Genomic DNA, 121,896 nt, shown 5'->3' with positions numbered 1-121,896 from the left:
GCTCAAGTCCCATTACATATAATGACAAAGCAAGATGGTGTCCCTTATAAAAATGGAAAATCAAGGTAAATTTATACTTTTTTGGAACATTTTCAAACCGTGTATGCTTAAATCCGTGTATAAAAAATCCTTGTATAAGAAGGGCTGACTGTATTCTTCTAGTGACATCTCTTGTGTGCATACAGTGCTTATCACAAAGTGTGGTGGGAGAGATTGCAGCCAAGAAAGTAAGGGAAAAATCTCAAATGAGAATAAACCCCAGAAAACAGGACCATCAATAATGAAGAAAACCCATTCCATAAATACCAAAAACAGAATCAATAGGTTGCCAGTAAAATATTACACCTGAAGAATATTCTTTAGGTATTATATTTTTATTGTAACCTGTATCTTTATACTGTACTCGAATTTTGTTTTGAACATTGTATTTACAGAGTTTCAGCTCAACACTGAAATTCTCAAGAGTGTTTGAAATGGAATTTGCAAAGAATTGAAATTCTCAAAAGTGATTTTTTGTTCAAATAGTACCATCAAAATACAACTCCTAAGGAATATACTACATTTGATTATACTCAAATTTGCATTTATATTCAAATTTACTGAACAGCAGAGGCTGCAGACCAGAAATCTGAACAGAAATCATAAAAATGTGAGCACCTTTTATTCTATACATTTCTTTAAAGTTCTGATAAATTATATAAAACAAATAAAATTTCTGTCTGTTACAACATCAGAATAAAATGCGGATGGAATTTCACCAGATTTAGAGGGGATGTCTGGGATGATCTGACTCAACATATAGGCAACATGGAATAAACAAAATACACTTTGTGCCTCTGGGGGGCATCTTTATTATCCCCCCCACCACATTGATACAGAGTTGTATTTGGCAGCACAGTATCTACACTTGTTGGCAAATAGTTCAAGTTAATCTCTTTTCCCCCCTACATAGACAGATCTTGTAGCACCTTTGAGACTAACTGAAAGAAAGAAATGGGCAGCATGAGCTTTCGTAAACTTCGGACTATTTCCTCAGATGCATTTGCTCATGCTGCCCATTTCTTTCTTTCAGTTAGTCTCAAAGGTGCTACAAGATCTCTCTATGTACTGATTCTATAGACTAACATGGCTATATCTTTCAATTCTACCTCTCCCCCCCCCCAACTCATTCTACCATATTTTCCTGCTAATTCTTTGGCCATAGCATCAAGGATATAGTGTGCATTTCATGAGCGTTTTTAGAATCTGGTAAGTATAAATACTAAGATAATTTAAGAAAGATTGTTAAGCTTGAACAGTTCACTTGACCATGCTTGGCTGGAACTTAATTTGGCATACTGTGAAATGAAAAGCTTTGGCAGACAAAGTCAATGATGATGAGTTTGCTAAAGTATGGAAAACAGTAATCAACAACTAAGAAAGGAAACAGGGCAGAAACTCATTTTTGAGTATCTGCAACAGTTCTTATATTTAAAAAACAAACAAAGCAACCAGATGAGGAAAACTGATTAACAGAGTAAATATTCATCAATATCCATTATATACATGCTGCAGTAAGATCATCTTCAGTCTTGATTCCACATCTGAAAAGACATTACTGTTTCCAGCTGAGGATAAAGCTGGAGTCAGTTCCAGAGTATTAGCACCTTTGTAGCAAAAAATAGTTCCACTGTGCAACAAAAGGAAGGCAACAACATTTTTGAGAAAATTGTGTTTTCTCAAGAAATACATTTTTTAAAAATCAAGCCAAAAGAGGCACCTCATTCAGTAACAAATCTGTAAAGACTGAATGTACTCAATATTCATAACTCAGTTGGAAAGATAACTGGGGTGGGGGTGCAGGAATAAGATGACTAGAAATGGATGGTGAAGGGACTTGGTCATGACCATGGCCAAAGTCACCAGGAGGCTTCTAGTGCTGGCAGATAGACAGGAGAGGCTAGCTGAGCAGGAAGATAAAGACTGCAGAGAGGAGTAAAGAGAAAAGTGAAAATGGAGAAAAGGAGGATAAAGGAAGATGTACAAAAGAGCAGAAAGAACTCTCTTTTATTAGTTTACTTCAAGAACTTTGACCACCTCATCTACATGAGCCTAGGCCAGCCCATTCTGTAGATTAATTCCTGTGACAACTACCTAATTTTCTGTTCTACCAACAACACACCACAAAAACATGTGACCTGCAGCTAAGTGATGGGACACAAATTCCTGGGACAGAGAAACACAATTTGTTTCAAATCAGGATTTGTCATGTTATAATATCCACATAAAAATGGGGGGAAAGACAAAAAGATGCACAAGGTCAGACTGGTACAAAGGAATAATCAAGTAAATATACAGAAAAGAAAAGTAGAACTCTGTATGTAGTTCCCAGATAAAACCTATCAATGATCTACAACCCATTTGTGGGAATTAAAGTTCCCTCTCAAAGAACATGGGTGGCAGATCTGTATGTGCTTACATGGAGGCACCAAACCGAAAATGTATTAGCAACAGCAAACAAAAGATATAAACACTGGAATCTGACATCAACACACAATAGTATGGCCTGCCTTAACAATGTAATCTACAACCTCAGGTTCATAAAACTGATCTTCTTCCACTGCTATATGTTATCAAAGGCCCACATCACACCAGCCAAAAGTGGCAAGCTGGCACCGAAAATAGGGTTCCAGAGCGCGTGGCAACCACATGTTCCAGAACCCTAATCTGTATGGGCGGCGGCATCATGGCGGTGTCCTTTCCACATGGACACTGCCATGACATTGCTGACACTGTGCAATGACACACTCGTGACATATGCAAGGCGCCACAAAAAGAACCCAGAAAAATTGGGTTCTTTTTACTATGGAGGGACGCTGTGTGGTTTGGTGGCTATGGTGTCCTTCTGCAGTTAAAACGGGAGAATCCAGCCTGCTGTTTCGGGGCAGTCTGTACTGCCCAAAAATTATTTTCAGAAGTCTGGAAAAGGCTAGCCCTGTAGAAGGCAGGCCATGCGCAGAAGTGTAGAAATGTTCTGAATCTTGAGTCACACTTTCTATAAAAGGCAGGATTAAGCCTGAGCTTCCAGTTTGCCAGAGGAGCCCTTGTTTCATCCACTTGTCCATTTTTCTGTGTTGTGTAAAAAAACAAAAACCAACAGTTAATGGTACATGCCACAGTACAAAAGACTCTTTTGTCATTTTGGGTCTCCACTGAGAAGTTATTTTTAATGCCACTAGGGACAGAAATGAGAGATGAACTGACAACAGAAATAAATTGGAAAGCAACCATTATACTATAGCTGTAATTCAGTGGTGAAAGGAAACACCTGAGATAAAACTCAAAAGGGAGAGGAAATAGAAGCAAAAGCACAGCAGAGGCAGAGGGGAAGAGGAAGAAAATAAAGGGTTCTCAACAGTCCTGGAGAAACTAAATCTATCACCTGCTGAAAAAGCATACTGCCCCTTTGTAGGCTGGTTTTCTGCAGTGCCAGCCCCATCATTAGGCAGAGTGGGGCATTCAGGTGGCACATGCTAGGTGGTGGCAACAAATATCTTGCAGGAAAGAACTGTATATTTTGTGGTGTGGACTGCACCGTAAGCTTGCCTCCTGCTTTCAGATGAAATGGAGGGCAATGCCCCCTTGCCAGTGTTGAAGGAAGATTAAACAGCCACCCATGTCAACATTTGTGCATGAATTCAGAGGGGGCTCTACCTTGTTCTTTGCCTCAGGCAGTGAAATGTGTTCGGCTTTCATGTGCAGAGGACCAACACACCCCATGGTCATATCCTAGCATGTCCCACAGCCACAGGCTCACAACGGCATGCACACCAGGGATACACACAGCCACATTTTGTTGTGGAGCATCATTCATGTGTGTCTGTATATGTGTAATACCAGCACAAGGTATCTGATGGACAGAGTTGGAGCCAGAATGGTGGATCTTGGAAGTCAAGCACACGTGTGTAAGTGTCTGGATTCAGTGGCTGGTAACTCTGGTGCCAGATCTGGTTTCTCATAAGATACTATCGGTTCATAAAGTTACCAACAAATATCTTAATAAATGAAAGAGCTGCACAGACCGAATTGAGAATGTGTATCAAAGATAAACACAACACAGTTTGGTGCCATGCCTTTTATTTAGATGGAAGGGAAGAACTACACTGTACTAAGTAAGGAGCTATATGACAATATCTTACAGCACAGCATCTAAAGAAGAAGAAAAAAAAGTAGCAATGCTCCACAAAAGTGGACAAGTAAGCACACAAGACACTGTACATTTCTCAACGGACGGTGCCCATTTAAATTATAAATAAACAAGATTTGGCTTTAAACAGCCAAAGCATTAAAACAACCCAGCAGTCATCCAAAAATACTGGTTCAGTAGTCGCAATGACTGTTGGAGTCTGAACACTGGACACCTGGCCGGTACATTAGGATGTTTGGCAAATTCTGTCATATAAAACAATTAAAAATACCCCCTCCCTCTACTGAAAGCACCAGTGTGTTCTGATAAAGTAACTGATAAACACTGGGTTTCTTCATAAAAGTCTTCTCTTTTCCTGAACAAGATCCTAAATGAAGATACATTGTCATTAGGAAATTTGCAAGCTTACAAAACAACAACAAAACCCTTGTCCTTGCTTTCTTAGCATGTTGTAAGCTTCTAATCCCAACAGTTTCAGTTTAATTGTATTATTCACATTCTACCGTTAGACACTGCACAGACCTCTTTTTCTGAACTGTAGGCAAAATTCATAATACATTCAATAATTTAAAGTGAACCCTTCTTGTCACATTTTACAAACCATTCTGTTTGGACAGATGTACATTATTCAGGAGATGGTACACAACTATAAATTACATTTCTCTTTTAGCAAGAATATGTAGTTTAGTCAAAAACCTTTCATGTGATTTCTGTGTTCATCTATCTCATTTATGTCCTAGTAGCTTTCTCCAACCATAGGTGCACTAGGCTGGCTTTAATTTAGATTTACGTTTACATTGATGTGCAAAATGTTTAGCCTATGCCATTCATTGGAGGATAAGCCTAGATGGTAGAAGGTATAGACTTTCTATCTCCTATACATACATATGTATGTATACACACACGCACACTGTGTTTACACTCAAAATAGGGAGTGAGTTAGATATCCTGGTTCATATACATGCAAACAGTAGGAATCAGCTAACCACAAATAGATGTGAGTCACATATCTATTAAACAGGAGGGTTGGGGATATTTTTTTTTTTACAGTTTTAACAAATATACATAAATATAGGGACATAAATTACAGTAAAATATTGACTGCATTTCTGAGAAAATGTTGATAAACAACCCAGATGCATTAATGCCTAAGGCCTTTTAATAATTTAAAAAAGTGTTGTTCTCTAAATTATTTAAGGACTTCCCATTCCTGTACATCTATATAAAGAACACAAGCAGACTGTAGTGAAATACTACTTCTCCAAATCAAGCAGGTCAGTGGGAGAAGTGCACAGAGTTTTTCAATACTCCTTTGCAGAACACTTATTAAAGTATATCCTTTCGACAGCTAGTTTAATACTGTCTTTATGTTCCAACACTTTTCACAACAACAAAACGGAACAAGGTTATCAATAATTCAAGTCTTTTCCTGAGAATGAGGTTCTACCTAGTTCCCCTCCCACCCCCAAACTAAGTCTTCCGGTGTACAAAGGTTAAGAGAAAAAAACACTCATAAAAATAACAGTAGGTTTCAAGTTAGTATTTCTTTACCTGCTGAAACATAGCTTGCTATCCTTAGTAGGATCCTTAAAAAAAAGTTAAAAATTTCCAAGCAAAAATGGCTTTTCTAACATAAAGAGATGTGCAGCCCTTCGTAAATACTGAAAACATGCCCTACTAATTAATGTAATTAACTGTTAACACTACTATACACTGTAGATCTTTGCCATTCTCAAAATGTTATGTATCCCAATTAATTCTGTTTTTACATTTAATAAAATTAAATCAGTATCTTGTGTATCTATGAAGAATATTTTCTTTGGTCCATATGGTTGGGTAGCATCCTGGTAACATATCAGAATAGCTTTCATAACTAGATACTCCTAGATAAATTCCTATTTAAGTTTCGCAAAAGGACTCACATGAAATGTACAGTTTTAGCATAGTTACTACTGTTTTGTTTAGCATTCTGAAATGAAGCAACACATGGACCCATTCTCAGGAGCCACCTTACATGTATGCATGTGTTTAGTAATGCTGCATGTGTTTAGTAATGGTGTTTTATTTGCATGTGTTTCGTAAAACCATATAGCACTCCTGAGCTACTAACATTTCAGGGTGCTATTTGAAAAGCTGCTTGGGCAGAACTGTAAGGAGGATCCCTGTTTAAAAAAGACACAGAAAGAAAGGAGTTAAAAAAGGAGAAAAAGCACCAGTGCAATACAAAGCTCTCAGTTCATGCTTCCCTAGATAAGAGCCATGGTTGATTTTAAAATTCTTACAACAATGGTATCTTTCTGATCCTCTTTGCAGAATGTCAGACATCACATTTCCTGATCACAATTTAAAATATGCTAACAACATTTAATCCTGGATATTCTCTACTAGGAAGCTTCCTGAACTTTCCCTTGGATCAAACGAGAGCCAAAAAATGTATAGATAATACTATTTCATTGCAAAATAAATTGCCCTTTGTTAACTGTGGGCACTAACAGTTTAATGACGCAGCAAATCAAGACAGAAATTTCTCTGGTCAAGTTATAACAAGCAAATGTAAATTCCAAAACAAGCTTAATACACCAAAGTATAAGGCAATACATGTAAAAATGCTTTAATTTCAGTCACTGCAGATTGCAAACATTCAACAATTCAGTGTTTTAAAACCAAAACAAACCCTCTTTAAATGTTGTGTAAGCACATACCTATCTGCATTGGCAACTCAAGCTTTCATGAGCACATGAATGCATGAATCCCTTAAATGTTCATTTGCTGTAAGTCTCCAATACTGTGTTTACATTCCAGTTGTATATGATAACAGAGCTTGTTCTTCCCATCTCAGCTCACAATTTTGTTGGCAAATAGGAACCTCTTTTCTGATAGGCAGCAAATAATGAAGTGCAAAGTTTTCCACAACTGTCTTCAGCAAGGCATCCTTCTCCAAAGTCACTACGCTTTTGCAGGAAAGAGTTTTTTCGGTGTTACTGGTCTCTTGCTTTGCCACAAATGGCTGTGAAGGGTAATTGCATCGACACTGGCAGAAAGCGTTTTAGCAGGTATGTTACTGAATTGTTTCCTATCAGAGTTGTACTTATACAGCCCCTCAATCATTTTCTTGCTGATGGACTTTGGGCCTATCCCAGTCAATTTACTAATTTCTTCAGTTTCAGGGCAGTACGTATACAAAGATCGGAATTGGCAACCTGAGTCCCGGAAGAGGATTAGGAAATTGTTGGCATCTGATTTCTCCATTTCCTTTGGGGGAGCCAGGAGAGAAGAGAAATAATTAATATCACATTAATTAAAGTTAAGTTTTAAAACTATTTTGGTAATTAAAAAAATGACCCCTTATTTAATTGTATTAAATACACACACATTTGTTTAAATTCTTCTCTTAGTTCCAACTGCATTAGAGCCACTGAATAAGATGAATGTACTTATGTGTTGATTCTCCTTTGAACAACTGATTCAATGGGTCTATTCTAGTTGAGACTAACCAACAAAACTCCAACCATCAATTTCTGTTTTGGGGGGAGATCAGACAACTAATACATTTCTAATATTTCTATTTGAATTAGAAGGAAACAACTGTAGAGATCACCTACTAGTTACTCTACATGGGGGACACCATAAACCAGGAGGCAGTACATACTGTACCAGCATACCAGGATTAACATATCCATGCTGTTGTACTAGTAGGAATGAAACTAGTGTTTTTTCCCTTGTTGTTCCTGTTTTGCATTATAGCCTTACGCCAGTTATCATAATATTTTATGTCCACCTAGCTCCCACACTTTATTCTTCCTCTGTCTAGAGGGAATATTTTTAACAGCATTGGCTTTGGGATAATGGTAAAGGAAGGCTGGAGAGATACAGACTTTTGGTGTTTTTTTGCGACTTTTGCAACAGCATGTCTGCAGAAAATAATTCAATAAAGCTTGAGCCAGGAAAGAATGGGATTGTACTCTATCTTGGTGGTTCCCAACCTTTGGTCCTCCAGATGTTTTGGACTTCTGCTCCCATAATTCCTGACTAATAGACAAGTTGGCTGGGGCTTCTGGGTTCTGAAGTCCAAAACAAATGGAGGACCAAAGGCTGGGAATCACTACCTAGCCAATCCCTTGTAGATGTGTGTGTCTTTCGGCAACAGGCATGGTAAAGAGCAGTGGGCTCCAGAACCCTTTACTGAGGATGCATGAAGAGCAAAACAGAAGGATAAAGAGAGAGCAGATAAGCCTCCTTCACCAGCTCCCCACAACATTGATCTACATGTCTGGCCACCAAAATGGAAATGATGAGGAAAGTGGAGACTGGTGAAAGGAAAAAAAAAATCCTTAGAGGCAATTTGGCATAAGCTTTTGAGTGGTTTCTAAAAGGTTCAACATGTATTTGTTTACTTCTGCAAAGCTCACCTGATCTGGTTGTTTCATTCCACATGCACATATTGTTAGTTTTGCATTAAATGTTTGCTGAAATGTGTTGAACTGCTCTTCTTTTTGGAGCTATAGGAACCTATCCCTATCCTTTCTATAGAAAATATGCCAGGGAGCTGTGTTGGCCATTTAACAAACATAAACAAAAATCAATCAGTGATACCTTTATTGGCCAACTGAAATGCACAATATACTTGTTGCAAGCTTTGGAAGCTCCATGGGCTTCTTCATCAGGTGAGATGTTACAAACCATCTTGCATGATGAAGAAGCCAATGGTAGGTCACAACAAACTACAAATCTGAAGATTCCATATCATTTAGCCATGGCAATTAAGTGGTATCAAACTGCTTTATTTCTGCAGTGCATATGCAGCTGGAATAAAGTGTGATCCTGACAAAGACACCTTTTCTTCCTCAAGGTTGTTAACCTGGCAAATGCAAGGAAAGAGACAAGTGTAGAGCCTGAACAGATTTGCTACATAAGCCCTCTTCTAGAAAAGTCAAAGAAGGACCATCTTAATGTAGTTTATTCTTCATTCCAAAGCTGTGGAATACAATTGATTTTGGCCAGGCAGGGTGATCCCTCATACCTAGAAATTCTGATTGGAAAGCAGAACTGCTATGCCAAAAGCACACACACCAAAAGGGCCCCATATACTACCTCAGATCTACTAGGGGTCCTCCCAGCCAAGACCATTTTTTTCAGACACATTTTGACTCTTAGCAGCTCCTCACTGGCAGCTGACTGAGTTTTGGGCCTGATATATTGCCTTCTCCTCCCTAACAAATATTTTGTCCAAGGAACATGATGGAAATAGAAGAGAACCAATCTGGCTCTTGTCCCATATTATACTTATTATTCTTGTTATGTGCCTTCAAGTCACCCCAATGCATGGCAAAACTATCATAGGATTTTCTTGGCAAGACTTACGCAGAGGAGGTTGGCTACTGCCTTCCTCTTAGGCTGAAAGAGTGTGATTTAGCCAAGGGCATGGCTGAGTAGGGCCATGGCGTTAGTTAAGTCACACTCTCTGAAATCCAGGACTGCATCCACACTGCAAATATAATCCGGTTTGATGCCACTTTAATTTCCATAGCTCAATGGTATAGAATTCTGGGAGCTGTAGTTTTGTGAGATATTTGCCTTTTCTGTCAAAAGCAGTCTGGTGCCACAACAAACTAAAAATCTCAGGATTTCATTGTACTGAACCATAGCAGTTAATGTGGTGTTAATTTGGATTACTTCTGCAGTGTGGATGCAGTCCTGGATTCAAGAGAGCATGACTTAGCCAAGGCCATGGCCCTGGTCAGCCATGGCCTTGGCTAAATCATATTCTCACAGCCTAAGAGGAAGGCAGTATCTAACTTCCTCTGCATACATCTTGCCAAGAAAATCCTACAATAGTGTCTCCATGAGTGGTGGATACAGCCCAGGTCTTCCATAAAAGATACCACACACTTAATTTTAAATTTTAAATTTCTTCCTTTTCTCCACTTACAGATTAGCCTTACCTCTAATATTTTATTCTTCTGACCTTCATTTACTTTTCCAGCCAAGCAACAATGAGCTAGGGCATTCTGAATTATGTGCTTGTTGGATTTTGCACTGGGTTCTTTGTAGAGCTTTGGTCCTAGAGAGAGGAAGTGAGACAGGGGTAGAGAGAGAGAGAAAGAGAGAGAGAAGAAAAAAAGAGAGAAGTTAATAAAAATAAAAATGGGACTGTGGGCATTCTCCCCTCCTACTTGGATATATAGAAGATACACATCTTCGTTCAGAGTAGAATGTAGATATATTTGTGCTACGGCAGTACACCTGATGTTATATGTTTTGTATTTTTGCTATATTTTGGTGCTGGCCATGTGCCGTAATAAATTCATTCATTCATAAAAATGATATAGTTTTAAGGAAGCAAATCCTAAACACCATGACGCATTTCCCACCACAATTAAGATAAATGGGACACTAGAGTTCATGCTGTGAAGACTATGATTGATACAATATGAAACAACTGAGATCATTAATAAGAGAATATGCTCCAATTCCTCTGTCTTTTCAGTACTTTATTTCATTTTAAACATTCTTACCTTAAATGTTTAAGGAAATGAGTGAAGAAGCCTTTGGAAAAGTTTCAAAAATCTATTTAACCAAAGTAAAAAATAGAAGTCCATCACTTTATCTTCCCAAATTCATTATTCTGAGTACAAGTACCTGAAGGATCTCAGATTTGGTGAATGGACTACAAATGGAGTCTCCCTTATCTGGAATTCCAAAATTCGAAATCCCAAAAATGAAAGCTTTTTAAATTAGTGGCTGAGATAGTGACCTCTTTGATTTCTGATAGTTCAATGTTCACAAATTTTGTTGCATGAACAAAATTATTTTAAAATATTGTATAAGTAAAATGTTATTAAGACAAAATGTTATTAAGATTTAACACAAGTTAAGGGATGTATAATGTGTTGGGCAAAGAAGGGATAATATTCACATGAATGAATGGGAAGGATGTGGACAAGGGAATTGAAATTTACTTATGATCTTATAGAAAATTACTATAAAAAGTACTATAGTACTTAGTACTATAGTAGTTATTATCTTATAGAAAATAACTATAAAATGTTTTTCAGGTGGTATTTAATGCCTGATATAATTGCAAAAATGTATGAAGGGAGGAATAATAAACATTGGAAGTGCCATCAGGAGGTGGGAACATTTTTCCACCTCTAGTGGACCTCTAGTAAAGCAAGGAAAGACTGGGTAAATGTTAATTCTACTATTCAAAAGATCTTGAGAGAGGATATAGCCTATAGACCTGAATTATACTTATTGAATGTGATTGACTATGAGAATAAAGTGGAAAGAAGACACACAACATTAACATATTATATGGTTACAACCACAAGATTGGTACTGTATATGCTAAAAATTGGAAAAAGATGAAAACCTGAATATCTCAGAATGGCTGGATAAGATAATGGGCTTGGCAGAACTTGCAAAACTGACCAATTTTGTTAAAAGCAATGATATAAATGAATTATTGAGTATCTGGAAACTTTTTATGGACTATATAAAAAAATTAAGAGGGGACATAGTGATATTAGGATTCAATATGTAGGCATTATTTACTTATCTTTTGGATAGTAATGGCCTGTTACAGACTGCCAAAATAAAGCTGCTTCGGGTCTCTTTGGAGGTATGCTGTTTAAATGATGCATGCATCCTAAGAATCCGGAAGCTGCACCAAAGCTGCACTCCAGTGCTTAGGAATGGAGTGTGGCTTTGGCGCGACCTCCGGACTCTTAGGACCCATGCATCATTTAAATAGCATACCCCCAAAGAGACCCAAAGCAGCTTTATTTTGGCAGTCTGTAACAGGCCATTGTTTCCTTTGTAGAATGGACAGGTCGTGATATTCAGAGGAGTGATAAGATGATAGCTATAATCAACTGCAATCTATATGACTTGGAAGCTCAATAATTTCATGTTTCTACAAACTACATGTTTAGTATAGGTGGTGGTGAGTGAGGCTGTAGTATTGTAGGGGTTTTTGAAGTTTTGTTTCTATTTGTGTTTGTTTTTCTTCTTTCATTTCTTTGTTTCTTTTATGTATGGTCACTATTATTGTAATTGTTAAACAAGTGCTTTGTTAATGCACCAATAAAATTATTATTAAAATATTGTATAAAACTAACTTCAGATTATTATGTGTTTATGAAACATAATTTTGTGTTTAGACTTGGGTCCGATTGCCAAGATATCTCACTATGTATATCCAAATATTCCAAAATCCAAAACACCTCTGGTCCCTTATATTTTATATTTTGGATAAATTTGAATAATTTAGCTTTATGAAACCTAAAAGTATGAGACTGCTATTCCCAACAAGAACGTATAGGGAAACATTAAATGGTGGAAATAGGAAATTTTATTATAGCATATGCATGAACCAAAAGCAAAGTAATTATCATGCTAACAGAAAAGTGCATAGTTAAATTAATGGAGAAACAGCAGTACAAACAAATCCTGACTCCTCCACTCAAGGAGGCATGTAGATGTGGACTATGTCCTGAGGCCCTGGTGAACTCCAAGACTGCTTGATACAAATAGGGCAGCATGAATATTCTGTCTGAGCGGATGCCATGGCCAGGCCCACTGCAATACACACAACACAATTCTCCTTAAGCTGACAGCTGGTAGAGAAGGTGAAGGGATGGGAAGTAGTCTTCTATTATTTCCTAAGTGGATGCCTGAGGAAGGAGCATTTCAAACAGTTTTCTTTGAACAAAACTCAAAATACCAACCTGTATATTCTGTAGCAGAAGCCACTGAAGAGGTTGTTGATGCATTTTCCCAGTCCTTCTCCCCGTTACGGCTACCACAACGACTTGGAGATAAGAATCCTTCCACAGACTCAGACCTAAACATTATATTTAAGCAATGGAAAGGGTGGTGATGGTATCAATGTAATGCTTAACAAGAATGCTTTTTAGTGTTAAGATGAAAATAAGCAGGCTGCTAACATTTGTTGTTTGTTTGTTTTTCAAATGGAAATTTAAACCATCCTCTTAAAAGAAACATATTTTGGCTGAGGGCGCATCCTATAGGATTGTGGGATGAAAGTTGGTGCCCAACCTACTGAAAGTGCCCACTGGCTCCCTTAAGGCAGCAAAGCACACTTTGGTTGCAAAATCATATTAATTCGCACAATGTAGAGAGATTCATATCTGAAGAACTTTAACTTATTTATAGCTGTTGCCAATGAGAAGAGTTAAAATTAAATTAGCCTTCCTAAAAATAATGCTAGTTCCATGTACATGAATTTGTAGCATATACTCACCATTGGGTAAAATGTGGCTTATGGGCTGCATGTGACCATTGAGGGTTGTTTTTGTGGCCTCTACAGCTCAAACCTTTTTTAAAGAAATTATCTGGGGGGGAAATGCTCTGAAATGTGCCAAAAGTATCTTCAGGGATATGTGGAGGGCATTTCCACCACATCTGATGCCCTACTGGACATCCCAGGTCAAAACAAAATTTTGCATAATTAAAAAAAAAAGGCTCAAATTTTAAAACCTTATCTTTTGCTCTTGGTTTTTGTCTCTGCAGCGAAAACAGGCAATTGCCTTCCCATGCTGTCCTGCAAGCTGCCCAGCACTGCCACACTATGAGTTGCTGTGAGGTCAGAACAAAGTGCCCAGTGGGCACCACACTGTGAACTGAGCAGTGGTGCCAAGCAATGAACAGCAATTGTGTGGGAAGGCAGCTGTCTGTCATCACTACAAAGAGAGAACAGATAATGGGGGGAATTCAGGGGAAATTTGGGGCCAGAATACTCTGGGGGAACCCAGGAGTATTCTGGCCAGTAGAGACAAGTCTTGGGTCTGAAGAATTAAGTCATGAATTCTCAAATATGCATTGTTACTGGATCACTGCCTGAAGAGTGTTGGGACAAACATTTAAACATAATAATTTCTTCCCAAAGGAAATAATTTAACTGAAGATTTACCTTGGAGTTCTCTTGCCTGACTGTACACTCTCATTGTCTCCTGTGTTCAGTGATGCCAATGAAAGGCTAGACACTGGGGATGGGAGGGAAACAACATCAACAACACAGTCAAGTTGTGAACCTGGATGAATACAAGGAAGTTTAAAAGAATGATGAAACAGAACATATAGTGTTTTTAAAATTAGGTTTGATGCTAGGAAAGTAGAAAAGATTTATAAGAAACATTTTTGCTTTCTACTGGCCCTATGAATGGTATGTATGTACACTTATATAGTGTATTTTCTTATGCAATATTTATATTGTATTTGTATCCTTATACAATGTATCACTGAAGCAGATCAATTCTAAAGTGAAATTGAGGAGTGGCTTGACACCACCCCTTTGATTGCTGGACTGAGGCTGTGGCAACCACACACCGATCCAGCGTTGTTTTTCTGTCCCAAAAAGAAGTGGCAAAATGCAGCTCGTTTTGGGGTGGAGTAAGGGTGGCTTTTTCGCTGTGGTACCGGCTTGTTAGCGCACCTGCAGCATGCGTATCTAAACAGTCTGGTCAGGCGGGTGGCATGATGCTGGCTTGGGGGTGGTGTCAGGGTGTGTGTCATCTAAACACCATGAACCCACACTGCCCCAAGCTGGCATATTATGCCAGTCTGTTTTTCCCCTAGCATTTCTAAACCTAGGCAATATCAAAGAATAATGGGACACCAAGATGAACCCCCCTAGTTAAAGTAGAGATGACATTCTGCTATTAATCTTCTTGTTGACTCAAATGTAATCTGGACAAGTAAACAGCAACAAAGGACAAGGAAGATTTTCACACCAATGCTTACTGTGGGGTAAGCGCTGGTAAAATGTTGGTGAAACGTTTAGGAAGGATGTGTGTCTGAAAGCCTGACGTGCTTCTTAAATGTCAGGGATTCGTACCCTCGCCTCCAACGTCCCTGAATCGTACGGGGGAGCAGCCATTTCCCATTGATGGCTGCTCCCTGAATGATTCAGGGATGCTGGAGGCGAGGGGACGATTCCCTGATGTTTAGGAAGCACATCAGGCTTTCAGACACATGCCTTTCCTAAACATTTTACCAGCGCTTACCCCACGCTAAGTGCTGGAATGAAAATCTTCAATACCACACTACACTTTTATAGTGCTATAAGTCCACTTTAACTGCTGTGGATGCCTCCTGTGGAATCCTGGGATTTGCAGTTTAGGGAGGGGCATTTAGAATTCTCAGCCAGAGAGCTCTTAGGCATCACTAAACTACAAAACCTAGAATTCCACAGGAGGCAGCCAAAGCAGTTGAAGTGAAATAACTGCACTATAATAGTGTAGTGTGATGCTGTCCCTTAAAATGACAACTGCTGATAGCTTCCAAATTGTAATTCAGGGATGACAAAAATAAGTAGAATGCATTTACCTTTTCCCTTCTACCTAAGGGCAAACAAAAGACTAGAGGGAAGAACCTAACAGGAGGCTAACTGCACTAACATTCCCCCAATTACAGATGCTAGAGTAAAAAAAAAAGCTACATGCCATCATATTTCAGTGACTATGGCCTGGTACACACAGGCGGCGAAACGTTGCCCCTCTTTGCTGTGCAACAGCATCCACATGTGGCAAAGGAGCCGCTCTAGGCAGCTCCGTTGGCAGGCGTCTGTACACGGCACCACAACTGCGTAGCTGTGGTACCTGCTGTGTGGACAGGTGCACGCATCTGTGACGTCACTAGGGCTGGGAGCATCTGGACACCCAGTCCTATCGAGCCCTAATATTACTGCAATGTGCCCGTCTGTACCGGGCCTTAGTTCTGCAACCAAAGCTGGAGTTTTTAGCATCAATCTCCTTCTTATGTTTATTACCTGGAGGACCTTTGATTGGAGTTTTGGGTGACTCAATATGGTCTCTATGAATGGATTTTGGACGTGGCTTTTTTTGTTTGGATAAGTGGGGGCGGTGCTTGATGACAATGTCCATGTCTTCCATGAGCTTCAGCTGCTTCCGCCTCATGTATTCTTGCTTAATGAACTCTCGCCTTGCTTTTTCATCTTCCTTCTTCTGACGTTCTTCCTCAGACTTCCTCCTTGGAAAATCAACATCACTATTAGTAAAACTTTACTTTCCTCCCACATACAAAAATATCTGTGATGCTCACAAGATACAGTTGGCTCTCCACATTTGTGGCTTTGACTTTTGCAGATTTGATTATTTGTGGGTTTGATTAATATGTTCTCTCTTGATCCTCCAGAAAATTTTGGGGGGATTTTGACCATGGAGTTTCACTGGAGGACCTAGAGAGTCCTAGAAAAACACTTCTGTAGGCATCTGTAGGTCCTTCTATTAATATTCCTCTGCTACATACAATATATATTTTAAAATAACCAAGTTTGCAGTTAAATATAATTTTTATTATATTCATTGTAATGTATACAGCCATAGGTTGTTAATAATTATCCCAAGAATTTTAAAGCATCACATCCAGTCATTCAAATGTGGCTTTAGAGCCTGGATTATTCACTAGCCATAGTTTAAACAAAGCACAGTTCCCCATACTGAGATGCTTCCAAACATCTCTTGTGGCATGTGGAAGCAGGAGAGAGGGAGGAGTACCTGAAACCAAAACCTGCCACAGTTTGTGCATGTAGAGGAAAAATTATGCTTTTCTTTTATGTGTGAATCTCATTTGTATTTAGAGAAAGGGAGAGGAAAGTGTAGCCTGCAGATTACATGCAACCCCATCGACCCCTTTGTGCCCCTAAGCCACATGAAGACTCCCAAGTACTCTTAGCAGTTTTTTTTTACATTTTTGTCTGAGTGAGAAAAATTCCCCAAATGTCCCTAAACACCACAAAGAATGTCAATGCCACTCCACAATTCCCTCCCTCTCCCTCAAACACTCTGGAAATTGACTGTATGGTTATTTGCAGGAACAATTTTTAGCCCAAAATCAGGAGGTGCAGCCTGCTGTGGACAGGGAAACTGGGATCAGCACAACTGCCCACTCCTTATCTAAAGACTATGACTACTCTATGGGGACAAACATTCACCTGTAATCTACCATATATACTCATCTATATGTAAACCTCATATATAAGTCAAGGGCAGGTTTTGAGACCAAAATTACAGATTTTGATATGACCTGTGAATACGCTGAGGGTAAAACCTAGGGGCATGTCAGAAAGAATGTAAAGGATGAAGCAAAAGAAAACAGTGCCAGAGAACTTACAAAATCCCACTGGCATAACTGTTTGTGCTCATCCTAAAGATTGGATGGATGAGAAAGTAGAGGGGCATCAGTGCTTCCAGGACATATTATACTCTTGCCTTTCACTAGGGTATGGTTCATTTTAAAATAAGAGTTAAGGTACAGTACTTACATCGACCCATGGATAAGTGGACTCAGTTATTTTGGGCTAATTTTCTGACTAAAATTACTAGACTTATACATGAGTATGTACAGTAATCAGAAATACATGATGTCCACGTTTCTTCCTATGTGCATGAGAAATTTTGCTCAGAATATTGTTCAGAATTTTATTACTAGTCAACTAGGCTAAAAGTGAAAATGAAATGGTTTTCAGAAAAAATTGTTTATGACAAACATTACTTCTGTGGTGTAATAGTTAAGACTGTGATGGATAAAATCTAAGTCAGATATCTCTCAGAGACTATCACCACCAGTTGATCTTACTTTGTTTCTTCTTTCTTAGTTTCTAACTCTGCTTCCAACTGTTGCTTTCGAAGTAAGGTTTCTCTTTCCCTTCTCAATCGCTTCTCCAATAATGCTGCCCGCTTCACTGCCATATCATTTTCAGGCTTTTGATCATCCTGATTGCAACATTTAGGAAGGAGCAAGTCAAGTGATATTTTAAAATAATTAGCAGACATCATACACAGTAGGTTATGTGAATAATACTAATTAACATTCACATTCTAGGTGAAATAGGTGTCCCAATGCAAAAGACTACTATTAAGCAAATGGAGAACAGCTGGGCGGTTATTCACACCTCAGGATTTTGTTCAGGAATTTTTTGTTTGTGCATAAATACAGAGGGGTTTTTTTTAATGTAGAGAAAACTTTTTGTGGGGTATTTTGTGGGGAAAGCAGTATTTTTGCTCAATGTATTTTGTGCTAAATACACTGATCTCTATATAAAAATATTCCTTTTGGCATAGAAAAGACCACCCTCTTCAAAACCATGATGAATATATTTTAGCAAATTATATAAATTTGCAGGAAATTTGGAAATATACCATTTTCTTTGTAGAAAACAAAGTATGGGAAAGAAAATATGTTTTCTGTACAAAGTGCATTAGTTTTCATAGAATCATAGAATCATAGAGTTGGAAGAGACCACAAGGGCCATCCAGTCCAATCCTCTGCCATGTAGGGAATCTCAATCAAATCATCCCTGACAGATGGCCATCCAGCCTCTGTTTAAAGACTTCCAAAGAAGGAGACTCCACTACACTCCGAGGGCGTGTGTACCACTGTCGAACAGCCCTTACTGTCAGGAAGTTCCTCCTAATGTTGAGGTGAAATCTCTTTTCCTGTAGCTTGCATCCATTGTTTCGGGTTCTGTTCTCTGGAGCAGCAGAAAACAAACTTACTCCCTCCTCCTCAATATGACATCCCTTCAAATATTTAAACAAGGCTTTTTGCTTTAAATATTTTAATACGCATGAATATTTAATATAAAATTTCATTTAATATTAATTCAAAGATTTAATTTAAAATATATTAATGTATTATTGTTTTAATATTTTAATATTGATTATGTGCAGAAACACAAACCTTTCTCCCAGAAGTTTTCTACACAGAAAAACCACATGTATTTTGAACAAAATTAAGTTTCCTAAAATTCTCAACATACATGTACTGCTCAAAAAGTCTACATAACTTTTCATTTTCTCATAGAGTGAGAGAGAATAAAGCTTAATATTTGTTCTTGCATATGAGAATGAAATAAATGAAGATTTGTGACCATAACCCTAGTGTAGCCACTAAAAAGGGTGGTTGGGCTCAACATAACATATTCAAAAGAACTGGTCCAAATCTATATAGGGAAAATTAAGATATGCAAGTCTAGTTTTTCAAATTATATTACTGAGGTATAGTAATCTGCCACACTAGATCTTGTGTGGAATCAAGAGATTCCCTAAGTAGGCAGAGTATGCCTGTACCATACCAGACTGCAATCTTTCAAAACTATGTGGTTTATTCATCATATTACAGAGCAAAAAGACTACAGTTGGCCCTTCTTAGATGTGGATTTTTTATACATGGATTCAAGCATCCACGGTTTGAAAATGTTCAAAAAAGTATACATTTCAAATATCAAACTTTGATTTTCCATTTTTATAAGAAACAACATTTTGCTATGTCATTATATTTAATGGGACTTGAGTATACACAGATTTTATTATCCACGGGGGATCTTGGAACCAAACTCCAGCGTATAACAAGGGTCCACAGTATAATCTTATTTTGCAGAGGAAATTAATTTATTAATTGCCTAGCATTAGGAGCAGTTGTTCTATATACACATACACCACAGACATCCCACAAAAAAGCTGTAGTGGCTGAGGATGTATCCACACTGCAGAAATAAAGCAGTTTGATACCACATAGTACTATCTAGACTGTGACCATAATCTGTACATCAGCAACTAAGTACTAAGATCAATACTATTTTGATCCAGAAAAGGTAGCGACTAAAGTACTGGGGAAGGGATGCATATTTGTATTTTGTAAAAAACCAGTCTCTCCCACATTTCTCCCTTTTTTTTCAAAGCTCCCAAATGTGCAACATTTCTTGGTAAAAAAAATTCTACCGAAGAGACTTTGGCAATGTCCAAAGTCTAACTGTACTTTTCAGAGGGGCTAACTGGATTCTACTTGGGTTTTTTAAAAATTTGTTCTAGAAATATCTCATGATGCACTTCTTTACTCACCTTAAAAAAGAATCCACAACACAATTTTTGGTCATCCTCTAACTGTTCTTTGTCACTCTCACCCTCTGATTTCTCTACTGTCTCTTCTGGCTTCAAATCTGTGAGGGAAACCTCAATGAGGTTAACTGATTTAGGGGGAGGCACTGGCAATGCTGGTGGATTCAGAAGCTCTTCACTAGGAGTAAGGCATACAGTCTCAGTAATGGGCTGCGAGAGGACTTCAGACACAGTAGATTCCCAGGGCTTGACCTGCCGCTCCTTTGGTTTTTGCTCAACCAACTCCTTGGTTGCTTTCTTTCCACCTTCTCTTTCAGCTGCTTCTTCTTTGTCAGGAGCTTCTTCTGTCGTACTTTTAACCTCCTTCGAAAGGTTACGTTCACCATCATCTCCAAAATAAACAAATGATCTTGTCTGAATGGATGCCTGACTTGGAGAAAATCGTCTCAGACGAGGAAGACTATCCACTGATCGTGGTGCAGTCAAAGTCCGATTCAAAGGTGTTATTTTCAGATCATTCGGCCTAGGAGTCCTTTGTGTTTTAGTAGGGAGAGATGAATTCTTTCTAGAAGATGTCTGTGGAGATTGGTGGGAAGGTCGAGGCGATTCCACAGAAAATGGGGGAATGGGAGGAGACGATCCAGTAAACTTCAAGGAAGACTTGAGTTCCCGAATTTGTTTCTGAGGAGAAGGCTGAGGTGGTGAAATAACCCAGGCCTGCTGCTCCCTCATCTGCATGAGCATCTCTTGCTGAAGGGACAGCCGTTGCATTTCTTGCTGAAGGAAATGCAGAGACGAATTGAGTTTCTCAATAGATTTTGTATATTCCAAAAGGTCACCTTCGTTTACATTTTCTTCTGGTGGACTTGCCAAATTACATTGCTTTTCTGTATCCCCTGTAGTATTCGGGGACTTCAGCCATTTAACCTGGGGTTTTTCACTGCTTGTTTTTATCATCTCTGCAGTCCTGTTTAGTTGTTCACCAGGTTTTTGAACTTCTTTCTCTTTCAAACTTGTGCTGTCAGTAAACACTTTCTCATCCTCTGCTCCAGCTGCCTCCTCTCGGAGTGGAGAAATTCCATCACTTTTCTTTTTCACAACATTAAGGAATGCTGTTCTTCCCATTTTTTGCCTCTGCTTAGTGAAAGCAGCCTCAACCTTCTTCTTCTGGGCTTCAATTGCTCGCCTCTTTTCTTCCAGCTTCATCTTTAGCTGCACCATTTCAGAGGCCAGCAACTGTGTTGTATCTCTCCCCTGAGGAACAGGAGACTCCTCTGGTATTTGAGCCCAAGAAACCATGTGAGGAATGTTCAATTCAGAGCCTTCTGGGGTTGTTTTCTGAGAACTGCTACCACTACTTCTGCTGTCTGTATGATTCATCTTCTTAAATTTCTGTTCTGCAAAGTTGGTCATTTTAACTCCTGAACTTGAAGATGCACTGCTACCCGCTTGCGATTTGGTGCTAACTGAGCTTGGACAAGGACTCAGTTGCTCCTTCTGGTTGGTACCTCTACTATCGTACTCGTGTAGAAATCGAGACGACTCTTCCATATCTGAATCTAAGCTTACAGTATAATCCCTCAAAGTAGAATCCTCATCCATAGTCTCTGGAATGTCCGAAGGGACGTGGATTCCAGTATCCACTTCTGTATTGTCAGTCACAGGACTAAGGGCACCTTTAGTATCTGCAATAATATCTGGACTATTCTGATTGGGTTTTACATTTGAGTTTAGGATGCTCATCTCCTTATTGTGAAGGAAAAACCCATTTGTAATTTGCTCTGGCTGAGTAACACTGGGAGAGTTCTCATTATCATGGATAATCTGCAAAGCCTGCTCAATGCTTGGTGCTTCAATCTGATTGCCAAATTCATCGGTAACCAACCTGTTTTGCAGTGCTCCATTTGGTAGTCTGTATGGATTAATTTGGTTGGCATTCCTCTGACTGCTATTGTCCTCTAGATCACCACAAAATTCAACATCCTTTTCTTCTTCAATATCTTCACTTTCATCTTCACCATTCACAGGCTTGAAAGACATGTTCTTTCTAATATGTCTTGGCATACGGTTAGCATTTTGTGCAAGACCTTCATTACTGAGAGATCTAGTAATTCCTCTGTTTGGAGTTTTTATATGGATGCTGTCCTCTTTATCAAAGGAAATGTCAAATGAAACTCCATGCACCGAAGACCTAAACAGGAATTTAAAAAAACAGCAACTGAGAAAACCTTTAAACCCAATTCCCAATTTAAAATTAAAATATCCCAATATTTTGGAAATGAGTCATAGTATTGTTAGCAATAGAAACTTTCCTGTTATAGCATAAATGCTGTATTTACATTCTAGAGCTTTAAAATGTAGTAAAAACAATATCTTATATTAAAGAATAATAATATCTTACAGGCTGAGTCTCCCTTATCCAAAATGCTTAGGACCAAAAGTGTTTTGGACTTTTTGGATTTTGGAATACTTGTATTTGTATGGACATACATAATGAGATAGCTTGGAGATGTAACCCAAGTCTAAATACAAAAGTCACTTATGCTTCTTATATAAATTATATACATAGTTTAAAGGTAATTTCATACAACCATTAGAAAGCAAAGGTATCACTTTCTCAGCCACTCATGAAAACATTTTGGATTTTGCAGTATTTTGGAATTCAGATAAGAGACACTTTACCTGTGTTACCCTTTTCTTAACCATGAAGGTATAAATCCTATTCTCCATTTAGCACAAAATTAGCTCTGCACCAATTTTTGTCCATTTGAAGTTATCGTGCATCTTCCTACCTAGTCTCTTTTTGATATTACTGAGGGCACAGAGACAGACCATCATCATTTTTTTTTGTCCTTGTCCTGAATGGGCAAATACATTTATCATCTTTTATTACAGTTCCTGAATGACCACTGGTTTCCCTCAAGTGAAAAACATTTCCAGAAGAGACTTCAGTTAACACACTGGACTCAGAGTTAACCAACATGGTAATATTTCAACAACCGTACATATGATAATCTAATGACTGAGACCTGATAGGATCCTATGCTAAACGTCTTGCAAGCAAAACACTCAACCCCCCCCCCCCCATCAACTCCCAGTTCTTGTGACATTTATAGGGTTTTTGGTAATCCTTCCTGTTTTTTCTTGGAAATTGATAAATAGAACATGTAAACACAGAAGCAGGCAGTTTTTTTCCATATAAAGTGAGCCACAAGGGCATACCTTCAAATGATGAAGAACCTCCATGCATCTGACCATCAAATCTACAGAATAAAATTGTTCAAACAGTGATTGTGGTGCTAAGCTACATGCCAGAAGTGTGTGAATGAGTTTTGGACTTTCATGCTACCATGCATAAAATGGGTACTGTAAACCAGAATATTTACCTGTAAACATATATGCAAGTATGATCTACCAACTTGCCCATCTTTCACAAAAAGGAGTATACTGGCCTTGCAAAGGTCTATGCCTATACTTGGCATATGCCAGGTGCTATGGAGCAGCATTGGCCCAACAGAGGACTTTAGATAGAAGTAAGACCCCAAGATTTGTTTAAATTTACTTTTTTAAGGATGTACATGTGTGTGTATGTGATGTGATTGTATAGTTTTTCTTGAGGGTTTGTTTGCTAAAAATGGTCCTCCACATTCCTACTCAAAGTGGTGGCCTATGGGCCAGTGCTGATCCACAAGCCATTGACTGCCAGTCTACAGCAACTTTTCATCAAAGAAAGAAAAGGTTGTAGCCAGTGGGGCCCCAAATGACACTGGTCCCTGGTACATTAGGGAAAAAAGATCACAGGTCTTCCGCATCAGACAGCGCTATCCTACAGGATGTGGGGTCATTTTTACCCCCTCTTAACCCACTCCAGTCCATGTTAGACTAACCTGGGAGTAAACTGGAAGCCAACTTTTGGTTTACTTCATGGATAGGGGAAAAAAAACATATCCTGCACCTACTGTAAAATAGTCTAGGGTAGCTGAAAATGTGGCAAAACTGTGCTCCACAACCTCTAAGATATAAGGGGCATTTTAAAGTAAAATAATTTTGAAAAATAAAATTGACACAAACATCTAAACACAGAGATCCCTTTCACTTTAGAAATTCTGTGCTTGTTTGAAAGAGTATTACAAGCCCAAAGGCTTTGCACTGGGCTTTTCCACCATGTTGTCTGTTGAAATCCACGAATTCTAGTATAGAAAAACAACTCTGTCAAGCTCTAGCTATTACATGCATGATCAGGCTGCATGTCAACTTCCAGGATACTCAAACTAGGAGACACTCCTCTTGCAGACAAAGAAATATTGAATTATGCGTGCCTATTTTAAGGCCCCAACTGATAACAAGCTTACCTTTTTTCCTTGGGCCATGTCCCTACATATCCATCCATATAAGACATTGATGAAGATCTTCTAATGCTGCCTATTAGAAATCAACACAGAATGCAATGTAATAGACAGTACTTCTTTTTTCCTTTCAAGTATTTTTATTAAAGGAATTAACTATTTTTTAAACAAAGAAATGGATTTCCACTATTGATGGAAATTAAGGCTGACTATTTAAATGTGTAGGATATGCCTTTTTGTCTACATTTCATAGAAAACTAACAAAGTAACAGTTCTATTTAGATAACATTTTAATAAAGCAAAATTAAATTATCATTGACTGACATGAAATAATTTAGGAGCTCCTCTACCAAACATATTTGAGGGTACTTACATTTTGGAGACAATTGTCCAAAATTAAAAAAACAAAAATGTCCTTGTTTAAAAGTAGCATTGAAAAAAATGGCCTAGACCTAGAGATCTTGTGTACTGCAAAAGAAGGACTTTTACATATCACACTCCTATCATTCCTAAGAAGAAAGCCTTTAAATTTCAATTGGGCACATACCTCCCATTTTACTTGAAACCTGTCATTAACTTGTTGCCCTGTCCCCAACCCAACATTTTATGCTAACAATGAAGAAACAGTGTAGTTCAGTGAACAGACTGACCTACCCAGAATGGGAGAACCATGTTTAATGCATACTTGCACATGCTAGGTAATAACTTCAGCATTACCTAACTCACTGGGTTGCTGTATGAGGTCATGGGGGTGGGAGAGAGAAGAGGAGCCTGGTTTCTTAGAGGGGGGAATAATAAAAAATAAATAATATATTCCAAGGTCAAATTTGATCATTCTAAGTGTAGCATTGCATTAAAATAATTGGGGACTCTAGAAAAAAACCAAAGGTTAGTGGTTTGGGGTGTGTGAGAGCAAGTGTCCTTCCATTGAAGGCATAAGAAATACCCTTATCCAGCCATATTTCAATAAGCCAAAAACCCAAGCTTTTACTTTTACACTCGTACCTGGAACAGAGGAATAAGGCTGTTGATGTGCATGGCTGGCGGAAGGAATTTGCTGAGATGGTGCAAAGGTTGAGCCCTCCATGCTGAAAAACAACAACTTGCAGACCTGAGCACTTTAATAAACAAACTCAAGTGAAAGCATTAACAAATGAATAAGTGAACTTAAAATTATTATTTATCAGGATTTCAAATCTAGAATTGTAATTTTAATTGAGTTGTACCTTGTGAAAGGGCATTCAGTAATACTATACAAGAGGTCCTTGATATCCACTGGGGTTTCATTCCAGGACGCCTTGTGGATACCAAAATCCATGGATGCTCAAATCCCATTAAATACAGTGGCATAGTGAAATAGTGTCCCTTATATAACATAACAAATCAAGGTTTGCTTTTTGTAATTCATATATTTTCAAGCTGTGGGTGGTGGGATCGATGGATAAAAAAAATTGTGCACATGGAGGGACGACTTGATTAATATTATATAATACAAGTTATTTTTGCCTTCAATTAAGTCATTGAACTGAATATAATTTCATAATTTAAGTAATTTGTCTGGGAAATATGAAAGGAGTTACTATTTGCATGAGGGTATCACACTTTCTTATATAAACACCACATAGACTATGAAATTTAAAGACTTCCCGAAATCAGTTATAAATCAAGACTGTTAATCATGCAATGGTTTAAAGTTATGAATTCTATTAAACAGGATTTTTTAAAACAAGCACTTACCAAAGATATTTGGGGCTAGCAGTGTTAGGTCAACTAAGTGTATAATTCATTTGAAGAAGAGAAATTATAGGGGAAAACAAAGTTCTCCTTCAGATTCTCACAATGTCAGCTGGGCTTTTAAAGAAGTTAAAGGATGCTGTCAGAAAGGCCCATCAGACATGGTGGTTTGTGTATGGCCCCTTGTATCCCAGACAAATATTACGAGTGTCTTTACTCAGATAATGTATAAAGACTAATTGACTTCCCTACTGAATAGAGTGACAGATACTTAACAAGACATTTGATTCCACAGGCTTTATTAATTCCCTGAGTAAATCTATTTGCTGGCTTAGTGAGGAAATGAGACCGAGCAAAGAACTATTATGAGTAGTGTTTCTAATGCAGTCACAGTCCCTTCACAATTATTTAGAAGAATATTGACTTAAAATCTGGAAGAAGGTACTTCACCATGATTACTGTATATACTCGACTATAAGTCAACCTCATGTATAAGTCAAGTTGGGGGGCAAAAATTATGGATTTTGATATGACCTGTGGATAAGTCGATTGTAAAACTTAGGAGCACATAGCAAAGGATCAAAAGGATGAAGCAAACCAAAACAATGTCAAAGAACCTACAAAATTCCTGCCATAATGTTTGTGCTCGCTCTTATCACTGGATGGATAAGGGAACAGAGAGGGTTGCTGCTTCCAGGACAGATTATACTCTTGCCTTTCATCAGGAGATGATAACTCCTTTTAAGTAAGAGTTAAGATACAGTACTTACATTGACCCATGGATATGTCGACTCAGGTTTTTTGGGTCACTTTTTTAAACTTAAATTTCTATACTTATACATGAGTATATACAATAAGCTACATTGCAATGCTGTTCATATTAGCCTGAGGGCAGAAAGTAGACTGAAATTTACTGCTAGATTTCTGGGTAATTGCAATGGATTAGCATGTGTCTTTAAGCCCCAACAGGGTAACAAATTTTAAATCGAAATTAAGAACTTTGATTCACGGATCCACCCTGCAGATCTGTATTTACACATGCAACTTCTCCTGCTACATGGCTTATTAGGTTCAATATGCAATTGGCTCTTCCACCTGAGCCAACATCTGACTATAGATCTGGGGGATCTTGGCCTTCTAATCAAGAATGAAATAGATTCTGCGAGCCTCAGATCTGCCTTACCTAGCTTTCAGGCTCTGTATTGAGGGTTTACAAGGGCATTAGAGGGTCAGTTAACCCCCCCTCCCCAATGGGTATTATTCTGTACTCTCAAATACAAGAGATATCTAGGTAGCATGACCTAGCTGTCTACCAGAGTAACAGACCTGGGGATATCTACCAGAGTAACAGACTTGCTGGGAGAGCTCTAGCTGGAGATCTTACACTAAGCATGAGGTTGGGAGGATCCCTTCCTAGTCTATGCTTCTGTACATATTGTGGCATATGTTTTCACTAGAGGCTGGCAAACTTACTTCTTTGGAGCACTGCTCTGAGAGTCCTCCAAGTCAGTGGTCATGCTACCTAGTTGACTCAGGGAGTTGTACTCCAAAAAGTAATTTTTGCTAACTCTAGTGATTACATATGATATTTATAAGCAAGAGTCCACTTTGACAGTTATTATTAGGTGTAACAGGATCCTTTGTTAATTTTCATTTATCAAGAGTGGGACATGTATAAAAAAACAGTGCTACTTGCCCAAAATATTAAGAGTAAGGAAATTAACACCAAAAAATGAGAAAAATATGTAACTACTGTATTACTGTTTTTCCTCATTTGTAAATGAAAACATTTGGTATCTTCAGAGCTAAGACTGATCACTCTCTCTTCACTTTTCAAAAAAGGAGTTAAGATATATCTCTTTAATTTGGCTTTTAAAACTGTGAATAGCAATTTAATTTTGATTTAGTATGTTTCAATGTATTTATTGTTTTTATTTGAATTATTCTCTATCACCCTGGTGACCTTTGCAGAAAGGCAATATATAAATATATAAATAAATAAATAAATAATAGGTAGGTCTATTTTGGTACATTGTCTGATACTGTCTTTTTTCTTTTCTCTGCAATACATAACTGGCAAGATGGTCAGTCTTTAGGTAGGTGAGGCCAGCTTCCCAGCCTCTTCAATTCTTAGGATGCATGGGCATAGATAGCATGAAAAAATGGAGGAGTGCACTGCAAGATACACTTTCTTTATGTGATCTTGTCCTTCAACACTTGGAAAATGGGACTGGGTGGATTAAGTGGCCCTTCTTTAAAAATAATTTTTATTACTGTTATATAGTAGCTCTTTTAAAAAAGTAAGTTGAATTAAAAAAAATTAATACGATAAAATGAAAATGACAACGGCAAAAAACCACAGGCAGGAAATACATAAAATAGTGCACAACAACCAGATTAACATAACAACTAGCTTAAAGAATCCAAAATGTGGCACACATGCTTCTAGCCAAGTTATTTTTTTAAGGAGAGAATATTAAACCAAAAACCACTTATTATTTGCTTATTATTATTATTATTATTATTATTATTATTATATTTATATCCTACTTTCTCCCCAAAATTGAGACTCAAAGCGTCTTGCAGATTAGTTACAAACTACATTATACAAAAGTTAATTACCTGGCTATCAGCTCAGAATCACGTGCACCTTCAGGATATTGTCTTCTATTGGCATTTGTAGCAGAAAGAAAAGAGCCTTCTTTTGTAGGTTCAGCTGAAACAAAGGTTTTAGAATGTATAAATTGCAGGAAAATAAAGCTGTCCAAATAAAAGCCAAAACACAAACAAATCTTCAACTGGTCCAGCATGTGGCAGCCAAAATACTCATGGAAACAGGGCTGTGTGAAAATATTACTCACATTTAAGAACATATGCACTGGTTACTTCTAGGTGTGATTTGAAGAACTGCTTTTTTCTCTCTATTACTTATAGAGTCCTTGGTAGATATGTAGTATATCCTCCCTATCTACCTACGCTCTTTTGATTGTCAAGTGAAAGGTGTTTTTTTTTTTAAATTTTCTCAGATATTTTAGAAAATCTGTTGTGTTCTTTTCATATAATTTTATCCCTGTTGCTGGGTTTATTTATTTATTTAATTTCTATGCTGCCTTTCTCCCAGAAAGGGACACAAGGAAGCTCACTAATAAAATAACTGCTATCCAGAAGATTGAGATATACTAGGCTAAGGCTATTTTAATATCATTCTATTGGCATAATATGAAACAACAAAAATAAATACCTTGAGGATGAACTACAACTCGAGGCTGGACAAACGAAGGCTTCACTACTTCAAACCACCAGAAGAGTTCTGCCATGAACACCAAATAATTGCTCTGTAAATGATAGTTTCATTTGGATTAAAATACAGATTATAAAGAAAAAAAGTTTGCCGGGCTTTAAGTGAGAACAAGTCATAAAGCATTAAAGCAGTTTGACACCACTGTTGAGATCCATGGCTCTGTCCTACAGAATCCTGTGATTTCTAGTTTGGAGAGGCACCACAGCTGTCTGACAGACCAGGCTGAATTCCTCAGCAAACTACAAATCTCAGGAGTGTCAAACCGATTTATTTTTGCAGGGTGGAGCTATCCATAATATTATTTCCAGTTTTTCCACTGCTGTATCTATTTTGTAGTAAAAGAAGTGATCACTAGTACAAAGGGTGACATGACAGATAACATTGGCTAGGCTAGAGCCCAAGCAGAAGATACAGTGATAGTAAGCAAGAGTGAGTGATGATATCAGTTTTGAGGCAGAGGTGGAAGACTGAAATCCTGGATGTGCAAAATGGGAGGCCACAAGGTACAACAGACCAAACATTTAAATCCAGATCCTCTTTCTCATTTTAGAACTGCAAAGATGGTACACTTTAAACCAGTATTCAGGGCTTGTGGGTTCCTTTTGAAAAATGAATAAAATACTTCAGGATACTGGTCGAAATACAAGAACAGCTATTGTGTATATCAACTCGCTTATATTCACAAAACAGATAAACTGGATATGAAATCTTTCCCCCATTTTGCCACAAGATGGCAATAAAGGAAAAAATAAAGCATTCATTTTCAGGCGCCACATAAAACCTTCCCAGTAATCTTACACATGCACGTGCACACTATTAAGGAGTATAATTGTGAAATCGTTCCCTAACATTTATCATTTTATTTTTCTAAATTTAAAAGGAAATATAAGATGGAATATTAGTGAGGAATCTTGACTCAATTTATCATAGGTGTTAAGAGGCAGACTGTACCCAGTGAGATGTATATGCACAGAGGTTTATGCACACTCTCCCCCATGAATCTCAATACACAAGTCTTCTTGCGTTTCATCTATCATTGCAATTTAGTAATGAAGAGAAGAGAAAGGAAATCATATCTTGTTGATCACAGATGTCTTTGTCTTCTTTGGGCTTCCTTTGAGCAAAGGCTGCCAGCATTTTCAGAAATACCACTGTGGGCAACAAAAGGGCCTGTAAGGGGCAGCTCTATGCTGCTCCTCAAAGCACTGGGTTGGGAACACAGCAACCACACGCTACACCCCCAACCCGGTACAAAAATGAACAATGAAACACGGCTCCTATCTGCCACTACAGGGGTGCCATAAGCGCCATGGTGCGGTCTTATGATGCCCCTTGTGCACAGTGCTGTTTGGGTGCTGCGCACGAGCAACGTCATCATGGTCGGGCACATGCCAAGATGGCCCCCTGGTGCCAGCACAAGGGCTTTGAGCGTGTAAAAGCTCAGCCCTCACCAAACCCTAGTTCAGATCCAGGCTGGCACAAAGTGCCAATCTGTACACCCTCAAAGTTCGTAGAGCAGGAGCTGAGGCCAAGGCACTGTTCAGAAGACCCAAAGAAAAATTACCAGAGGCCAAAGTGAAACAAGAAGACTGTATCTGACTGTCTATCTTAGCTATTAACAAACTTTTTTTTGAAACTGTGTGAATGTCCAGTTGTGTTCTTCCCAAAATTAAAAGGGAATTTCAGTCATGGTATAAAATAAATATGTTTGTTGCTGCCAACATTTGTTCTAAACATGGAAAAAGCTTTCTAAATATATAAAAAGTAGAAAACTTTACCTAATTATAAACATCCCAAAATTTAGAAGTATTAATATGCCCACATCAAATCCAGGCTAATTATTTCAGATATGTAATAACTGCATTGTGAATTATTTGATAATCTCAGGATCATATATTCTTGGCCCATTTCTTAATGAATGTAATCTTGAGGATAATAAGCCAACATGTAACTGGCCTTTTGTCAATGTATTTGGTTCCTCTGTCCCACCTTTTGTAATATACTTGACTTTGCTATAGAAGTCTCTAATAAACCGTATTTCATCCAAACTAAGAAACTATGGTTACCAGCTTTGGGACAAGTCAGGATCCTAAAACAACTTGGAATTGTGATTTAGGAACCTAGCTTATTCAGAAGCTGGTAACTACAGCTTCCCAACACAAATAAAACAGAAAACTATGACTGAATAAAAACATCCTGGGTCAACAACAGATTGCACAAAGGGAATAGTGAAGGGATCATACATGTAGAGCCCTGGTGGCACAGTGATGCCTGTACTGCAGCCACTCACTCATAAAACAGAAGGTTGTGAGTTCAATACCAGCCAGGGGCTCAGGCTCGACTCAGGCTTGCATCCTTCTGAGGTCGCTAAAATGAGTATCCAGTTGGGGGCAATAAGCTTACACTTTGTAAACCGCTTAGGGAGTGCTTAAGTTCACTGCTAAGTGGTATAGAAATGTACTTGCTATTGCTATGTAGGCAAGCGAATGACAGATGCGCATACTATCACCAAAAGGTTACCTCTCATCTTATTAAGCTGAGAGATCATCTGAACATAGTCATTGTCTGCCCACAGCTGAAAACAAGCTTCATGTTGCCATAGTGATCAAATACAAGTTGCAAACAGTACTGGAAGATGGAAAATACCGGCATTTGTATTCAGCACAACAACAAGTAAAACAAATAGATGCATACTGAAATGTTTTCTATTTGAGAGAGAAAAGTGGTGAGATTACATCAGCATTTTTAAAGGCCAAAGAAACATTGCACAGAATTCTTGCATGTAACAGAAGATGGGATCCCCACTACAGTTGAAGCTCATACAAGAGATCTGTATCCACCCAGTGAAATGTATCACTTGGTGTGTCCATTTTCCTTTTAAATAGCAACCCCCTCACATCATATATCAAGCTGCTTTTGCCATTATATTCAGTTTTAAAATTAAGTTGTAGTGTGGCATTGAGGAGATGGGGCCCATTTGAGAAAAACAAGTTTAAAGCACCCTTAAGTTTACAGAACCAGTTTCACAGTTGTTTCAATCCTGGCCACAGTATGTTTCTCATCCACCCACTGGTTTATTATAAGTTATTATTTATATGTTACATTTTTTACCATATTTCAGAATGCAGCAATTTAACACTAGGTGGCAAGCTTGAGATTTGTTTCACTTTGCAAATGGTGTCTGACCTTGATTTATTTTTCTCCCACTTTCTTTCTTTCAATAGGGTAACCATTCACACAGGCATGGGTAAATTACAGCCCTCCAGAGGTTGCTAGATTACAGCTCTCAGCAGTTATGGAGGATGCAGGGAGCTGAAGTTCAGAACAACCAGAGGGCCATGCTTTGCTCTTCTATGGATTAACATAATATTAACATACACACATACAAACACAGACAGTCACACTAGTAGAATGAAAGTATATATTTCTTCCTTCTCTTCCAATATTGAAAGCTAAAGTAATAATTTTAATCTTTCATGCAAAAGATTAAGCACTATATCATGCTTCAGGCTTGTACATATGTACTTGGCTACAGAGACTGAGTGTACTGTGATCCCATACTGTTCCTATCTGGCTGGTTGTTTTCAGAATGACACACTTGGAAACTGATGAAGTATCCTCTGGCATTTTTGCTATTGTGTGCCACAGGGATCTATGTTATCCTTAACATAGTGCTTAAACCTCCTAAGTCAGTAAAACACTGGGAAATGGCCAAACAACTGAAGTCCTAAAATCCAGGCAAGAAGTGATGTAGTCCTCCTTACCAAATGGCAGGTCAACATAGATGTCAAGTTTATTAAGTAGTTACATACATACTATAATTAATCTTCTGTTTTGCTTTACGACTAGTCTACCTTTACCTTTTATATTAATTAGCTCACATTCATATCCTGTGTACTTCCCTTCCTATCCCTCCCTTCTCCCTGCCACTCCCCTCATAAAAACACTTTTGGAATCCAGTAATTTTTAAAAATGCTTTCGCTGACTTGGAAAGTAATGTTCAGTCCAGCCTTTCCTGGATGGTGTTGCATTTTGCATAAAACAATCATCAACTTTCAGGGACTGGGTGTTCATATTCCACCTCAGTTGCAATGGTAGCAAACATAACACCATCTTTCCCTTTTAAACAAAGAACATGGGCCCTATGCACCTCATTTACAAGAAGAATCCACTTCTGGTAGGCCTTCAGGGGCTCAATTTCGCTTTGTCAAAAAGGTGCACCCAGGTCCCTTATTCCACACACACCATCACAGCAAATTAAATCATGGGCCCCAGATGATCTCCCACATCCCCTGCCAGCATGAACAACTGAGGAACATGGGCATTCAACTGATCTTGGAGACAAAACAGAATGAGTTTACTACTGGTAAAGTTTCTCCCATTAAACCTGATCTTCTTCTCATGTTATTCCAGGAAGCCTTAAGTGTGAAGAGGCATACATATCAGAAGGGCCATTTTAGAAGTATCATGCGCATCTTGAGAGAATATATGTGGATTAAGTGCTTCTTTTTCCATAATATTTTGGATCCATAAATTATAAGCAAGCGTAATACTTGAGTGAGACACACACACAAGCCTAAAATAACCAAGAATTTTGCGGTGTTGTAAAAACTGCACCACGTTTATCATAGCATTTGCGTTTGTAGACCCCACTCCACAGAGTTCATGAAAACTTATTCCATAATAAAATATAGTAAAGCTTTAAAATGCCACAAAATTATTTCTTGTTTTGCCACAATAGACTATTACAGCTATCTTCCTGAAAATCCTTACAATGGTTCTGGGGGCCTCTCCTATGCTTGTTATCTCAGATACAGAGGCATGCCTCCAGATGCCAACAGATTTTCACCACTCATTAAATAAGGTCAGGAAGACCATCTCAAGAGACTTGTTTTTGAAAGAGAAACATGGGAAGTATGCCATAGTATGTGCAATTTCCTTCCGTAAACAAACGTATTTGATTAGCCTGCCAGAAATCAGTACATTTATTTTCAAAGGACAAACACTGTTTTGTTGACCCAAGCCTTAGTGTGAAAGCAGCTGTAGCAGGAGTTATGTATATTTTACTAGTTAAACCAGATTTAAAAAACATATACCAGTGGCCTTGTCTCACAGTAAGTGAAGCATAAGTTAGTGTACCTGACTGCATCTCAATTCTGGCTGACCGACTTTCAAGAAAAGTGCATAAAGACTGGAATTCCTTCAACATTAATATTTTAGAAGAATCTGATGCACAGCAGATAGAGGAGGTCAGACAATTCTGCAGGCCCCAGTCACATGGATGTTCCTCTGACCAGCTGTGAATTTGTCAGAGAACTCCTAGAACAGTCTTAAGTAGGACAATGTGTTACAAAGAAGCAGTTAGAAAATGATCCAGTTTCTTCTTTTCTTTGCTGATTCCCTTTGAAAGCAATTAAATCTCAATGGCTAAACATGACCTACTTCACAGTGTATAATGGAGAACTGCAGATATCAGAAAAAATTACACACACACGTGAATGAATATATAAATCTAATTAAACACTGTGTTCAGACCTGCTTAAGAATGAACTAAACTTGCAACCTACTGAACAAAAAAGAGAATACAGTGTGTTCTTCCAGGGGCCTGATTTACAGGTCCAGACATACCAAGGAAGAGGGGATAATGAAATTTATTTATATATATTTATTGGTTTTACTTATATACTACTTTTTACCCCCCCCCCCCCTGAGGAGCACAAAATAAAACATGTGGTCCTTCTTCCTAGTTTTATTCATTGAGGTAGGCTAAACTGGGAGATGGTAGATAGTACATTGTCACCTACTGAGGTATGAAGAGATATGAACTGGGATTGCCCCAGTCATGCTTCTACATTCCCATCATTGAATCTCTCAGGTTTTGTTGATGGGCCATGTCTGTTTTAGTAGATCACAAATGACACTTTTGATTAAGTAAATACCCCATGAATTCCCAGAAGCATTTGCCTCTCCCTTCAGAAAAACCTACAATAAAATGATCTAGGTGCTCCCCAGCAGTAGCATCTCCAAACAGGTGACACCTGGTGTGGGGAGGAGGGACGGACTTTCAGTGGGGTTTCCAGAGGTCCAAGGCCGAAAGGATGTTCATGAGGGCTGCAGTCATGCCCCTGCGGGTCACAGCCGTGGTGACAAGGGGCCCAGGGAGAGCTCGAGAGGGCCTGGGGAGCACCATCCCAGGGGCAGGAGCACCACCACGACATGAGGAGAGCCCAGGTGAGCCCAAGGAACATCCACACAGGCCCAAGGAGCACCCACAGGGAGCGGAGAAGCCCCCATGGGGCAGAACAGCGCCTGCATGGGGAGTGGGGAGATGACTAGGTGTCACACACACACACAGCCCTTCTGGGTCACTTGTATATTCAAAGGGTGAGGAATGCAGCCTCCAAAGATATCCCCAAAGCCCTTTGGCTGCTCTAAAACCTTCAAGATATTTCCCCAGCTAATCTGTTGTCCCAAAACTGCCTCCGACACCCTAAAATTGTACAAAAATATACTGGTTTCCTTATTTTAGTCCTTCCCACAATCTTACACATACACACACACACACTCACACAACTGAATAAGAACTGGAAGCAATGTGGTGTAAATACAAGTTCGCTAGCAATGTGCTAGTCCACCTTGTCTCCCCCACACAGTTGCCCATGCCTACTCACAATCCACATTTTCCAACTTGGTATGATAAAAAGACAGATCAAACAAATCAAGCCTGAACTCTCCTTAGAAGCCAAGATGAATAAACTCAGGTTGCTATACTTTGGATGTACCTTGAGAAGACATGACTAACTAGAAAAGGCAATATGGTAGAAGGCTGCAGAAAAAGAGGAAGTCCAAACTACAGATGGAGAGACTCAATCAACGAACCCATGCTTTGACTTGAGTCTGAAAGACCTGAGCAAGGTTGTTGATGATAGGGTGACTAGGAGGTCTCCCATTCATAGGGGCACCATAAGCTGAAGTCCATGTGACAGCAGTTAACAACAACCTCTCAAAGGGGAATCCGTCCTTATTAAAGCTGCTGAGTTTAGGGGATGGTTGGGGAAGAAACCCCCTTATTTCACCTGGCAATCATAACTGAACATGGTGAATTAACCCTCTCCTTCCAGCCAACTAATCAGATATGCGGAAAGATGAGGTCGGAGAACAGGAAGAAATCCTTGCTAATGTCATTTTGAATCAGAGCACACACAGCACGCACGCCCCATATGTGGGCTTGCCATCCGTGGCTTTAAGCTTATGTGGACGGCAAGCCCTTGAATGGATCCTACAAAGGGCCCACTGTACTTTAAAAATCCAGTTTTAATGGGAGCCTATTTTTGAGTGGGCTTGCTATAGGCTGAACAGTCACTATTTTTGAACCCTGGCTAAACCCGTACAAAGCTACACGTAGGACACACAGGTATAGAACCACTACTGATGTTCTTGATGGTGTGGTCTTGTTGATATGCAATCTAACTATTGTAAGCATGAATTCTTCCAAATAAATCATCTCCTACCTTGATTTTGCACTGAACAGATAACTAGGGCCAAACCAGCTTGTCCTGTTTCAATTTTTCATGTCCATGCAAAATATTTAGGAAATGGAAAATGAGGTAATTGGTATTGTATTTAAGGTGCAACTAATTTTGATTGCCTTTTAGAAAGATGGTATAAACCACAAATGAGCAAGAACAGCTAGCAATCACTGAACAGAAATTACCCTGGGTGCTGATGATGCTCACTGCACCAAGCCCAAGTGCCAAAGACAGAAATCATATGCCCTGCAGTCTGCTTAAACTGCAGATATGATGCAAACCAGCTCCCTGCTAAGAAGTGGTACATTCCTTAGTGGAAGAGCAGTAAAACAAAACAAAGTGAGGACAGCTACAGTCGATCAATGTAGCAGCATAAGAAGCAGAGCTTAATCAATATCCCTAAGCTATAAAAGAAAGTCACATCCCTATATGTGTACTGAAATACATTCTTTTCACTGATTCAGTGAAACAACCAGAGGTCCTGTCTTTTTGCTTCTCTTTACAGAGCCCATACTCCAGAAATAAAATGTTTTAGCTAACTATATCATTTTGCTGGTCTTAACCACAGACCAGAACAACACAAAAACCAACCTTTTCAATTACTGCTGCTTGGTTTTGCAACAAAAGCGAAGAATTATAAAAATGAAGGAGCAGGCCCATTTGACTGCACCCAGAAGATATTCCAGAAAACTTGCTAAGTCCCCTGACAGAAATTTTATCCTGTTAGAGAACTGTTGACTTTCACACATGCTTAGCAGATCAGCTAAGTACTTTCTTGTCAATTTTTTGACAACCCCTTCTGTGTAGCATTTAAATCTAAGGCCTGTTACAGACTGCCAAATAAAGCTGCTTCGGGTCTCTTTGGAGGTATGCTGTTTAAATGATGCATGTATCCTAAGAATCTGGAAGCTGCACCAAAGCTGCACTCCAGTGCTTAGGAATGGAGTGTGGCTTGGCGCGACCTCCGGACTCTTAGGACCCATGCATCATTTAAATAGCATACTTCCAAAGAGACTTGAAGCAGCTTTATTTTGGCAGTCTGTAACAGGCCTAAGTTAAGTATTTCTGTCAAGAATTCAATCCACAATTGCTTTTTCACAGTGTTCCAAGAACTCTGCTTAACTCTGGTTTGGAAAAAGAAAACTCTTGAAGTCAAGCAATAAGGCACCTTCAGTCAAATTCTATTCCATTTATATCCTAAAATTCATAAAACAACCTGAGCAAAATCCATCAGCATAGCATTGTGTTCTGTCTCAGATCTAGCAGTTTTTAAATTGTATACACTTTCCTTTTAGTAAGGAAAAAGGGTAAAGATGTTAATTTGAGCAAAGTAAAGTCCTCCAAGTTAATTTTTAATATTGTCTGCACTATTGCTTATGGTAATGGTGGGTTTACACACACACACACACACACACACACACACACACACACACACACCCTAGTTCTGTTCAGTACAATTAAATTTTACTAAGTTTCAGGAAAGAGATGCCAATTAAAACATGTCTACTTTAAAAGCAATTCTAATACTTCTTCAGTATTGAAGCCATATGTACTATTGTGAATGGAGTGGATATCTAGAAGTGCTTTTTTAAAAAAAAATGTTACCCAAGGGCGGCAATTGCAAGCATTAGGCAAGATTCACTTTTAAATTAACTTTCTGGTTCTCCTAATCATTTCTAAATTAAGGAGTGGAGATCTGTGACTGCCCAGATATTGTTGGGACTGCAATTCCCATGAGTTATAGCTAGCAGAGCCAGTGGTGAGGGGTGCAGTTCAGCAACATCTCTCTTCAAAGCAGCCACCCTCATTCAGAGAAGGCGACTCATGCACTGGAACGCGTTTACAAAGGTGGACTGGTTTTCTGGCTTGGGTTTATATAATGTACCTAAAACATATGAGGCAGTGGGAAGGGAAAAACAAACAGAATTCTGTGAACTATACAGACAGGCCTGGCTCACAGAAAATGCCAGAATATTATTTTACATACAGCCACCCTCAACCATCCATCCATTCATCATTTTCTCCCCAAGCATGGCCAAATGGGTGATCAGAAGAATTCATTTCTGTTTTCAACTAAATGAGGTTCCTGAACAAATAGTGGTTATGGCTTTGGGTATGGAGAACTCTATGGAGAACCTGCAAGAATGCACACACTGACCTACAAGTTCATCATCCCTGACCAGAGCGTTCTCTGAAGATGCCAGCCACAGAAGCTGGTGAAACATCAGGAATAAACTCTTCCAGAACACAGCCACATAGCCCAAAACCCCCTCAAAAAACTATGAATTCTGCATGTGAAAGCCTTTGACTTCACACTAGAGCAATTGTACTCAAGCTTTTTACCCTTGGGACCCCCTCTCTTTACGTCTACATGTAGACGTTGTTCCTCCATCCCTCAATGTAGTGTATGAATAAGAATATTTTGTTTATTTTGTGCATATTTTAATCCAAACATTCATGTATATTCATATTTTAATATTTTATAAAGAAATAACTTTGTTAAAATCAGAACAGTTTTATTTAAATAAATTCAATATTTAACTCAACACATGTGTAAATTTTACACATAAAAAGTTTAGGAAGAGGAGACCTCAATATAAAGAAATAGTTTCAGTTAAACTATGGGGGAAATACACACTGGTTCCTTATCAGACATTTCAAATTAACAAACCACATTCAGCATGGGGTAAATAAATGAAGAGATTTATAGAAATCTGATATAGTGGGCAAGGGGAATCCCTACTGGAAAAAGTGGCTTGTTTTGTTATGTTGAGACAATACGACATTGCAAAGTCAGAAATTATTTAATGTACCAATTTTATTATATCTTAATTTCTTACATTAGTTTTGTAGGGGATCTGTGGGTCCACTACCACAGTAACCTCAGTCTGGATCTGAGTCAAGGGAGTTGGAATCTTAGTTTTGTGAGCCAGCATAATGTAGAGATTTGAGTGTCGGACTATGACTCTAGAGATTAGGGTTCAATTTCTAGCTTGGCTGTGAAACCGACTGGGTGACTTCCAAATGCTCTTGGCCTCGTGGGAAGGCAATGGCAAACTGCGTCTGAACAAATCTTGCCAAGAAATCCCCATGATAGGTTCACCTTCGAATCATCATAAGTCGGATGCAACTTGAAGTCACACAACAACTACAATCACAACTACAATGAACTGTGGTAGCTTAGCTGTGAAATTAATGTATTTTAAAAACTGACAAGATCAAAGATTTTCAAAGCAGAAGAGATACTATGTAAAACAATATATGAACAGCCTGTTACTTATGAACATACAAAGAGCTCTTTTAGTGAGGATGACAGAAGGGAGTTCAGTAAAGACTGTTGGTCTTGAAAGGCTTTGCACTCTTATAAAACAGTCCCAGGTAAACTCATTCAATCACGTTTCAAACCTTGAATTTCCACCTGATCACAAAAAGTCCTTCAAATATCTATGTAGCACAGGGGTGGGCAAAGTGCAGCGGGTGGGCCACATGCAACCTACCAGATGTAAACACCTCTCACCTAGCCAATGGAGTTCCTCTGCAAAAATTTACAGATTTTCGCTACTTGAAATAGTTAGCATTGCTTGTCACACTTCGGTGTAAACAATCCTCTGCTTACAGCTGCAACCAAGACAATTCCATACCTTCCCACCCCTAGCCTTAGTTTCTGCTTACCTTCCTCACTGGCCATTCTCTTTCAGTTCCCAGCAGCAATCTTGTTGGTCCCTCCAAATGCTGCCACCCCTCCTTCCAACCTCTCTTGCTTGAATCCCTATTTTAAATCCTCCGTGCAAGAAATCTTGTTGGTATTTCCAAACATTCCCACCCCTCCTACCCAAAAAGATAATAGCCAGATTTAAAAAACATTTTTTTAAAGTGTGACCCCTGAGTACTGCCATATGCCTGAATGTGGCCCCTTATTCCCACTGCAATTGCCTACTCCTGATGTAGTAACAACAACAAAAACTCATCCTGATGGGACAAAAGCACCAGGACTGAAACTTCATGTCAAATATAGTTGTCCCTCTATATTCGCTAGGGTTAGGGGAACAAGACCCCCGTGAATATGGAAAAAACGCAAATAACAAAAACACTGTTTTTACCTGAGAGGACACCTCTCTAGGAATCTCTAGGTCCTCCAGTGCAACTCTGTGGTCAATGTCCAACATACACTGACCATAGAATGGCACTGGAGTAGCTACAAATGGTCTTTCAGTGCAACTTTTAGTTAAAGTTGACCACAGAGTTGCACTGGAGGACCTAGACAGTCCTAGAGAGAACATATTAATGAAATCCGTGAATAATCAAATCCACAAATATCAAAGCTGCAAATATGGAGGGATGACTGTATAACCCTTTTTATAAACAACTTCAATTGAGTGTTCAACTACCTTCAACTTCCTAGAAACAACTTCAATTAAAACAGAGGTGGACAACTTTGGTGGGGCTAGGGCCACACCAGATTCAGGTATGGGGGGAAAAAAACCTGCACACAGAAAAGAGAAAGAAAGCTAGTTTTTTTTTTTTTGGGGGGGGGGTGACTTTGAATTTTTTATTGAATATTTTAAAAATATGTATTCGGGGCCCCCTCCCCTCCAGTTAAGTAAAATAATCCAGTAATGGGAAAACATTCCTGGAATGAGGGGAGGGATGAGGTGGCTCCATAGGGTTAGGAGGGTGCGAAAAAAATCTTTAGAGCCTGCCTGATGTACATAGCCACACTTCACCCAGCTCTGAATTAACCCTGTCACAGGAAAACATGAGAGAAAGATGCCACCACTCAGAAATGAACACCCAAACTCAAAATGTCAAGCATGAACATACTGATACCGTATTCATCAAGAAAGCTAAAACACAAGCATTTATAGTCCTCCCAAGCACATACATATACAAATACATGCCTTTCAAAGAAGTCAGAGCAATGTATTTATTTAGATGCAACCATGCCTGCATATTCTTGAATGTCTTTGTACAAAAAGGTAATAGCAATACTATGAAAATCAAGGTAAAGTTAATCATTTTACTGCAGAACTTTCCAGGTCTCAGCAGAAAAATCAAAGCAAGCCCTATCAGAATGTTTCGTGGAAGGGGAACATGCAACCTGCAGCCATAGTGCTGCTGACTGACACTCAGCAGATTTGCACATGGTTAAGATGATGTCTGTGCAGCTGAACTTTCTACTTTCACCCCTAAACAGAGTGCCTTATTGAAGCATTATAAACTTTTGAAATTTGGGAAGGCTTAACCATTAGTTTGTGGCACTGCATCTGAAGAGGCTTTTTAAAAAAAGACCCAATATACCATTGTATATCCTGAATTCAGAAAAAGCACTGGATTAGAGCCACTGTGAGTAGCTGCTGATTTAAAATTTGACTCTATTCTTCTCTACAGGGACAAAACCATGTCTGTAAGGATTTGGCCTTTCTGTCAAAAAGAAAGGTTGGAATACTGCAAGAGGAGAAGCACAGCAGCAACGGATGAGATGACCTAATTATGCAGAAAGCTGGTTATAGACTAAACCCACTGGATATGCTGACATCATGAATAAAAATGCTACACTGAAGGTAAAAAATCGCATGAATTAATAGTGTAAAGATATTTAATTTAAGGATAGATTTTCCTTTACTATATACGCTGGTGAGGGGGGATTTGCTAGGGAGGAGTCAAGTCTTCCTCATTTCTCTAAAATGATAAAATATTACAATCACAAAAGTATAAAAGGAAACTATGGATATAAGGACTGTCCTATACTCTCATCTGACCGATACACTGGGAATGGGAACTGTGTACCTCACAGAATATGTGGCTCACCAAAGCATCCTGTATTGCTCATTAAAAATGGGCAGCCATGGCCCCTGGAAGCTTCTGGTGTGCAGCTGGATATACAGTGGCTATTTTGAGCCCCCTAAGTCTGTTTCTGGTTCAAATGAGACTGTAATCAAAAGGGGGGGGGGGTTGTCTATGCTTGCTAATTTTGGGGGTAGGTGGCAGATGAGGGCTCCAGATTCTTGGCAGCTGTCCACTCTTGATCTAACCCAACATTATTTAATTACTGAATATCATTCTTTTTTTCTGGACATGAGCTCCAACATAGGTTACCACAAGGTCAAAACAAGAAAAACCTGATAATAAAAAGGATAAAACACAATTAAAGAAGATGTCATATTAAAACACCATTAATTTAAAAAGTAAAACAAAATCATTTTAAAACATTACAATAAAGATAAAATACAGCAAGCTGCCTATAAAATGATGTTTCTGCAAAAAACAAATAATCAATTGCCTGTTTCAATAAATGGATCTGTTTCCTGTTAACCTGTGGACAGTGAAGAGGTGAGATGCTGAACTGGAGTGTTCCTGAAGGCATGGCATGTGATTCACTACTGACCTATGGCCCATGTCAAAACTTTTCTACAGACCTGATGTCAACTCTCTATAAACAAAACATGCAACCAGTTCTCAAGTTCAGAAATACCAAACTCCCAAGCACTGACCTCCCTTTACTCTCTCATCCATCCAGCCTTTAGGGTGAGTACAAACAGTTACGGCTGCTGGAATTTTTAAAAGTTCTTTGGCACTGTTTTCGTTTTCTTCATCCCTTAGATGCTTTGTTACATGCCCCTAGGTTTTACTTGACTTATCCACAGGCCATATAAAAATCCATAATTTTGGCCCCCAAACAGGCCGGGTTATAGCTGATTATATATGGTAATTCCCTTGGGTTGTTCTATTTACTCATCTTTCTTAAAGTCAAACATTGTACTAGGCATCTATTTTGTCTCTGCATTTAGTTACATATACCCTTCTTATAAGCCCATATATTAGGGTACCATTATATAGTGGGCCCTTGGTATCTGTTGAGATTTGGTTTCAGGACCTCCCACGGATACCAAAATCCATGGATGCTCAAGTCCTATTAAATACAATTCCACAGCAAAATTGTGTCCCTTATATAAAGATTGCTATATATATATATATATATATATATATATATATATATATTTCAATCCATGGATGATTGAATCCATGGATAAAGAATCCACAGAAGGCCACCTGTAGTTACAGTGAGCAGAAATCTCAATTTTCTGGAAAATGACATTCCTTGCAATGTATGCTCCTCTCTGTCCTTTTTCTTCATGTTAACCTACAAAGGCAAACCAGCCAGACATTATGTCACCTATACAAATATTTATACTGCCACTATATAGAACTGTGTGTTTCATATCACAGAATTTGTACCTAAAGCTGCTCCGCCCCCCCCCCCCCGGCCCCAGTTTATTTCATTTATATTGCCATACAAATTCATTATAACCTATCAAAAATAAGGAAGTTATACAGATTTTTTTTCTTGTCATGAATGCTCCATCATTGATAAAATTTGAGCAGAGGTCTTTTAAACTAAAAGGCTATTATTGACATTAGAAGAAACAGCAGGTGTATGTTATGCAGCTGAAGCCTGCATTTTCTTTGCATATTATAAATTAATCATTATGCAGCAACAGATGTAGCACTCTCTTCCCACGAATCATAAGAAGCAGCTTCTGAAAGTAGGTAAAAATAGCACTACTAAGAAAGAAAATTACTGTCATTCCTCAAAGTCCATGGTTTACATGTGACAACAAACCAAGGCTTCACTTTCATATGCTCTCCTCTCTGTGAAAATTCTCTGCTTTCTGTCATGGTCTGCTGCCACACTGCAGAATTAATGCAGTTTGACACTGCTTTAAACATAATGGCCCAGTTCTATGGAATCCTCTGATTGTTTAACCCCTCTCCAAAATTAGCTGCAACCGGGGTTCTTTGGTGCTTCCTCACTGCAGCAGAGAAACAGCCTCTGTCCACTGCTGGGAAAAGAACCACCATCGACCTGAGGAGCCTCAAAGTTTTACCCTCGATTTATCCACAGGTCATATCAAAATCCATAACTTTGGCCTCAAACCCCTAGACTTATACATGAGATCGACTTATAGATGATATATACAATAATTAAAACCTGTAAAACACATTTAAAAACAGGCTAGTTAGCATATCTTAAATTAATTTCAATGGAAATTCAATGCCTTTGAATTAAATTTGCAATGTATAGGAGAAATAAAATATTTTCAGTTTATAACATGCTAAAAATCAGGTCTGAAATCCTTTTAGTCCTCACTAGAATAATTGAATCAATGGGATTTGGCAAGGCATTGACTCACCATTCAACAACTGAAAGAACGGGTCTACTCTAGTTGGGTCTAACCAACAAGATGTCAACCCAATTTATTATTTTTTCATTAACAATGTCCAGCAAGTGTAATTCACAGAAAGTAAACCTTTCTAAATTGCAAACAACTGTAACTCAGATACCAGAAATAGTGACATAAACCAGGAGGAAAGAATGACATGAACCAGAAAATGAAGCACATTTTGACAAGGTTATTGGTCAAGGAAATCATCTCCTGAGAATATATAAAGCATATCCATATGTTTGTGTATATATATACACACAAATGAAGAGTAAACCTAAACCACTACTGACATGTCAGAATCTTCCACGTGTTCCAATGAAAGTAAATGCAAAATGATAAGGATGATGCATACTTCTAGCAGTATCCATAACCCTGTCTATGGAATAAACAGCACATGGGAACATGAAGCTATTGCAAGAGGTGTACATATCCCTTCCTGTGGAGAATCAAACAAAGACATTGCAACATTTTTTTGTTACCTTTACTGAAGAAGCAGCATAGAGCATATCTTCAAGTGTGAAATGACAACATCGATTCAAGTACTCCTGACAAAATTCCTGTATCAGTTGCAGATTATACAAGCTGTCAGCCAAAGACATGGTTTCCTTTAAACAGATATCTATAAAATGATGAAAAAGAAAATGTAGGTACTGGATTAATCTGACCCAACACCCCTCTCTGCAGTATTTTATATTTATTTTTAAGCAGTCAGCCTTGACAGGAAAGAGAATATGGAACTCAAATTCAGACCCAATGGTTCAGCATGAAAGAAATCTCCTGTTTTTAGGAGTACAGAAATAAGGAAACACTGCAAATCATTTTACAATTGGCCCTCTGTTTTTGCGGGGGATCTGTTTGGGACCCCTCTGCAAAAATTGAGGCTTATGTATATTCAAGCCCACAGACTTGAGTGGGGCATGCCCCCATGCGTGTGCCCCGTGCGCATGCACCATTGAAAATAGCGGAGGTCACCCGTCCACAGATATTCAAGGTCATGAATCTCTTATCCACGAGTTAGAAGGGGCGACTGTAATGCATATCACAGATCATTTTGCTTGTTGCCCAAACCCATTCTGGATTGTATTAGCCCAGTCATTGCAACCTCCCTCTAAAATATATCAAAATTAATCTTTCAATATAACCAACTGTTACATAGTATAAAAACATGCTAAAATGTTACCCAGTACAACTCTGCCCACCAGGGTATCTCAATACTCATTCTTATTAGATGTCTGTGTACTAGAATCATTTCACACAGCAAGAAGCCAAAAATTATGGCATCACAAACCATGATGTGCTTACTTATACATGGCGTCCCTTCACTCTTCCCTTCATTGGCTAATGAAATCAGAAGGCAGTATCTTCATGACGCATCCAAAGCCCAAGGTTATGATTATGAACTCATAAACAAACCACAATTACAAACCAAGATCAAATTCTGGTCTAAAACTGTATGCAATCCTTGGCTTCTTTGGATAAAATTAGCTGTAATCCTAGGTTTGGAGGCCAAATGAAGCTATCACACTGATTTCCTAAACTGTTCATGTGAAAGTAAAAACGAATGGATATAATTGATCAAGTAGCAGATAATTCACATTGTAATTTTACTAATCCATAGATTTTGGCTTATCATTATGCACAAATATAATCACAGTAGATATGTTTGGCTGTCATAATAAACCATCCAGTTGAGAAGAAGCTCCAATGAAACTTCATCTTATGTACTCTTCCATACCTTTTCCTCCTCAAGTAGCAGTGAAAAGTTTAAAAGCATTCACTTCTGTTTATGACTAGCTGACATTTAGCATTATGTCAGAAATGTGGTTAATCTTAATTATGATTTTCTAAAAAGAAACCAGTTTCATTACTTTTAAAAAAAACTACGATGAACAAAAATGTACCAGGTTCAGATAAAATGAAGAGAAACAGATACAAAAATTCACCACAAGGGTAGAGGAAAGTCTACAGAGAGAAAGTTCACTACTGCCCATTTCTCATCATGATAAGACATGATTTATTGTAATGTTTAATCACAGTTAATAACATATCTATACCCATTCTGGAACTGACTTTTCTTAGTATATTAAAATTTTATACCCAAATGTTTTTATTAACTCATTTGTCCAGACTAACTGGCCTGGGCCCTATCCATACAGGTCAAATAACACATACTCCCCTTGTCTTCATATTGATCAGTCTGGACAATGCAGGACCCAATCTCTGGTTCTAGTGTAAACTATCTGGATGACGTATGGCCACTTAAGTACTGAACCTGTGGTAAACCATCCTTAATATGGATTTTAAAAATCACCTTTTGCTCTAGATCTTCCCAGAACGATGCTGAAAACATGTTTCCAATGTATCCCACTGTGCCATCTGCCACTGGCAGCAGTACAAATTGCCCCCTCTGAAGTCAGAATGATGGTCCCAGCCATGCGATCAATGCTGGGCTCATTTTCAGCCTCAGGGGGTGCAACTTGTGCTGCCACCATCAGCTGATGGCACAGAGGGACACATTGTAAACAACTGTCTCACATTGCTCTGGAGAGCCCAGTTAATGGGGGGACTTTGAGGTAGCTTCATGGCCATAATACACTGGAATATTCTGGCCTATGCGAACACAGCCCTGGTGTAGGTCATTATTTATGGCTTTGTAAACAATGTAAAGGAAATGGGGGACTGAATGGCTGGGATTGTGGTGAGGACAAAGGTGGCCATGCTTAGGTGGAGGAAGACAGACAGGCACCTGAGTGTTAACTATCGGAAAGGAATGCCAGCTGTTCTGCTGCCAGTGTAGAGGTAGTGGATACCTCTGTGCATCTGTTAAGAGAAAGAACCAACTAACTGCAGCTCAGTTTAACATCCCACTAGTATTCTGGCCAGAGCATGTATGCTGGGGCTGAGTGCATCTCTGACACTCCTCCCTTGCCTTCCCCACATCACCCAACAGTTTTAGCACAATGATTCTGGATGTCAGGATCCTGAAAGAAGGAATTCTGTCTCAGCATTGTTTAAGAAAACTAAGAAAATAAGAAAGAATCAAATTAAAATGCACCGTTACTCTCAGATCTTCTGAAAAGTTCCTTTTTTGGACTACAACTCCCAAAGGCCTCTAGCCACCAAGGTCTCTGATTATTCTCTTATAAGCAATGGTATTAACATTAAGCAGATAAATTGTTCTCACCTTCCAATCGGACTACATCTGGGCAGTAAAAATGAATCAGGGCAGCTAAAGCACAGCCATCTGTACCGTCCTTCAGCAGATTTTCCACCAGTGGAATACAGGGCAGCTGCTTAAGCAGAGCTTGTTCCTTCCTGTATCGAGCCTGTTGTGTAAAAAGAGGAGGGGTAAGTCCTAACAGACACACATTCAGAAACATATGAAACATATGCAGGAACAGATTTAAACTGCATATTGTAAAAATCCCATAGCACGAGAGATTGAGAGAGAGAGAGAGATTGCTTCCAAATCAGACATTTTTTATTATTATTTCTATACAGATTTAGACACAGAAGCAAAACATAGCTTCCTGTTAAAAGGAAAACCCACCACCAACTCCCTTTGGAACTATGCCAGTTTTTAATCAGCCACACACAGAACTATATGTATTTTAATTTCAACCAGTTGAAAACAAGCTCTATTTTAATCCATCAATATGGAATCAACAATCACACAGTACTCAAGAAAGTAAAGAACAATGCCAAGCTTCCAAGGAAATAAGCAATTAGGAAAATGGAAGGAAAAATGGTTGTGACTCAACAACTACTGCCTAAACTAAAGAAAAATGGCACTAGTTCCTACCACCACCTGAGATGATAAACTACTGATCATCTTCTTTGCATGTTGTGAGTTCAGGAAACTCGCCTGTTCATTCACTATTACTGTATATATAATATCATTTACAATAGTAAATTTTGACAGATATATCAAATGCTGGAGGAATGGCAGATAGCAACAACAGAATTAATGCCTCCCCTTCCCAGTTCAGCCCACTTTGCACCCCCAAAATCAGCTCTAGAGAGCTGGAAAACCCTCTGGAGACTGGTTTTCAGAAAGTGGAAAGGGCTGCTGTGGGGAGGGGGAGAAAGTTCTGTTGCAACCACTAGCAGATTGCTGGGCTTAAAGTAATGTTTCTTTTTATTTTTGAAAATGCAATGTTTAATTCAAAATGAAATTAGATGTTTCCAGTCTCTTCCTTAGGCCCATATTGGAAGAAAGGGGGAGAGAGGAGAGGAGAGAGGTGTTTGTCTTCAGGGTTGCTAGTCCCCCCCCCCCCTTCATGATGTTTAAATTGGGACACTGCAGAATCCCTAACATATATTTATTAAATATACCATTAACAGCATCCCAGTTTTTGAATATAACTCTCTATCAGATAGTACAACCTAGTAAAATACAAAATATTGAACTAAAACATGTGAAAAGGGATACTTGATGGCTGTCATTGTCTAAATAATTCCCCTTTGTCAGAATGACTTTTTTATTTGGGGGAGGAACACAATGTTCCCATCTATTTCACAAGCACAGCAATATATGCCCACAATATTGTATTTGGCCATTCAAGTTCTCCTTGGACTAAGCTGGGCTTTTTTACTTCTTTATTTTAGCTGTTGTTACCAGACGTTGGAAGTCTAAGGAAGTCTAATATTATATCTGAACTTTCTCCTACACATTAAATGGAATTGGAAAGAGCCTTTATCACTTGTCCAAACCCATCATCATTCAACTTCTTTCTCTCAAGATAATAAAACCAAGTGCGACATCGTCCATCACTCTAGGTAGACAATTTGTAGTTCTCCAGATGTTATTAGATTACAACTCCCATCAGCCCTAGCTAGGATAGTCAAAACAGCACAGGTGGATTTGCAATCCAATAACATTCTGAGGGACAGAAGCTTTTCACCCCTCCTACCAGTGTTGAAACAGATCTGCATTTAATTTGGGTTATTTTGACTTACAATGTTGTAGTAAGCAAAAGAAAAAGATGGCATAAGAGACATTCTGAATTATAGAAAAGAATAGGAAAGAGATAAGATTTAAAAGAAGATCACAGTAGGGATGTAATTTTTTACTAATTTTGTTCTTGAAGGAAGAAATGAGTAGTTTTAGCAAATTTCTTCCCACAACAAAAAAGTCATTGAAAATTCCAAAGTCTCTGAAGACTTTTTGCAGTTTGGTACTTATTCTGCACAAAATGTACGCACAGGTTTTTTCCTGTGTGGAAATAGCATTTTTTTCTGCAGAAAATGCTATAGTTGGGGAGTTATTCTGTGCAAAGTAAGTCCTGAACTGTAAAGATTTTCATCACTTTGAGTTTGTCCTTGTCACAGTTTCTGACATTCAGTTCAGTTCATTTTTATTACAGTCACAGACCAGCACCGGTAAAAAGGGGATACAAAATAAAAGAAGAAAAAACAAGGTAAAAACACAGGCTGACACTCAAGAAACATGTTTTTAACCATTTCTTAAAATATTTTAAAATGTTCTTTCCATCCCTGGATCAAAAGACTTACCCTAACAAAGATTACATTGTAAAAGGAAAATGAAGAATATAATCATTTGTACATCATCCTAACTAACAATATTGTCAAGACTAATTTACCAATCCCCCCTTCCTTTTACTTTAAGATAAAGGAATTTACAATGTGGGCATATATTTCTATTACACAGACATTAATTGCTCACTGTGAAAGCTGATGAACTGCAAAACATAGAACCCCAATATATATTTGTGGATACACCTTTTTTAAAACAATACATCAGTAACTCAGAACTACAGTACAGGATCTGAAGAAGGCTAAAGCAACCCCAAAGTATGTTTCTGATTTGCTACCCTGTTCACCAATACCAGGCATGTGTCTGCTTTAACCACTAGGAAAAAAAACTGGTTTATCCACTGGAAAAAACTAATATGACACCAGGCCAGGGGTCTTCTTTTTATCTCCTCAACCTCATCCAAATAAAGTCTACTAAATGCAAAGATCCAGTAAGCTTTTGGTTCTAGTATTTAAAGTGCTGCACTTTAACCTCCCCCACTATTTGGAAGCTCAGCTAACATAGTATGTACCATCTAGAAATTTAAGAGCTGCAGACAAAGGGTTATTGGTGGTTCCACCAACACATATGGCTCTGTCAAGGCTGCAAGCTTTTAAGGATGTGACTTCGCATTTATGGAACAGTCTTCCTTTACACCTCCAGCAAGAGGAAGATCTTACTCGCTTTTGTAAAGGGTTGAAGACCTTCCTCTTCGATTCACCGGATTGAATTGCTGAGCGTCTTAAGGGACCTGAGATGGATAGCAACTGGATTTTGTTTGTTTTTGCTTTTAGCATATTAGTATATTATTTTAGGAATTTATGATTTTATGGTTTTTTGTTTTATCATTCATTTTTGTTTGTATATGTTCTAATGTACCACCGTTTGGTGAAAAAGGTGTTATAAATAAACATCATTATTTTTATTATTAAACTGTATTAAATGCAAGGATCTATTAGATGCAAAACTAATAAAACTAGATAAATGCGAAGTTTTACTAGTTTTAAAAGAAATTCCTCAGGATTTTCTCACTAAAACTAAGGCCCTGTACAAACGGGCAGGAAGGAGTGGTGAGACGCCATCCCTTTCTGTCCCAGATTGGTGCTGCAACACCGATCTGGCCTCCACAGAGAACAAAAAGGAGTCCGTTTTCCAGCTCCTTTTTGTGCCTGCGAAAAGGCACCACACACGCTGCCAGGCAGATTGATCATGCCCCTTTGGTGCAGCGTTGTTTGGGCACTGCACCAAAGGAACGTCCTCATTGTGCATGCTGTCTGAATGGCTGCACGCCAAGATGGTGCCTGGGCAGCGCTTTCTGCCCATCTGTACTGCATGGATGGTAAACTACCCTTTGTGTTCTTACCTCCCCTTCAGATTTTAGGAAAATATATCCAATGCTTCATATTTTTACTTTAAGACAAGCCATTCAGGCAGAAAGCACACTGTTTTTAAGGGGAAATTATACTCCTGGAATCATAATTTCCTTCTTGCTTTGTTCTAAGCAAAAATGTTGAGTTTTGGACAACTGGAGGTAGCAATAAAGGAATCTGAGTGAATAGTCCCCAAAACCGGTTGAAGTTTCCTATCCTTGCTTTATATGGACTCACCACATAGGTACTGTTCTATCAGTGGATAAATCATTAGCTAACAGGATAATTGTAAACCTAAAGACAATATTGATCATTATGTGTAACACAAATTGGTTTTTTTTTAACTTTTACTTTTTATCACTGCCTCAAACACTTAACTAGTATATACGGTACAATTCTATTTATTAAATTATTAACAAAACTATTTATTTGGAATACATAAATGAGTTCTGTACCACATACAGTACAACTTGAGTATGTCTTATCTGAAATGCTTGGGAACATAATCTACAGCACTTGAGCAGAGCAGTGGAGGGATAGGAATGCTTGGAGATGTCTCATCCATGGGGATACCATGAGTTGGGTTTGACTTGAGGTTAGTTAACAACAATAACACATGAGTTATTCCTATTTGTATTAAATAGGGATTTGCCTGTGAGTATTGTTACAGACATATTATGCCCTGGTTAAACCCCCTTCAAATGAATTCCACATTACACATACTAAATGCACACTTAGATTGCACATATTATATGCACACACTTATGGATGCATACACATTAACAATATAATATGTCAGCTAATTTGGACTTCATCAGAATGCAAACTACAGTGCTCCAGATTATCATAAGAGACCTCTGGACAGGAATCTACTGAAAAGTATGGAAGGAGGAAAGAAGAGAGATGTAAATGATTCATTAGACAAGCATGACATGGGCAGACGCATTGAGAAAATATAACTGCATTGAAGTGAAGCGTTTGAGAAAACTTACAGGAACCAGTTTCCAAAACCATTTGGAGGGAGACTTCAGAGGAAGCAGCAGGGAGGAAACAGAGCAAAAATCAAAGTAAAAGTAAGCATTTTGACCAATTTTCTTCCTTCATGGTATTTTCAGTTTTATGCAAAAGTAACTATATTTAACTGCATTGTGTTAATACTTCCACCATGTTCATTCATTACAAAGAAGTTATTAATATGAGGATGTTGTGAAAAGAATGACTTATATTTTGCACTTTTCAGCATATTTTAACAGAATAATTATCACTCAGAGATAAAAATTTACATAATCACTGCCTTTTATTACCAGAATAGTAACACTGTTATTTCTAATCATTTTCTAAGTTAGTAATTAGCTGAATATTAGAATTAATAAGATTAGGTAATCTAAGGTCCAAAACTGCAGAGACAATCCAGTCTGAGACCACTTTAATTGCCCTGGCTCATTCCTAGGGAATTCTGGGAATTGTAGTTTGCTTGTGGCACCAGAGCTCTCTGACAGAGAAGGCTAAATGTCTCACAAAACTACAGTTCCCAGAATTCCCTAGCATTGAGCCAGGGCAGTTAAAGTTGTCTCAAACTGGATTATTTCTGCAGTGTGTTTTGGACATAATTGAAGTAACAGAAAGAAGGAGTAATGTAGAATCACGACATTGCATGCAGCTATGCACACCTTTTATAGCAGTTCCTGATCACAACAAAACTGTAATTGTTCAATCTAATGCCAGAAATACACTTCATTAACCTATTAAATGCACTTTTAATGAACACATTGAAAATAATGAAGATAAAACTAGTAGTTTGCAATAACAAAATACCATCCTAAACTACACTCTGGGCAACACTATGAAATGTGGAGAAGAGCATTTGTACTAAACCTGTGGAGAGGAACCAGTTACACTCCAGATGTTGCTGAGCTATACCTCCCATCACCTGAGCACTAGTTGGGCCCGATGTGAGCCGGCTGGGCCTGATGTGAGCTGGAATCCATCATAAGCATGAAGGCCATACACCACCATCACCACCCCACTCCTGTGCTAAACTTTCAGAATAAGCACTGGTAGTAGAAGCTGTACAATATCAGCCATCGTCACCAGCCCTGTAAGGAATCTATTATGTCTGGATGAAAGACTTTGACGTGTTTCAGAACTTTTGCTCTCATTGTACATCCAGGCTATGACAAACGTGACATATCAGGTAGGGATCACCTCAAAGTATTCCTTGCCTAAGAAAACACAATGAAATTCATGAGGTTGCCATAAGTCAACAGGTAACTTGTAGGCATAAACATATGCACACAGAAGGATCATGTACCCAGAATTAAGGTTCATCAGCACATCTTGTGGGCACCAGGTTGAGACACTCTTATGAATGCAACAAAGACAATGGCTTCATAGCACACTACATATATTAATACAAGAGTCCTCACTACTGTGACAAAATGAATCTTCTTACCCAAGGAACTGACTTTGGGTAAGAAGATGTATGACTTTCACATGTCAGCACTAACTAACTAATGTAAACATCTGAAAAACCTGTACTTCTGGACCAGCCCTTTGAAAATTTAGGACAAGGGATATGATTTGGATCCTTCTGGGTTCTAGTACATTCCATCCCATTCCCGCAACTGTGTATATATGCTTTATACCCAAGCATTTATTATCATTCTGTGAGCATTTAAAGAAGTGGGTTTATATAGACAAAAGCTCATGTAAAAATAATATCAGGTATCTTAAAGCTGCTGCTACATTACTTTTTCCTCTTCCCCAACCTTCCTCTTTCATATGGCACCATGGGACTCCTTTTTCTGTAAACTCCAAAGGCTGGTGGAAAATGCCATTTAAATTATAGGGTTTGAGAAGGAATTGTGTTGCTGTGTGCCTTCATATAATTTCTGACTTATGGCAGCCTGAAGTGAACCTATCACAGAACTTGCATAGATATAAAAATGGTCATTGCTATTTCCTTTGTCAAATTTTTTAGCAACTATGGGGGAACATCAACAATACTGACACTGGTGCTAAGCTATTCATAATTGAAATAATCAAAGTAATAACCAACACTGTTTTATGGTGGACTATCTGCTTTCAGATTACCACAGAAAGCATGTTTGAAGGTTTTTCCACACTGAGCAGAGATAAGAAGTTGTAACTCCAGATGAAGGTTAAATGCATAATAAATAACAGTATGTGTATTTATGTGCAAGGAAGGGGAAGGAATAAACTGATGTGATTTAGTCCACTAGTATTCCTTACTCTGACCCAATTCTAAGTCAGTTAATTACAATCTCCAATGAAGCAAATAATTTAGTTCCCCTGGACAAAATAGCAAACCAATGGGGGGAAGGGACAAAAAGGGAGAGCAAAGTCATCAGAAGTGACAGCTGTAATTATGTGCCTATGTTAGCAACTTCAGGAGAAACTAGTGCAGAAAAATATTTCTAATGGATTCCCAGCTGCAAATGGCACAACATAGGAGATAGCAAGGAAGCAGGGAACATAGCATACTTTGTTATGGACTACAATGAACTGGATATTTTTTTTTTCAGGTGGGGTAACAAAAGAATAGAGTTCTCTTAAGGCTGAAGATTTTTTCAAACTAGCAGCATAGTGCAATCTGAAGGCAATAGATATTGCCAATCAATGCTAAGTAGATATTAGACACTTGGACTAACAGTAGCACAGAGAACACAGTCTATTGTCAAAATTAGGGATAAGGGCTTGTGAAGAGATAGTACACTAATGTTTGGTATTTACAATAGCTGCTGTCATTTTCATATTTGCACTGTGACTAGGCAATCATAACTCATTGTAATAAATTAAATTTTGCTTCACTTGCTATTTCAGAGATAACTTTTTGCACCACTCCCCACAAACAGATTCTTCTCCATTTCCAGGGAATATGGAGAAAATTTACTGATTTAATTAAAAGAACAATTTTTCTACCCAAAACTAGAGAAGCCATGGTACAACTACAATTATGTAAAAATATAGCTGGACAACTACATTAGTAAGTAGCTGGAACCAGGAAACAATAAATCTATACCACACTGCAATCCCAACAGAATATTCTGAGAGGAAGATAAAGTTCCTGATGGCAAAATATGACCTCTATGCTCATTAATTTTTAGTATACTATGATAACAATATGATAGTATATTGTACTGATGGAATACAAGCTGATGCAAGATTCTCCAGTTCAGTCCATCTTGTTTGGAATAGCGTGAGAAGAGTTTTCCTTTAGTGGCAGGTTCACATTGACATAATCAGTAGGCTCAGATGTATTACTGCATATTGCTCTTAATACTCAATATTCTACCAGGATTAAGGCAACACATTCAACAGAGCCCTTACCGAACTTGGAAAAAATGTTACATTTTTGGACTTCAACACCAGAATCTCATAACCAACTTAGCCTCTGGTCATATAGCTAGATGGATTCTGAAGTTCAAAAGAATAACTTTCGCCAAGCTCTGATTTTTATCACACCACAAAAACAAAGGAAGATTTCCTTCTTCTATAATGTTTTCAATAAAATGAAACTGGATGCCAACCCCCCCCCAGCAAAAAAACAAAACTCCAAAAATTTCCTTATATATCTTATTATCATAATGGGGCAAGGCACATTAAAGAGGTTTGGCTTTAAGGTTCCATTAGAGAACAAATTTACATCCTTCAGGAAAGAAAGTTCTTACTTGCAGTTGTTCTGGATGTTTCTTAAATCTATTTCCTCTATACATACCTTTTGACCACCTGGAGTTTCTACACTATGATGCTCTTTGAGTTTTTGCTCCTGTTCCATGATGTCTTTTAAGTGTTCATTCACCTAAAATAACAAATGAAATAGCCTTAAAAGAGTTTTGGAAGTAGCAGCCAAATGAGTAAGCTATAATTTTCTGTAGAGATTTTACAATATAATTTTATTATGCCATATATCAAGGATAATTTCAATACCATTATATTATGCAATATATTATCATGCAACATGTCAAGAATATCAAGAAAATGCAACCGTTTATGAAGAATATGCAATATATCAATAAGAATTTCAAGCACTAGGAGATGGATTTCATTAAAATGTATATATTGTACAACATAACAAATTTCAAGGTCTCTCTCTCTCTCTATCTTTCTTTTTGAAGTTTTAGCAAAATCTTACAAGAGAAACAGGGTTAACCTTTGAGAACTGATTAGTCCCTGCATCCCTCAGAGAAGGTTCTTCTAGCCTACTATAGTCAATTAGATCATCTAAAATGATGTTATGTTTATCATATTGCCTTTGTATGATGCCAGACAATGAAAAGCATTCTTGGTGGCTGTGTTGCATGTGAAACTCCTGCTGTAGGTACCGCTGTTTGGAGAGATTAATATGGATCTATTTATTGGTTCTGATTTGCTATTTTGATATCAGTTACCACCCACAGCCTTGGGAATTAGATAGAACAAAAATGAATATGTGCATGTGTGTAATAGGTCCATCTGAATTGTAAAACCAGCTGTCAACAGCACACTTTAAATTCAGAGAAACACTGGTGTGGCATGAGTAAATGCTAATAACTACCAATTGATGCAAAAGGAAATTATAAGGTGTCTAACTAGCTTCCTTCCAGTATTTTACACCATGTGCAGCATTCCACATTATTAGTCACCACATAGTAATGCCTAGTGACCATGAGGAGACCCAACCTTCCTCCTAGTCTCAGAAACAGACAGGTATTCAGTGATACACAGATCATTACCTCACTCTTGACTTCACTGGAGAAACAGCAGAATGTCATGAACAAGAGGACAGCAATGGCAGCTGATGGTTTCCTTGTCAGTGAGGAGTAAATCTGCTCCAGGTTTTGTTTGAACTTCAAAAGATCTATCCAAGGTGCTGAACATTATCCCCCAAATACGTTCAGCACCTTTAAAGTGAATCCACCACTCAACTGATATAGAAGCCAAACATTATCATGAGAGGAGAGGAAGGATCCTGTTGTTTTGGTGTGTCTTACAAGGGCTAAATATTATGTGGCAATTACACAGTAGCTGTATTCAAATGCCAAAAAAATCCAAATCCCCTAGAATTCTGGGATATGGAGAATGCTTAAGGACATGGCCCAATCACTCCTATTATGAGAAGTAACAGCAAACCCAACCATTGACTTTCTGACCAAGATTTATTGTGATGGCCAAACCCAGCACTTTGGCTTTCTTTTCCCTAAGCAAGCCATAGTCATTAGCCAAGAACTAAACCATGATTTTATAACTCTGGCTTGTTTAGAAAAAGATTGATTATAGTGCCTGGTCTGGCTGTCACAAATGAACTTTGAAGGTCACCTGATCCATGGTATGCTTACTATTTTCGACTTGCACCAAGAGCAATTAGGCAGCATGCCTCAGTCATAATTCTAGTTTACTGTGGCATTTAAATATGACTATTGTGTATCTGGTAGCAGGGCAATCACTGTTCCACAAGAATCTTAAAATAACTAGATTCTCTGGAATAACAGCAACATTAGCTTTCTCTTAAGAAATTATAGGTTCAACATGTGAGAACATAACTTGCTCTCCATCTAAAAACTGATTTTAGTGACCTTCTGTAGTACCTGAGTTACATTAACTGCCAGGGGGGGGGGGGGAGAATCACAATAAATGTAAAGGGTATTTGTAGCAGATCCTACCTTATTTATCCAGAACATGACAGCATCTTCTATGTCATAGGGTAGGTCTGTGGCTTGGAAGAAAGAGGAATACTGGTGTACACATGCAATCACCTTTTCCACACTGATCATTTCCACAGTATATGCCATCATCAGGGTGTCAATCATAGCCAAATGAGCACTCTGGAAAGAGAGGTTGTTATGGGTATGTTGAGACTGCTTGCCTGAAAAAATTAAGCCATCATTTTCATTTCCCTAAACAGCTGTATGTCTGAAGCAGGTTACATGTTTCGTATACATAAGAGACCACAAAAAACAACATTTTTTCCCATGGGTAAAACTGCAAAATTATTTTAATTAGAGATTCTCAGAATTGCAACAGGAAGCAATACCTCTGCCTTAAATGGTTTACTAAAGAGCACTTGTATGAATCTCCCACCTGTGGTTACCTATGGAAGGAAATGGTTGGTAGTAGTAAAACTTTGCCTTTAGCATTAAAATGCAAATTTGAATATTAAGAAGTATTCAGTAATCCTGCAAAAATGCTAGTAATATTCAGCTCTATATTATTATTCAAATATTGCAGAATATTGGAGATAATATGTTACGGCATATTACTAAATTTATAATAAAAGAAAGATCTGAATGAGATGCCTTTGTATAGTTTTCTTAATGACCCAGAGGAAACTAGAAGAAGCAACTGGACTTTAAGCTGGACAATGCAAGTTCAAATACAATGGGAATAGGTAAAAATCCAAAATAATTGCAGAGTCCAATTGTACACCTACAATTCTGTATTTTAAGATACAAGCTAACAGTTCACTATCATAAACAGACACAAAGGTGTTTCTTCTCAGTGATTAAATCTCTAGTTTTTATGAACCATCCCCTCTCCTACATCTACTCAAAGTGAAATAAAATTAAAAGATCAGTTCAAGATTGTCATGAAGATTTTAACATAATTGGCCATAACAAAAAGCATCTCAAGAACTCTGTAATATTAAAACCATAAAACCCACAGGCTCAGCAAATACTACATACAGCAGTAAAAACAACAACAAAAGCACACATATGAAAAAGAGTAACAACAAAAGCAGACAACACAGCAGACAAGTGCAGGGAGCCTTATGCTCTGCAGATGTTGTGGACTAGATAATCTCCTCCACTGGCCAAGCTTGATGAAGGCTCTGGGAGCAGAAACCCAAAATATCAGGAGAGCAAAACGTTCCACAACCCTGCAGTTGAACAGCAGGCCTTACTTTCTTTTTTTCAGTTGTAGGAAGCTTTTGACTGTATACAAAGCTTTGAAAATGTGGCCCTTCCCCTTCCAGTCCCAACAGTAAAGTCCTTTTTATCACTTCATGAGCCAACATACCCACCTTGAATCTCATTGTGGGAGAAAAGCAGGATATTAATCCCCAAAATAAATAAATAAAATAAATAACTATTATATGCATGCAGTCTTTTAGAAAACCTGTGAGAAAAATTATAGTGCAAGGGGTAGGGCATTAGCCTTTCTCCCCACCTTAAATTTTTATAGATTTTGGCTTCTAAATAGTGAATTTGGAAGTGTAATTAAAATGTAGTAATAATACCAAACTGCAATTGGATCTTTTCTAGTTAAAGTTGATCTGTCAAATAATCTCTAAAATAATCTGTAATTACTGCTCACTTTGTGTGAATTCTAAAAGCTTCAGCCATGCTGGAGATTTAGGTCTGCTTGGTAAGAAGTTTATTGAGTCCTGAAGTACAATTATTCTCAAGCACCCTGGCTAATGCTTCCTCTGTTTGCCTCGTGTTATTGGGGAATTAGGTGGCTTTGTGCAGAAGAATCTTGTTTAAATAATTCAAAAATTATTTTAAAAATAATCATCTTCCCAGGTCTTCTTACTCAGAATATAGGTATTTAATTTACATTTAAAGATATTAATATACAGTATTTGCTTTGAAGTCACAACTTCAAAACAAGGCAAAATTCATCTAGTTAAGACAATCCAAGTTCATCTAGTTGAGGCAATCCAAGTTCTTCTGTATACAAGAGGGATCACAGAACATGAACTATGGCTGGCAGGTTACCATTAAGCAAAATATTTACTGGAGAGTTAGCTGTCAATAATTTTTAAAACACTGTTTCTACTAAATCTGAATTACGCACATTTTTATTTGCTCAACATTAAAAATGTGATTTTATTAAAAACTGTGCCACTGTAAGTCAGGTATGTGAATTACATTTTTCACCATATCATTTTATCTGGAATCATAGAATCATTAAGCTGGAAGGGATCTCATGGTTCATCTAGTTTAACCCCTTGCTCAATGTAGGATTTCCAGCTAAAGCATCCTCAGCAGGTAGCTTTCAGTCTCTTTTTGGAGATGTCCAGAGAAGGAGATGAGACCTTACTACCTCTGAGGGAATTGGTTCCACTGTTGAAATAATCTAACTGTTGAGAAGTTCATTCTAATGTTCAATGGAAATCTACTCTCCTGTAACTTCAAACCATTAGACATGGTCCTATCCTCAGGGACAGCAGAGGACAGCCCTTGAAAAATTTAAAGAGTGCAATCCTGTCACTCACCCCTCAGTCTTCTTTTCACCAAACTGATCATGGCTAGCTCCTTCAACCTTTTTTCATATGTTTTATCCTCCATACTTTTTTTGTCATCCTTGTTGCCTTTCCCTGAACCTGCTCCAACTTGCCTATATCCTTAAAATGAGGTACCCAGACCTGAATGCAGTAATCCAGATGAAGGCTGACTGGCACTTTTAGAAGGACTACTACTTCCCTTGTCTTGAAAACTATGCTTGTACTAATGCAGGCTAAAATAGCATTCACCTTCTCTGCTGGCTCATCATTAAATGACCTTTATTAAAGTTTTGCATTTCTATGTACATTCTCACACAGTCTGACTAAAATCTACAAAAGCTCATGCTTTCTTTCAGTTAGTCTCAAAAGTGCTGCAAGATCTCTTGGCATACTAATTTTCCAGACTAAAACATCTATCCTTTGAATTCTGCTACTGGCTCATGTTCAACTTTTGATCAACAATAATTCCATTATCTTTTTCACATGTAGTACTGCTGAGCCATGTACCCATCCTATGCCCATACATTTGGCTTTTGTGTCCTAAATATAAAATGCTGAATTTGTCTCTATTCTATTAAATTTCATTTCATTAAATTCTGCCCAATTTTCTACTTTATCTAGGTCCTTTTGAATTCTGTTCATATCTTCCAATGTGTTAGCCATTCCCCCCCCCCCCCAGTTCTGTGTCACCTGTAAACTTAATATTTCCCTAAATAACATACCTGAAGATATTATAAGATATTACAAAGTCTGACCCCCAAAATATTCCTCAACGAGTCCAGAAGAATACAAATGCAAATTACGTCCACATTAGAAATACAGTGCACCCTTTTTTTACGGGGGGGATCCGTTCCGGACCCCCACCGCGTAAAACAAAAAATGCATATGCTTGAGCAAGTAATGGGGCTCATGCTCGTGGCGGCTCGTGGTGCCAGTGAACAGCGCCGGAAGAAGCAACGCTGCTTTCAGCGTATACTGAAAGCAGCATATAATGCGACCGTGTATGAGGCGGACGCACTGTAATGGGTTTCATGGCTACAGGACAGCTAAACTTCACAGGATCTGGCACTTAACTGTTGTTGGTACTTGATTCTGCCACAGATTCTGCTGAGTACCTGAAGTTTAAGAAGTGTGAGGCAGAAATTTAACCTGTGCAACACAAAGCTTTGTCTAAACAGTGGTACCATGGAATAAGAAACTAGAATGACCCACTGAACAGGAACAAGGCACTGAGGCTACAACAGCTTGGTCCCAAAATCATGGTGACATTCCCCCCCTCCACCTCCCAGTGGGCATGGGGGGATTTTAGCCAAGAAGATTTTAATTTGGGCACAGTGTATTACATTGTAGTGTGTGTGACCCTCCTAGGTCCAGCTGAGAGCCAAGAAGAGCCCCAACCTCTGGCAGTTCGCATCCCAGCTCTAGTTGGAGATGACGACTGATCACATCATGACTAAATATGGTACGCATATAACCCTTTGGGATGCTTAGTGGTTAAAATGCCAATTCTGATGATCGTACAATCAGAAGGTTGGCAGTTCGAAGCCCAAGTTCTGCATGGTGGGGTGAGCTCCTCTCACTAGTCCCAGCTTCTGCCAATCTAGCAGTTCGAAAGCATACAATTGCAAGTAGATAAATAGGTACCACTTTCGTGAGAAGGTAACAGCATTTGGTGCAGTCATGCTGGCCACATGACCATCAGAACAGTCGGCTTAGTAACGGAGATGAGCACCTTCCTCTACAGTCAGTTACAATTAGACATTCATGACCTTTATAACCCTTTGAACAAATAAGCTTCATTCTCCACATGGTAGCAACCTGTAACTGCATTTTTCCTAAAATCCAGGCAAGAAGTGATGTAGTCCTCCTTACCCAATGGCAGGTCAACACAGATGACAAGTTTATTAAATGGATACATACACACCACAATTCATCTTCTGTTTCGCTTCACTGAATGCTTTGTCTCCAGAATAGAGCAAGTGGGAAAGGGAAGGAGGGCACAATATTCCATAAAGTGAAGAGTATAAAAACACCAGGTTCTTATTTTCTTGAGAATTCAAGACATAAAAGGATATATTTCCTTGACGTTATGGTTCCAGATACAACTATGGCTAGATGAGAAGATGAACACAGAGAAAACATCACAAAGCTTGTCTTCCCTACATTTCTACCAAACCTCCTTTGAAAGTGAAATAAGGGACCTTCCCCCCTCAAAAAAAAAAAAAAAAGGTGACTGCAAAGGACACTGCATTCAAATACTCAGTAGTTCACTTTTACAAGTGTACAAAAGCACACATAAATATGGGAAACCTCAATAACAGTTCACTTCTAAACATGGCATGGAATTTTAGCTGTACAAAGCCATGATTATGTGCACATTAAATGATCTGCACTTATAAGCAAGACAGCTGTATGGATAAATGCCTATGCATGCATTTTGTTATAAAAGACTTCCTTTAGGCAATGTTTGTTCTTGAAGGTCAAGCTCAAGGCAAGGCAGAGAAAACTGGGAAGTGTAGATAATGCTGCACCTAGCATAACATGAAAGCCAGTCACTTTACTGCAAAAGATGCATAAAATGTTACACAGAGAGGGAGGACATCCACAATTTCTACATTCTGAATGGGGGAAGAAATGTTTGCACTACAAAAAGGCATTACAGAAAAGGGTCTGATAATTATTCTAATAAATAGGGCCACTATTTCTATTATCTGTTTGATATTCTGCCTGCAGTCTTCCACTGCAACAAAAAACACAGCACAGTGCAAATTACAAAGGTATATGTACAATGGAAGATGTTGCATACCTCATTCATCAATTAAAAACATTTCTTGCATGAGGTTAATTGCAGAATTCTTCATGATCCTGGTGAAATGTTGAGATGATTTCTATGTAGCAAGAATGATATCTGCTATTATTTAGCACATTGGGCTGTTGTGTATAAATAATGTAATAAAATAGGTGTGTATACTGTAACACACACACACCCCTATGTCATTGATACAGTCAACACCACTCTTTCCTTTAAAGCATACAATTTCTGGATCTTGAATACAATGTCTAATTTAGAATTGGATTCCCTAGACTTTTAAGTGCCGGCAGTTTATTCCATAGATAGTTACCTGCAGAGTTCTAAGGATATCAGAAAAGTATCTGCTATATGTACATCTCTTATCATATACCAGAGTGATCTCTAAAGAAATTACTTCACAAATTGGCAGGCTTGCTTTCCACCTTGGAAGCCTATAACCATGGAAACTAAATGGTTCTTATGTAACATTACTAATGGTAAGTGCTGGTGGTATTTTTCCTTTCCTTTTTTTGGAATACTGGGTGAAACTACAGTATGTTGAAATTTTATTTTTGTTACTATATGGATTTTCATCAGATGATATAAGTATGACTCATCCACACTTTAAAATAATCAAGGCACAGTAATGGATGGTGATACTTCTCCCCCTCCCAAAAAAACCCAAAAAAACCTGAAACTGAAATGCGTGTCAATATTGAAAAGTACCATTAGAGAGTGTGTCTGTTATGCTACAACTGAATTCCACTTAGAAATGAATGCCTCACTGATGCTGTAGTACATCTCTTACAGAAATACATTTCCCCCCTGTCTCTGAGAGTTGATGGTGCACATTCTGTACCAGAAAGGTTAAAACAAAAAGTGTTGGAGGGAGGAAGTTATATTTCATTAGATAACAAAAATAATCCAGGATGTTGCTCACGTATTTCCCTCCACTTAAGCAGTCATTGCAACAGCAACAGAATGGGGACAAGGAAACCTAAGTTTAAATATGTGCCCAGACATTTGGATCAACAGGTTGCCTTGGACGGGACACTGTTTCATAACCTAACTTAGTACCTCAATCTGGTAACCTCTGGATATTTTGCATTATAATTCTAGTATACCCTGCAATTATGGCTAATGGCCCAGTAAGCCCTAGCCAGCACAATCTGGGCTGCATCTGCCCTGCAGAATTAATGCAATTTGACACCACTTTAACCGCCACGGCTCCATCCTATGTAATCATAGAATTTGTAGTTTGTTCTCACACCAGAGCCCTCTGACAGAGAAGGTTAAATATCTCACAAAACTACACATCTCTGAATTCCATCATATTGAGCCATGGCAAGTAAAGCAGTGTCAAACTGCATTGTTTCTGCAGTGTGGATGCAGTCTTGGTGTGAGGGGATGCAACCTGGAAAGCACCAGATTGAGAAGATCAGCTTACCTTATCTCAGAAGGCATGTCATGAGGACTTTTCTGCTTTGAATGGCTAATTACATGCTTGCTGTGCTAACCTTTACAAAGAGAAACTGAGATATAAATTACCAGAATATTAGCAAGTCTCTCCCCCCCCCCCCCCTTTGCACAGGCCCTTATCAAATGCACATATAGGTAACATTTCATTTCTAGTTTTGCATTTTTGATGTGCAATCTAAAATTTTCCCAAGCACAGTTTTTGAAATGACAAAACCCAAAGACACTCAGGACTGCTTAATTAATGGCGCTGTTGTTTTTTCCTTAAGATTTATATATGTCAGTCTTCAGTGAAGGATGGTAGTGACATCCCAATCCTCATTTTAGACACCAATGGAACAACTAATTAATATTTGGTAGGAATGGGTCAAGGAGTCACATTACCTTCAAGAAAAATACTTAAAACCTGAAGAGTATCTATAATTGGGGGGAGGGGTGTGTGTCGACAAATAGCATGCTTAGTGTAGAGGATCTATGAACTTTGGTAATAGCTGCTAAAAACATCTTCAAAGTAGGATTTATTTGATTTAAATAACATTGAAGTACAGCACTTAATTATTCAAATCACAGTTCAAACCACCAGTGAGAAAGATTCTACTTAATAATCATTTCATTAGAAGTACATTTTTTGTTGTTAACTGTTGCTAAGTCAACTTTGGCCCAGTACAGATGGGCCTATGGGGCGCCCTCGTCACGTGCTAGGGGTTGGCCGAGGGCGCTCCGCCCACACGTGCCTCAACCCTAGCATGTGACGAGAGTGTCAAAATGGTGGCGCCTTGTACAGATGGGCGCCGCCATCATTATGTAAGTGTCACACAGCATCCACTGGTGCACTCATTATGCCGCTACCACTTTTTGTGGGTTCTTTTTCCACTGGTGGGAAACCGTGCAATTTGTCAGCTGCATTCCTCCCCCCACCCCCGTGGAAAACTAGGTGCGGGCCTTTGAATTGTGGAGACTCTATGAATGAGAAACCTCCAAACTACCCTATTATCTGCAGAACTGTTCAGGTCTTGCAGACTAAGAACCTTGGTTTCCTTCATTGAGTCTATCCATCTGGAATGTGGTTTTCCCCCATCCCATCCCCCTTTTTTTTACTGCCATCTACTTTGTTAAGCATTATTGCCCTTTCTAGTGAGTAATGACTTCTCATTATATGTCTAAATTGTGACAATTTCAGTTTGGTCATCTTGGCTTCTAGGGAGAGTGTAGTCTTGATTTGCTCCAGGACGCCACAGCCCCAATCTGATGTTTTTCTGGGCCAAAAAGAATTGGCAAATGCCACTTCTTTTTAGCCCAGAAAAAGAGCGTCCTTGCCATGGCACTTTTCACACTCCTTTTGGCATGTGGCATGCGAACGCCATGTCGAAGGAGTGCCATAATGCCGCCCCCCATGCAGTTAAGTGGGTGGTGTGATGCCAGTTTGGGGGTGGTGTCAGGGCATGCTTCGTCCGAATGCCACCCCCCCACACACCACCCCCAAGCAATTTAGAATATTATAAAGGTGGAAAAGATAGTTTACAATCTTGGGCATAACATACATGAGTATTTCAGAACTGGCCTTAGATGAAAGAAACCAGTCAAATTCCAGGTAATGCTAAAATTTAAAAGCACAGAGTACCGTATGTCCTTCAACTTCTGTCAAGTGTCACATTTTACAGTGAACAGTACTTCTCAGGACCTCTTTTTGAACTTAAGTTGTTGTTTAAAAACAAGATGTATCTATGTCCAATGTTGTGAGAGATATAAGTGTTAGACTTGGACTCCAAGAGACCAACAATTGAATCTCTGCTCAGCCATGGAAACCTATTGGGTGACCTTGGGTAGCCTAAGAGGAAGATAATGACAGAACTCCTCTGAATAAATCTGGTCAATAAAACCTTATAGTAGTGTTGCCATAAGTTGAAGTTTGATAGCACTTAACAAGAAAGTGAGCTATGTCCAATGTTGTACCCTAAACATTTTTCAGAGATTTGAAATTTCAACCAAAAAGTTTGTTTGCACAGTCTCTCTTCTTCTTTTTTTCTGATTCACAAAATTATGGAACAAGCTAAGGCACCAGCTTTATAATTTCTTATGAGTTTTTAAAGAATAAATGCAAAAGGCTGAAGTCTCTTACATAAGGTCTGATCTCCCGCAACCCGCAAAAAGTCACCTTGATGTTAGAAGAATAGAAATATGATATGGCTTGTATGCATAGATATATTTAACGAAACAAATGTTTAGAAGCCTTTGTCTAGAATGCTTGCTAGAATGGCACATTTAGAATGAGCACACACTTTACATATTCCAAGAAAGCATAAGAGCAACCACCAAGGGCATTTAATTGTTTCTAATAGGTTCTAAAGGGGTAAGGCAACAGTACCACACAGCAGGAAGTGATGAGATAGATTCTGTCAGATTCTGTTTTTTATAGGGAACCAGGTTAGGAGGTCTCAGTGGGACATTTCCCAGGCTGCTACTTAAAACAAACGTATTAGCGACATGAGTGAAATAGAGATGGACAGGTGAAAAATATACTTATTACACTGAAACTTGTATCCCCTTTGGTCATTACTGTAACACTGGCTTGTCAGACTGATAAGCTGCAGACTAACAGATTTACTAGAAAGCTGACCTGCACATTTCCATCTAGTGAATAAGAGGCTGTGACAGGCCAGCACAACTGGTGAGACAAAAGGGAAAGCCTAGTAACTGGGGAAGAGTTCTAGCACTGAGATGCGATGGAAGGATTATATCAGTACACTGAGGCATCTTACAATTTTAATAGTAATAAAGTATAAGTCACAATGAAGAACTTTTTTGCAGACCAAACATTTAATCTTACTAATGTACGCTTCTGCCTTGTTCAGGTCTTAAGCAATACATCATGGGAACATATGGAAGATAAAGGCAGACAATTCAGGTTCCCCCAACTTCATTTCTTTTGGTGTAAAAAACAACAACACACACACACACAACACAAACCATCCTACATCTTCTCTTCTTGACTACAAGCAAAAAGGCCTTGTCCTGCTTATCTATTGTATTTCAGCATCTCAGGGATATAATGCAGGACTTCTAAGAATTGCCTGATTGTGGCAAAGTGAGTTAACTGTTCTGCACTACTAAGAAATAAAGAGAAACAAATCTTTAGCCAATCCCAGCACTGAGGACAGTGAAAAAAATCACAACATTGTTGGCTATGGGGAGCACAAGTAATACAATCTTGGATTCCTAAATTAACTGACATTTAAAAACTGTCCTAACCTAACTTAGTTATTAGATCAGTACAAACGTTAATGAACTACATCCTTCTGCCTTCTTCTCCTTTCACATGCAAATTCTCCTTCCTATCCATTTCAAAGCCAACTATGATGCCACATTTTATTTGCACCCGCAATCCCTAATTATGGCTAGCTCAAGTTAGAATTTGCAAATTCTAAAGCTAAACTTGGTTAGCTCCAACTCAGTACAGACATAACGTGGAAAGTTGCATAGAGGACAATTAATGTGTCAGAAGAAAGATGTGTGCAAACTTACAAGGCACTTCCATTTCCATCCAAAGGCAGGAGTCTGGGAACTGACTAGAAATACTGGTGTAGATGGTGTAGAGTCAACATGATGCACATTGGACAATGACCCTAGAGACCAGAGTTTGAATCCCAGCTCAGCCATGGAAACCCATTGGGCGACCTTAGGGTTCTCTCAGCCTCAGAGGAAGGCAAAGCAAACCTCCTCTGAACAAATCTTGCCAAGAAAACCCTGCCATAGCCTTGCCTTAGGGTTGCCATAAGTCAGAAATGACTTGAAGGCACATAACAATTTTTTAAACAAAAAAAAATTTGTATCCCTCATCCACCTCCTGGCAAGCTTTCTGTTTCCGCTGACAGTCAAACCATTAGTGAGATTTAGTCATTACTAAAATGGCTTAATGAAAACTAAGACTATTTCTTCCAAATGTAGTGAAGCAAAGACAAACGTTAACTATGAACTAGCTAAATCTTCTAAATGAACAAGTGTGGCCCAGCAATGCCTTTCCCCAAAGCACTGCAGTGAACAGGGAAGAGTAATGCTCATTTAGACCCTTGTCCCTTTGAGCCATAACACTACCTCCTTTCAGGGAAGAGCAAATTGGGGAACAACCAATGGAAATTATTTCCTTGCTTTGTCCTTTGAGTGGACCCTGCACTCAATTAATTTTAAATTAATTTCTGTTTATTAAAATGCCTCAAATAAAATAAAATATCCACCTAAATATATCTTCTGCATGACAGGCAAGAAAACTGGAAAGTTTAAACATAAACATTTGGAGCATATACTTCTAATATTATCCCAGAAGCCAGTAGGTTTATGAGCTGATTCTGTCATTGGTAGTAACACACCAGCTCAGAGTTGTACACCAACATCACCATAATTTAATGGGGACTCTAAAGTCAGAGCCAGGAGATATCCTCTGCTGCTGACCATCTGGTTTGTCTTCATCCTTGCTTTAGGAAATACATTAAAGGATATACTATGATCCTAAGTAATGGATATACAATTGGCCCTCCTTATCAACGGATTTTTTATCCATGGATTCAAGCATCCACGGCTTGAAAATATTTTTTAAAAAGCATAAATTCCAAATGGCAAACTTTGATTTTCCATTTTATATAAGGGACATAATTTTGCTCTGCCATTGTAATAATAATAATAATAATAATAATAATAATAATAAAAAATGATTTATTTATAGCCCACCCAATTACTAGGAATCCAGGCGGGTTACAACAGTAAAATAGCATTTGAAATACAATAAAATACTAATCCCTTCCCAACCCCCTCCCCAATATTAAAACTACAAATTAAACAATCAAAATTTTAAAACTATAAAATGTTATACAGCATTACGTTAAAATTAAAAACAATTTGGTGGGCAGAGAGACATACATCACAAAACTGTGATCATATTGAGATCCTATATTTAATGGGACTTGAGCATCCACGGATTTTGTTATTCACGGGGATCCTGGAACCAAACCCCAGCAGATAACACGGTCCCACTGTATGTGAAATCTAATTATTAAATGCAGAGGCATGCTTCCAAATGTCCTGGGTGTGGGTGTGTGTCTGCTATTGTACAGTTGTCATTCCAGCTTTTCTTGGACCCTAAACATTTCATTTTCTGCAAGATTACCTGCTTCCTAAATTTATCCTAAAAACAACAACAACAACACACACACACATACACACACATATAATCTTCAACAAATAAAGCACAAATTTATGATTTTATTTTATTCCCAAAGAATAAAGAACTTGTGCTGTATATAACCAGGGGCCATATAGAAGCTCTCTGAGTCAGAATGAACATCTCCAGATGTTTGTTGTTGTTGTTGTTGTTTTTAATAGAGGATAAGAAAGCAGGTGATAGAACAGTTCTTCTCCTCCAAACCCCCAAGAAAGCCGTTGCTAGCAAGTGTAGACAATACTGGGCAAAAAGAATGAATTATCTGTCTCTGTATAATGCACCTTGATAAACATATATGTTCCATAGGAGTTCTGGGTTTGGTATTTCATTTGGCAACTGTGTTTATGGCTTTAATGTTACTGTGTGAAAGAAAAAATGTGACAGTTTTGCACACTTGCTGAAACTGGTTGTGATTACAATTTAACAGCAATGCTTATGACTAGTCAAGCATTTATTGAGTACACAAGACACTTGCTCCAACTTTTACAGTTTTAATAGTGTTTTAATTCAATTTTGTCTAATTCGTAAGGTTTCATCTAATGTTTCATTCTAGCTTCTATAATTTAGCTGTCTTGTCATTTATAGAGAAATTCTTTTTATCAATTTAATTCCAGCTTTAAGTGGTAATTTAGCAGAGATGTCCTAGTTAGGAAAAATAAAGTCCAACTCAATTTTATTGGTAGATGCCCTCAGCAAAACACTTGGGATCTATTGCTGTATATAATAATTACAACATCTATTGAACTGTAGCTAATAGAATTCCACTTATATATAAGGTTCAGTGCTTACTGAAAATTTATTAGGCCTCACTAAATACAAAGGTCAACTATTCAGAAGATGATTTAACCTAAATCCATAATCTGCTGTGCATAAGCATGTCTAGATTTAAAAACCTGGAGAAACATGTTCGAACAGACACATTTATATTTAATACAGGTATATCATTCACCATGCAACTTGAGATTAAGAATCCAATCCCAACAAGTGTTACCCAGCAATGGCTTTTTCCAGAGCACTGCAGTGCACTGTTTATAAAACACTAAGCACTATATATAAAAAAATTGAAGAACATGATCTTTGAACTTGTAGCTTTCACCCACTCAAAATCTCCATAATAAATTCTATCATACTATATCCTGTATCTATAATGGCCTATCATATAGAGTAATTGTAAGTATTAGCAATATAGCATTTGCTATCTGTTGTGATGCCGAAATAAAGCTTTTCAAGCATTTTACTTGAAAAATATTTACTAATATGTCTGATTTCATATGGTAGGCGGAAGACATCAGAAACTTCTCCTTGCTTTGTGAAGTTGAAGGCTTTCATGGCTGGCATCCATAGTTTTTCATGGGTTTTTTTTGGGCTATGTGGTCATGTTCTATAAGAGTCTTATAGAACATGGCCACATAGCCTGAAAAGCCCACAAAAAATTATTCTCCTTGCTTATTTTAAACTAGTTACAGTTGCTTACAAATGAGAAACTATGGATAGTTTAAACTGTACTGTAGTACATGTTAAGAGTTAGAACCCATAGTTCTGATTGAATTGTATCAATAAACACTGCTGTCCTATTCATATTTACTTGGGAGTAAGTACAATTAAAAATGAAGTTCACTTTAAACTGTGCTACAAACAAGTCTCTTCTTTACTAGATGTAAGGATAAACTGGGATTAATTTAAACATGTAAGTGGGTGCTTTCAATCTCTTCCACTAGTACACACTGGATGTGAGAAGATAACACCACTATTTAGTATTATGTCAATAAGACTACTTAAACCTTGGCCTTAGGCCTAAATACCTTAAAGGTATATCAGATCCCACCTGATTGTGGAAGCTAAGCAGGGTCAGCCCTGGTTTGTACTTGGACTGGAGACCACCAATGAATACCAGGTGCTATGGACTATATACTTCAGAGGAAGGAACTAGCAAAATCATATCTGAGTATTTCTTGCCTAAGAAAACCTGATGAAATCCATGGGGTCACCATAAGTCGACAGGGGCAGGCAAAGCTGTCTGTTCTGGTGGTTTATAATTCCCATCAGACCTAGACAGCATAGCCTCTGATGAGAAGTTATGGGTGTAATAAAGTCCAAAAACATCTAGTGGTTCACCGTTGTCCCCCTAAAACAAGAGTGTGTGATTGGGATTGAGGAGAGCACATTTCAAATCTTTACTCAAGTATAAAATTCAGTTGCTGAATTTGGGCCATATATTCTCTCTTTTATTTCTGCAGGGTTTTTGCACACAAAACAACAGGGAAAGGCCAAGAAATATTCCACCTTGAGTTTCTTGGAAGACAACAAGAGACAAACCAGTCTGGCTGAGTTGAGATAGCTGACAGGTCAATGATCAATGGAAGTGTCTTTTTTGGTGTTGTATGCACCTTAAAAATGACCATAGGTAAAGTGATAAATTCTTCTACTGAGCTCACAGCAAATCCTGCCCACAGCCACCAGGCTTCACTGCTGGACCACCTATTCTAGGTTTTGAATTGACCTTAGTGGCTCAGTTCTGCAGTACCTACCCAAATAACAGGGTTTGTTTTTTTTAAATCAATAAATCATTTTCTTTCAATAAAAACTGTGGAATGGAGAATTAAGACTGAAAGTTTTTGCCAGGAGCTAAAATAGGCCTTTTGAAATGGCTTGCTATATAATCAAACAATTCATATGAACATTTGCAAGGATATTTTTAAAATCCACAGGTCTAGGTATTTATTTCAGCTTGTGATGTGGAAGTGTTGTTGTAGGATATCAAAATTCATAAAGACATGTGTCCTTGTAGTTATTTATTCACTCTATTCTCCTATATTATTCCTCTATTCTCAATTCTAATACAGAATGATGCTTAAAAAATGCAGTTCAGTTGGGAAGCTAAACATCAGGCATACAAACAGGAAAAACCCACTGTAATATTGTTAAATAAGATAACATTAATAAAAAGATAGCATTGCTCATTCTAATGTAATTGATGGGTAAGTGTGCAGTTCTCCTTTATCAGTTGCAGCCAAAGAAACATTACAAATAACTATGAGAGAAGCCTAGGAGGAATTTTAGTTTGTATTCCACACTTACATCACCTTCTTCCAAGGAAGAAGCAAAAGCAGAAGGGAACATCCAGTTCTATAAAGGTTTAAAATAGGACCTATTTTTAAAAACATTTCTTTTTTAAAAAAAAAAAAGTCCCAAGAGTTAGCACCATATTTGTGCCCATTGCCTACAACTTCCTCTTTCTTGGAAACTGATTGTGGACTGGCAGCCAATATAGCTTATGGAGTAGTACTGGGCTAAACTACATTTATTAGCAATTCAGGGAATGTAGATACATCTATATCTGTATCTATATCAAATGCAATTTAGCCCAGTACTACTCCACAAACTACTGGCTGCCAGTCTATAATCAATTTCCAAGAGAGAAAGAAGTTGTAGACAATGGACACAAATTTGGTGCTAGTTCTTGGCACATGGCAGAAAGGACTCCTACCAGTTCTGGACATTAGATAACTTAAGAAATATTGGTTTAGTCTGCATATGTTAAAACGATGATATCCTCAAGAATAACACCTCAACCAGTTTTCATACCAGTCTGCCTTGGAACCCAGGGATTCCACTTCAGAGATATTCTCAGAAGGCAGACACAATGAAAGCAATTTTATACTTCATTTATGGCATTTACATCCCTTTTTTCCTTCAGTTAGCTCTAAGTGGTGTGTATACACTGTTCTCCTCCACCTTTTATATAGTCACAAGACTGTGAGGTAGTTGAGGCCAAAAGCTAACAATTGGCTGAAACAGGACTTGAACCTGGATTTTCCTGATTCTAATCCCAACCTGACCACAACAATGTAATGAAAGTTATTTATACACTACAGTGTTTTTGGTGTTAGACGATGACTCTGGAGAACAGGGTTTGAATCCCCTATCACCCTTGAAAACCCACTAAGTGACCTTGAGCAAGTCTCAGCTTCACAAGATACTGGCAAACCACTTCTGAACAAATCTTGCTAAGAAAACTTTATGATAGGTTCACCTTAGAGATGCCATAATTTGGAAATGACTTGATGGTGCACACACGCACATACCCCTTTTCCCAAACTGGAAACTCAAAATGGCTTGCAAAGTAGAGAGAATTATAAATAAAACTCCCAATAAATGTTTCTGCAGATTTACACAATTCAAAGAAAAATGAGATCTGCAGCCTGTTAAAATTGTGCATATTTAAATCACGCATATATTCCCTCTTGTTTTACGAGTCATAAAGATGTCCAAGTGGTCATTGCTAAAGCTCAGTCTCAAATACTGGAAAAATTATTCAACCTCCTCTCTGGCTTCTGATGTTTCAGCAGAAAAAAATCACTTATTTTATGGCAGATTTTCATAGCTGTAAAAGCTAGTTGTACTTTTTGGGAAGGGGAAAAATTGCATTTATCACATAATGTGTACCTTTTGCAGGTCTGTGATGCTCATCAGCCTTCCTAAAGCTACCAATGTCCTAATGACAGTGTCAGAATTTGAAATTAGCTATCCAAGGTGCTGAACCATATTCTCAAAATATGTTCAGCACCTTGGATGGTTTGTTTAATGTTTAAACTAAAAAACAAAATGGAGACACCACTTCACTGAATTTTGAACCGCAGCCTAATTGACAATCTACTTTTTCCTTGCTTAAGATGAGTCAGAGCTATCTTGACACTTGTCTTTCCCCAGCAATGCCTTCCAGAGTTCTGCATGCATATCTCAAAATGGACTTTTAGAAAGGTAACCACTGTCAGCATTTTCCTCTTCCAAGGCAAGCTGAAAATGACAAAATAAAGGTCTGTGCTGGGGGGGGGGGGGGGGGAGGTGTTAGGTAAAATGACGTGACAAAGAAAGCCAAAGAAAGGATAAGAGACTGTTAGAGGACTGGAAGGGTCAAATGCAGAGCATGGGAAAATATTTTTTGGACAACTCCCAGAATTCATCAACAAACTTGGCCAAGCTCTGATCAAATGGAAAACCAGTCAAATGACTACACTGTTGCAAGACACTTCATACCCAAGTATTCCTCAGAAAGCAGGCCCTACAACATAAAAGGTTGCAAGCTATAAGTATCCTGCAGGTGAAAGGATTTCAAACATAGAGCACAATCAGAACAGTAAAATAAACTGAGATGGTGCAAAGCTAATATGCTGTAAGGGGAAGACAGAACGTGATTCATTGAGAAATTCCTCTATCATCTCCAGATCATCCTCTATATAAATTCCAGAGTAGATTTACTGTTTGACTGACACTGCAGGTAATTACCTATCCTGAAACCCTGACATGACAAAAGGGGCAAAAGTCCTGTAAAGGACCTTGTAATTATGCTGCACGTGTGTTTAGATTGTACGTACACATCCATACATGTTTGTGAGAATCTCTGTACCTCTGTTCATTGCTGATTTGTACCCTGGTTTAGGAATCCTCTTAAATCCAGAGTACCGATTCAGGGCGCATCTGTACATAAGCAGAAAGAAGAGATGTACATTTGTGTGAAAAACACATGTTCATGACTCCTATACCTTTAATGGTTATGTAGAAGTGAGGATTTCAACAGATATGGCTTGTCATGCAACCAGGTAACAAGCAACACCTGCTGAAATTCCCTCTTCTGCATGACCATTAAAGGTATGAAGATATCTGAAGTTTTCAGTTTGGCACCCCTACTTAATAACCTCAACACAGCCTTCATCCAGCAGCAAGTCTGAGACCAGAGAGTGGTAGGATAATGCTTTGTGCTGCTTTCCAGCCCACGGATTTGTAACAGGAGACAGCCCTGAATCCCTACATTTAAATTTACAGAAGACCCTCAAATTATTTCATTCTACTGTTGGTTAATTAAAAAATATTGAAGGCTGAAACAGCAATGTAAATACAGAAAATCCTGTATGAACCCAAGTACATGTGAATAATTGTACCTGGGTTCAGATGAGCAATCTAGGTACTGTGTACATGTGTTGCATGTTACATTATGAAAATACCCATGCAGAGTTCAGCAATCTGTTGACTGCACCTGTACTGAACATAATCTATGAATCTCTACCTATCAACCTGAGTAGTGGCAGAAGGTCATATTGAAGGTGATAGAGGCAAATTTAAACTATGGAGCAACAAGATCAGCACATAATGTACTTTTTTTAACAAATAAGAAGGGCTCTGATTGTCTAATCAACCATTGAAAGTGTTGTAGTGTCACCATGAAGAGCTGTAGCTACAATCATTTTAATTTACACATTATTAAAACAGGAATTTGGGGAGTTTCCACTAGGCTGCTTCAAGCTGAAAGCCAGTTAGCAATATGACTACTCCCAACCAAGAATTGTCTGTACAGTGAAAACAGCAAAAACTTCTCACACACACACCACATACATCATTAGTCACGGCCCATTGTTTGATTTTTTTTTTAAAATTTAAATGTTATTAATAAACCAATATATATAATAACAAAACAATGAAAAAGGATAAAAGAACAAAATCACCACAGAGACTGAATATAAAAACAAAATCACAACAAAAACAAAAATATATAGCCATTCACTACAATCCAAATTGTTTGATGTTTGAGCAGGAGAATTTCTCATCTGGCAGTGGTGGATTCCATCAATCCAATATGAAGGCCAATATACATTTCAACAAAAGTCTGGTGACACCCTTCTTAATGAAAAGCAATTAAACACTAACTAATCTTCCTTTCTTGCACTTCTGCTTTCATGTACCCCTCTAAAAGCAGTTTCTAATGCAAATGTTACAACACAAAGAGTATTTGTATATACTTATATCCACACACATCTGATATATGGCCTTTCCTTTACAAGAAAGCTAGGCACATGAGGACATATATACATCTACCCATGTATTACCCACTTTTTCTATTACTCTGTACACCAAACAGATGAGCACATGTGTTATTCTCTCCACCATCTATCCAAAATTCCAAGTCTGTAACATGGTCCTAAGCAGAATAATATTAAACATAAAAAGCAAATAAAAGAACCCAGCAATGTAATAAACTCTGGCCTGGGGGGGGGGGGGAAGGAATATCAGAAGACAGAATAATAATGTTCTCACAGAAGTCTTCCATCTAACGTGTACATTCTGTTAAAAATGCCACATCAACTTTGTAAATGCCAGACAAAATGACAGTCCTAAGAGATAATTGCATTATGACAGAGCTCCCCCTTCTTTCCTTCTCACTGTAACAACAAAGCTAATTGTTCATCTGAGAAAAGAGGTGCAACCTGCAGGAAACACCCACTATGGCATAATAATTCTTCCTAATGCAGACTCAAACCTGGATTACCCAAGAGCTTTAGCAGATTTTATGCCTTGCCTTAAGGCTTCTCTAACAGGATAAGTGAAAAAGCATATAACTTATTTAGGCCTTTTATCCATGACAGGCAGAAAGTCTAAAAAGTGTCAACACCCCACAACACTGTAAATAGAAGGTGGGTTTCATTTATGTGAATATTCAGATTCATGCCACCCCTCTGGATCAGCAAGACTGGGAAAGACCTCTCTGTGTATAAGTATTTGGGGGTGCTGGAGCTGCTGCTGCTGTTTAGGCCGCTAACCAGTCCCAGCCTTTGGCATTTGGGACTAGGCTCCTGCCTATGCCAGTGAATCCCCACAGCTATTTTCTTGATCAGATGCCATTTTAATTTCTCTGTGTCTGCCATTTTAACTTCCGTATTATGCTTCCCATGAAATGTTCTGGGACACTGGAAAATAAATACCTTACAGCAAAACTAGATCAGTGGCTTAGTGGCAGAGGAAGAAATGAAGCAGCACCCTGAATGAGCACTGGCAATGAGCCTAACACCAGTCTGAGGATACTGAATGGTGACATTGGGATTGGGTGTGACTCAGTTCAAAGCAGCACCATATTAATAATGCTATTTCCTATATTTCAACATTTTAAAATGACCTCCTCTCATGCTTAAGAACTAGCATGCGGAGCAGTACACATTTAAAGAGCCAAGTATGTAATTCTCTCAGGATTTGCGAACTATATAGCAAGAGGTGTAACTGCTTTCTTTTAGGGAAAAAACCCTTCCGAATTAGCTCTTCCCAAGGGGTCCATGTCAGTTTATAATATCCTTATTTTTTCTTGCAAAAGCCTTATTAAGTAGGTTAGTAGGTGATACAAATGGATCAGGATCACTGCATAAATTTCAAAGCAGTGTTAGGTTCTGAACCTTAAGCTGAAATGCTATACTAATTTACAGTGCCATCCTAACTTAAGGATGTGCCAGCTGTATGAAGTTAGGAAAAGGAAGAAGCCTCTTGTGTCAGCTGAACTGGCTTTCTGCCATTTGAAGTACTCACAGGCCAGCATAACATCTACTCTGCCAGCCAATCTCAACCAGCAGAAGAGTCTAAACTGGGGTGAAGGGGTAGAGCGAGGGAATATTCAACGTTATTCCACATATCTTCCACCAAACCTTCCCAGATTAGGGAGACAGCCACAATGCTGTCACAAGGTTAGGCCAAAGCAAGGGTAGTATCAATACATTTAGAAGAAGAGGTATTTGGATTTAGGTAAGTTTTAGCTGGACATTTGTCAGCTCAGCCAGCTCTTTGCAACCCTGACCATTTAAGATTGCATTCTTACAAGAAACTGAGCCCACTGAACTGAATGAGTATTGCCTGTGAACAGACAACATGGTTAACACTGTCTCTCAATATCCAAACAGAATGCACAGAAGAGAGATAGACAATTACCCGTTTTATCCATTGCTTTCTGATTTTATAGATCACATTTATTTACTAAGTTATAGTCCTGGTCTAAGTTATAGTCCTCAGCAAGCCCTGCTTCCACCTTTTACAAAATCTTGTATTTCAAGGAACATTACAGATAGAACTCTGCCTTCATTTTTACTGAAAATAAGAAAGCTTATTTAAAAGCAAATTAACACCTGAATGTTACAAGGCACATTTTGGCATGGCATTTTACCACCTTTGTTGCACATTTCTCAATAGATGAAATCCATGTATACAATACAAATACAAGATCACATAAACCTAATAATGAACTCAATTGTGGACAATTCATTTTTTTAAAAAAGAATGGCCACTTCTTAATCCATTAAAGAAATTAATCACTGTTTTTCTTCCCAAAGAATGCTCCGCAAATTTAAACTTTTGTATAACGGATGGGACTTGAAGTGATCTAGAAACAGAGCCAGTTAAAATATAGTCATCCCTTGGTATCCACTGGGTTTTGGTTCCAGGACCCTCATGGATACCAAAATTTGTGGATGTTCAAGTTTCATGAAATACAACGACACAGTAAAATGGCATCCTATGGTTTGTTTTTTGGAATGTATATATTTTAAAAATATTTTCAAGCCATGAATACTTGAATCAGTAGATACAAAGGGCCGCGTATACACTGAAAGAGAGCCTGGGGAAAGGATCTGTGCTACCTTTTGGTTTAAGAGGATACCCTTTTTTGATAAAAGAATATGGAATTGGAATATTGGTGAATCATAAGCACCACTTTAACTATATACCTGGTAAGAAAAAGATATTTCTTCTGACAGTACAAGAGAGGAGCACATTAACAGAAAATGGCTAAGCTAGTTATTTAGGAGCCAAGTCCAGACTCCAGAGGCATTCCCAGAGAATCAATAATCAGGTCTGGTGATGTTATACACACAGACTGACTATGTGGAAAGCTTATAAATCTTGTATATGTGTATGTGTTTTTAAAATAGTTCCTCCCTTTGCAAAGCAAGGTACACACACAGGGTACAGCAAAACTTCACAGGCCTGTGCAGAGAACAGAGTTGACTGGCTTGGTCAAAGTTGGAGCAGCATGGAGGCTAAGGGCTGCCATAGCACTGGGACAGTGGTCCCACTCAGGGAGTCCTGAGGACTGCTGTACTGGTGTGGAACTACTTACACAAGGACATAGCAGAGACCTTGTTACACATGCCCAGCCAACTGTGTGACAGACAGTGTTGCTAGCACAGTGCCTCAACAGGTTTATGTCCAGGATCTCTTAATAGTTGAGCCACAATTCATCTATGTAAAACAAGTAAACGTACTTGCACTAAAGAATGTATTTGCTTTGATGGATCAGAGCTGCTTAGTCCAGCAGCGACTCCAGGAAACAGTGTGCATTCGGTGAATGTGAAAAATGGCTAACAGTCCACAACCTAATTTCAACACATTCCTACTACAGGAAAATAAGAAGAGGAGGGAAAGAAGTCTGAATACTATAATGGGTATCAGATTATGGATATGGGTTGTTTATTAATGGTCAGATGGATTACCCATCTGCTCCCTCACAAAACTCACTGGACTGGGCAAATCAATATGTTCACCTAGCCTATAACACAAAAACATCCAGTAAAAGGACAACTAACTGAACAACAGCAGTCATGCAGTCTTCCTTTAAGATTCTGCAAATGGATGAGAGGATACAAGTGGTATGGATACAATGGTTCACTAGCAGCTGAAACAGATGACTTGCTAAGTAGGAACTGCTTGTATGGATGCCATATCGAGCAGATCACCTGAGCCAGTCATATGATTGAATGATAGAATCTGAAGTGGCATATGAAGTTTGTGCAGACATTTCAAAGAGACATAGACAGCAGTATCCAAAGTACCCTTATAATTTCTATGGTCCACTCAGAGGAAGTGAGGAAACCTACACTGTTGGTTCTCTTTCAAAGGTAAAGCATTTTAAGATTCAAAGAGGACACTTAACCCAGTCTTCCTCACTCTGGAGCCCTCCAGTTGTGTTGTACCACACATCCTTCTAGCCTCCCAAACAGCATAGCTGGCATGGTGATTATGAGAGATATAGTCCAATACTTGTAGAGAGCAACAGACTAGGAAAGGTGACCGCATAATCCAAGCCACATACACGAGTGTGGTGTATGACACATACACCAGTGCCACTAACTCTCTCAATGTTAGTAGAATGCAATTTCTCCCTTCCCCATCTATGCTAGCTAGGGTTGAGGGAGTTGCAGCAGAACAACATCTGGGGCAGACCACACATTCCCCACACAACCCAAAGAGAATGAGAGAGCACCAGTCAAATTTGTGTGCACCAGTAATCCAGATCCAGATTAGCACTATTTTTTAAAGAGTAGCAATTAAAAAATAAGCCATGGCTGGGAAAGATAGTAGCCCTGGAGCATTTAATATAGTTCCCATACACACTGCTTTACAGGTGCGTGTGCCAACAGTCAAAATATTTACACTATAGTGTCATACCTCTTAAATTAACTTCAGCAACAGTTCCCATATTAGGAGGAAGTGCTTCTCTGTTGCTATTCCAAAGTGTATTAAGTATTCCCACTCCTACCTAAACCCCGCTGGAAAGGCGTCTGTTCCTTAACCCTTTTGCTAGACTTCTGCCAATTCTTACTTTTAAAAAAAAGGTACTGACAAGTTTCATTTGAACAGCATTAATGTGCATAATTTATACTGGGAACAGAACCTGAAATGTCAATTTTGTGAAAGAGAGAACATACATACACATAAGCCTGACAGCAACTTGTATCCTGCTATCTCAACAAGGTTCTTAAGTGAAACTCACAGGCTATAATTCCCAAATGCAAAGTTTTTGAAACAATTCTGCAAACATTGGTAATATGACAGTACTGTAAAAGTAAAAGGTCAGCAATCCACATTGCACTATCAAAACACGATGCACACCTTATTTATGCATTCTTTTCTCCACCCCAGAACGTCTTTTTTTTTTGGTCTGCAAGGATCTCTTTGGCTTGTTATTTAAAAAGTCTGCTCTCACTTGTGGGAAATTAGTTATGAGACAGGCCTCAGGCAATTCCCACAATACAGGTATTCAGCACTCCCTGTTTTGCCTCAAACACACCAAAGGATGAAACTTGCAACCCATGTTGATTTTCCTCCAATCTGTTAGGAAATCCCATGCGACCGAGCAGCATGTCAGTAAAGTACTGTACATAGTAAACAAAGCATGCTCACCATGGAATCTGAAATGTGTACAACAAACGGGTAGACATTACAGGTTATATGTTCCTTGTATGTCCCATACTGAATTTGTTATTTGCTGCCTCTTTCAAGATACAATCCCAGAAAGCCTCAAAGCTACAGGTCCTTGTAGGAGAAACAGAAGGGAATGTTTTATGTTTGGCTGCAGAAGCTAGTTGGAGTCTGCATCATCTCCCTCAGAGACCAGGACAATCTGGGACCTATTAGGTTAAGTTATTCTGTGTGAGTTCTTAATGTCAGATGTCCCTCTGTATTCCAGGAGGTTTTCATAAATAATGTTAGTTCGAGACATCTGTGTACAGTGCTGTTTATCATACTGAAGAGAGCCACTGTTGTTCATAAAGCTAAAAACCCAGGTCACAGGATTAGTAAACATATGTTTCAACTAAGAAGATAACTCGATCAGCAGCTACTTGGATGAAACCATAAGAGTACAATTTAGGACTACAGATGAGAAGGCCCAGGGAAAAAAAATCAGAAAAAAAGCCTTGCAGTAGAGTCTTGATTATCCGTCCTTTGGTCATCCGACATTCTGGATTATCCGACGTCGTGGCTGCTTGGGGGCATGGCTGTAGGCATTTCTGTGCCCCCAGACATGCCCCCACACATGGCGCCGTGACGGGCAAGGAGAGAAGGGCGAATGAAGCCTCGCCCCAAAACACAGCCCCAAGTGCGTTAGTGGCGAGCAGGACGAGTACCTCCAGGTTTGCAATTCATAGTGATTTCAAGGTTTTTCTTGGACCGTCCAGATTATCCAACATTTTCAGCTATCTGACTATCAGCCCGCCCGTTTATGCCGGATAATCGAGACTCTGCTGTATTGCTTTTCCAGTGGGAAATTGGGATATGTTAGGAAAGATTGCCGGGGGGGAGGGGGGTTCCAGTGAAATATATATTCTTTTGGAATAAGTGAAATTCTTCTTGAGAGAAGGCTCTAATTACTCCAAATGGCAAGAATGGCAAAGTATGGAATCTATATATAAGACAGTCTGCATCAGGGGTGGACAAACCTCAGAGCCTGGAGGGCTGCACCACCCCGTTTTTGGCTTATCTGGAGCTTTTCAGGCCTGCAGTGCATTCTGGCTAACCAGAAGTGACAGTGTGACAGCATGACACTTCCAGTCATATTTCAGGCCATTCTGGGATGGGGCTGCAGCCTGCTTCAGGGTAGGGAGGCCTCCAAAACATCATTTTACACTCTCACAAATGCTTTTTAACATTTTTTTTCAGACAAGAAATGACTTTTTGAGTTCAGTTTTTGATGCTCTATAGCAGACACCTTGCAGGTGATTGATGAGGTCCCAAAGCAGCCTATGGGTGTCACGATTTTCACCTTGCTCTACACAATTAGAGAATGATTATTTCTTTAAATACATTGAACATATATGGTGCTTGCATGTAGAGGGGGATATTTTTTTGATCATGATGATACACTATTGTGGAGTTCAACATTGTTACATTTTATATCCAATTATGCAGCTAGCCAAACTTTTTAACTATGATGTCAAGATAATAAATTTCATATTGTTTTATTACAAAATTTGTGGTTTCTATTTCCTTTTCCGCTCCTTCTCAGATGGCAAAAACTAAGCTATACATGCTTGGTTACCACAGAGTGAAGCAGTCTGTAGCTCTCTGTCTAGTATAGGGTTAATTCACAACTTTGCTTGTATAAAATTAAGGGTTTTATATTTTCAGATTTCATAAATATGTCCAGTTGTATCACTTCACACATTAACCAAGTAAGACCAATGCTATTTTCAGTATAGCCTGCCCATATAAGGCAGCAGGGAATGGGCGAATACGCGTTGAGTTTCCTTTATCCGGAATTCCAAAATCCAGAACACTCCAAAAGCTAAAGTTGTCCACATGGGCTGCTGATATAGCGACACCTTTGCTTTCTGATGATTCTATATACAAAAATCTTTAGATTTATCGCATAGGCCCTGGAACAGACCTGGCGCGTTATAAAAGGGGATGGGATGGAAAAGGAAGTATAGGATGCAGTTTACCACACAGGAGAATGCCGCTGTCACCGCCGGAAGTTCCCATTCCGTTCTGGATGCGTCCCCCAGGAGGTGATTTTCAGGAACACTTCTAAACAGTTCCTGAAAATTGCATCCGGAACGGAATGGGAACTTCTGGTGCCGGTGGCATTCTCCTGTACGGTAAATTTTGTCCTACGCCACCTTCCGTTCCCATCCTGCCCTCTTTTGAACACGCCAGGCCCATTCCATGGGCCTGTGTGATAAATTATTTTGTTTCAAGCACAAAATCCAAAAAATATTATGTATAAAATTACTTAAAGGCTATGTGTATAATGTGTATACAAAACATAAAAGAATTTTATGTTTAGACTTGGATCCCATCTTCAAGGTATCTCATTATGTACAGTGGGACCTTGGTATCCGCACATGGAAAGCTGCTCGTTGTCCCCAACAGTGGTGCGTGCATGTGGACAAGCCACCATTAGGGACAGCCCCCATTGCCCCCAGTGGCAGTGCATACATGCAGCTGTGTCACCATTAGGGAAAATGAGACTTCACATGAATAGCAGGCTGAGGGCAGCGGGGGAAGAAGGCCACCACCGAATCAGCCAGCTGCACTCACCTGTTGAACCAGAAGGCTCAGAGGGAGTGAAGAGGGACCCTGGCGCTGGCCTCAGGCTCCAAGCCACCACAGAGCCCTTGGGGGCTGAGCTCAGCCTGGATGCCCACCTCCTCCTAATCTTCCTCTGAGGCCAGGTGTGGGGTCCTCTTGGGTGGGTCCAGCTGCTTCTCTGGGGGGCTGAATCCCATGGCCCTCTGCATTCTTCTTCTCTCCCTCCCTTCCTTTGGCCTCTCTGGCTGAGTCAGTGCCGTCCTGGCCACCCAAAGCCCATCTCACTGCTCTCACCGCTGGTGGGCAGCAGGGACCTCCTCCACCTCCGCCTCCTTCACTTGATGTCCCGTTTGTCCCTAATAGCGGTGTGGCCACATGCATGCACCATCACTGTGGCCAACGGGACTTGAGTCCCCACAGGTTTTGTTATCCATGGGGAGAGTGTCCAGAATAGATCCCCCATGGATACCAAGGTCCCACTGTATATGGAAATATTCCAAAATCTGGAGGAAAAAAATCTGAAATCCAAAGCACTTCTGGTCCCAAAAACTTCAGGTAAGGGAGACTCAATCTGTATTAGCTACATCATTGTGGCAGCAGTGGTTGGTGATCATGAGTTATAGAAACAGGTAGGTATTTCATTCATACTGCCAGGAAACTTAAAACAAATGCCCCCAGACAAACAGTACATGGAAAAAGCAGAGAAAGAAATTGAAGTACAGAGAAATATAAGTATTTAAATAAAGAGAATGGTAGAGAAATAAAAGCAGAGAAAATATGCATTCTTTCTATTCTAATATTTGTACCATTCCTCCTTCTCCCAGACCACCTGTGTCCCAACTAGTCTTCCTGAAGAATACTCTTAGAAGTTAAATATATGAACTGTCACTTTACTGTCTGCAAAGCTGTCTTTATTTTATATTCCTGCATAATTAACAACTCTTTGTAGTGGCTTCTGACTGCATACATGCACACCTATTCTTTTTTGGTAGTTCTTTGCAATCATTAGAAAAAATCTCAAAGAAATAAAAAAATAAAAAGAAATACACATTTGTATTATTCATATTTTTTTATCCTTCTCTTTAAAAGTACAAAATCCATGTCATTGCTACAGGGTAATAATAATAATAATAATAATAATAAGAAGAAGAAGAAGAAGAAGAAGAAGAAGAAGAAACACAACATAAGCCAGTTGTTTTTTCAGAACTTCCCACCCTCAGGGAACCTTTTCCTCAGTTATTCATCTGCCAACATTGGGCATCTGCCATGATGAGCAACAGAATTGCTGTGCACTGCAAAGAATCCTGGCAATGCACACCAAGTTCATTCTGGGTTTTAAACCAGGCATGCCTGTTATAGTTATGACTGTAGAAACAGAACTGCTCCCTAGATTCTTCTGTGGCTGCACATCTCAGGGAAAAATGGTAATAGCAGGCAAATTGTTTTGGAGAGTAGGAGCTCTGGAATAAAATGTTTCCAACTCCTGCAATTTCCTACCTCAGTAAAAACCAAATGTTACAGGAATCGTGTAATTTGTTTTAACTACAGACAAGTCAAGGGACTTTGATGCTTCTCAACAGGGCTAATTTTTAAGGTGGACATAAGCATAAACTTTAAACTCAAGCTTAGAAATGGTGCTAACATTGCTCAGAATAATGTATCTCATTTCAGAAAACAAGATCTAATGGCAACACTCACCATCTGAATTGGTTTCTTGTGCAAGTCTCTCTCCGTTACCAGTTTCTCTTGGTCAGTGACATAGAGGCCTTTTTGTGCCAGGGCCTGGATAACAGCATCGTGGCCAAGAAGTGGTTTAGCAGCATCACTCTTCAGAATAAGACTCCCAGCACGACAGTAGAGTTCAGCAGATAGCAGCAAATTAACAACAGGAGGTTTAATATGTTCCTGGTCATACTGATCTGTATAAAATGGTTCTCGAAGCTCCTCGGGTACATTTTCTACAAAGTGAAAAAGACAAACACCTTGAATTTTGTTTTTAAAAAAAGAGTCTAATTCCTAGGAAAAGTACCTAGACAATGTTTAAAAGACATCATAACACACAAGAACAGTACTGTACTACAACTATCACGATGGAGAAGTGCAGTTTTCTAGACTCCATAATTTTAATGAAGGGGAACATTCAGCTGAGAAGAGTAGCTTTCACTTCTCATCTTGCAAAACTTGACAAGGACTAACTTTGTACTGAGAGGGACGACAATGCCTCCTTTGATTTTTATTTGTGTAGTAGCCTATAATTTGCAGCAAATGGAATATTTTAAATTGGGCTAGTGACAAATCAAATATTTTGCACACAGACTCAGACCTGCTTTTTAGTAGTTTGGCATCAGCATGCAAATGTAGTCACCAGTAAATGTGGTCCTCATGTAAATTAGCTTCACTTTATAATGAGTTTACCATGTAATACCCCTTGTAATCTGCCACATCTGGAGGGCCCCAGGTTGAAGAATGCTTCCATAATGTGGTTTGGGATTTATTTATTTTTTAAAGCAAGTTATAGTGAAGCAGAAGTATTCCCGAAAATGATAAATTTTCTTTATACAGGTATAGGGTATAGCTCTAGACACAGATTTGCCATAAGTAAGGAAAGCCAGAGGGCAGCACAAATGTTTAGCATCATACTGATTTGTTAAGTCTTATGATTTGGTAATTTCAGTTGATTACTGTTGGGAGACAGAGCAGCCTAACCCAAATTATCTTGGAGTCCAAACAACAAATGATGAACACTGCGTAAATTTACAGCGCTTTATAAATAAAGGTTAATAATAATTATTAATAATAATAATAACACAGATCCATATCCAGGACTTCCCCCAGGGGCTGGCTTTTAAGATCAAGGAAGTAGTGCTGGGAATGTTTAAACTTTTCTCAGCATACCTTTTCCCCAGCAAAATAGCCCTCAAACCTGCTATTACATGAAGGAAATTGCATAGGACAAAAATGAGTTAATGACAGACAATATCCTGTTCCATTGCCTCTTCCCTGATCTTCAAAGTAGCTGCAAAAGACTGCCAATTGGTTTTGGGGTTCTTTTTTGGTGGTGGTGGTGGTGGTTAAAAATATGAAACATGTTTTTTTTGTTTCACATCAGGCAGATGCTCAGAACTAACAAAGGAACTGTAAAGTATTGCGTGACTTATGAGAAATATCCTTTGACTTTTCAGACACTAGTTCTAACAGAATCCTATCATTTTTATTATAGTGGCAACTTTTGGTTTTTAATGCATTTGCCTTACAAAGCACAATTATAAAAGGTAAAAATATTCCTAACTGCGTCTGTATATTATTCATAACACCATTATTGTACCTTCTGGAAATGCCAAGATGGGATTAGGCTTCCCACTTATGAGTGACTCCACTATAGTTAACAATGGGTTTTGGAATAAACTGATAGAAGACTTCCATTGTAAACAGGTATCGTACAAGTTAAAATCTTGTTGTCCTCGGCAGGGCTACCTTGTCAATATTTAGAGCAAGGGGTTAATATTTGGACTCTAAGACTTACTGCAGGCTACACCAATCCTCCAAAATAGATTCAGAAGTGTCCAGAAGCCCACTTCCCCAAGACCCTCGAAGGACGAAGAACAAGGCACAGTTCTAAAGAGACTTTGTGCTCCAGGTGGCTTCCATAAGCACGAATTCTAATTTTTCCACCATAATGCCTACTCCTGACTTACAGAGTTGCTTACTGTATATTCTCGAGTATAAGTCGACCTCATATATAAGTCTTCTGACAAGACAGAGAGTCAGTTCCTAGTATCCTATCAGAGCTTGGCAAAGTCCCCCCTTCTACACAAATTCCCCAAATGGCATGGTCATTGGGCTCTGGTATGGGATGTCCAAGGTGCATTCTTACAAGATCAGGCCCAGTACATGACAGTACTGAGAAATTGACATTAGCCAAGAAAAGAGCATTTGACCACAAGTGCCAGTGAAACCTTAGCAACAGAAGAGACTAACAAGAGTATTTTCTTCTATTATCCAATACAGTGGTAGGCAACCTGATGTTGTCCAGATGTATTGGGCTATACTCACTAGCTCCAGCTACATGGCCAATTGTCACAGAATGTAAATGTTTGTAGCCCAAAACTGCAGGAGAGTAGAAGGTGATGTATACCTGACTTAATGTGTCAATACTTAAAAGAATATATAAAAAGATTATGGAGTATGTGATAAGCAAACTGCTAAGCATCATGCAAGTTTTTAAAAATGTAGGGAAATCTGCCCAAACCTATAGGCCATAAAACTTGATAGTTGCAAAAACACATTTTACATGAGATTTTAACATATCCACTAAAGGAAAGAAATACAATGTAATGTAAAACCTATTGCTCCAAATATGATTTGTTTTTCTGCCAACAGTTTTGCATCCCATGCTGGCTGATGGAAGGTAAACAAACACACCCAAAAGGTAGCATGTTGAACGATGATGCACTTGAGTACAGCATTGTTAGGTGAGTTAGTGATCACGTAAGGGAAAATGTTATTGTAAATTACTTGTACATGCAGTTGATGGGGACAATAATACCAAAGAATGCAGAAAAATTCTTGGAGTGTTTGCATAGACTGAATGGCTGCTGCAGGAAATAAGTCAAAGGTATTTGAAAGACAAGTTTATTTTGCCATTAATAAAACATTTTTTTAGAACAGCTGTTCTCAGACGTTGAGTCCTCCAGACGTTTTAGACTTCAACTCCCAGAAGCCATCATGTCTAATGATCAGGGAACCTGGGAGATGAAGTCCAAAATATCTGGCAAGTGGGATATTGAAAACCACTCTGTTACGAGAAAGTTGGATGAAGAAATTTATTCAACAACTTCATTTTGAAGACTGTGTAAGTACTGAAAATAAAAGTGTCTGCATCAAATGCAGTGCCTGCACCATAGCTGTTATACAGCTTTCATTCTGTAGATGCTGACAACTGAGCTAAGGAAGAGAAAACAGGAAAGCAGTTAGGTAGGCGAGCAGCTAAGGTCTACATCAAGGTTTTGTTCATTACTGGAATCCAAGTTCAATGACCAAGGTGATGGGGAGGCAAGAGAAAGTTCTGTTTCCCTAATTATAAAGTCAGGCTCACTTTGAAATCCGGAGATAAACTTAAAAGCAGGTTATATATAGAAAATAGAACTGCCTTTGCAATCTTGCTGTGCTTGCTTTGTACACAGGTTCTAAAAAATTCTAGCTCTGCTTTTATATGTATATTTAAAGATACAAAAATATGTTCCTGCATTTGATTTATGGCGTGTTTGTGGGGGTGGAAAGCCCTGTGTGACTGCATTTAAAATAGGTGGTTACACAAAATCTTATTTTCCGCTTGGTTGCCTCTTTACATGAACAGATGGGCACAAGCTGAGAGTAAAAGAAGAATGGCCATGATTTGCCCAAAGCTGGTCTCCATCTATAAAGACACTGAAGAAAAATCAATATGCAGTACAAATTTTACTATGTCAATCAGAATCTCCACCCTTTGAAAATACAGAACACAGCTTTAGGCCATTTCATTATACCAGGGGTGGGGAAACTATGGTGTGCCAGATGTTCTTAGACTGTAACTCCCACCATTCACACCATGTTGGCTGGGAGGTGGGGGTCCAACTACCTCTGAAAGGTCAGAGTTTCTCCAACCCTGCTTTATGCAGTATACCAGATCTAACTCTATACATAAGATTTTTCCCCTGAAAGCAAAAGAGAAGCTAAGACAAAACAAGAACAAGAGATCTGGGTTGTTGTTTTGTTTTTTACCATTAGTGGACTCCATTTCATTCTTGCTAGTTTTAAGTAAAGGAGGTAAAAAAAAAAGTCACATTGCAATGAACAATGTTCTGAGATAAATTATGAAGGTTTGCATACATTTCTTTCATAACATATAACTTCATTTGGAGGGGGTATCACTTCACTCCTCTAAAATGCATCAGAATACAGCTTTGGGTATGTCAGGGCATTTTGTTTTCTTCCGTTTCAAGAAGGTATACTTGTTTTAAAAAAGTTTTGCAAAAATACAGATCCCTTGACCTACACTGTTTTGCAGAAGTATTCACCTTATTTTGACTTTTTATTGCAACCCAATAGATTTATTTATTAAAATGGATTTACTTAGAATTATTACCACTAGATGTACACCAGATACTCAACACTGTGAAGGCGCAACATATTTTTATTATGGCATAAAAGGTAAATAAACTGAATGAAATGGATACTTGTGATTTGCAAACACATTCATCCCCTGGCTGTGACATGCCTGAATAATGTTTAGTGCATACCACTGTCTCCAGACGTCACAGAAGTAGATGAAAATGATGAATTGATGAAAAATGCTTCAATTACTTTTAATGTCATTAAATTCTGTACAGCTGCATGCACTATTCCCCCCACCCTGACATGTAATCTATTTTATTACTTTTCTTCTTTATTTTAGTTAATGTTCTTGTATGCTTTTTTAAATAGTGCTGGTCATAGTGCATAACAATGACTGATCACCTGATTGATGAAGGGAGTCCACTTGTATGTAATTCCAGCGCCATATAATCTCAGATCAAATATATTAATTAAATAAATTTATATCCTATCTTTATACCAATATGGGTCCAGAACAGAAATGTGTTTATTTCTCAAGGGCCACAGAGTTTGTTAGGAGAGTATATCAAGAATAAACAGCATAATGAAGATCAAACAGCTATCAAAACAAGCCAGAGACAAATCTGTGAAGAAGCACCAATCAGGGCTGAGTTATAAAACAGCATCCCAAGCTATGAACTTGATCTTGTTCATTGATTTGGCTGACAAGGGGAATCTTTGGAGGGCAAACATCAGAAAAGCAACCAAGAGGCCAATGGTAACTCTGAAGGAGCTGCATAGATCCATGGGATGATTCAAACCCAGACGCTCCACCATGCTTGGCTTTAGGGAAAAGTAGTGAGCAAACAACCACTGCAGAAACCAACCTACATCAAGATGTAAAAAGACAGGCAGGGGACTTAGCAAACATGTAGGAAATATATTCTGTGGTCCAAAGGGACCATGATGGAACTTTTTGGCTTTGCCACAGAATTCAATGCATGGCACAAAGCAAAGAGCACTCACTGCCCTAAGAATACCATCGCTCTAGTGAAGCATTGTCATGGCAGCACTATGTTGTGGGATGCTATTTCTCAGCAGGTACTGACAAACTGGTCAGGACTGAGGGCAAAATGGATGGAGCAAAAGATAGGGAAATTTTTGGAGGAAATCCTGTTTTAGTCTGTAAGGGATCCTAAATATAAAGCCAACATAACATTGGGATGGGTGAAAAAACAAGAACTTCCTTTTTGGGAAACTGGGTAGTTTTTAATGTTAAACTGTGCTCCCCTTCCCAGCAGCCTATTAGAAGATGAACTGCTGCTCCTGAAGGCTTTTAGGAAGTTTATTCAAAATTTTTTGATGTTTAATCTTTTTTTTAGGGGTTGATCACTGTTTTTATGATGGGGGGAGGGAACAGGTTTTGGGTTTTTTAACTGTAATTTTTAATTGTTTGATGTTTTATTTATACTGTTGGAATCCACATAGATTCCTTTGTGAAAAAGTGGAATACAAATTATTGTTGTTGTTGTTGTTGCCAGAAAAGGACAGTTCAGAGCATGTAGAGGAGTTGAGGGCCAAAAAATAGTCTTGCAAGGAGCAAAATGTAAGGGACTGTATTCTCCCAATTTTAGGAGACAGGTGAGATACAAATTAATAATAATACTAATATTACTAATAATTATATAGTAATGTAGCCCTGAGACCAAAGTTTGGCCATACCTTCTCTATACTTCCTAGGTTTTCTAAATAAACTTGTGACTCTACCATCCAATGTTACGTCTTTCTTGAGAAATGAATAGCCGTTTTACATTGCAGACTACTTTCTTCAGTGTCTGCTGAATCCAAGCAGTTTAAAGAAAATATGAGAGTTAAACACATGCCCCTGTTTATACAGACAGGTTTAGAAACAGGAAACTCCATCTGGATTTAAATTTTCTCTTTTGCAGAAGATATTCTAAAAGTAATCCCATTTTGGTAGATTAAGTTGCTACAATTCAAGGATTTGGCTGGCAAGGGGTATTAATGAGCTAAAATCACTATTAACCCTCTCCAAAAAAATCAATTAGCAGAATACTACAGCAGCTTACTCTTACTAATGCAATAGAAGTAATAAAAAGAAAATGTACTAACATAAAACACAAATGCTAAAAGTGAAAGAATGTTACTGTTGCCTAACCATTTGCATTAGGAGATGAAAATGAAGTTTACTTACAGTCTTAAAAAGTAACAAGGGAATATGGAAATATGGAATATGGAAAATTATCTTGTCCAAATTTAATGTCCCTGATCTACTGCCAATAAAAGTATTAGTTTGCGTATGAACACATAAAATAAAAATGTTTCCACTACAGCTCAAACAATAGATTTCAGTACTTTTCAATACCAAATAGAGCACACAGGAATGGGATTACTGCAGGAGCTGCACTGTGCTTCTACACACTTCAGTCCCAAGCACCTCAGATGAAGTTCAGTCTCTCTCTTCCTCCCAAGTATAGTCCTGAATGGGATGAAATATTGGCCTGTTACAGACAGCCAAAATAAAGCTGCTTCGAGTCACAGTGGAGGTATGGTGTTTCAATGATGCATGCGTCCTAAGAGTCCAGAAGCCACACCAAAGCCACACTCCAGTCCTTAGGGCTGGAGTGTGGCTCTGGTGCGACTTCTGGACTCTTAGGACGCATGCATCATTCAAATACTATACCTCCACTGTGACTCGAAGCAGCTTTATTTTGGCTGTCTGTAACAGGCTATTATTTCTGCAGGAATGAAGCACATCTGAGGTGTCTAAGGTACCCTCATAACACCACATAAAGATCTTCAAGGTTTTTCTGTATCTTGAAGTAAACCAAAGATAACTTTCACAGTGATTATGAGTCCTTTCAAGTGCTCTCAAACATGCTTTCATCATCTCCAAGCTTCTCTTGACTTGGTGGATGTTATCTGGTAAATTTATATGCCACCATATAAATGTGGGTTCAAGATGGTATACACAGCTCTCCCCCTTCTCATTTTATCTTCACAATAAACAAGAAGGACAGGCAAAGAGAGAAAGAAAGAAAGAAAGAAAGAAAGAAAGAAAGAAAGAAAGAAAGAAAGAACCATATATACTCATGTATAAATTGACCTCATGTATAAGTCGAGGGCAGTTTTTGAGGCCAAAATCATGGATTTTGATATGATCCGTGGATAAGTCGAAGGCATGTTACAAAAGATCTAAAGGGGGAAACAAAGCACCACTTCCCGCTCTACATCTCTCTCTCTCTGAACCTCTCTCAAGGGTCACAGTATCAGCATGGGGAAACAAGTCTGGGTGCATACATACACATACACACACACACACCTCTTTGCATCAGCATTTCCAGACTCAAGGCTTACAGGAAAAAAAAGAAGACACCAGCCTTGCCTTTAACCCCATCATTTCCAGACCCATGGCTTCCATGGAAAAAAAAGGAGGATCCCATCTTTGCCTTTAACCCCAGCATTTCCAGACCCATGGCTTCCATGGAAAAAAAAGGAGGATCCCATCTTTGCTTCCAGACCCATGGCTTGGAGGGAAAAAGGAGGACCCCAGCCTTGCCTTTAACCCCATCATTTCCAGACCCATGGCTTGGAGGGAAAAAGGAGGACCCCAGGCTTGACTTTAACCCCAGCATTTCCTGACCCATAGTTTGCAAAACAGGGTCCAAGCTTGGGCATGCTCCCTCTCTCTGCATCCTTCTCCCTTCCCTCAGTAGATGCTTGTTAGCTCCAGCTGCGAGGGAGGGCTGAAGGATCACACACACACACACACACTCGAGGAGAGAGGCGAGGCTGCCGCACCGGGACTCAAATGGGGACTGTTTGCTTGGCTACAGAGGAAGGTGGGCACTTTTTTTTAAATGAACTTTATCAGCTGTAGTAACCTATTGACCCTTCCATAAGTCGATCCTTATTTTGGAGTCCATTTTGGGGTATAAATTTCTCGACTTATAGTTGAGTATATACGGTAAGTGTGGGGGAGACATTGACTACCGGTAGTTCAAAGTCAACCAATGAGCGTAATAATTCTGGGTGCATCTGTGCTACACAATTATGCTTCATGCTACTTTAACTGTTATTGCTCCATCCTATGGAATCTTGAATTCTATAATTTTGTTGAAGTATTTAGAATTCTCTGCTGGAGAGATCTACTACTCATTTACAAAGAATTCAGGATCTCAACAAACTGCAAATCCCAGGATTCTGTAGGATGGTGCTGTGACAATATTAACTGTGTAGTACAGTCACATCTCTAGTGAGTATCTGAATCTGGATCTCCCAAATTTCACTCCAACATTTGAAATACTATACCACACTCATTCTCACACTGATTTGGCACAACTCTGAAGTCAACTACAACTCAAACTATAAATTTCTTAGCTCCAAACACTGGAATGCTAGGGCTCATAGTTAGGGTGGCACACTCATCTACCAATCTAGGGAATAGAACTGTAGACATCTGGTACCTTATTCACACACTGTATTGAGAACTGCTTGCATTGGTTTCTCCTGAACCTGAACCCTATCAATTTAATTGGGATGTCCTTCAAATCCTTTTATATGAGGTGAGAGAATTTAAAGGTTTATGAAATGATCACTGTAGCCCTCCTTCCAGCACACTTTTTTTTGTGCTTAAGTCTCAATAACTTTAGCTTTTCATTATGTGAAAGATGCTTCAGCTCTTTGATCATTTTAGTATTTCTTTCTGGTATTCTGACAGATCAGCACTATTACTTTTGAACTGAAAAGCAGTTAGTGATTTGGGATTAAGAAATAAATAATCTGATGCTCCAGTGGACAAGTCTCAAATCACTCTTTGAAATGTAAGCAAAAAAAGGAACTCTTGATTCATGATGCTATGGATATTTTATACTTAAATTTTTGAATGATTTATGCTTTCATAGGAACAGTGATTGTGCACTGTAGATTTTATTTTGAAATATCATTTTACCAAAATTTTAAGAATTATTCTGCATTTATGAACCAGGAAATTGAGGGTCTTGCTTCAATTTCACACAAAAAAGGTAATGTTTTAACTAAATGAATGCTCTGTTGGTTTCCTGTCTGTTCCAAAAAATATCTTGAAACCTGACTGTAAAGCTGATGTGCAGTTTTAACTAGCTATTTGTGTGTGCTGTTTTGCACTAAGTATAATGTTGCTTTAAGATTATCAACTCAAGTGAGTAGGGAGGAAGGAGAGAACATCAGGAAGTAATTTGTGTTCCATTTTCAGAAAGCACTGGCCACAAAGAGGCTGAACTCTTCATTATAGTAGCGTGGCCTGATCCTATGCCTTCCTAAAGATGCTTGAAGTACAAGTAAAGATTTTTCAGTGTGACAAAGATGGCTGGAAGCTTCCATGTCACTGGTGTGGAAATCCATTTTGGTTTTAACTCCAGACACTGAATGAAGTATTGAGGGTGGGGGAGGATAGTGTTCAGCACCCTGGATAGCCTCTTTAACTTCTGAAATAGGACCCAGTGCAGAAAAAAGCAGATAAGAAGGAAAATCAACTCATTTGAAAATATGGTGCTGAAGAAGAGTGTTAAGGATACCCCCAGACAGCCAAAAACACAAACAAATGGGTCCTTGAACAGATCAAGCCTGAAATCTCCCTGGAAGCCAAAATGATCACATTGGGGTTGTCGTGCTTTGGCCACATCATGAGAAGACATGACTCATTAGAAAAGACACTAATGTTAGGAAAGGTGGAGGATAGTAGAAAGAGAAGTAGACCAGAGGGACAGGTTCAGTCAAGGAAGTCATGGGCCTGAATTTGCAGGACCTAAGCAGAGAATTGGAAGACAGGGTTTTTTGGAGATGTTTCATCCACAGGATTGCTATGAATTAGGGTCAACTCAAGGGCAGTTAACAGCAGTAGCAGCAGAGTCAGCAAGCACATGCCTGACACAGAAGCTGCTACAGTTACTGCAATGTGCTGTGCTACACAATGAGGACAAAGACGGTCTGATTTGCTGCCTATTTCTTGAGGCATGGTGTCTACTGGCTTGCTTAGTGAGTCCCGTGTTGGCATATAGGCAACCTTCTGCCATTCCCTGCCTCATCTCTGCAACCTTAAGTAGCATTCCTTTCTCAGAACAACATGCACCTATGCTCTATACATTCCCAATGCAAGATGTAATAGAAGTACCTCTACCTCATGCTGCTGGCATAGAAACAATATTTTATGTAGAGTGCTGCTTGCAATATAAGCAATAGTTTTAACATTCTGTTTTCCCCCTAGCACAGTAATCGGCATAACCATAAAAACATGAAATATAATCTTTAAGAATACGAAAAACTGCTAAAACAAAACAAAACATATAATGTAATCACTAGCACTACATAACCCAGGCCAAAAGACTGTACATGGCAAAACCTGTACAAACAGAACTAGCTGGTACACAATGCAAATGTCTCCTGGTCTTGACAGACATAATGGAAGAAAATGCCAAAGGGCTTCAGAGTAAGAGAACATTCCAGAGTTGTGCCACTGCCACAGAAAAGGCACCATCTCTCATAGTGACTTAGCAAAATCTCCAAAGACTGCATAGAGAGCAAGCCCTCTGATTTTAATTCCAGGGAAGGCCTATATGGGACCAAGCAATCCCTAAATACTAAAGTTAGATAGAAAATGAGCTGACATATATAGTCATTGTTGGAAGGAGTTGAATCAGCTGAGAAATGGAAAAAACTGTATTTATTTTTAAAAGAGTAAACAAAATACTTTCTTTTAGAGAAACAAATTTGCATAGGACACATTTCAGGTGATGGAGAAGGAAAAAGATGATTGTTCCACAGCACTAGTTGACATCCACTAACACGGCACTGGATTTAAATCACAGTGTACTTTGCAATGTTGGCAGGATCTCTAAGTCCAATTACATTATGCAAATGGAATTCAAATAATAAAGCAATTATTAAATATAAGTAGAAATGCAACTCACTCAGCAGACAAATAGATGAAATGACAATTTTTAGCATATTCACACAATGAAAATATGTCCCCCCCCTTTTTTTTAAGTCTCAATTGTCCAGTTAAATGAGGGATGGGCAACTTTCAGTGTTTCTTAGCTGCACCTCCCATGGTCCTTTACCAATGGCTATGCTGAGTAGGAGCCGTGGGACAAAAAAGGCTGGCGGGCTACAGCTGCCCAGCCCTGAACTAAATGAACAAGGATCTGGATTTACAATTAATATGGAGTCAACAAGGATAGCACTGTACCAAATGCTTTTGCCCTTTAACCTCTAATGTGGCCCTGCTGCAAGGTCTATTACTAGATCTCATCATATAAGGTGTACAGATGGAAGGATATCCCTCCTCAAACATCTCAGATTGAATTTATACAGATCTTTCAAAAAGTAAGAAACAGCTGCACCACATTTAGCTCAGCCCTAATTGGCAACTAGTAAAATTCCAATATTTTTTGTAAGTGCATGTCTACTACCTACCATTACTAGAGTTGTCACATTCTGAACCAAGAAAAAGTTTCAATCTGTTTACAAGGGGAACCATCATATGGTAAATTATAGCAGTCCAGTTGTTGTTGTTGTGTGCCTTCAAATAATTTCTGACTTATGGTGACCCCAAGGCAAACCTATCATGGGTTGGAAAGATTTGCTCAGAGAACGTTGGCCATTGCCTTTACCTGAGGCTATGACTTGCCCATGGTCACCCAGTGGGTTTCATAGCCAAGCAGGGAACTGACCCTGGGCATTCAGTTGTAGTCCAACTATCAAACCACTATGCCATGCTGGCTCTACAGCACATACAGGTGGTCTCTTTTCAGGAAAGATAAGCAGATTGTCCATTAAAGTTTATTAAATGCACCAGTGACTATGACTTCTACTTGCAAATACACAAGAAGACCTAGATCCACAGCTGTGAAACACTACGTCATCCAGAACACATACAGTAGGCCCTTGGCATCCACTGGGGTTTGGTTCCAGGACCTCCCATGGAGACCAAAATCTGTGGGTGTTCAAGTCCTATTAAATATAATGGCATATTAAAATGGTGTCTGTTATATGAAATGGCAAAATCAAGGTTTGCTTTTTGTTTTATATATATATATATATATATATATGGGGAATATTTTCAATATGCGGATGCTTGAATCCATGGATAAAAAAAATCCATGGATATGGAGGGCCAATTGCATTTCTACCTCTTTTCCAGGAAAAAGGGCCACTTGTTATGAGCAACTGTATCATGTCTGGAATGAGTATCAATATATTTATTCAACTACTGATCTTAAGCAGTCATTTAAAGACAAAGCTGCAACAACTGGATCATGTGGAAAGGAGAAATACCTACAGGTAAAAAAAAAAAAACAAAATGAAACAGGTAAATAAGATTCCCAGAATAAGGAAGCCAATAGAGACACATTAAGAAATCTGAAGGAAAGTACGTTTTTGGTATTAATACAGTCTGTCCTCGCCTTATGCGGGGGATCCATTCCGGATCCCTCCACGTAAGGCGAATTCCGCCTATGCTCGAGCCCCATTGGAAACAATGGGGCTCGTGCGTGGTGGCGCGGCGGTGCGGGCGGGGCACAACGGGCGCGCCCGCCCATTCAATTGAATGGGACGGTCCGCCCTGCGCGCGCTCCGTGGCTTGAGCGCGTATGCTCAAGGCCGCGTATGGTGCGGGCGCACTGTACTAAGAAAAAGTTTTAAGAAAGTAAATTTGTTACTGCTGTTTTTACTGATTATGCTGTCCCTCTGTGGGTTTCACTAAATCGGTTAAACTGCTGAAAGATGGAAGAAAGACAAAGGTAAACTTTAGCAAACAAAAGTCTATGGTTCAGTTGAATGTGTGACTCTCAAGTGTTGTTGGCAAACTAATCTGGTGTCATCCAGCCATGGAGGGAGAGATGTAGGCCCAGCTCCATCAGGCCTGGTTTAGATTAAGAAGCAGAGCCCTCCCTCCAGTCCATCTGCCTTGGTCCAGGCCTCAGAAGGAGAGAAGAACTGCTGGACCTGATCCCCTTTCCCACCACCATTCCCTTCTCCTTTTGTGTCGTGTCTTTTTAGATCGTAAGCCTGAGGGCAGGGAACTGTCTAATTAAAAAATAATAATAATTGTAAGCTGCTCTGATAGTCTTTAGGGCTGAAGGGCGGGGTATAAATACCGTAAATATATCAATACATAAATAATCTTATTACCTCAGTTGCTGATGAATGTTGTGGTAATGGGAATTGAAATGCACCAACATCTGGAGGGGCAGTTCCTTCACTCTTCACCTGATTTAGATACACCTCTAAATCAGATTATCAGAGCTACATATCTCAAATAAGTGAGAGTGGCTGTGCTGCTCCCAAGACAAGTTTCACAAGGGAAATGCTGAAACACATATAACATTACACCTTCATTTGGGCAACTGCATCAGCAACCAAGGTCATGAAAATCTGTGCTAGCTTTCATGTTCTATATAGTATTTCATCAAGTAAAGGGGAAGAGAAGGAGGAAATGGCTAGATTTTTTAGATTTCTGCAACTGCATAAACATACAAAAACATTCATAGAGTAGAATCCTGTTGGTTAGTCCCAACTAGAGCAAACCTATTGAATCAATTGGCAAATGCTAAGCCAAATCAAAGGTAAATCTCACTGATTCAATTACTCAAATTTAGTTAGGACTAACGATAGGATTTAGGTCATAAGAAGAAAAGTCTTTGGTTTAGAAGCAAAAATCTTTATAGCAAACCTGTCAAAACTGGAGGTATCTATTTGTACACTATTATTCCCAATGAAAGCTGTTTTTAAAACAAACAAATTTAAGTCCTGATCTGAAGTGACAAGCAAAAATTCACTCTGATAAAGGAAAACTTATAAATTAGAATATGCGACCATCCAAACACAATGCAAGTGTGATGACTCTTCTGGCTTTGTAGACTCTCTGCTAGGTACAGTATCAGGAGATGTATGTTTTCCTGTGACAGACAAATGGCAACTTTGAAGAGAGGGCAACTTTAATTGGGAAAGTTGAAAGGCTTAAACTCTTTCAGTTCTATTCCAGCTTGTAAACCATCAATTATTATTTTTATCTTTGAGAGAGAGAGAGAGAGAGAGAGAGATTAAGTCACAAATCTCTTAACATCGTATCTAAGTTTCTCCTCAAATCTTGAAGCTAAACCCTACATAAGGAATATGACTCAAGCAGCCTTGCAGGTGCTGTTCGACTGCAAATCCCAGCAGCCCTACTGGGGAATACAAAAGCTACAATTCAGTAACAGCTGGAGGGCTAGATGATTCACATCTCCATCCAACAGCATATGAAATACCGCCTAATACTCCATGCCATATACAATCTCAGAAACAAGACTAAGGGCCCGAACTGACGCACATGTCTTAAGAGGCTGGACGCCATGGTAAAGCCGCTCTCTGACTAAAGCGTGGCTTAGGCATTACTTCTGGCCTCTTAGGGCATGTGCATCTTTTATACAGCACACCTCCAAAGTGGCCCAAAACTGCTTTATTTGGCCAGTCTGTTTGGGCCCTAAGATTCTAACACCATATCACTACACTACTAGTGATATATACCAGGATCAGAAGTATGGCTCCATAAGGGAAAGGTAAATGATTTAACCTCCTGTTTGGCTCTAGAAGGAGAAACATTTACACTGCAACCACCACTGTGCTTCCAATCTAGGCCCTAGAGTCACATCCATACTGGCACTGCCCAAAACAACAACATGGACACTCGGCTTTGGTTGGAGAATGCAGTAGGCTTTTCATAGTTAAACTGAATATTCTGAAGTAGGGATGAGAAAGGCCCACCTACTGAGGCAAGATTTGCCTTTCAGTGTCTTCATGGGGGCGGGCCATGGCAGTAATTTTATCCTATGCATTACCACTAGACTTCTTGAAGTCTTATATGCAATTCTGCTGGACTGTACAGTAGCACTGTGGTAGTTGTTGTTATTTAGCCAATTAATGTTTAACAATTATTTTTAAGGCAACATGACATGTTTAAATTTTTCTTCATGGAAACATTTTCCAGATTAATAAACTAGACTAAGCAGATCTTGTAGTGGTAGGTATACAATGAGACTACACCCCCAAATATTATGATGTGTTATAATACATATTCAGAACTATCTTAATGGCTCTATTTAAAATATTCATATTAACAAACTAAATATTTAATTTAATATTGAAGCTGCTATTTATGTATATATTTGAAGGATTTGCATTTCTAAGTCGCACACCTTTTTATTGTATGGTGTTGCATTTGTTTGTTTATACCCTGCCTTTTTCTCAAAGCCAGATTTAAAGCAGTTTACACAATACAGAGAAAGATGTAAAAACAACAACAACAACAACAACATCATCATTATTTATTACAGCATACAGCCAGTACAAAGCTAGAATACAATAATGACCAAATATCCATATAGACATGTTACAGTCATGATGTCCATACAAATCAATGAGAACTCTAAAATGGAATGAAACTCTCTTATCGTGTGCCAACAACAACAACATATAAATAAAAGCATTTAAAAAGGCTATTTTAAAAATGCAATATAACTATTTAGTGGATTTAGTTAAAACAGATACAGCAAAAACACTTTACATTATACATAAATTAAAAATATAATTAAATTATCAATAAAATGGACAGCAGTTAAACCCAAACTATTTAATAGAGTAATAATAAATATGATAATACACTCTGAAAGATCACCTTTCCCCACAAATCTGTCTGAAAGTCCTACCAAAACAAAAAGGCCTTCACCTGCCTATGAAAGGATAGCAAGAAGGAATTTAAAAATATTCCATTAAAAGACAAAAGGTAACAAAATTTTTTTAAAAAATAATACATTAATATCAGCCCTTTCTTTGTGCAACAATTCTCAAAAGCCCCTTGAATAAACAGGCTGACAGGATAACAAAATAAGAGAGCTAGTTTGTCCTCCTTAGCACAAGAGTATCAGGGCCTGGGACAGCCATGGAGAAAGCCCCCAGCACATTCTTACCAGGTGTTCCTGTAAGGATCTTAAGACTAAGGTCCAAAACACACTGCAGAAATAACCCAGTTTGAGACTGCTTTAACTGCCTTGGCTCAGGGACGTAGCCAGGATTTTAGGAAGGGGGGGTCCAGAGTAAGTGCCACTATTATATTGGGGCTTGGGTGCGGCGGCACAGCAGCACACACCATTCATTTTTCTAACGGAAGGGGGGGTCCGGACCCCAAGAACCCCCCCCCCCTTTGGCTACGTTCCTGCTTGGCTTAATGCTAGGGAATTCTGGGAACTGTATTGTAGAGACATTTAGCCTTCTCTGTCAGAGGCCTCTGGTGCCACAATAAACTACAATTCCCATAATCCCTAGCACTGAGCCATGGCAGTTAAAGTGGTGTCAAACTGGATAATTTCTGCAGTGTGTTTTGGACCTAAGCTTAAAAACCTCAAAAAATCTGAGACAGGCCCTTACTGGAGGATACAGTCCATCAGCTAGCCTGAATGTGAGCCATAGAGGGCTGAAGATGCCAGCATGGCAAAACGTCAGGAATAAACTCTTCCAGAATATGGCCACATAGTGTGAAAAACCCACAAAAAATTATAACCAGCACTTTGAATTGGGTCAAGAAATAGCCCATAAAACTGTTGTAATAAGGTATTTGTGTGATCTCTATAGCCAGTCCCCATTACAGTGTGGTCCCAGCAGTTTGGACGAACCAAACTTTCCTCAAAGGGAGGCCCACATGTAGCACATTACAGTAGCCTCAACAAGATAGCACTATGGCCCAAAACAGATGGGTGAAAAAAGCCGGCTTCCAGGCGGCTTAAGGGCATGGTGATTACATGACACACATACTCAAGCCGCCCCAACCTGGAAAAGCCACCCTGAAAAGGAGTGGTAAAAAATCGCTCCCTTTAAGAGGGCTGTTCAGAACTGTGGCAGTGGGACAAATTGTGAGCAAGCACATGCGGTTGCTGCAGCTCCAAGGCAAGCGGCTCCAGGCTGACCTGTTTTGCCCCTAAGTCATATTCCACCATGGTGAGATCAGACATCTCCTGGAACAGGTATACAACTGGTATATTAGCTTTAACTGTGCAACTCCTGGGTACCACAGAAACCTAACCATCCAGGTTAACAACTAAATCAGGAATACAAACCTGAGTCCTCAAAGGGAGTGTCACTCTCTCTAAAAACAGCCTCAAACCCTCTTCCCTGACCTAAATTTGTTTGTTTGTTTTAAACAGACTTCTTTTCTCAAGTATGGGATCCACCTTTCAACAGACCAGGAACACCTCTGTCATACCTGGATTAAGCTTTAATTTGTTCACTCTCATCCAATCCATAATTGATGCTAGGCACTGGTTTACAAAAAAACCAAACAAAAATACCCACATTTCCCCAGAATTTGTTGGAAAGAAGTAGAGTTGGATAGCACCAGCATACTGATAGCACCAAATCTACTAATTGTGGGCAACATCTCCCAGCAGCTTCATGTATGTGTTAAACAGCATGAAGGATAGGATACAACTGTGAGACTCCATAGGCCTATGGTCAGGTTATAGAACAGGAACTCATTTCCCAAGCACTACTTTCTATGCCTTCTCCCTCTGGATGGGATGGAGCCATTGTAGAACAGTTCCCCCAAGTTCAATCCCAACTGATGGTATCAAAAGCTACCAAAGAGCTTAGCAGAACAAATGGGGACACATTCCCCTGGTCCAGCTCCCAGTGTAGGTCATCTTCTAAGGTGACCAAAACCATCTCTGTCCCAAAACTGGCTTTGAAGCCAGACTGAAATAGATCAGTCCATCTCACCCAAGAACTCCTGGAGTGTCATCTTATTGAAATGAAAAAAATAAACACACACAAAAATGCACCGTAACACATGCCCCGATAATCCTGTTGAACAAATTTTTATAGCAGACAAATAACTGTGGAGATAAATCTTTGAAGCAGGAGGCTTGGATTCCACTACTCTTTTGATGCATCTAACAAGCTATGGTGACCCCAGTTATAAAGACCTATGTTACATTTTGCTACATTGTAGTGGCACAGTAGCTGCAAAATTTGCAGTGATGAAGTGCTATTCTATGTCTTCTCAGAAGTAAGCCCTGATTCCCAGTCATGCTGACTCATGTTCAAAGGGACTCCTAGATCCCTTTCACACTTACTGCTTTATCACACTAAGGGTAAAACAGGATTTAAACGAGAGTTAAACTAGAAAAAAAAAACAGGAAATGCTTGATGTTTATCACACAACATTTCCTGGTTTTCTCTAGTTTAACTCTAGTTTAAATCCTGTTGGCCTCCTAATGTGATAAAGCAGGTAGTCTCATTCAGCCAGATGTCCCCCATCCTATATCTATGCATTTCATTTTTTTTGTCCTAACACTGCCACTCAAAATTAACACACACACCACACAGCCACTAGATCAAATTCACTGTCTGACCCACTCACCCATGTGATGTGCCCCTTGACAGCCAATCTAGGCCAGCTAGGAGATGTTCAGGAGCTGCTCTTGGCAGGAGAAGAGTTAGTCAAGAATTGGATAAGCAGCTCATTCAGGCTGTGGAAGTAGATGGTGTTGTTGCTGTTACTGTTCCTCCTTGCTCCTCCTTTGGCAGCTGAAGCCACAGTGGGCTGATTTCCTCTGGTCTGTTTTTCCAGATCCTACTGTAATAAGAGGTCTTGCACTTTACCAGTGGCTTCTTCAGATACTATCTGCCTGCCTACCCTTTCTATTTTTTCCCTTTCTTCCACATGCCATCACTACTGCATCCTTTGGCTCACCCATGGCCTCCTTTCACCTTTATTTCATCCCAATTCTGCTCTCTCGTGCAGAAATGGCAGACCAGCTAAAAATCTCTAGCATTTTGTAACACATAATTTTGTATATCATCATTGTTTTCTTTTAAACTGAACCAATTTTTCAATTGATATCAAAAACTATTGACAAATAATGGTATTACAAAGAAAGACAAAACCCAGGCTACTAGGCCCTAGTAATTTATATCAGCCACCTCTCATCAGCCCTTCCAAAGAGGTATCATGCTACCATACCTTGCAATCACTTCTACTCATACATTTCAGTGTTTCATTCTGCAATTGTCATAAGTTTTTTGGTTATTCCATTCTGATGTGAAGTCGAAGGCTTTCATGGCCGGCATCCATAGTTTTTTGTGGGGTTCTCAGGCTATGTGGCCACATTCCAGAAGAGTTTCTTCCTGACGTTTTGCCAGCATCTGTGTGCTGTGTGCTTCAGAGAATGCTTGCCGGGAAAGGAGTTGGGTATATATCCTGTGTGACCTGGGAAGGCAGGAGTGATTTGCATGTGTATTGTTCTGTTGCTAATGGCAGGCCTCAGGGTGGGAGGGTATGCAAAGGAGGATTCGTGTCTGCTTGATTAGTGCTCACTGTCTGCTGGGAAACCCCTGACCCTGGGAGATTTCTCATTTGTATATGTTGAGTCTTCAGGTTACAAACCATCCTGGGCATAAAATACTGTTTGAAAACACTGAAATTCTGCACCATGCCAACAACTACCCTGTCAGGATGCACAGGGAAGCCACTGAAATCCACAAACACCTGGACAATTTCAACAGGAAAGAGGAAATCCTTAAAGTAAACAAGGTTTGGCTACCAGTCCTGAAAAATAGCAAGAGGAAGACTCAGCAGATGCAAATGAGAAATCTCCCAGGGTCAGGGGTTTCCCAGCAGACAACGAGCACTAGTCAAGTAGACACTACTCCTCTTTTGCAGACCTCCCACCCTGAGGCCTGCCATTAGAAACAGAACAATACACATGCAAATCACTCCTGCCTTCCCAGGTCACACAGTATATAGGAGGAATAGCTAATACTCCAGAGGACAGGATCAAAATTCAAAATGACCTGAATAGCCAAGAAACCTGGGCCAAAGCTAACAAAATGAAATTCAACATGGAGAAATGTAAGATACTGCACTTAGGGCAGAAAAATAAAATGCACAGCTATAGGATGGGGGACACCTGGCTGAATGAGACGACATGTGAAAGGGATCTAGGAATCCAAGTAGACCACAAGTTGAACATGAGTCAACAGTGTGATGCGGCAGCTAAAAAGGCCAATGCAATTTTAGGCTGCATCAATAAAAGTATAGTGTCTAGATCAAGAGAAGTAATAGTTCCACTGTATTCTGCTTTGGTCAGGCCTCACCTGGAATACTGTGTCCTGTTCTGGGCACCACAATTTAAAAAGGACATTGAGAAACTGGAGCGTATCCAAAGGAGGGCGACTAAAATGGTGAAGGGTCTGGAAACCATGTCCTATGGGGAATGACTTAAGGGGCTGGGGATGTTTAGCCTGGAAAAAAGGTTAAGAGGTGATATGATAGCCCTGTTTAAATATTTGAAGGGATGTCATATTGACGAGGGAGCAAGCTTGTTTTCTGCTGCTCCAGAGAACAGGACACGGAGCAATGGATGCAAGCTACAGGAAAAGAGATTCCACCTCAACATTAGGAGAATCCTCCTGACAGTAAGGGCTGTTCGACAGTGGAACACACTCCCTCGGATTGTAGTGGAGTCTCCTTCCTTGGAGGTCTTTAAGCAGAGGCTGGATGGCCATCTGTCAATGGGGATGCTTTGATTGAGAGTTCCTGCATGGCAGAATAGGGTTGGACTGGGTGGCCCTTGTGGTCTCTTCCAACTCTATGATTCTACAGCCCCCTGAATCCACAGGAGGAAACACAGGATATAAAATAATTAGTAAATAAATGTGATGGAACAAATCAAGTCACTTTTTTGACAGTAGCAGTTCCAACCCAAGGGTAAAGTAAAGGATGGCTCACAGGGATAGCCACTTCAGATACTAGCTTTATATTGAGCCATATTAGCACTGCAATAATGGTTTATTGTACCTTGCTAGTATGTACAAACCATGGTTCTCTTTGTGAAGATGTTAAGTTCTGACAACTTTTCTTTTTTTACTTTGTGAAAATGTTATTCGTCTTTCCACATTAACACAGAGAAGATGTCAGAACTGTCTTTCCAGCCAAAGACAAAAGTCTTCAAAGTTCTGCTCCTTTCAAAGAAGATAATATATTTCAGTCTTTTGCCTGTAAGTATACTATTTCCTATTCTCTGTTTGTGTTAGCTTGGAGCCTGAGCACAAGTATGCACAACTTAAAGCACTTCACAGTTACACATTATTTTACATGCTGTTGTTGCCAACATTATGATAGCATCTTAGCAGATAACTCTTTTTAAAAATTTTCTCAGACCAATGCTTCTTTTTCCTTTTATGCTTAGAAAAAGTATTTCTTCAAACCATTTCCACATAAAGGTTTACTTAAAGTAAGTTCCACTTAAAATAAGAATAGGGCTCAGAGCACAGAAAGTGCAGCCTTAGAACTTGCTCACAAATTCAGATGCATCACTCAATTTCTCTCTACTTCACTACTGTAGTCTTTCTTGCTGACCTGGAGCTGAAAATGCAGGAATGCTTTCACTTGTTTATCAAATAAGAATGACTTCAACACCTGCACAGTGTTAATTATACTATTTTCATGATTATACCTGAAGAATTAAATGTTACAGGGGGAAAAAGGTCATACCATTTCTGAAATTTCCCAGTCAGTCTTTGTCAGATTCCCAACACATCGGCATTTGTGCAAGAACTACAGACACACTGAGAAATTACAGGTTTGCAAAGCATTCAAAGTACTGTACACTTCTTGAGTTAAAAACACCAACAACAGTTTTGATGGCCAAATTCAATATAAACGACTCATATAGTCCATGCTTCTCCCACTATGAGTAACCTGCATACCATGAGGATGATTAAGGCCAACCAACAGAGGCACTTTGTGAAACCTTTGTACTGACAGTTTCCAAAGTGGCCAGTTTAAGAACAAAACAGGAGTCAGACACATTTTTCCCGTTACAATATGCAACAACCCTTTGGCTTCAACTGAAACAGAGGAGAACCTCTTCTTGTTATTCTTCGGGGGGGGGGGGGGGAATGGACTGTTACTTAAACAACCTCTCTTTTGGGAAAATCTTTTTCAACAACCTCTCTTTTGAGAAAAGATATGGAAAAACATTGTGAGAAAATGTCAGTTACAATTTGAAGTCGAAGGCTTTCATGGCCGGCAACCATAGTTTTTTGTGGGTTTTTCGGGCTATGTGGCCATGTTCTAGAAGATTTTCTTCCAAGGAAGAAAATCTTCTAGAACATGGCCACATAGCCCGAAAAACCCACAAAAAACTATAAGTTACAATTATTATTATTAATATTATTATTTCTCACCTCTCCTCAAGTTACAATTAGATGTCACACACACACCCCTTTATAAAGAACTACAGTCAGTCTTATGTTTCCACAAATTCTTTATCCATGGATTCAAGCATCTACAGCTTGAAAATATTCACACACACAAACACACAGACACAGACACACACACATATATATAGCCCCAAAAGTAAACCTTGATTGTCCATTTTATATAAGGGACTCCCTTTTATTAGGCCATTGTCTATAATGGAACTTGAACATCCACGAATTTTGTTATCCAAGGGGGATCCTGGAACCAAACCCCAGTGGATACCAAGGGCCCACTGTAGTTTTAAAATACAAATATGTGTCTCGCCAATTAAATATTGCCTGGCAGGGCTTTTCCCCCTCTCCTTAAAGCTAATCTATCTACTGTAGAGTGACAAGGTTTGCTCTCTCTACAAGGCCTGAGAGCTTGTCAGCACCATGGCAGTCTCTCACCTTTCCAAGTGCATTCAAGGAATTGTCTTTCTGCATCCAGACAAGAGGGGAAACCCTGCCTTATGAAGGGTGACAAGTGTGGCATGAAATCCTCTCTCCCAGGAGCCTCTCTTTCTTACTTATCCCATCCCTTTCTCAAAGGACTGCAGGCTACCTCTCACCCGCCAGAACCTAAGACCTCTCACAAATGTCTGTTTTCTGGGCCAGCTCTCAAATGGAAAAAAAACCCGGCTGTCTGTTTTATGAGCTGTAAGAGAAAAAAGAGAGGAGGGAGAGGAAGGAAGGGAAGGCCATCACTATATATACTGACTGCATTTTAAGTCCTATATTTTCACTGCGGCACAAACCAAGCAGGCACAACCTGACACAACACCATTGAAAAGCAACCTTAACCCCAGTCATTGCTGTATATATCCCTTCCTATCCAGACACACAGCCAAGGTGACCAGAGGTCCTCCTTTTCCAGGACACATCCTCCATTTCAACCTTCGTCCAAGAAGAATTCCAAAAGGTCCTCCATTCTGGGCCTAAGAAGCCCAAACTGACATTTCCACTAGCTTTTTGAGGGCCATGTCCTCTCTTTTCCCTGGCATGTCCTCCATGTGGTGGCGCCTTATCTTCCTTGTGTGGAAGAGGACATCCACTCACCCTGCCATACAGGCCGGGCGTGTTTTCCTGACACATTTCCCCAGAGGATGGATGATTCACATTCACAAAGACACATTCACACACACCAAGAAGCCAGGAATGCCACATCCTTTGGGGGGAAGAAGAACATGTTATAATTTCACATTTCATTCTATGTATTAGTTGTTTTGACAGTCTGCATTTTGACAGTATAACTCGCTAATTTTTTCTACAGGTTACCTTTTATGACAGGTCATACTCTGTTTCGATGACGCCTGTCAAGTGCCATGCATAGCTATGGTGCAATATAAATAAATATTCATATTAATAAGAGTAATAAGAATAGGAGGGTGTTTTCCCAGAGGGTCCCACCTACCTGTCCCAAAAGCTTTGGCCACCAGCCAGGCCAGATTGGAGGCGATCTTGGCTCGGGCGAAGTCATAATGGTCAAAGGGTTTGATGGCCGGGACAATGAAGGTCTTCCTCAGCTCCTTGGTGTCTGCAGCATCCCCCATTTTCCTTCTTTCCTTCCTTCGCTCAACCCTTTCCAGGCCCACACAACCTTTTCCCCTTACCAATATATAATAATTAAACCCAATTTTTACATGATGCTCCTTCCAAAAGGCACTCCCTCCCAAAAAAAGTCTTTAAAAATTAAATAATATTCCCAATTTTGGGGGGAGGAGAAAAGGAGGCTGTTGTCCAAGTGAAGGATGGTGATTAAGAGGGGAGATATCTATATCTATATATAGATATATAGATATTCCTCTTTCTCCAGCTCTTCTTTCTGCCTTGCACCAGAATGCAGAAGGTGTCTTCTTCCTTTCCCCCAAGGCTTTTTTGTCTTGCTCCTTTTCCTTGGCTTCCAAAACAAATATAATAATAAGAAGAAGACTGTTGGGAGGTTCCTCTGAGAGAGTAGTCTTTGGAAGTGGAAGGGAGGGTTTTTCCTTTGCCTCCAATGCAGAAGAAGAAGAAGAAGGCGGGGAAGGGAAGGAGGAAGGAAGCCAGAGGCTGGAAGGGAGGAGGCTGGGATTTTCCTGCAGTGACTGGGAAAAAAGGAGGAGGAGGAGGAGAAGGGAAAGAAGATGTCCAAGGGCTGTCCAAGAAGGGCTCCAGGAGGCCCCTCCAAGGAGGCAGGGTCTGGGTCCTCCTCTTGTTTCCTGGGGCTCCCTTCCAAAGCAGCCTGCTTTTTTCCTTCACCCCCCCTCCTCAGCTTCCCCTCTGCTGCGCCTGCTGCACTAGGCTGGGAACCTACCCAGCGCGCATGCGCGCTCCTGGCCTTAAGACCCCCCCCCTTGTGAACATGGTTGGGGCGGAGCAGTGGGGAAGAGGAGGAGGGTGGGGGATACCAAGGGAAGGGGAAGGGGGGTGTTTTTCACTCTCCGCTTGGAAGGGTACAATGGGACATCCCTGAGGCTTGGCCACACACAACAGCATCCTCAGCATCCTCCTCAGGCTCCTTTAGGGCACGATGGGATTGCCCAGCAAAGGGACCTCAGTCTGATTCTTCTATAATTTTGTGGATTGTTGTGTGGAGAGATTTTGTAGCACCTTTGAGACTCACTGGAGGAAAATATTTGGCAGCCTCAGCTTTCCTAGACTTCAGTCTACTTCCTCAGATGCATTTGGAATATAATAATAATAATAATAATAATAATAATAATAATAATGTAGAGAGATCTTGTAGCACCTTTGAGACTCACTGAAAGAAAGAAGTTGGAGGCATCAGCTTCCCTAGATTTCAGTCTACTTCCTCAGGTGCATTATTACCATTATCATTATCACCATCATCATTAATGATGAAGATAGTTTTATTATTATAATTTATTTCCTTATCACTTATTATTATTTTATTTAGGGCAGTGCCTAAATGTAGTGCAGTTGGCCCTCCACCTTTGTGGCTTTGACTTTTGTATAGATTTGATTACTTTCTGTGTTGACCAGTTATGCTCTCTCTAGGAATCTCTAGGTCCTCCAGCGCAATTCGGCGGTGATACCTCTTGTTGTTATTGTTGTTGTGTGCCTTCAAGTAATTTCTGACTTATGGCAACCCTAAAGCAACCCTTTCCTGGGGTTTTCTTGGAAAGATTTGTTGAAAGGAGGTTTGCCATGGCTTTCCCCAGAGGCTGAGAGCATGTGACTTGTTCAAGGTCCCTCTGTGGGTTTCCATGGCCAAACTGGGAACTGAACCCTGGTCTCTGGAGTTGCAGTCCAATGCTCAAACCACTACATCACATTGCCTCACCAAACTACAAATCCAAGGATTCTGCAGGATGGAGCCATGGCAGTTAAAATGGTGTCGAACTGTACTATTTCTCCAGTGCAGATGTACGCTAAGACTGCATGAGCTGCATCCACTGCTTTAACTGCCATGGCTCCATCCTATGGAATCCTGGGATTTCTAGTTTATTTTGGCCCCAGAACTCTCTGACAGAGAAGGCTAAATATATCACAAAACTACAATTCCCATATTGGCTTTCTGCCTTGTGAGTACACTTGCAAAAGTAATCTATGCATGAATTAGTACACGCAAATCCCCCCCCCCCCCGGTTTCTATCGTTTATAGAATATGTATCCCAATTTTCCTTTCTCAGGGTGTCAATCTAACCCAGACCAATAGAAGCTGCAGTCCAAAACAATAATAGGGCACAAAGCTGAGGAAGGTATACATATTTTGCCTTTCCTCCAGTGAACTTGAAAGGGCAAACTTGAGCATAATTTAGAGAGGTAGGCTGAGAAATAGGCACACTGTCATCCATTTATGAGTAGGTGTTTATACCCCTCCTGGCCTGTCCAACTGTCTTGACTAGTACAGTAGGCCCTTGGTATCTGCTGGGGTTTGGTTCTTGATGTAAACTTGTGAACACAGGTAAAGGAGGGGGAAGCAATTCTAACACTAGAACTGGTTTCTGAAATGCCTCAAATAAGTGTTACGTAGAGGTTCAAAGGAATTATAGGCACAGTACATACTGCCAATAAGCAGCGTACCAGGGCCAATACTAAGGTTAGGGAGCGTGTGGCAACCGCACAGTCCCTAACGCTAGTATGGACGGACGGCGTAACAATGGCGGTGCCCTGTGTACATGGGCGCCACCATTGTTACATAAGCGCAGCACGGCATCCACACATTGCCACATGGTGCTTACATAACAATTGCACCAGTGACGCACTTGTTACGCCGCCCCTGAGTCTTTAAAAGAACACGCTTTTCTCGGGTTCTTTTTCCTTCGCAGGGAAGCCGTACGGTTTGGTGGCTGCAGATTCCCTCCGGAGGAAAAACAGGCACCAGCAGGCCACCGGTTTTTGGCAGTCTGTGCTGTGCCATAATTTTAGGAGAAGAGAAAGATAAATCAGTGTCACATAATTTTCACGGTGGGAGGGTTAATACAGAAAGACAATGTAAAATATCTTGTACAGTGGTTCCTTGCTATCTTCTGGGGTTTGGTTCCAGAATCCTCTGTGGATATTAAAATCCGTAGATGCTCAAGTCCCATTAAATACTGTATAATGGCATAGCAAAATGGTGTCCCTTATATAAAATCGAAAATAAAAGTTTGCTACAGTATTTGAAATTTATAATTTTTTGGAATATTTTCAATCTGTTGATACTTGAATCCGTGGATAAGGACAGCTGACTGTAGTCACATGAGTAATCTGGCACTGTTATTATACTAAAATTAGTAATGGATAGAGAATTGATACTGGCAAATATGGTGATCAAAACTCCCATGGAAATAGCTTGACTTCCAGGTGTGTTATTGTTGTGTGCGTCCAAGTTGTTTCAGGCTAACAGTGACCCTAAGGTGAACCTATCATGGGGTTGTCTTGGCAAGATTTGTTCATAGGGGATATGCCTTTGCCTTCCTCTGAAGCTGAGAGAGTGTGACCCAGTCCCAAGGTCACCCAGTGAATTTCATGGTCAAGCATAGGACAGCTTGAAGGGCCACTGAGAAAACTACCTTATTTCAATGAGCCCTAGAATTTCTAGTAATGGTACCACCAGCAGCCTTGAGCCACCACTTTAATTTGTCACAAGCCCTATCAGGTCTTCAGAATATTGTTAACTGGATGGGAGAAAGGACAAGAGTGTCCCATCCTCCTTAGTTGTTCCTGTATTTGCATGGAGAATGGTACTCTGAAATAACAGAGTCTCAACTAAGCATGGAGATTCTCCATGCAATCCAGAAAAAACAGGGTTTCCAATACCATGGGGAAAGCTTCATGTGCATTGGAGGCTCTTCAGGCTATCACTCTCCACATTAAAAAAGTGATGATGAAGTTGTGGGGCCAGTCTGTTCTCTCGTTTGTTTATTTTAACTCACTTTTGATAGCGCTGCAATATTTCCAACACAGCATCACCCTTAGACATTGTGGGACACTTAAATGTCAGTTTAAAATGGACAATTATTCTACTTTTAAAGGTTAATTAGCAAAAATTTAAATTGTATTCATTCTTTTTGTGTTCTGTAATTGTGTATAATGGCTGTCCACTAAACCACAATAAACTAGTATTGGTACTGGTAAGTATCACTTCCCAGCACTAGTCGCCCAGTGTGCCAGAACAGAACCAACTGGTCAAATTTGAAACCCTCTTTTGTTTGGGAAGCCATTATTTATATAGGTTCTCTACTAGGAGCAACTGCAAATTGTATCAAGTACTCATAGTGAATAGCCGAAGGCCATCCATGATTGTGCAGACAGAGGACAAAGTCATTCTCCCAACCAAGGTTATCAAATAGTTTAAAAAATAAAATAAAATCTGCAACAAGGTTAAACACTTAACGCTCCAGGTACCAAGGATGAAATTGGTGCAATTTGAAGCCAGTGAGCTGCATCCTTAGTTATGCCTTGTGGTTTCAGCAGTAAGTCCCCAAATTTTCTGCCTGAGGACCTGAAATATTTTTGACCAAAACTGGATCAATCATCCTAAATAAACCAAAGTCCAGGTTACTAGCAAAATTCTAAGGAGTGCTGGTCAGCCTAAAAACTTGGTCACGATGCAGGAACTGATTAAATTGATTAAATGTGTTGCAAATGTGTTGAATGAACTATTATAAGCCCTTCCTTATCCCCACAGCTAGAAGCTATGAAATGTTCTCATCTGAGAGGTTTTTACTGGTCCCTTCTTGGCTATTTTTCCACTGGCCTTTTTAGTAATTTTTAATTTTCTGTCAAACTAGATTTATACTGATTTTGTTAATCTTTCATAATCAAAGAATAACAAAATATTCTTTTGGTCTGATCCTGTACAATTTATCTGGGGAAAATGTATTCATAAAGAGTAGTGTTACTTAAAAAAAAGCATAGATAATAATAAAAATAGCCCCATACCCATTGTTTTCTACCTTGAATATGTGTATGTCTGTGTGTAGGCATCTTCAAGTTGCTTGTTGACTTATGGCGAATCCATGAATTGAATAGGGTTTTCTTAGGCAAAGGTTGTTTGCCAGTTCCTTCCTCTAAAATATAGCCTATAGCATCTGGTATTTTTTGGCAGTCACAATACCAAAATAAATTATGTAAACATTATGTAAAATAAGACCAATGTTAGGCACTTTAACTCAGTTTGCATACTTTACACATCTCAAAAATCAGCTTTTCTTGGTACAGAACTTGGTTTACATGAATACTGAATATACTTTTAGTTTTCATCATAAGATAAAAACAGCCGTACTTAAAGTTAATAAAATACACAAGAGAAATTGATATAATCGAATGGTTAGCCATAGCCAATTCTTCACAAATACATACCCTTCAACTTGTTATGGACAATGCCAATTAATCTTCTGTTGTCTTGTTTTTTAAAGCTGCTTTTTTAATGTCCCAGTTTCTTTCTCCTCCACCAACTTTCCCCCCTGTGTCCTTAGCTTACTACAGTTATTGAAAATTGAGTCAAAGCACAAAAGTAGTTTGTACTCCATTAACGCAACAGGTAGGAGAGTGCCCTTCCCAGCAGACACAAGCAAAAATAACTGCTGTAACCTCTCGTAGCTTGTGTGCTCTTCCCCATTAATAATTTCCCCCTCTTGACCGCACTCTCATGTTAATTGACCACATGTGACCCAGTTTTCATCTGTGAAATGTTCAAGGGTGTGTATATAAGATTCATATGTTTGTGATCTGCTTTGGTCTGAAATTACAACTTTTTTTATTTGTACTCATCACTTATACTAATAACAATCTTTATTCTCTGTGTGCTGTTCCTTAGATTACCAAAATGGATGACACTGATTACCAGAAAACAATGGCTCTTCAGTAGAAAAGAAAGGTACAACCACAGCCCTGCAGAAGTGCAAAACATCCTAGTTAGAATCATAGAGTTGGAAGAGACCATAAGGGCCATCCAGTCCAACCACTTGCCATGCAGGAAATCTCAATCAAAACATCCCCAGCAGATGGCCATCCAGCCTCTGCTTAAAGACCTCCAAGGAAGGAGACTCCACTACACTCCAAGGGAGTTTGTTCCACTGTCAAACAACCCTTACTGTCAGGAAGTTCCTCCTAATGTTGAGCTGGAATCTCTTTTCCTGTAGCTTGCATCCATTGTTCTGGCTCCTGTTCTCTGGAGCGGCAGAAAACAAGATTGCTCCCTCCTCAATATAACATCCCTTCAAATATTTAACCAGGGCTATCATATTACCTCTTAACCTTCTTTTCTTCAGAGTACCCAATTTACTCGACTATAAGTTGACCTCATGTATAAATCGAAGGCAAGGTTTAGGGCCAAAATTATGGATTTTGCTGTGACCCGTGGATAAGTCGAGGTTAATATTTAGGGGCATATGGCAAAGGATCTAAAGGATGAAGCAAAGCGAAACAATGTCAAAGAACTTACAAAATTCCAGCAGAATTAACTATTTGTGCTTTCTCTTAAGGCTGGATGGATGAGAGAGTAGAGAGGGTCAGCGCTTCCAGGACAAATTGTACTCTTGCTTTTCACCAGGTGATGGCTCCTTCTTTTAAATAAGAGCTAAGATACAGTACTTACATTGACTCATGAATAAGTTGACTCAGGTTTTTTGGGTCAATTTTTTGATCTAAATTTCTAGGCTTATACATGAGTATATACAGTAAACATACCCAGCTTGCTAAGTCGTTCCTCATAACATAAGAAAACATAAGATAGATAGCAGATGCTATTATTGTCCTTGCTAATTAACTAATAAAAACCCTTGCCACTTCAACCCTTCGAACTCATCCTCCACTAATAATAATAATAATAATAATATGCTTTATTTATATACTGCTTTTCCGAGTCGATCAAAGCAGTTCTCAGAATCATTTAAAACTTTCACATCATAAAAACAACATCTCAATATATCTATCAATAAAACCAGTAAAAACCGAACATCAATAAAACAAACATGGAATCTATCAATTGTAATTAACCATTTATATCAGGGGAGACAGTCTCTATAAGGAGTCCAAAGGGAATGCTAATCGGAAGAGGTGGGTCTTTAAAGCCTTTTTGAAGGCGTCCAATGTGGAGGTCATCCGAAGTTCTTCTGGAAGTTTATTCCAGTACATTGGTGCAGCTGATGAAAATGCTCTCTGGTGCTCACTACAGTATTGCTCACTACAGTACTGGTCCCCCATTTTGATAAAGTGGGTTCAGACTTGCTGAAGATAAGAATTTGGATTGGACATGAACAGACATTTGTATGGTTGAGTTGATTCTGTGCTCCCCTGACAGAGACTGGGCATTAATCAGGAAATGTGTTTAATTTTATAAATCAGTGGTTCAGTACATTTCAATAGTCGTAGCCTGAAATAGTTTTTTTAAAAGCACAATTGTGATTTATTGGTGTGACAGAATTAAATAGAAGATTCACATTATTGCCCCTTTGGAACGAACTGGTTTTCTTACTGTGGTATCAAAAAGGATGCAAGGAGACTGATATGTCTTCAAGGCATAGTAAACCACTGCATTCTGAACCATTTGTTTGGAGAGACAGAAACACAGATATGGAATCTCAGAGGATTCCTGGTCTTTCAACCCATCCTGTATGAAAAATGCTGTGGATCAGCTATGTATTCTTCCTTTTTTGCATTATTACTGGACTTGAATGTATATAACAGCAAAATGATTTCTGGTGTGGCTGGTGAAGATCTATTTCAGTCGGATTTTTTTTCCTTTGCATGTTTCCTTCCCACTATCATAAGCATATTGCTTTTAAGTAAATTTAGCTACTAAAACAGATAAGAATTGGCAAAGGATAGGGATAGATACCCATACTAGAAAAAAGAGCCACACAATCCTATATTCACTCAGAAGTCAAAACAAATTAAGTGGGACTCACTTCAGGGTTAACATGCATTGGTCTGGGCTGCTAGTTTTATATGAGAAAATTATTCCAGTGATTGCAGCTGAAAGAGGAAATCTTAGTATGAATGTGCATTGCATTTATGCCCTTAAGACAAAATCAGCTGCAAGAATGGAAATCTAAATGTCATATTTGCCTGCAGCTTTTAAAGGCAGGAGGAATACAAAACTACCTGCAGATTCCCAGTTCCATTCATTTTCAGAATCACCACTGCCTTTGTAAAAATACTTAGCAAGTGAAGCTTTCCCCTTCATTTTACCCCAATATAGGCATTCTTCAATTAACAAAGTCAATGGAGTTTATCACACGGGATGTATCCCATGCAGAAACTTGATTTAAAGTTTTTTAAAAAAACCAGCAAAAGCAGGTTGTTTTTAACACAACGTTCGGGGTTAACCTGAACAGAAATTAGAAATAACCCACAAAAGTGGGTAGTTTTTCAGACAACATTGGCATCAATGAGAAACAACATGACATTTATCTGAATGCAAAGTCGACAAAACGTTCCTTTTTACCTTTGGGAACTTCCCAAAAATAAAAAAGGAGTGTATTTTGTCGACTTTGTGTTCGGATGAATGTTGCATTATTTCTCATTTACGCCAATGCATCCAGAAAATAACCTGCAAAAGTGGATTTTAAAATCCCATTTCTTCATGCGATGTAACCAATTTGCCTCCTTTTTATAGTCTTTTTACACAACAACAGCCCAGCTCCTGCCTTTCCTTGTCTTGTGTTTATCCTGAAGTTTTCTTGCATCATTGACATTGACAGCATGGTGAAGGAGGGCTGGAGAAAGACAGACATTCAGTGCTAGGTTGCAATAGTGTGTCAGCAGTAAATCATGCAATAAAGCTTGACCTGGGAAAGAATGAGATTCTACCATCTTGTATATTGTTACTTCTAAAATGAATGAATGAGTGAGTGTCTTTCAATTCATAAAATAATAATAATAATAATAATAATAATAATAATAATAATAGTATCCCACTCTTTCCCCAGAACTAGGACTCAACAGTACAATTAAAACTATTTAAGCTGGCACTCTGGAGTTCCAACTGTCGGAACCTGTGCACACAGGCTTGATCCTTACTTTGAGTTGCCCAAGCCCTCTCAGTTACTTTACTTTAAACTAATAAAATTCCCCTATTTAAATATTAATTGTGGGTGCCCTGGGACCGTCGTATTTTGAGTAACTACTCCCTCTCAAGAAATTTTCCCAAGAAAATATCATAACCTTAGAGTTGCCATAAGTTGGAAACAAACTGAAAACACAAAACAACACAAAGATTCAAAAGCAGCAGTTGTCATCTATGGTATAAGACTTAAGGTCCAAGAAATAATCCAGTTTGAGACAGTTTTAACTGCCCTGGCTCATTGTTAGGGAATCTTGGAAACTTTTATGAGACATTTATTTGGACCAGGTTTCACAACTGCACTGTCAGAGACCTCTGGTGCCACAACAAACAACATTTCCCAAGATTCTCTAGCACTGAACCAAGACAGTTAAACTGGTGTCAAACTGGATCATTTCTGCAGTGTAGATGGACTCTAAGAGCCCATACAGACAGGCCAAAATAAAGCTGCTTTGGGTCACTTTGGAGGTACACTGTTTAAAATTTAAATGATGCATGCATCCTAAGAGGCCAGAAGCAGTGCCGAAGCCACGCTCCAGTCCTAAGGACTGGAAGTGACCTGAAGCAGCTTTATTTTGGCCTGTCTGTACGGGCCCAAGTCTGCAATCTTGTGTTCCCATTATAGCAAATATTAGTCAACAAAATGGAACTTATTTCCAAGAAAACAGGCATAGAATTGTCCTGTTAATTTTTTGCAATTTTACACAGATGTTTGTGGCAGTGAATCATCATTGAACATTGAGGCTTATTTCTGTGTAAAATTCATAGTTTGATGCTGCACAACTGCCATCTTATACACATATACATAGCAGTAAGCCTACACATGATTTAGTGGGGGAATTACTTCCATGCAAACTTACATTGGACTGGATCAGAGGAGCCTGCGTTAAATAACATCAAACAAAAAATGAGCTACATAATTTATCTCTCTGTGTAAATTACAGTGGAGGGGAGATAGCTGTTTGCTGCAGGAGAAAATGAGAAAACACTAATGAAAATCATGAGCTACAGGGTTTCTTGATCTTGAGCTACAGGGTTTCCAACTGAGAATGATGCAATGTAAATATAATACAGCAGTCAGTTACTGTCAGAAACAATTTCAGCATGTATTACCCAGTACTACATATTACTGAGAAAGGTGACTTGGTCCCAACTGAGCTGCTGAAGCCACCTGGTATTATTGGAATAATTTACATTCTGAGAGTCTCGCTTCCAAATGGTCCATTCAAGCCAGACCCCTGAGTAGAGTTAAATGGGACATGATATCCTTTGTAAGAATGAAGTAATGATGATGCTTTTTAAGATTCGATTCTATGAGGAAGGAGTCTACACCTCCCTTTTGTCTGCCCAAATGTGCATTAAACCTCTCCCATCCTTTCCTCTACAGGGATTTTAGAAGACCTGGATTAGTTCATGTTGCTGTCACATCAGATGTGGCTGGAATTAGAGATGCCAAACAAATAGAAATCTATTAGCTTCATCCGTTTGGTTGTTGGCCTTTAAATATTACAGTAGTGCCATGGGATGAATCTATAGAGAATACATTTTATTTACTTTTTTTTTA

At 39.0% G+C, this 121,896-nt stretch overlaps 1 protein-coding gene across 6 annotated transcripts; it reads right to left on the bottom strand.

Annotated features, from left to right (window-relative positions):
- Positions 1-4,099: 4,099 nt before the first annotated feature.
- LOC149316917 (calmodulin-regulated spectrin-associated protein 2-like) lies at positions 4,100-112,096 on the bottom strand. 6 transcript variants are annotated; one of them, XM_089516511.1, is made up of 18 exons: positions 111,249-112,096; positions 87,128-87,387; positions 58,771-58,932; positions 56,847-56,930; positions 53,101-53,133; positions 48,387-48,528; positions 45,682-45,821; positions 29,389-29,482; positions 28,770-28,863; positions 25,419-25,501; positions 24,420-24,489; positions 20,071-22,258; positions 17,807-17,943; positions 15,978-16,198; positions 14,121-14,241; positions 12,916-13,031; positions 10,129-10,247; positions 4,100-7,438 (listed from the first exon to the last, which is right to left on the bottom strand). In XM_089516511.1, the coding sequence occupies exons 1-18, from the start codon at positions 111,385-111,387 to the stop codon at positions 7,133-7,135; spliced, it is 4,509 nt and encodes a 1,502-aa protein (XP_089372637.1). In that variant the 5' UTR covers positions 111,388-112,096; the 3' UTR covers positions 4,100-7,132. The 6 variants fall into 6 exon arrangements, with proteins under 6 accessions (XP_089372637.1, XP_089372639.1, XP_089372638.1 ...); XM_089516513.1 differs by having other exon boundaries at positions 14,121-14,193; XM_089516512.1 differs by lacking the exon at positions 53,101-53,133.
- Between the last annotated feature and the right edge of the window lie 9,800 nt (positions 112,097-121,896).

Source organism: Sceloporus occidentalis, unplaced genomic scaffold (assembly GCF_023333645.1).
Source record: "Sceloporus occidentalis isolate IW3139 unplaced genomic scaffold, rSceOcc1.0.p SCAF_3, whole genome shotgun sequence".
In the NCBI taxonomy this organism is placed as follows: Eukaryota; Metazoa; Chordata; class Lepidosauria; order Squamata; family Phrynosomatidae; genus Sceloporus; species Sceloporus occidentalis.
Note: the sequence above shows the minus strand (reverse complement) of the source record. Positions and strands in the feature narration are given on the sequence as shown.

Excerpts from the sequence above, each read along its gene's own strand:
- LOC149316917 (XM_089516511.1), bottom strand. The coding sequence starts at position 111,387 with ATGGGGGATGCTGCAGACACCAAGGAGCTGAGGAAGACCTTCATTGTC. Across the intron at positions 53,134-56,846 it reads AAACTCCAGGTGGTCAAAAG|TCTCCCTCCAAATGGTTTTG; the intron begins GTATGTATAGAG and ends CTTCCTCTGAAG. Across the intron at positions 48,529-53,100 it reads GGTTTTGGAAACTGGTTCCT|GCTCGATACAGGAAGGAACA; the intron begins GTAAGTTTTCTC and ends TTTACACAACAG.